General features: G+C 50.1%; 10 protein-coding genes across 12 annotated transcripts; 6 read left to right on the top strand and 4 right to left on the bottom strand.

Moving 5' to 3' along the window:
* The first annotated feature begins 20089 nt into the window (after positions 1 to 20089).
* Msmp (microseminoprotein, prostate associated) lies at positions 20090 to 21276 on the top strand. The gene is made up of 3 exons (XM_059254220.1): positions 20090 to 20366; positions 20580 to 20688; positions 21023 to 21276. The coding sequence occupies exons 1-3, from the start codon at positions 20237 to 20239 to the stop codon at positions 21201 to 21203; spliced, it is 420 nt and encodes a 139-aa protein (XP_059110203.1). The 5' UTR covers positions 20090 to 20236; the 3' UTR covers positions 21204 to 21276.
* A 141-nt stretch (positions 21277 to 21417) lies between these two features.
* On the bottom strand, positions 21418 to 25867 carry Rgp1 (RGP1 homolog, RAB6A GEF complex partner 1). Its single transcript, XM_059254216.1, has 9 exons — positions 25621 to 25867; positions 25100 to 25234; positions 24601 to 24737; positions 24264 to 24347; positions 24018 to 24167; positions 23667 to 23813; positions 23340 to 23467; positions 22976 to 23165; positions 21418 to 21657 (listed from the first exon to the last, which is right to left on the bottom strand). The coding sequence occupies exons 2-9, from the start codon at positions 25213 to 25215 to the stop codon at positions 21434 to 21436; spliced, it is 1176 nt and encodes a 391-aa protein (XP_059110199.1). The 5' UTR covers positions 25216 to 25234; positions 25621 to 25867; the 3' UTR covers positions 21418 to 21433.
* Positions 25735 to 38799, top strand: Gba2 (glucosylceramidase beta 2). 3 transcript variants are annotated; one of them, XM_059254213.1, is made up of 17 exons: positions 25735 to 26614; positions 30675 to 30766; positions 30952 to 31067; positions 33256 to 33474; positions 33803 to 34042; positions 34268 to 34370; positions 34518 to 34671; positions 34744 to 34869; positions 35057 to 35229; positions 35437 to 35541; positions 35742 to 35849; positions 35947 to 36098; positions 36215 to 36321; positions 36438 to 36580; positions 36634 to 36776; positions 36867 to 37058; positions 37317 to 38793. In XM_059254213.1, the coding sequence occupies exons 1-17, from the start codon at positions 26280 to 26282 to the stop codon at positions 37554 to 37556; spliced, it is 2748 nt and encodes a 915-aa protein (XP_059110196.1). In that variant the 5' UTR covers positions 25735 to 26279; the 3' UTR covers positions 37557 to 38793. The 3 variants fall into 3 exon arrangements, with proteins under 3 accessions (XP_059110196.1, XP_059110197.1, XP_059110198.1); XM_059254214.1 differs by having other exon boundaries at positions 36661 to 36776; positions 37317 to 38789; XM_059254215.1 differs by having other exon boundaries at positions 26593 to 26614; positions 33808 to 34042; positions 37317 to 38799.
* Positions 37790 to 44033, bottom strand: Creb3 (cAMP responsive element binding protein 3). Its single transcript, XM_059254218.1, has 10 exons — positions 43648 to 44033; positions 43405 to 43560; positions 43173 to 43329; positions 43028 to 43098; positions 42821 to 42910; positions 39901 to 40007; positions 39741 to 39809; positions 38584 to 38668; positions 38408 to 38492; positions 37790 to 38316 (listed from the first exon to the last, which is right to left on the bottom strand). Exons 2-10 carry the CDS (start codon positions 43549 to 43551, stop codon positions 37988 to 37990), a joined length of 1140 nt encoding a protein of 379 aa, XP_059110201.1. The 5' UTR covers positions 43552 to 43560; positions 43648 to 44033; the 3' UTR covers positions 37790 to 37987.
* Positions 43996 to 76504, top strand: Tln1 (talin 1). Its single transcript, XM_059254217.1, has 57 exons — positions 43996 to 44238; positions 49734 to 49895; positions 50124 to 50221; positions 50528 to 50657; positions 50758 to 50910; positions 51095 to 51237; positions 51337 to 51464; positions 52151 to 52211; positions 52946 to 53050; positions 53406 to 53561; positions 54900 to 55001; positions 55137 to 55213; positions 55970 to 56150; positions 56307 to 56420; positions 56528 to 56636; positions 57011 to 57219; positions 57381 to 57479; positions 58395 to 58562; positions 58704 to 58998; positions 59572 to 59738; positions 60504 to 60632; positions 60797 to 60913; positions 61012 to 61125; positions 61308 to 61442; positions 61694 to 61822; positions 61975 to 62077; positions 62377 to 62585; positions 62921 to 63040; positions 63221 to 63418; positions 63593 to 63732; positions 63914 to 64007; positions 64089 to 64178; positions 64290 to 64412; positions 67729 to 67872; positions 68323 to 68484; positions 68710 to 68850; positions 68940 to 69121; positions 69288 to 69420; positions 69705 to 69806; positions 69885 to 70055; positions 70141 to 70290; positions 70398 to 70499; positions 70575 to 70694; positions 71657 to 71803; positions 71901 to 72067; positions 72177 to 72360; positions 72449 to 72574; positions 72671 to 72787; positions 73265 to 73450; positions 73536 to 73643; positions 74094 to 74199; positions 74390 to 74514; positions 74623 to 74748; positions 74835 to 74897; positions 75008 to 75190; positions 75696 to 75824; positions 75934 to 76504. Exons 2-57 carry the CDS (start codon positions 49766 to 49768, stop codon positions 76057 to 76059), a joined length of 7626 nt encoding a protein of 2541 aa, XP_059110200.1. The 5' UTR covers positions 43996 to 44238; positions 49734 to 49765; the 3' UTR covers positions 76060 to 76504.
* An 8204-nt stretch (positions 76505 to 84708) lies between these two features.
* On the top strand, positions 84709 to 93428 carry Tpm2 (tropomyosin 2). The gene is made up of 9 exons (XM_059254212.1): positions 84709 to 84946; positions 85323 to 85448; positions 88583 to 88716; positions 88818 to 88935; positions 89031 to 89101; positions 89237 to 89312; positions 89809 to 89871; positions 89989 to 90058; positions 93278 to 93428. The coding sequence occupies exons 1-9, from the start codon at positions 84833 to 84835 to the stop codon at positions 93358 to 93360; spliced, it is 855 nt and encodes a 284-aa protein (XP_059110195.1). The 5' UTR covers positions 84709 to 84832; the 3' UTR covers positions 93361 to 93428.
* A 1419-nt stretch (positions 93429 to 94847) lies between these two features.
* On the bottom strand, positions 94848 to 100444 carry Ca9 (carbonic anhydrase 9). The gene is made up of 11 exons (XM_059255735.1): positions 100090 to 100444; positions 99202 to 99231; positions 98811 to 98981; positions 98555 to 98697; positions 98381 to 98473; positions 97392 to 97458; positions 96136 to 96293; positions 95846 to 95981; positions 95684 to 95713; positions 95190 to 95271; positions 94848 to 95078 (listed from the first exon to the last, which is right to left on the bottom strand). Exons 1-11 carry the CDS (start codon positions 100427 to 100429, stop codon positions 95012 to 95014), a joined length of 1317 nt encoding a protein of 438 aa, XP_059111718.1. The 5' UTR covers positions 100430 to 100444; the 3' UTR covers positions 94848 to 95011.
* An 8216-nt stretch (positions 100445 to 108660) lies between these two features.
* On the top strand, positions 108661 to 112952 carry Arhgef39 (Rho guanine nucleotide exchange factor 39). Its single transcript, XM_059254210.1, has 9 exons — positions 108661 to 108860; positions 108975 to 109069; positions 109296 to 109416; positions 109629 to 109747; positions 110708 to 110778; positions 111026 to 111154; positions 111494 to 111723; positions 111930 to 112018; positions 112132 to 112952. The coding sequence occupies exons 1-9, from the start codon at positions 108723 to 108725 to the stop codon at positions 112184 to 112186; spliced, it is 1047 nt and encodes a 348-aa protein (XP_059110193.1). The 5' UTR covers positions 108661 to 108722; the 3' UTR covers positions 112187 to 112952.
* Ccdc107 (coiled-coil domain containing 107) lies at positions 112927 to 115689 on the bottom strand. The gene is made up of 6 exons (XM_059254211.1): positions 115526 to 115689; positions 115292 to 115443; positions 113810 to 113870; positions 113635 to 113725; positions 113457 to 113563; positions 112927 to 113384 (listed from the first exon to the last, which is right to left on the bottom strand). Exons 1-6 carry the CDS (start codon positions 115629 to 115631, stop codon positions 113185 to 113187), a joined length of 717 nt encoding a protein of 238 aa, XP_059110194.1. The 5' UTR covers positions 115632 to 115689; the 3' UTR covers positions 112927 to 113184.
* Positions 115690 to 123918: 8229 nt separating this feature from the next.
* Positions 123919 to 124943, top strand: Sit1 (signaling threshold regulating transmembrane adaptor 1). Its single transcript, XM_059255734.1, is given in 6 exon segments — positions 123919 to 123963; positions 123966 to 124029; positions 124151 to 124289; positions 124378 to 124436; positions 124558 to 124619; positions 124710 to 124943. Coding segments are annotated over 6 exon segments (603 nt in total).
* The last annotated feature ends 11809 nt before the right edge of the window (positions 124944 to 136752 follow it).

Below are 136752 nucleotides of genomic sequence, written 5' to 3'. Positions count from 1 at the left end.
GCCAGCTAATAAAGACTTCCTACTGGTTTAAACCCATGCCCAAGCAGTTTTCTCTGGTGAACACCTCACAACAGTATTAGGTATGATAACATGGGCTAGTGTGTGTGTGTGTGTGTGTGTGTGTGTGTGTGTGTGTGCTTCTGTAATGAGAAATTTTTGGAAAAAAAAGAAAGAAAAATTTGAGAACCAGGTGTAGAAATGCACACATTAAATCCCAGCATTTGGAGGCAGAAACAGACAGAGCTCTGTGAGTTCGAATTCAGCCTGTCTACATAGCAAGTTCCAGTCTAGTCAGGGCTACATAAATACCACAGGGATAAAAGAGCACTTTTTTTTTTTATCTCAGGACTGGAGAAGTAGCTTAGGCATTAAGAGTACTGCTCTTTCTAAGAGAGTCCAGTCAAAGAGAGGGAAGAGGGATTCTATCAGCAAGGGGCATCAAGACCATGATGGGGAAACATGCAGAGACAACCAAACCAAACTAGTGGGAACTTAAGAATTTTAAACCAACACCTGTGGAGCCTCCATGGGACCAGACTAGGCCCTCTGCATATGGGAGACAGTTGTGTAGCTTGATCTGCTTAAGGGGTCCCTTGGCAGTAGGATCAGGATCCATCCCTGGTGCATGAGCTGGCTTTTTGGAGCCCACTACCTACGGTGGGACCCCTTGCACAGCCTTGATGCAGGGGGAGGGGCTTGGACCTGCCTCAGCTGAATGTACCCAGGCTCTGCTGACTCCCCATGGGAGGCCTTATCTATTCAGAGGAGGGAATGGGGAGTGAGTTGGGAGGGAAGGATGGGGGGGGGGGGGGCGGGGGAGAGAAGGGCATCTGTGGTTGGTATGCAAAATGAATAAAAAAAAAAATCTTAATTAAAAAAAAAAGTACTGCTCTTGGGCCTGGCAGTGGTGGCACACGCCTTTAGTCCCAGCACTCTGGAGGCAGAGCCAGGTGAATCTCTGTGAGTTCAAGGCCAGCCTGGTCTACTGTGTGAGTTCAAGGACAGGCACCAAAGCTACACAGAGAAACCTTGTCTCAAAAAACCAAAAGAAAAACAAAAATAAAAACAAGAGAGTACTGCTCTTGGCCCTGCACCTGGCCTGGGCAGAACAATAGAGCCAATCCTATGGGCGGAGGTGTGGGTGAGCCAGCCCCTAAGTTGTGAGCATTGGAGAGCTGTCCCCATTACTCATCTATTATGAGGCAGCATGGACAGGGGAGAGATGCCCCCCCATGCCCCACTGCAGCCCATCAATACCTGAGGCAGGTGGGAGAGCTGGCCCTGAGGTTAGAGGGGCAGCTTACATAGCTGCCCCTGCCTGCCACCAGCTGCAACACTTGGGAGAGCAGGCCCTGCACCTCCAGTGGGCAGCACACCAGAGCCAACCCCATTGGCAGAGGTATGGGTGAGCCAGCCCTGATACTGTGAGCATGGAAGAGCTGTCCCCACTACTGGTCTGTCATGTGGTGGCGTGGGCGGGAGACAACCCCACCACTGTTTGTATTCATCTCAATAGATACTTGCTGAAGGTGGGTGCAATGGTGCATGTCTATAATCCCAGCTACTCAGGTAGTTGAGGCAGGAGATCCTTAAGTTCAAAGTCAGTTTGGACTACAGGGAAAGTTTAGGGATAGCCTGGGCAACGTAAAGTGATTCTGTCTCAAGATTTAAAAAAAAAAATGTTTTGGCCGGGCGGTGGTGGCGCACGCCTTTAATCCCAGCACTCGGGAGGCAGAGGCAGGCGGATCTCTGTGAGTTCGAGGCCAGCCTGGGCTACCAAGTGAGTTCCAGGAAAGGCGCAAAGCTACACAGAGAAACCCTGTCTTGAAAAACCAAAAAAAAAAAAAATGTTTTGAAGGACCAGGCAAGGTGGCTCATACTTATAATTTCAGCACTTGGAAGCCTGAGGCAGGAGGATTACTCACAAGTTCAAGGCCAGCCTGAGCTACAGAGTAAGACCTTGTCTCAAAAAATAAAAAGTAGATAAACAATTAAATATGTAACTAGGATTTGTTTGTCTAATGTAAATTTTTTACAAATGATCTAGAGCAGCGGTTCTCAACCTTCCTAACGCTTCGACTCTTTAACACAGTTCCTCATGGTGTGGTGACCCCCCCCACCATAAAATCATTTTTGTTGCTACTTCATAACTGTAATGTTGCTACTGTTATAAATCATAATGTAAATATCTCTGCTTTCATAGCTTTCTGAACAGATGAAGATAGGTTTCTTCTGTATCCCAGAATCTAATCAATATTTGTATGTATAACTCAGCTATCATTTGGCTTAAAAGGGCTTATTGGGAAATGTTATCATTTATACTATTTTCTACAGAGAAAATATTTTACTGTTTAATATAACCCTGGACTTTTAAATTATAATTATGTTCAGGCTATCTGAGTATTATTTCTCCTGCAGTTGTACATAAAAGGTTTTTACATTCAAAAAAGGGACAAGTACTATAGAATTGTATTACATGAAATATATAGAATATACAAATTCATAGAGACAGAAAGATTAGATGTTATCTCAAGACAGAGAAGAAAGGAATATAGAGCAATGATTTCCTAAGTACAGAATCTCTGTTTTGTGTGATGGAAAAACCCCACAAATGGACAGTAGTATCAGGACATAATATCATGTATGTAATAAATCAATACAATTAATGTAATTAATGAATATCATAAATATAATTGTTGAATGAATACTGTGAATGTAATCAATGAATACCACAAATGTAATTAATATCATGAGTGTAATTAATGAATATCATCAGTGTAATTAAAAAATAGAAAATTTTTTTTAAAAAAGTCTGTTTTCTGATGGTCTTAGGCGACCCCTGTGAAAGGGTGAGTCATCCCCAAAGGGTTCGAGACCTACAGGATGAGAATCACTGACCTAGATGAAGTCTTCTATGCGTTGGGAGATGACCATATGTCTAAGACACTGATATCACATTTGATAGTGCTGGTAGTCACTTCTTTCCTGGGACTCTTATCATGACTTTTCCAATAGCTCATACCCCTAGTCACCTCTCCGCCCAAAGTCCATCTGACTTCTCACTGCAGAATTCCTCTTCCTCCCCCGAAGTGTGTGGGCTTTTCCCACAAGGCTTCTTTTGTCCTTGGAGTTCTACATGCTTTTGGCAGGGCTTGCTTCCCAGGTGAGTTCACCCATGGTCATGGCATCACCTGTCACCTCACACATACCTTCTGCAATGACTTGCTTGTTGGGTGTAAACAGGGTGCTACACAGATAAGGTATTTGGGGATTGCTAAATACCAATGGCGTGATGTAGCTAGTTCCTCCTGGACGGAAGAGGAAGCCTCCTAAGACTCAGAAAATCCAGGGGACTTCCAAGGCTTACAAAATGCCTACACTTCCAAGAGTCACCAGGTCCTTTCCTGAGCTCATCGAAACAATCACTGGGAGAGGGGACTCTCAGAATGGATGAGTTGCCAGCAAGTTGTGCCAGGAGCTAAAGAGATGCAGTTTTCATAAGTCATCAAGGTAGACTTTTTGGTGATGTGGCCGCCTTCAAGTCACCTGCATGCCTGCAACTAACCCCTCACCTAGATTCCTGTAAGTGACCCCAGGAAACTCAACTCACTGCCTGACGAAACTGCTCCTGTAGGGAATCCTTTGGTCTTCGGTGCCGTATCTGGAGTGCAGAAATGTTTGCTCACATAGCCCTGAAAAAGCCACACGACAATGTGATTCCCCAAAGAAAAGACCGCCTGGAGGATGTGTGGAGAAAGTGACATCAACAGCAATAAATTTATTTCCTCCCTCCCCACAAAGCAAACCAAGTAAAAATAATATGTAAATAAGAAAGGCAGCAGAGTGTGGTTTTAAAATTCTTGAGTTAAAAGGGCTGAGGATGTGTCATACTTTTGTTTGTGGAAGAAAAAAATAAATTCAATAATTAGCCGAAGGAAGCAATAAATTAGACTTCAGAATTTTAAAACTTTGGCTCTTCAAAAGATACCATTAAAAAAATAAATAAATAATTTTTTTGAAAGCTGAGCAAGGTGGCTTACACCTGTAATCCCAAAACGCAGAAGGCTGAAGCAGGAGGGTGGTGAGTTCTGAAGCCAGCCGCATGGGAGGGAGACTGCCTCAAAAACCAAATGGGCCGAAGAAAAGGAAGAAGGTGAGCACCAGCTGGGGGGAAGTTTTTTGTTTGTTTGTGTTTTGTTGTTGTTGTTGTTGTTGTTGTTGTTGTTGTTGTTGTTTCCAGACAGGATTTCTGTCTGTAACCTGGTTGCCCTGGAACTCACTCTGTAGACCAGGCTGGCCTTGAACTCAGAGATCCGCCTGCCTCTGCCCACTGAGTGCTGGGATCAAAGGCGTGCGCCACCATAACAAGTGACCTGACTTACATTTTTATAGAGTTGTTGACCTTCATGTAAATGGAGTCACAGAGATCTAACCAGGCAGAGGCAGGTGGATCTCTGAGATCGAGGCCAGCCTGGTCTACAAAGCCAGTTCCAGGACAGCCAGGGCTGTCACACAGAGAAACCCTATCTTGAAAAACAAACAAACAAACAAAAAGAGTTGGTGTGAGTAGACGTCTGGGGCGGGGTGGAAGAGGATGGCTTTGAAGGATAGTACAGAGCTGGGCACCGTGGTACCCACCTGTAGTCCCAGATACGAGAAAGGTTGAGGCAGGGGGTTGCTTGAGTTTGGGCAACATATCAAGATTCTATCACACACAAAAAAGGGGAGGCTGACGTCCTCATGCAGACACGCATGTGAGCAGAACACCAATGCATATAAAATAAAAGTAAATAAATCATTTTTTAAAAAAACCAAAAACAAAAAAAGAAAAGAAAAGAAAAAGGAGGGGGAGGCTGGTTAAGAACGTGTATTGTTCTTACAGGGTACCCAAGTTCAGTTCCAAACACCCACATTGGGCATCTTACACTGCCTGAACTGCAGCCCTAGAGGATCTAACACCTTCCTCAGGCCTCCACAACTATCTGCACCCGCATGCTCATACCCACACAGGTGCACACATAATAAAAAATGAATTTTTTTAAAAGAGAGAGAGGAGGAACAGAAATGTTCTGTGTCCTTACCGGGCACTAGATGAATACATAGGCACAGAGGCATGTTCCTCTGTCAGCTTACCACATCATACGTTAAAGTGGGTGCACTACTGGGCATGGTGGCGCGTGCCTGTAATCCCAGCACAGGAGAGGCTAAGACAGGAGGATCGCTGAGTTTTAGACTAGCCTGAGATATACAGTGAGTTCTAGTCCAGCCTGGGTGACAGGGTGAGGTTTTGTCTCAAGCCTCCTACAATCTGCTGAGTGTAAATTGTATATTGGTACAGTTTTTAAAAAACAATTATTCTGAAGCAGTTAAGGAGTTATCACTTGTAGTAGGCCCGAAGAAACCAAGGCAAATGTTTGTTAGGTATTTAGAACAGGGTTAGCCTTGTTCCTTTGGCTTTCTGAAAGAGAGGTTCTTTGTTCAGGGGAGACAATAGGTTAGGGGAATTGTATTCCCTCTCATGAGTTAACCTTACTTACTTATGTATTATGTATAGGGTTTCACTCTGTAGTTCAGGCTTTCCTGGAACTTACTACATAGCCCAGGCTTGCTCTGAACTCAGATCCTCATGGTTCAGCTTCCAGAGTCTGGGACCACATACTTAAGCTGTCACATCTGTTTTTTAAAGACCAGCCCCAAGCTCCGATAAGAGTTTCAGTAAGACCTCATTCAGAAGATTAATGCTCCCAAAGTAAACACTCTCCATTATGGCAAAGCAGGACACGTTGACTGCATAACGGACGGGGTCCTGAACCTTCCCAGGGAATCATCTGGTAGATGTTACGGCGGGAGATGGACAGACACGACTCTGTCATAATCGATACACAACACACGGAAGAGTGGTTTCCAGCTGGACACGCAGGTTGTTAGAACAACTAGATGGATGTGGGTTTTCTTAACCAATTAGACTGTCAGTCTTGGTGACACAGGAAAAGAAAGACCAAGGTTAAACCCACTGACTACCCTACCTCCTCCCTCTCACATGTCCCTTACCTCGCTGCTCTCAACCCTCAGCACGTGTTAAAACCACACCAGAGGGGCTTTGGCTAGACAAAAATGTAAAGTAGAAAAAGACTAGGATTGCCGGGTGGTGGTGGCGCACGCCTTTAATCCCAGCACTCAGGAGGCAGAGCCAGGCGGAGTTCCGTGAGTTTGAGGCCAGCCTGGGCTACAGAGCGAGTTCCAGGACAGGCACCAAAACTACACAGAGAAACCCTGTCTCAAAAAACAAAAAACAAAAAACAAAAAAACAAACAAACAAAAAAAAAAAAAAGACTAAGATCAAGTTGTATAGATAAGAAAGGCAGGCTGATGGGATTCTTTCTGAGTCCTCTGATGTCCTTTCTCCCCGCTCTATGTATTGACCTTGTTGGAAGAATAAAATTCTTCACTCTCTCCCTCAACTGGAACATGAGGGCTCCCTAGGGTTCTTCCTTTAGTCTTTGCTTTTTTCCTTCTTTTAAAAACATCCATTATTTTTTATGTGTGGGGGGGGGGGTGGGGGGGCGGGGGTTGTATATGTAGATGCCCTTGGGTGCCGGAAGAGGGTGTTGGATCCCTTAGAAGTGGAGGTCCAGACAAATGTGGGCTGCTGGTCAGAGCTGCCAGACGTGGGTGCTGGGAATTCGGTAACAGCACACATGCTCTTCGCTACCAGAGACAAGGATGGCACCTAACCAAATCACGCTGGCATCTCAGCTTGCTCGTTGCTAGAAGAATCAAGGCAAACATCCGCACTGGCAAGAGCCTGGAAGGCTGCTGAGTACTCCCTGCTGGCAAGCCCTCTTTTGTCGGTTCGAAGCCTGGCTCCTTAGGTCCCCCTCCCTCCGTGACAAGTTTTAGAGTAGTGACATGAATACTTTAGTGTTGGGGACATGGCTCGATGGTGGAGTGCTTGCTTGTCATGAGCAAGGCACTGGGTTCAACTTGTAGTGCTGGAACACAAGGGCCTGAGGGCCCTGAGAGATGCTCGGCAGGTAAAGACACTTGCCGCCCTGCAAGCCTGGCCAAGCTCCGTCCCTGGAACCCACAGAAGGGTAGAAAGAGGGAACCAACTCCACAGGCACACTGTGGCATAAATGGCACACACCACCTCACGCACAGTAACAACAATGAAAGAAATACTTCAAATTCTCCCTTCTCCTTTCCTGTCTGTGTGTGTCGTCATCCCCCCCACCCCACCCCGCCATCTTCCCTCTCGTCAGAACTAATGTCTGTGTCCAGTTTGATGATCTCGTCCAGAGAATTTTATGTCTCATTCTTGGTTTTTTAAAAAAAATGTACCGTGTTTGATACAAGTAGGGTTATATTCTCCATGCTGCTATCCAGCTTTTTATGAGCCATGGCATTTATTTGTTTGGGTGGAGGTTGGGACAGGGTCTTGCTGTGTAGCTCTAGCTGGCCTCTGTACTTAGATCATGCTGTCCCTGCCTGCTGAGTTCTGGGATTACAGGCATGTGCCGGCAAACCTGGCATATTTTCTCTCATCTTACCACCTTTGAAGAAAAACTGCACATTGCATATACGGGGCTGGGGGTGGAGGTCAGAGGTCAAGCATCGTCTGACATGCATGAGGCCCGAAATTCAACCCCTAGTTAATCTCACTACTATATAGCCCATTAATGAGTCACAGTAGGATGGATTGGGCTCACTCACACTCGGCAGGCGAGGAGCATGCTCACGAGTATTATTTCTCTGTTGGCAGCCTAACAGTACATGCTAATTGTACTAGAATTCTTTTCAGCTAATGAGAGGCTTGAATGAGACCCCAGAGGGTCTCATTTCCCTTTTCATGTTCTGATAATTTCCCTTTCCGTCCTCACTATAGATGGATGGCTCTTTTTGTTAACCTCTGTTATTATTCCTATTATTATTCATTGTATGTGTGCGTGACAGGGACCCAGTGCATGGTGCGCATGTGGAGGAGGTTGTTAAGCAGAGGAATCTCAGGTGTGGCGATGTTTCAAGAGCTGCAAAAACAGCGGGGAGTAAGGACCTGAAATCCAAGCACTGAGGGGCAGAGGCAGCAGGGTGGGGAGGCCAACCACCCTAAGAAGCTACATAGTAAAGCTGCTTCAAAACCCCCCAACTCCATATGCAAACAAAGACAGCAATCGTATAAGTAATATAGAGCAAGAGGGAGACTGGATGGCAAGGAGACAGGGTAATAGTTAATACATAGTGAGACCCTGTTTCAATAAATAAAGGATCAGAAGCAATGCTGTTCTAGATTACAGTGGTGGCCAGCAATCTGGGCAGAAGGTTTTGGTGAATCATAAAGTAAATTAGTAAAATGAAAGAGGAAATCTCTAATTAGAAGAGTTGTAGACTCAAGGGATACAGTTTCATGGCAGAGCACCTGACTAGCTACCATACACACAACCCCTACAATCCTCAGCACTACCAGGAAAAAAATAGTGGTGAGATTTGAAGGCCACTTGTAAAATTTATTGGCTGTATGGCCTTTGGGATAGAGTTTCCCTGTTCCAGATCTCAGTTTCTTTGTCAATAAAATTATATTACAATATCAGAGGCTTTGACTTATATTTTAACAGTTCCCCTTTTTTCTGGAAAAAAAAAAAGTCTTGAAGGAAATCTAATTTGCAAAACAAATAAGATCAGTGAGACACTAGCTTGGTTACCCAGGTTTAATCCCCAGAACGCACGAAGGTAGAAGAAGAGAACCGACTATATAAAGTTGTTCTCTGACCTCCACATGTACACTGTGGCTCCCACACCCACACAGGAGGCATATAAACACACAATAAAAAAAAAAAATAAAAGCAAGATTGTTCTGGTTGGAGCAAGGGTAAAGGCCCCAGGGTTTTGTCCCGCTCCTCTCTGCCACTTCCAGGGCACTCTTGAGCCTCCAGGAGTCCGGAGGGAAAGCTTCAGGAACCTCTGAAGACCTTACCAGTTCTGTTATTCAATGGCCCAAGGTGTAAAGTTGGCAGAGATACCTAGAAAGAAATTATCGAGTGCTGCTTGCACTTAAATGCTTGAAAATGCTGAACTGAAGCTGGGCATGGTGATGATGACTTTAATCCTGGCAGAGGCAGAGGCAGGCACATCTCTGAGTTTGAGGCCAGCCTGGTCTACAGAGTGGGTTCCAGATGAGCTGGGGCTACATGATAAGACCCTGTCTTAGCAAATAAAAATAAATTTGAATAGTTGTCATGAGGTTGTCATATAATAGAAAAAATGAATTGAGTTTTGTTAAATTTGCCTGACTCTCCTTATAACAATTTAACACCCCAAACATCTGAACCTGTGCAAATGGTAACTTCTATATAAGCCCTGATCTAACCTATATACACGACCCAGATAATCCACTCCCTAATCATTTTTACTTACTCTAACCTAGCATCCTTTTTATGTATTTATGTATTTATTTGTTTGTTTGTTTGTTTGTTTTTTGAGGCCGAGTTTTGCTGTGGGATGGTCTGTATGTCAAATGTGTTGCTGATTGGTCAATAAATAAAACACTGATTGGCCAGTGGCCAGACAGGAAGTATAGGCGGGACTAACAGAGAGGAGAATTGAGAGAACAGGAAGGCAGAGGGAGACACTGCCAGCCGCCGCCATGACAAGCACATGTGAAGACGCCGGTAAGCCACGAGCCACGTGGCAAGGTATAGATTTATAGAAATGCGTTAATTTAAGATATAAGAACAGTTAACAAGAAGCTGGAGCCATTAGGCCAAACAGTTTAAATAATGTAAGTGTCTGTGTGTTTATTTTATAAGTGGGCTGTTGGACTGCCGGGGCTTGGTGGGACCAGGAGAGAAAACTCTCCAGCTACAGGGTTTCTCTGTGTAGCCCCAGCTGTCCTGGATCTCACTCTGTAGACCAGGCTGGTCTTGAACTCACAGAGATCTTCCTGCCTCTGCCTCCTGAGTGCTGGGATTAAAGGAATGTGCCACCACCGACAGGCTAACCTAGCATCCTTATTCAGAAGGTCTTCCTTGTCAAGCCAAAATTCCTCTCCATCGCAGTCATTAAAAAAAAAATGCTCTTGTTCTACCTTCTGGAGCTAAAGCAAGGGAATCCAGTCCATCCTGTACACCTTCACAGGAAGAGAGCTCTCACGTCTGCCTCACTACCTCTTCTCCCTTGTTCCTTCTTGCCATGAATAGTCCATGAAGATGACCTTCTGTTTCCTCATTTCAGATCTTCCAACACCCACTCCCCAACACACACACACACACACACACACACACCACACACACCACACACACCACACACACACACACATACACACACACACCACACACACATACCACACACACACACACATACACACACACCCCACATACACATATACACACACACCACACACACATACCACACACACACCACACACATACACACACACATACACACACACACCCCACATACACATGTACATACACACATACACACACACACACACCCCACATACACATATACACACACACATACACACACACACACACTACACACACATACCACACACATACCATACACACCCCACACACAAATACCACACACACACACACACACACACACACACACACACACACACACACACGCATACACTAGGGTCTTATTCTAGTTCAGGCTGTACTGGAACTTGCTATCTAGCCCAGGCTGGTTTTGAATGCATAGTGATCCTTCTGCTCCAACCTCCTGAGTGCTGGGATCACATTCATGAGCTACCAAACCCGGCTTCAATTCAACATTTTCAAGTATTTAAGTGCAAGTAGATTTTCATTTACTCGTGGCTTTACAAGAGCGTATGCTAGATGAGTGCTCTTGCACAAACGGCTAGCTCGGATAGTGACACGTACACAGAACCCACATTTGGCAACTATTCTTTCCAGGCTAAACAGTAGCTGCTGCTCTCGGTGAATCAAAAGTAGATAGCTAAAACTTTTGGTCCCAAGGAAATTATGAAGACATCTAGTTGGGGGGAGGGATGAAAAAAACATTCAAGACTCGAGGCTCAATGAAATAGGAATCGGTAATGTAAATAGATAGAAGCATCCTGCCATCCAAGCTTGTGATCTAACCAGACTTCAGGGAAATACGATTCTCACTACTACGCAATCTGATTGCTATCGAGGCAATATGAAATAGCAGTGTTGGAACAAAAGCTTCATTCACTGTCCCTCACCAGACCCAATAAATCCCACGACCTCAGGAAGTCAGGGTGTGGTGTGGGCTGGGGTACCTTCTAGCTTCGGGACTATGGGACAAAGCGTGTAAGAAGCATGACTTAGTCCCTAAGAAAAAAAGCAAGCAGCACAGCTATTGGCCATGATGCCTGTGGGGGTGCTGGACCTTTATGGTTTCCTGTGCTTTGGTTGCCCTGGTAACCTGAGGCCTCCCTATTTGCGTTGGCATCAGAGGCCGAGAGCGGAAGCAGAGCTGGAGCACCAGGAAGAAGTGTGGGGGGGAAAATGTGGGCAAGGTAACAGTTATGGCACAGGAGGGTCAGGCCTAGGACAGAAGAGTTACTTGATTGCCGGTGGAAGGGAGTGTCATATAAAATTCAGATCTCTGGATTTCACATCTAGCATTTCCGACTTAGCAGATCATCGAAGAGCTCAGGAGCCTACAAGTTCATGAGGCTGTCTCCTACCAAGGGTGTCAAAGACACTAGGTCTTGTTTTGTGCTGTTTTAGGCAGTGTCTTACTGTGTAACCCTGACTGACCCCATACTTATGTAGCCCAGGCTGGCCTTAAACTTGAGGCAACCCTCCTGCCTCAGCCTTCCAAGCGCTGGGGTTACAGACATGCTACCAACACTGACCTGGAGATTATTTGAGCATTCCTCTGAAGAAATCTCTAACGTTTTTTCTTTTCATTCCAGATCCTAAAGCTGAGACACACCCCAAAGCTACTCTGGTAGACTCTAAAGATAGTTCCTTGGTCTGCTTTTTAAGTTTTGCATTTTTCTTTAAAAAAAAAAAAGATTTCTTTTTATTTCATGTGTGTGTTTGCCTGCGTGTATGTATGTGCATCATCTGTGTACAGTGCTCACAGATCTGGAGTCACAGACGGCTATGAGCCGTCACATGGGTGCTGAGAACCATGTCTGGGTCCTTTGCAAGAGCAGCCAGTGTTCTTGATTGCCAAGCCATTTCTCTGGCTCCTTGTTTTGCATCCAATTCTGCTATCCAGAGGCTTATCATCCCTTTGCCAGACTTCTAAGCATAAATACGCTCCGTCCATGAAGACGCAGCAGCCATGTCCCTACACGGTCACCTCATGCCCCTACACGGTCATCACCTGGTGTCCCATCCTCCTTTCGTTCTCTTTAGTTGCTGTCCTACTCACATCCCTTTATTGTCTCTTGTCCCCATCTCCGTTCCTATCTCTTTAATGAAATTCACAAGCAGTAGTTTCTGGGGAGTTGGAAAGATGGCTTAGTGGCTAAGAGCACTGGCTGCTCGGCTAGAGGACCCAAATTTGATTCCCAGCACTTACCTGGCAGCTCACTACCATCTCTAACCCCAGTCCCAGGGTATCCCATGCCCTCTTCTGGCCTCTGTGGGCACCAGGCACAAATGTGGTGCACAGTCATAGGCAAACCACCTATACACATACAATAAAATTTAAAACCTAATTTTAAAAAGTAGTTCTAGACTGAGAAGACAGCTGGGTGAGTAAGGTACTTGCCACACAAGCGTGGGGACCCACATTTAGCTCTCCGGCACCCTTGTAGAAGCCAGATGTGATGGTGTACCCCTATAGTCCCAGAACTAAGGAGACAGGGACAGGTGAATACAGCCAGTCTAGCAGAGCAAAAATGGTTTAGTGAGACACTCTGTCTCAAAAAGTAAGATAACTTCCTGGCATTGTGGGAAAGCAGATACAGGTAGATCTCTGTGAGTTCAAGGCCAGTCTGATCTACAGAGAAAGTTCTGGGTTAGCCAGAACTACATTGTGAGACTGTCTCAAAACAAAACAAAACACCACAAAAACAAAATACAAAGCAAAAACAATTACAGAAACCAAGTCATGTTGTAAAAATAATTGTCATGATCACTTTGGCAGCACATATACTGAAATTGGAATGATACAGAAATTAGCATTGCCCCAAGCAAGGATAAGATATAAATTCATGAACATTAAGCTGAGCAGTGGTGACACATGCCTTTAATCCCAGAATTTGGGAGCAGAGGCAGGCCAGCCTGGTCTACATAGTGAGTTCCAAAACAGCCAGAGTACACAGAGAAAACAAAATAAATAAATAAAAATAGTCTCAAAAACAAAACAAATAGATAAATAATAATAATAATTCTCCCAAATTATTTCCAACAGAAGAACTAAGAGAAAAATTCAGAGATGAGCAAAAAAAAAAAAAAAAACAGACAAGTATCACAATTCTGTAGTGACAAAAGCTATGTAACAGTCCAGCCGGCAGCCTCTGCCTTAGCCTCTGCCTCAGCCGGCAGCAACCTGCTCCATTCAGTAGACAACCCGGCAAACTGTTGGCAGCAGTGAGTAGAAGTATAAATCAAATAAAAGACTGGAAGCCTTCTTAGTAATCTAGTTTTAAGTCTATTTTCAGAAATAGGGAGCCAGGCAGTGGTGGTGCACACCTTTAATCCCAGCACTCAGGAGGCAGAGGCAGGCAGAGTTCGAGGCCAGCCTGGTCTACAGAGTGAGTTCCAGGACAGCCAGGGATATACAGAGAAATCCTGTCTCAAAAAAACAAAACAAAACACAACAACACACACACACACACACACACACACACACACACACACACAAATAGGAATAGGGTAGACCTGGGAGGAGTTAGGAGAGGCGGGGTGGGGGTGGGGTGATCAAAATACATTGTATGTATGTGTGAAATTCTCAAAGAACTAATAAAAGTATAAGTAATTTACAAATGTAAGAAAGGCAAGAGCTACAAATGGAATTTTAAGTGACCATTATTACAATCAGGTAATGCAGCAAGGTAGAAAGAGAAAGTCCATACATAGATGAATAGGGATGTCAACAAGGACTAACAGCGGTTAGTCGGAGATTATTGGTGGGAGGAACTACCACGAATGTAATAACTTACAAGCAAAAAATAATGTAAACTATGAAAAGAATGGTTCCAATGGTACAGCGACAGGATGGGAAATTTCAACGTGAACTTTCATTTTGAGACAGGAGCTCACTCTATAGCTCAGGCTGGCCTCAGACTTAGGGCAATCCTCCTGCCTTAGCCTACACCATACTCAGCCTCAGTGAGTCTGAACAGACAGATCGTAGTTGCAGTCAGGGCTACAGAAAGATCTTTCATAGTCTGTCAGAATATTGGGCTGTTTGGACACAGCAATCCGACACTCTTAGAAGTGTGCACCCTTATCCATGTTCCTGCCATTCACCACAGCCTTACATCCTAATTCCTGAAACTCAGCCTCCTCAGCGAAGTTTCTTCAAGTGCATATGACTGCCCTCTCACCCTTCTCCAGGCTGAATACAGAATGCCAAAAGAGGTTGTCTGTTAAACTCGTAACTATAAATTCAGCCAACGTCATCTTCCATCCCAAAAATGTATTTTGTTTGACTGTAAGGTGATATACTAAATATATATTTACATATATTTGCTTTGGGCTGTTATTTGTGTATATGCATATTATAGCATTCATTCACTTAGATACATGATGCATCTTTGTTTGGGAAGCACTTAGGATCCAGTACCAGAATTATGGAACTCTTCACACAATGCTGACCATCAAGGCCAATTTAAAGTACCTGTTTTACTATAATTCTGGACACATCATGTTGAGAGAAGAATTTACAGGAAATGTGAATCTGAAAATGCTTTTTTTTTCTTTCGAGACAAGCTCTTACTAGTCTAAACTGGCCTTGAGCTATGTAGCTGAGGCTGAACTTGAACATCTGACCACCCCGCTTACACCTCCTGAGTGCTGGATTACAGGCATGCACCAAGCCCAGATGGTGCTGGAGGAGATTGAACCAGGGCTTATGCACACTAATCAAGCTACATCTCTAGCCACTGAGAACTTTAATAAAATAGTAATAATAATAATAGAAACACAAACATCTTTTACTGTATCTGGAGGAAGAATTTTAATTGCAAGGAAAAGGTAACAGCTGTGGTAAAAGTAGTTTAGAAATGATCTAGAATAAAAAAGAAAAACAGGTGATAGCAGAGGAAGGAAGGCAGAAATGGAGCATGCAGAGTAAACAACCAGAGCAGAGCCTTTTAGAGGCCCAAGGACACATCAAAGAAAAACAGAGCATTTCAACAAGGGTGTTAAACATGGGAAAGAGCCAAAGAGGGCCATGGGCTTTTAAAAAAGGGGGCGCGAAGAAGTAGCGGTGTATGTTGGCAGAAAGAAATGAAGAGATGAGAGGAAGGAGAAAATTTATAGCAGAGGAAGTTGGTGTGGAGTTTTCCTCTCAAGATGTCCAGCAGAGCAAGAAGAAATAAAAGCCCGGACCACTGGGAAGGAGGCAGGGCAGGGGCTGGAACACCATGAGACAGAGGAGCAGGGCCCAAAGCAGGACATTTTCTTCTTTTCATTAACTGACCCAGATTTTCTTGTTTGGGACCAAACACAACTGCAGAGTTTAATGCTCTTTAAATTACAAAGATCCTAACCCTTGCGATTGCCTTTGGGGCAAGATAGCACACATTATAACGATCAAGATAGACTGTGTCTGTTTCCAAGACAGCACAAACAAATCCATTTTAGAAGTCACGGTAAGTGGCTGTGCTGTAGACACACGACTGTGAGTTAGACAGCTGTCTTCCTCTTGTGGGCCACACAGCAAACACAGCAACTTAGGGCTGCCTACCAGTCCACACTAGACAGTCGGTAACCCAGCACACATGGCGGGACTGTGACCCGCTTTTCTTTGCCTACTGGAATCCGATGCCCATCCCAAGGAATCTTTTACTTAGGTCAGAATGCACAGGACAGGCTAAAGGGCTGTGGAGGAAAGGTTAAGGTTAAAAATAAAGACAATTAACTAAAGGGAAGGGAAGCAGAAGTGTGTTGCTGATAAGAACCAAGACGGATATGCAGAGTTCAGTGCAGTCCAAAAGCCCCAGGACTCCAGATCAGAAAGAAAAACACTCAACATCATACACCCCACCCCACCCCACCCCTCTCTCTCTCTCTCTCTCTCTCTCTCTCTCTCTCTCTCTCTCTCTCTCTCTCTCTCTCTCCCTCTCCCTCTCCCTCTCCCTCTCCCTCTCCCTCTCCCTCTCCCTCTCCCTCTCCCTCTCTCTCTCCCTCTCCTCTCTCTCTTTCTGTTCTGGAATTCACCAGCTCAAGATGATCTTCCCACCCCAGCCTCCCCATCCCAAGAGCAGAGGCAGGAGCCACCAGGTTCGGCCATATAATCAACTAATTTTTTAAAATGTTTTAAGGCTTACTCATGTGTGTGAGTGTTTTCCATCCATGGGCATGCTGGGTGCCCAAAATCAGAAAAGGCTGTCAGATGCCCTGGTACTGGGATTATGAATGGTTGTGAACAACCACGTGAGTGCTGGGAACCAAACCCAGGTCTTCAAGTATAAATGCTCTTAAACCCCAAACCATCTCTCCAGCCTCCATAAAACTAATCTAGCCGGGCGGTGGTGGCGCACGCCTTTAATCCCAGCACTTGGGAGGCAGAGCCAGGCGGATCTCTGTGAGTTCAAGGCCAGCCCGGGCTACCAAGTGAGTTCCAGGAAGGCGCAAAGCTACACAGAGAAACCCTGTCTCGAAAAACCAAAAAAAAAAAAAAAAAAAAAAAAAAAAAAAAAAACTAATCTTAATGACTTAAGTTTTGGTATTAAGTCAAACACATAACATTGGTTTTCAACTTTTATCCAAGATTTTATTTTAAAATTCAGTAAGAGTAAATTGTTTTTTAAGGTAGGGTCTCACTCTGTAGCCCAAGCTGGCCTCGTGCTAGTGGCAACCCAGTTTTCTTGGCACAGGGCTGGTTATATGGAAACAACCCTAACAGTCTTGCTTTGGGGGCCTGGGATGGGGTACTGAACGGCAGGCTGGTTACTACAGTAGACAGATTACTTTGTTTTCACACCATCCACACCTTTGCTGTGCCGGCCTACATGGTGTTCCAGGGTACCTGAGAAATCCAAACATAATTTCTCCACCACAGAAAGCCTTTTCAGAGCCAGGAACTACTGCAAAGATCCAGATAACCGAACTCTCCATCTCCCTGAAGCCTCTCCTTCACACAGGCCTCTGGACACACACCTTACCTGCTGGGATGGTGGATGCTTTGCTCTCAGAAGACTAACCCAGCCTGAGCCTCACCATCTGCCTCCCGGTTTTTCTGGATCCTCCTCTCTCTAGGAAGACTGCAGGATCTTTCCTCTGCCCCTCCCCCCAAGTTTCCCAGGGGCTCTACCTTGCCTGACTGCCTCTATGCAGAAACAAACTGAATTTAGGGGCTTTGCATTTTGCACTGTGGTGCCAGCTGTGCAGAAAGCCCCTTCCGTGATTTCTTTGGGCTCCTTTAAGACCCTCCCCTCCCCGGGCTCCTGACCTCCAATCTCCCAGAGGCCTCATCTTCAAAGGCCATGCTCTGTCCCATCTGGGCAAGGCGGGCAGCAGCGTGGGGTGACTCAGCCCCGGAATGTGCTCACTTCCCCACTCTGCACACCTGCCTGCACGGCTGGAACACAGCCCGGCCCCCACCAGCCGATGTTTTCCTTTCCCTGCACAGATGGCCGGTGCCAACCCCTATCCCGACTCCCGCCCTGCCCCTTGCCCCAAAAGCTGTTCTCCCGAGACTCAGTGGGCTGCGCTTTAACCACCGATACCCCTACACATCCACATCAGTGCCCAGGCCACCCCCCTACACATCCACAGCAGTGCCCAGGCCATCAACCAGTTCTACACTGCCCTGCAACCTCAGAAAGTAATCCTGCTCAGCCCCAGCCTCCTTCCAGAAGTTCCCAAGGCTACATGCCTGCTTCATCTGCATTCCAGGAGGCAAATTCTCACTTCAAAGTTCGCTGTGGGTCATACACCAGTGCCCACCAGGTCCCACTTCTGGACCCCCACCGCCTCCAGGAGCTCTAGCTTCCCACTCACTTCCGCTTCTAGACAGTAGTTACTGAGAAAATAGTCTGCATCAGCCTTCAGGTGGGTGCCCCACAAAGCAGTGGTAGAGCTACCTGATGACCAGACTTCTAAGCCCTATGCTTCATGCCTTTTAATCCCTTCTCCAACCAAGACAGCAGGGAGTCATGCCCCCTACACAGGAGCTAACCTAGGTACATCCTGCTAAGTTTTCCTTTGCTTTTGTCTTGACACCCCTCTGAAAGGGAATCTTGTTCTTTCACTCAATTTGGGGGCGGGGGGGGGGGTGCTTGGGGTAGAACCCAGGACATTGAGCCGGTAGACAAGCACTCCATCAATGAACCACATCCCTGGCCAAAGCAAAGGGTATCTTGGAGGAAGACAGCTAAGGAATTAGAGGTGACAGTGACTGCTGAATAAGAGATGGCAGGCAGGGTGGCTTCTGAAAAAGCCCGCCAGAAGTAAGTCCTATGTGCTGTACTAGGTGATGGAGTAAAGCTTGGAGTGAATGGGACTACAGACTTGAATGAAAACCAGAGCAAATGTCTGTGAGCAGGAGCAGGAGAGTTGGAACAACACTGGGCCTTTGAAATGTGGGAAAGTGAAGTAAAAGAAGTCCAGTTGGAGCAGGGCCTTAGTAACAAACTATTATCACAAGTGCTCCCAAAGGAGATTTGCGATCCACATGACGGGAAAAAAGGGTCAGGATCAAATAAGAAAAAACGGAGTCCTAAAGCTAGTGGAAGGGAGGGAGGGTAAGACGAACCCTCTTCCCAAGGTACTGAGGTGGGAAAGGCGGCTTAATCAGCAGCATGACCTTTCAAACCAGATATGAGGGACGTCAGATGTCATGACTGAAACCATGTGGCTCCCAGGGCCACATTTGCTTTGGAAGGAGGCAGTAGGGTACCTGGGAGCTTAAATGTGGAAGGCAGCAGTTGGCCTGGAGAGTGCAGTCCACAGTAGAGCTGCTTACTGGCTCCCAGAGGGAAGAACACCAGCATTTTGCCTGAGCTTTGGCCTCAGTCAGTGGCTATTTTCTGAGGGCCACGGGCCAAAGACGGTGCTAAGGACATCCCACATGCCATCTCATGACGAGCCCACGAGCTGGAGTTTCCACTCTCAACGGACAGGTGAAGAAACAGGAGGACAGAGGTGAAGTGACTTGTGTGAAGCAGATGGCCAGTAAGAGCCACCACCTGAATCCCAGCAGTCCACCTACAGCCTTCCAGAGCCTGCAAAACTCAAAGAATGCCCAAGACTGAAGTCCACGAGGCCTTATTCTGCCACCAGGAAAGAGGAGACACCTCTGTGGAAATGGGACGATTCCTATTACGGTACTCAGAAGAGATGCTGCTCTTTGAGGTAGGACATTGCTAGGCACGGGGCAATCTGGCATCTGCTGCCCATTTGGGGTAAAAAACAATGGAAAGTTTATCTTTGGGGTGCCCACGGATGAACCCCTCTCCCACAATGCTGAGGGTGGCCATTTCTCAGATGCATCAGGGACACCCTGCCCCGGAACTGAAGGAAACATGCTCTCCACACAGATGCCCGCTGGCTCTCCTGGAGTCTCTGGCAGTTGCACCCTGCCGCAGCGCCTTGGTTTGGCTGGGGCACAGGATTAGCCATCCCCAGGAAATGCCTCCCTCCGGTCCAGGCAGGGATCCCAGCACACACACCCCTGGTGGTGGAGGGAGGGTTGATGGAATGCTTCCTCTCCGCAGGTCAAGATCTGGGGACCACCTGGGGCCTTCAACCCTCCCCCTCCTGGCTGGGGTAATGCCCAGTCCAGTGCCCCTTCCATGGCCACCTCCCTCCTCCTAGCTGTGTGGGGGCATGAATCAGCTCTCACAGCTTGTTAAAAGCTGCACCTCTTGTTTTCATGCCCTCACCTCAGGAAACGGAGTTACAGCCTGTCCAGTTCTACTCAGCAGGGGGCCAGGGTCCTCACTTTATAAACATCGCCAGCCTGTAAGAGCAGAGGGCACTGCCATGGTATGAGACAGGAGCCCAAGGAGAGAGAAACCCTAGAGTCAAGGAGCAAGGCAAGGAAAGCAAGGGGATCCGGCCAGAGGAATCTGAACACAAGCCAAGAAGGGTCTGAGAGCTGAGCTGCAGGAATGGCACTAAGGATGCTCTGGGCTGGACAGGGCAAGGGGATCCTGGGAGGCTGGAGGATCATCGGCTTGGTGGTGTCTCTGCTCCTGCAGCACCCGGGAGTTAACAGCAAGTGTTACTTCCAAGCTCAAGGTAAGGTGGACTGATGCTTAGGGAAAAGACGGGGGTGGTGACCACGGCTCAGAGGTGACCCTGTGTTCGAATATTCAGTCCTTCGATCTGTGAAACAGGAAGGACTATAGAGAGGGCTAGTATGCATGGCTTCTCTCCTACCCCAGACCAGAAGGGACTGTGGCCAACACTCCCAATTCTCACCTACTAACAGAACAATTCATTCTTCCCTAGCCCCCTGCCACTATGATGGGAAATATTTCACTCTGGGTGAATCCTGGCTCCGCAAGGACTGCTTCCATTGTACCTGTCTGCATCCTGTTGGTGTGGGCTGCTGTGACACGTAAGTGACCAAGAGTGGCCAGAGGGAATGAGGGAATGCCACTGATGTGACTGAGGGATGGCCAGGGAGTAACTAGATTTCTGTGAGGCAAGAATGAACAGAAGAGCGCATGCGACCGCAGATGTGAAGGCACCGACAGGAAAGGGAGTCGAGGTAGATCTGGAGGGACACACTCCTGCTTGGAAAACTACGAAGTCCTTCTATGGGACTAGAGAGCTAAGCGAGGGGGTCTGGGGGACACTAAAGGGGGCTCTCGGAGGGTGGCTGAGAGGGAAGGGCATGCCGTGAAGGTGGCTTCTCACTGTACTGACTCTCCTAATCTCTGGTTCCCTAGGTCTCAGCATCCCATTGACTTCCCCGCTGAGTGTGAAGTACGCCAGGAGGCAGGAACCTGTCAGTTCTCTCTGGTGCAAAAATCTGACCCTCGGCTGCCCTGCAAAGGGGGAGGACCCGACCTAGAATGGGGCTCAGCTAACACCCCTGTTCCTGGGGCTCCTGCTCCCCACTCCAGCTAAAGGATCACCCATCTGCTGACTGCTCACCGCTGCTGCCACTTCCAGGGAAACCACTAGCAGCTGCCAACTTACTCTGAATAAATAAATCAATGCCACAGCTGAAAGCCTGGTTCCCATCCATCACCTGTGCTGCGGGGCCCCGTGTGGGAAAAGTGGGCCCCACCCGAGTCCAGGTGTTGAGTTTCAGTATCTAGAAGAAACTAGTGCCACGGTGGGCATGTGGGCCAGTTTCAGATAGTTATACTGCTGGTGCTGGGGCCTGGGGCAGCATATGAGACCAGGGTGGGGCTTGTAGGGAGCACTTTGATGGGAAGGTCCCAGCTGAAGGTGTCTACAGGCACCTGCTCGGGCCCTGTCCAGGTCGCAGGTTCCGGCTGCTCCAGTGGGGGCAGAAGGACTAATCCTGGTTCTCGGGAAGTTACAAACTCGAAATGCAATCGCCACTTCAAAGACACTGTGAAAGGAAAAGACAGAGGGAGAGACTCTAAACCACTGTTCTCAACCTATGGGTCTCGAACCCCTTATGGGTCAAAGGACCCTTTCACAGGGGTCGCCTAAGGCCATCAGAAAAGAGAGATAGTTACACTATGATTCATAACAGTAGCAAAATTACAGTTATGAAGTAGCAATGAAAATAATTTTACGGTTGGGGTCACCCCAACATGAGGAACTGTATGAAAGGGGTCACAGTGTTAGGAAGGTTGAGAACCACTGGTCTAAAAGCAAGTAGGTCAGGTGTGGTGGCACACGCCTGTAATCCCTGTATTAGGTGAAGCCAGCGGAACCACAAGTTCAAGGTCAGTTTGATGCCAGCTGCGGGGACTACATGAGACCCTAAATCAAAAAAGGAAAAAAAAAGCAAGCAAGTGGCGGGTAGTAAAAGCCAGTGACAGGATGTGGTTAGTAAATAAACAACAAACTCAGAACCACCAGGATGGCTCAGCAGGTTGAGGGGACTGGCCACCAAGCCTGGTGACCTCAATTTGATTCTCAGGACTCATCTAGCAGAAAGAACCAGCTCCAGAAAGCTGTCCTCTGACCTGCATGCACATGCTGCGGGGCACCTGCCCAGATACACACACAAAATACAATAAATAAATGCATTTAAAATTCCCTGACTGGGTGTGATGGTGCAAGCCTTTAATCCCATCACTCAGGAAGAGGAAGCAAGTGGATTTCTGTGAGTTTGAGGCCAACCTGGTTTACACAGTGAACTCCAGGCCAGCCACAGCTACGGTGAAATCCCGTCTTTTAAAAAAAAAAAAAAAAAAGGCATGCAGTGGTGGCAAAGCCTTTAACCCCAGCAGAGGCAGGTGGATCTCTGTGAGTTCGAGGCCAGCCTGGTCTACAGAGTGAGTTCTAGGACAGCCAGGAACCCTGTCTCGAACAAAACAAGGAGACACAGGGCAGGAGCTTCGATCAAACATTTCTTTTTAAGAAGTCTGGTGTGTTAACATATTCACCAGAGATACCGTTAAGGATTGCAGCATCAACTCCTAGAAACACAAGGTCACCATAGTCAAAACTAGGTAGTTTGAAGTAAATGTGCTGAGGAGCCAGAGCTCAGCATCACGGGGCCAGGAACTGTACTTTAAAGCCAGTAAGAGTTCAGGGGTCAGCACATCTAACAGACAGGGAAAGAGGAAAGATGTGAGAAAATGCAAAGGCTTGGGTATGTATGTCTGGAGTTTTGGGACCAGGACCCATTACACTGGACCTAAGCCCGGCATTTACTTCCCCTACGCCCTTCTCCGAAATGGTGGGGTGCTCACCAATGGCAGTGCAGAAGCCAGGGGTAGAGCAGAGAGGGATGGGCAGAGAGAAGCTGGTTCTAGTTGTATGTAGGCAGGACTCCTGGTGCCGGGCATGAGTCACATGGGACACTGAAGGGGCAACTCCTGTCCCACGGCGTCGCTGGTATTCAGGCTGTACGCGCTCTTCAGTCTGTAGGCTTACTGAAAACTGGGAGCAAGAAGAGAGATGCATAGCAGCAGACATTCGGAAATATGGACTGTAGGTGAGTGGTAGCTCTGAGGAACCCCGACTTCCACTTCTACAAACCACCCCTCTTTATGCAGGCCCCTCTTCCACCCTAGCCCTCCAGGCCGAGCCTAATAAAAGCTGGTCCCTTCTCACCTGCAAACAAGCCACAGTTCCTTCCCCTAAGTTTAAGGTCCCCACCACGTCCTCGCCGAGTCTGTACACAGATTTGAAGACACCAAAGGTCCCGACTTTCCCTCGGCCATCACTGATATTGTATAGATCTGGGGAGGATAGATATCAAAAGGCTACAGTTTACACTGGGGAAAATCTAGACGGAGTCTCAGAGGCCAAAACATGAGACTTTATAACGGGGGCAAGGTATTAGCGGACCATGAAGGGATGTGGTAGACAGGAGACTTTTTCAGACAGGAATACACTAAGGGAAGGGCTGGATCAGGACAGTTATGAAAGGATTCTCACGGAGACTGCGGCAGGAGGTGGCAGCCATGAGGCGCTCCCCAGCCAGCTCAGCTAGCCATGAATCCTTCTTCCCACTCTCATCCTCCTCTAAGAACGGACTGGATGGAGCCACAGCCTCATCTTGGGGAAAGTGGACATCCTGAAGACCTAGAGAGAACGAGCAGAGGGAATGCTGGGAGGAATCAGAGATGTGACAGACAGTTGGTTTCAGAGTCCAGCCTGAGGAGGCTGAAGGGGAGCCATGCTTTAAGGTCTATGTCTCAGCTTGCTCCCCACCTCATCCCCAGCACTGTCCCTAACGCCAGGAGTCCCGACAGGTCCCCAACCCTTCCCTCTAGGAACCTGACTCACCAGTCAGCACAAGAACTCTCAAAGGGACTCTGAGTAAAGTGATGGGTGAGTTGACGCGCTGGCAGCCAATGGTCAGTTTGTAGACGTACTTGACCGACTGACCCCGAAAGGAAGGTGGACCCTCCGTGGGCAGCACTTCGCTGTAGGAGTCTGGTTGGGAAACAGTAGTCAGGGCAGCTGGAGGCAGCAGGGCCCTCCCTCCAGGACACTTAGAAGGCAATGCCAGGCTGGGGGACAATCACTCACATGATTTGGACTCTCCAGGGTCGAGCCTCAAGTCACAAAACAGGATTTTTGGTGGAGTAGAAAGGATGCACTGACCCCTCTCACCTATGAAAAATAAGAAAGACTGCAGCTAAATGACTCCACTGTCCATTACTGACCAGAGTCACACAGCAAGTGGAGGCAGGGAAAACCGCCAACTCTTTCTGTTGTAATATGGGAACAGTCTTAGGGCCCCAAATCAACAGTTACCTCCCCCTACACCTGTGGTGTGTTGGTGACTACATCACGTAAGAACTTAACTTTACCTCTGGGTGACAATGACTTCCCCTCCCTCCAAGACAAATACTCTATCTCTAACCTCGGTGTGGCAGAAAGACGGTTTGGCTGTCAGGCTGGACATCTGGCTGGCTGGAGTCAGGGGGTGGCAGTGCTACTCGACTCTCGCTGGCATGGAACTGGCAGTGGATCTGGGCACTGGCCCAGGCCAGAGCCTCACTGTGGAAGAGGAAAAAGAAGGAATGAGAAGATAGTTCCTGACTTCACAAATGCTTTCCCTCCGATACTGTCTGACCAGACCACCACGGTGAGATGACTGTCTAGTGACCAGGGAATCCAGAACCCCCAAAGTGAAACCACTACGCAATGCAAAGCGCATCAAGTTCAAAGAGGGAGGAGGAGGAGAGGCGGGTAGGGGGCCATGGCATCCGCATCTTTGTCGAAAAGCCCTTCCCTACAATGAGCAAGGAGGAGGTGACGGTAGTGCAGTTACAGGACAACCAAAGCTCTGATTTAGAAGGAGCGAGCGACACCGGGCTTCCTCCCGGAAGGGCCACCACCTTCAGTACCAGCATCCCCACCTGGATGCAGAAGTGGCGCTCAGGGGCAGGGGATTAGTGACAGTCACTAAACATTCCAGAGCCTCCCCCGCCAGAAACACAGGACCTCGACTCAGCTCAGCCACCACTTCAATCATGGCAGCTCCAGAACCAAATCTAGAAGGAAACACACACAGTGCCAGAAGTCAGTACCGGGGAAAGAAGGAAGAAGTGCCTGGGACCTAGGGTTATGTCTCGATCTGGGTCCCAAGTAGGGTTTTTCAAGTTTCGGTGCGGGTGGGAAGCGCTGGGATTTGGGGAGCTGGCAGGCGGACTGGATGGGCGACAGATACTGACTCTCTACTGCCTGCGTGAGGGCGTCGCTCTTGCCCCAGGACCTCTCTGAGTCCAGAGTCGGACTAGGCCCCCTGCGCCGCCACCCACAGGCCCCCAGGCCTGCCTCTGTCCCCGCTTCCCTCGAGGCTCCACATCCTAGCCCAAGACACCGCTGCGCGTCACGACTCTGGATTCAAACGCGGACCCTTACAGATGGAGGTCCTCACCTGCCCGCCCCTCCGAGACCGGCTCGGAGATCGGTGGCGTCCGCGGTGCCAGCGGCGCGGCAGAGGCGGGACTTCCTATGTCACACTGCAGCGTTGAGGCACCCCTTCCGGTCCGACCTGTAGGGTGCTTCCGGCCGGAAGGGGCTCGGGTGGTCCCTGGGCTGCGGGTCACCCTCCCAGCGGTGGCACCTGAGCGCGGGCGCTGGGGATCCCGGCCGGAGGGACCCGGTACCCAGCCCTGGAGACCCTGGAGCGGCGGCCCGGGGCGGGGCCGAGGGTCGCCGGGAGCTCCGGGGCGGGTCCCAGGGGCGGTGCTTTGCGGGCAGGTACCGCGGCTCCGCCCCCGTCCGCCGAGCCGGTCGGCCTTGGGCCGGGCGAGCTAATCGCCGCGGCCCAATGACAACAAGGCCCAACCCTTCCAGCCTAGGATCTAGAGACGCGACCCAAGAGAGCCCGCGGCTACTTTATTGCTGTGGCCACTGCCACCGCAGCCAGAGCTCTCAGACTTTACCCGGACACCAGCTTCCTACGGCTTTCCCCAGCGTCGGGCCCTCCGGGACCGTACCTAACCGCAACTGGTGCCCGCGTTTCAAGACGTCAGAAACCTGTCAGCGGGACCCGAGGCCACCGGGGTCGTGAGGACCCAGGATCCAGTGAACATGATAACCTGCGTACCGGCCTCAGAGCAAAGCAGCTGTGCCGATGGAGAGCCACAAGTTTATTGTCCTGAAGATACTGGGGACACCGAGGCTGTGCGGGCTACTGACTGCGGGAGCCCTGAGGACAGTGGACGCCAGAATGAGCCAGGCTCCTGCAATTCAGAGGACTCTGGGCAGTTGATGGCCTCCTACGAGGGTAAAGCTAGGGGCTACCAGGTGCCTCCTTTTGGCTGGCGGATCTGCTTGGCTCATGAGTTTGCAGAGAAGAGGAAACCCTTTCAGGCTAACAACGTCTCTCTAAGCAACTTGGTAAAGCATTTCGGTATGGGCTTGAGGTGAGTAGATCCTTAGAATGCCTTGATTCCTTTGTTCCCATTCAAGACTCCTTGCATAAGTGGGAAAGGGTAATCAAGCAGCTGGGCCCCTGGTGCCTGTCAAGTGTGCCATATCCCCTGCATTCTTTAACCCTGCAGTTTTTGAGGGTGAGACTGAAGAGGTTTTGCAACCTTTCTTTCCCAGCATCTTCCCCGGCTGCAAACAGAAGGAGCGTGTTGTCCGGCAGTCAGCCTTTCCTATTTAGGCGCTCGCTCCTGAGCACTTCCTCTTTCCCAGACTTAACTCCGAGATTAGTTATACTCTGTGGCAAAGTAGAAGACCAGCCTCTGTTGTATTGATACAGTGTTTTATTTGCGAGGAGGATGTTCTCCAGTCTATGTTAACTTGAGCAGCTGAAGCAGTCTGTGTACCTTATTTAAGCATGTGCCGCTTCAGTCCCAGCATTCATCTGTTCCTTTCCTCAAGCTCGGACTCCTGGAATAGTTGAGTCTGGCTGTCGTCAACCCTAAAGAGAGGGTGAGAAGTTCACTCTATTCTGTGACAGAGGGCTTCTGATACACAAAAAGCAAAGACGGAATTGGGCAAAGTAGTGCACACATATAGTGCCACCTACTTGAGAGGCTGAGGCAGGGGATTAGTTTGAACCTAAGAGCTCAGAGCAAACCTGAACACCACAGTGAAAGCATCCCCAAGTAACAAATGGGGGAGAGCTGGGGAGAAAGCTCAGTAGTAGAGAGCATGCGTGCCACCACTGGACTACTTCCCCGGACCCCTAAGGATGACTTCTAGCCAGATGTGCTTCAGCGTCCCCAGTGCTAGTAGCTAAGTCTTCCAGAGCCAGCCTTAGTTCTTCCTCCCATCCCAGAGGTTACAGACACTCCAGAGCAGGTACTATAGAACCCTTCTGAGTTCAAAGACTGGTGGTGAGCAGGCATACCTATTAACAGGAACAGAGGGATAGAAAGGCAGAGAGCATCGTTCTGAGGCCATTCTGAGTCAGTGCATATATAAGCACAGTGCTGGGGAGGGATGCATAAAAGTTGGGAAACTCAACCCCAGCAGCTTCTAAACTAGGGAGCCCTTCCTGCCCCGGTCAGTGCCGTGGGACTGGCAGGAAGTCCACTTACCTAACTAACTCCAGCTCCAGGCAATGAGAAGGGCCTTGTGCTGCCTGGACACTTGGCTCCCGTGGGTGGCCTATCAGAGAACCATTCCTCTAGGCCCTTTATGAAACTGACTGTATTAGTTACTTTTCTTAGTGCTATGATCAAAACCGGACAAAAGTAACTTAAGGGTTTGTTTTGGCTTACAGTTTGGGGGTACATTCTGTCAGGCAGAGAAGTAATGGTGGCAGGAATGAAGGCAGCTGGTCACATGGTGTCACAGCCAGAAGCAGGGAACAGTGAAGGCTAGACCCCCACTTCCTTTCTCCTTTTTATTCAGTCCGGGACTCCAGCCCATGGGATGGTCACCCACAGTTAAGGAGTATCCTCCCACTTTAGTCAACCTAATATTGACAATCCTTCCTCCTAGGCATGCCCACAGGCTTGTCTCTCCACCACCATACTGTTCCAGTCCGACTCTGGCCCAAAGCCTTTGTGTCCAAATGGGACCTCGGGTACTGAGACAGGCACAGAGGATTGCATGTGATCAGGATAAGGTCAAGAACATGTGTCCATTCATCCTGGCCTCTTAGCCACTCAGTGTGAGCTGAGTCACAGAGGCCTCAGGCTCTTGCTCAGCCCCTTGGACCTTGGCTTCCCATACTAGCATAGGGCGGGTATCATCGACACACAGCTTTTGGAATGGGACGGGTTGAGGATAAAGCAGAGCTGAGAATTCAGAATGATCATTTTTGAACTGGGATTGGTATTATAGGGAAAACTGAGTATGTCAGGAATGGCCAACTGCCAAACTAGAGCAGGGAACCCCCTGGAGTGAGCTGAACTGAGGGGCACCCTGAACAGGAGTGCTGGCAGGCTAGTTATGGGAGTCTCAACTTAGAGTTCAGTTTTGACTGCTGTTCCCTTAGCCAGTGTTTACTACCCGACAGTCCTTTGCTCTGCCTGTCTTAGTATCTTCTAATTCTCCAATCCTCCAGCCTCTCACCGCGGCCCTCTCCTCTAAACTGGCCACCACCTATCCTTTGTCTTCCACGCCTTTTACCCTGTCTCTGGAGTACACCCTTCCATTATTCTTAATACATTCTTCCCCTCCCAACTCTCGCTCCAATCTGCCTTCCATTGCTCTTTCTATGTCAACTGTCTGTACATCCATTCACTTATGAATTCATCAAATATTTACGGGCTGCAGGCCCTGTGCCTTGTCCCGTGCTTCGAGCTGTGGCAGACATTCATCTAGTCTTGGTCATTGTCCCTGAACCCAAGGAACTTAAAAATGTCATGCTCACATGACAGAACACAATGAAATAACAAGACAGTGTCTAATTAGGAACTGAGATAGTGTGTGGCAATAATCATACCTGTCACCAATATTCTGCTTTATGACTTTCTTATCTGTTAGGCTATTTGATCTTTCGGTGATTACATGAGGTAGCTAGGGCAGAGTTATTCCCATTTTGTAGATGCGGAAACAAAAACTTGAGGGTTCACATATCTAATTACTTGTTTAGATGTGACTGAATGTTGGGTGTAAAGTGATTGGTCAAGGAGGAGAGTGGACGTGGGAAAGACTGGCAAGGCAGGGCTTGCTTAGTGACCCTCCTGAACGAGAATGTATACGGAATAAGACTAGAAACAGGCTGAGGCAGATGTCCTAGCCTTCAAAATAGAGCCGTCTACTTGTATGTGACCGTGTTGATGGTTTCCTGTTGATACAAAGCGAGGAGCAAGAACAGGGAAACACTGTGATTGTTGTTGTTGTTGTTTTGTTTTTCAAGACAGGGTTTGTCTGTGTAGCCCTGGCTGTCCTAGAACTTACTCTATAGACCAGGTTGTCCTCAAACTCACAGAGATCCGCCTGCCTCCTGAGTGCTGGGATTAAAGGTATGGGCCTCCACCACCAGGCTAACGCTGTGATGTTTTAGAAAGCTTTACTATAGTGGGTATTTTGATTTTGTTTTATTTTGTTGAGACAGGTTCTCACTGATGCACAGGTTGTCCTGGAAATCATTATGTAGCCCAGGCTAACCTCAATTCCAAGTGCTGGTTTTACAGGCGTGAGCCATCATGCCCAGTTAATTTACTGGGTGTTTTTAAAGAGCCGAATCTGAAAACTTACAGTAAAACTGGAGGGGGATGGGGCTTCCGGGGAAATGGTCCAGGACATAGAAACACCAGCTGTCTCTAGCCGGGGTACTCAGTCTTCCTGGATAGTCCTTAAATGCCACCGTTCATAATCGTAAATAAAGTCATTTTTAAAAGAGGAAGTCCTTTTGGCAGCTTCTGCTTGTTTGGAAATTAGGGGGATGTGTAGAGGATGTAGCTAGGGAAGGGCAGCTAGTCCTTTGAACACAGACAAAAACTCCTGAGATTTAAGCGCACACAGTGGTGGTGGAGTCAGAACAATCAGAATAGAGAAACAAGGGTGTCCTGCGTGAGGACTGGGGCAACTGGGAAGATAAGGGACCCTGAACTGGAGGAAGACAGTTTGGAAGATATAGTGATGGGTCCTAGGTTATCGTTTGAGACAGAGTCTCACCATGTAGTCTATGCTGGCCTCAAACTTGTGACCCTTCTGCCTCAGCCTTCAGAATGCTATGATTACAGGACTGTTCGTGGAGCCTGACATTCTTGGGACATTTAGGGGGAGATCACAACGGAATACCAAGACAAAGGCAGATAAGAAACAGCCCACTTGGCCGGGCGGTGGTGGCGCACGCCTTTAATCCCAGCACTCGGGAGGCAGAGCCAGGCAGATCTCTGTGAGTTCGACGCCAGCCTGGACTACCAAGTGAGTTCCAGGAAAGGCGCAAAGCTACACAGAGAAACCCTGTCTCGAAAAACCAAAAAAAACAAAAAAAAACAAAAAAAACAAACAAACAAAAAAAAAAAAACCAGCCCACTCACCCTCCTACTCACATTGACATTTGCTCCTCAGGTACTTGAAGTGGTGGTACCGGAAGACCCAGGTGGAAAAGAAGACTCCTTTCATCGACATGTTCAATTCTGTACCCCTGAGACAGATCTATGGTGAGTCTCAGCTCAGCTGCCCTTTTTAGAGGTCTGATTTCTATGCTTCTGCAGAGGCAGGCAAGAGGTTTCTAGTTCATGCATACTTCATAGCTTCATTCCTAGGCTTTTAGAGCCCAGACAGGAGATGTGGGCTTGCTTTCCTCTTCCAGTCCTCCACTGACCATCCTGATTTTTCTTTCCAGGTTGTCCCTTGGGTGGCATTGGAGGAGGCACTATCACCCGGGGCTGGAGAGGCCAGTTCTGTCGTTGGCAGCTTAATCCTGGGATGTACCAGCACCAGACAGTCATTGCAGACCAAGTAAGAGTCAGGAAATGGGGGGCAGGCAAAGTCGTGGCTCTTGACTAGCATGGAATGTGGCCGTTAGACATCCACATGGTGCAGTCCAGTAAATGCTTTCCGGATGCTGTGGGCTCAGCCCAGTGCTGGGATGGACAGTATGTTAAGATGAACACAGAACCCATGTTCCTTGAAAGAATAAACATGCCTGATAATTCTCATGTCCATGTCTCCTGCCTAGCTCACAGTCTTCTGGGCACTAGCTCAGCCAGTACCCTCCAAAGAGCAGAAAATTCCTGGGTCATTTAAACTGGCTAAAAGAACAAGTATGGGATGGCATATCCCTATCCTAGTACTTGGGAGGTGGATACAAAAAGATCAGGAATTCAAGACTAGCCTCAGTTGCATAGTGAGGCTGACACTAGCCTGGGCTACCTAAGACTCTCTCTCAAAATAAAGGAGGAGGGGGCGTGCAGGGAGGTGACTCAATACGTAAAGCCACCCGAGTCTGACAGCCTGCATTCCATCCCAAACTCCCGTTGTTAGGCTGGGTGACAAGTGCCTTCATTGCTTGAGCCATCTGGGCTGGCCCCCCATTTTTTTTTTTTTAAAGGGCATTTGAAAAGATCGGAAGGGGTAAAATAAAACCTAAAAAGTCTTGGTGAAAACAGATGCACAGCGCGACCTCTCCTCACCTAGATTGTCAACCTTTAGCCAAAGGTCAGCTCCGCTGCTGCAGATCATCTCAGGGGGTCTGCCCAGGGCTCCCCAAACCCCCCCTCTTTAGCTGTCTTCATTTTTCTAAAGCTTCAGACTTCACTTCTGTTTCTAGATCCGCTCTGGGCCTTATCTTACAGTATATGACCTTCTTTTCATCATAGCTCTCAAATGGCCTCCCCTTCTGAGTTAGTAAGGTCCCTTTTCGTGGGGGAGCCTCCAGCTCTCAGCCTATCTTCAAAGGAGAGGTGACGGCAGATCTTAAACCTGCTGGTGACAGTGTCCTTCTCGATTCAAGTTTAGTGGCTGTGCTCAATAGCCATGCTCCACCCCCTGCCCATGCCTCATCTCTTCCATATTCCAAGGGGAATGCCTTTGGAAGCATGAGTCTGCAGTAATTATGGCCTGTATGCTGTGTCAATACACTGTGGTAGGCGTTGGGGATGTTTGTATTAACAATCCTACAAAGTACCATTATCATGATTATTTTACAGATGAGGAAACAGGATCCAGAGGGCATTAGTAACATGCTCAAGGCAGCATGGTAGGGAATCAGAACCAGTCTTCTCTCTAACAAAGAGCTGGTGGTCTCAACCATTTGTACTTTACTAGCAACATGAAAAAGTGTTTTATGGCTAGACCCATCTCTGTAATCCCAGCACCGAGGCAGGAGGATCACCAGTTCAAGGCCAGCCTAGGCTACATAGCAAAACCCTATCTCAAAAGAGGGAAGGGAAAGAAAAACTTTATATACAATAAAAATACCAAGCATAGTTTGGACCAAGAAAGAGATATTAAACCTCCAGTGTTCCTTCTCTCTGGAGCCTAAAGTTTTACTGGAGAAATAAGACTTGGAGCAAACAGACAGTCACCATGAGGGGCTGTGCAGTAGACACCTCTGCAGAGACTTTGCTTGTTCTCTACACACACACCAGCTCTGAGAGGTTCGCTTCAGTAAGCTAGAAATGGCCCCTGCCTTCAGAGTAAGCCATGGGACAACTGGGGACACAGGATAAAAACCTTGTGACGTAATTCACCAAATACCAGAATAAAGAGGACTAGGACATAACAGAGTAGCCCCTGCTGGAAGGAGGAAGAGATGTGACTTAGTCCTTGAAGGATGAGGGGCTATAACTAGATGGAGATGAACATGGGCAGAGGCATGAAGAGGAATGGAAGAGTGCTCAAAGACTGGGGAGTATTTGTGTGACCAGATAGCCAGGTTAGAGTTTAGCAATCAGCCCGAGTGCCCTAGGAGTCACTGAATCATCCTAAGTAGGGATGGGCACCTCTTGATTTCTGCTACCACTAGAGGCAGAGATCGTATAGGCCTGCTTAAGGTTCTGAGATCAGGAAGGTGGTGGCTCACTGAGCTGGGAGATGGCCTAAGGTGGTGGTGAGAGTCTGAAAAGGGAGGAAATGCTTTGGGGGAGCGGACCAGTGTGTATGGCTGTGGGTTACTTATTCCAGCCTGTCTGCTCTCTTGATCCAGTTTACAGTATGCTTGCGTCGGGCTGGGCGGACTGTGTATCAGCAAGTTCTGTCCCTGGAGCGTCCAAGTGTCCTGCGCAGCTGGAACTGGGGCCTGTGTGGTCACTTTGCTTTCTACCATGCCCTTTACCCCCGAGCCTGGACAGTCTACCAGCTTCCTGGCCAGGGCGTCACTCTCACCTGCCGCCAGGTCACACCTATCTTGCCACATGACTACCAGGTGAGGCTTCCTCCTGCTTCCTCCACCACCTCACACACACACACACACACACACACACACACACACACACACACACACACACACCCCGCAGACCCAGCTCTGGAGAAGTCTGATGACCGACGAAAGGGAGAGGTTGGAGCTGTGAACATTACACTGGCTTCCCAGGCCCATTAATTCTAGCCTTCGAGAGCTTCTGGTAGGCCATTTTCCCGGGAAGATGGGAAGATAGCGAGGAATACTTGAAAAGGTTCTCGATGCCCATGACTGATCCTGAGGAGCGAAGCCAAGGATGGATACACCGAGACTGAGCCCCGCCTTTTATCCCCAGGACAGCTGCCTCCCTGTAGGAGTCTTTGTGTGGGATATAGAAAACGAAGGAGATGAAGCTCTGGACGTGTCCATCATGTTCTCTATGCGGAATGGACTAGGGGGTGAAGAAGATGCGCCAGGAGGGTTGTGGAATGAGCCCTTCTGTCTGGACCAGGATGGGAAGACTGTGCGGGGACTACTCCTGCATCACCCCAGCCCCCCGAACCCCTACACCATGGCTGTGGCTGCACGCTGCACGGTAATGGGAGAGGCTGCCCTGTACCTCTATGCCTGTGCCCCTGCCCTCACAGCCCGACCCTGAACCTACTTCACCTCTCACTCTTTCATGTCGTCAACTCCCAAGTCCCATCCTCATCACAGCCCTCAGCCTCCGAACTCAGAGGTGGCAGTGTGTAAGAGGAGAAGAGCTAGGCAGAATCCTGTCCTGGTACTTGCCTTCACAGAGTCTTTGACCCCTTAACAGGCAGACACCACGGTAACCCACATCACAGCCTTCGACCCTGACAGCACTGGGCAGCAGGTGTGGCAGGACCTACTTCAGGATGGACAGCTGGACTCCCCTGCTGGTGATGGGGGTTTGACTGGGAGGTGTTGGGAAGAAAGGCTGATGTCCTGTCTTAGGACCAGAGTGGAAGACCTAATGATGAACAGGTCTTGTCCCTAGCTGTGGGGCTCAAGGGAGTGCCTGTGCTGAGTTCTTCTGTGCTTCTTAGGCCAAAGCACCCCCTCGCAGAAAGGAGAGGGTATTGCTGGGGCTGTCTGTATCTCCAGCAAGCTGCCACCACGGGGCCGGTGCTGCCTGGAGTTTTCACTGGCTTGGGACATGCCTAGGATCATGTTTGGAGCTAAGAGCCAAGTTCACTACAGGTAAACGCAGGGACCCTAAGGCACCGGGGCTCTGACCCAGCATCCGTTCTTATGCCTTTCTTTCCACCTCAGGCGCTACACACGGTTCTTTGGTTCAGATGGTGATGCGGCACCTGCCCTTAGCCACTACGCACTGTGCCAATATGCAGACTGGGAGAAGAGAATCTCAGCATGGCAGGGCCCAGTATTGGATGACAGGTGCCGGTACAGCCCTCCTCCTGTACTTTTTCCCGGGCACTTACTCCAAATAGGACTTGATCTGTTTCTACCCTCCACTCAGTAGGGCTGTGTTGGGATTCACTTAGTGCCCCACTCCTCTGAACTCTAGAATCCTCTCTATCCTGAGAGGCTCATAAAGATCCATTCCCTCCTCTTGGCTTCCCAGATCCTTGCCTGCCTGGTACAAATCTGCACTGTTCAATGAATTATACTTCCTGGCTGATGGAGGCACAGTATGGCTGGAAGTTCCTGAAGACTCTCTCCCAGAGGAGCTGGGAGGCAGCATGCATCAGCTCCGCCCCATCCTGCAGGACTATGGGCGATTTGGCTATCTTGAGGGTATGGGCGGCTGGTGGGTTGGGGTGTGTCAGGCTAGTGTCCTGCATAAAGCAAAATGATAGATTTTTGCCTGTCCCAAGATATTGATGGGGTAAGGGTATAAATGGTGACTATGGACAGATGCTTGTGCCCTACTTCCAACTTTGAAGGGCTATCGAGTGGAAGCTGGGATTCTTGCAACAGTGTCTTTCTCTGTCATCCCTCCAGGCCAGGAGTATCGCATGTACAACACATATGATGTCCACTTTTATGCTTCTTTTGCCCTTGTCATGCTGTGGCCCAAACTTGAGCTCAGTCTACAGTACGATATGGGTGAGGGTAACTTCTCTTAGCTTACTTTACCCTTGAACCTCTGTAGTCTCAAATGATGTGTCCTTCCCCTTGCCACGAGCATACATACCTACCTCTTGCCTATTGGTTTTCCTCCGGGGTCACACACACAGCTCTATGACCCACCCCAAGCCTGCCCAGTCCTTGCTTTCCCTCACCTACTTGCGGGTCTGCTCCCCCAGCTCTGGCCACTTTCAAGGAGGACCTGACGCGGCGACGGTACCTGATGAGTGGGGTAGTGGGGCCTGTGAAAAGGAGGAACGTTATCCCTCATGATATCGGGGACCCAGGTAAGGGTCCACTGTCCCAAGGTCACCTTTCCTCTGTGTTTATACCCTCTATCCTGTCCACTGATACAGATAAAGCACGTCCCCTCCCCTCCAACAGATGATGAGCCATGGCTCCGAGTCAATGCATATTTGATTCATGACACCGCTGACTGGAAGGACCTGAACCTCAAGTTTGTGTTGCAAGTTTACCGGGACTACTACCTGACTGGTGACCAAGGCTTCCTGAAGGACATGTGGCCTGTGTGTCTGGTAAGGCATGTGTATATAGTATCCAGTACACCAGGGACATGAATGATGTCTCAGGAGAACCCAGATGGCTAGTACCTTTCTTTGAACCTCTGGCCTGTGTCTTGATCCCTCTCTAGGCTGTGATGGAGTCTGAAATGCAGTTTGATAAGGACCAGGATGGACTCATTGAGAATGGAGGCTACGCAGACCAGACCTATGATGGATGGGTTACCACAGGCCCCAGGTTGGGGGGTGGGGATTTCCAGGTCTGAGGTGGGGAACTGGGCACGTAAGGATGGTAGCGCTCATGCATGGGAGGGGCTGGACTGCCAGTCTGACCCAGCCCCTGTCCCTGATCAGTGCTTACTGTGGAGGGCTGTGGCTGGCCGCCGTGGCTGTGATGGTTCAGATGGCTGTTCTGTGTGGGGCCCAGGATGTCCAGGATAAGTTTTCTTCCATTCTCTGTCGAGGCCGAGAAGCTTATGAGAGACTGCTCTGGAATGGTGAGTTAAAGCAACCTGGGGCCTCTTAAAGCCACCTCCATGGACACAAGCAGCTTTCCTTTGCCCTCCCTCTACTCCAGGCCGCTATTACAACTATGACAGCAGCTCCCAGCCTCAGTCCCGTAGTGTCATGTCTGACCAGTGTGCTGGGCAGTGGTTCCTGAGGGCCTGTGGCCTGGGAGAAGGAGACACTGAGGTGAGAGACGAGAAAAGCCAGCAAGATGGGTTTCCCTGGGTGGGAAGCAAGTCTAAGAGACTCTCTCTGCCTCTACTCTCCCTGCTCTAGGTATTTCCTACCCTGCATGTGGTCCGTGCTCTCCAAACCATCTTTGAGCTCAATGTCCAGGCCTTTGCAGGGGGAGCCATGGGAGCTGTGAATGGGATGCAGCCTCATGGTGTTCCCGATAGATCCAGTGTGCAGTCGGATGAAGTTTGGGTGGGTGTGGTCTACGGGCTGGCAGCCACCATGATTCAAGAGGTAATGTATTTATTCCCTTTCCCATCCCTTCACCATTTGTACTGTGGTCCACAAAACTTCCTCAACAACTAAATTTATTCCAGGAACATCCTAATGTCACCTTATCCGTCCACAGAGCCCCCTTTTCCCTAGCATGTGTTCCACCTCTTGCCTTTAGGTTCTAACCTGAGGGCAAAAGGCATACTATCTTCTCTGCTCAGCTAAGGTAACTGTGCCATGAGGCCAGTTATTATGTATGACTTCTCCCTCTCCCGGCAGGGTCTGACTTGGGAAGGTTTCCGGACAGCTGAAGGCTGTTACCGCACTGTATGGGAACGACTGGGCCTGGCTTTCCAGACCCCAGAGGCATACTGTCAGCAGCGAGTGTTCCGCTCACTGGCCTACATGCGGCCGCTGAGCATCTGGGCCATGCAGCTGGCCCTGCAGCAGCAGCAGCAGCAGCAGCAGCAGCATAAAAAGGGCAGCGGCCAGTCGTCGTCACACAGGGCACAGGACTAAGCACAGAACCTGAATGTGGACCAAAGCTCAGTCCGGAGCGATCCCTCCGCACTGTGGAAGCCCAGCCTCCACACTGGTCTTCCCTCCTTCCCATACTCCTGCAGCCCTGAGCCACTAGGACAATCACCCCCTCCCCTTCTCCCTCCCCAGCTGTGCCAGGAAAAGGGGCTGAAGAACCACTTATTTATTTCTTCCCTACCCGTTCCTTCCGCGGATGAAATAGTCAAGGCCAGTAAATTTCTCCAAGTCTGTTCATGGAACAACAGATACACATGGATATAAATAAAAGACCCCTAAAACTAGTGAGTGTGCTGTGTTTGAGCTCCCAGGCATCCTAACAGGGCACAAGAGCAAAGGCCAGCTTTCCTTTCCCCCTATTCCTTTTTATTTGAATACAGACACGAATCCTCAGGCTGAGGATATTCTCCCCTCTAACCTGAATACCTGCCCTGCAAGATGACAGAAGGAGGGCTGTGGGGAGGCAGCCACCCCTGTTTCTTTGAAAGATTTGCCTGCAGGGGAGGGTTGGGGCCTGAGAAGGGGGTCTCTGAGGAACGATCAAGGAGTGGCCAGTGCTGGGGTGGCTCTTCCTGAGGCATGTGGTAGAGCAGGCAGGAAAAGTTGCCGGAGGCCTGGAGCCTATGTTCGGAGCTACCCAGCAACTGGGTTGTGCTGTCCTTCGGAAACTTTGACTGCTGGGCAGGCAGCTTCGGCTGAGGGAGGTCGTCACTGGGGAGGGCACGAAGCTGACGGTGTAACACTGAAGAGACAAAGACCTGTCTGTCAGGAGACAGCACCAAAGAAGCCCTTTACCAGAGCCCATGCCTTCAAGGTGTCCTGAAGCCTCTTACCGACATACTCAGCGGGCACACTCCCCCTTGTGTCCGAGGAGTACATGGCAGGAACAAGAAGAAGACAGAAAGAAAAGAGAAGGACCTGGAAAACAAGGAGAGAGGAGATGAAGGAAGGGCTCTGGCCACACACCCTGTCTCCGCCAGGAAAAGGATCTCCTGCCCCACCCTCTCACCAGAACACAGGTGCTGCCGCTGCTGGTTTTGTTGGCTATCTCAATGACCAAGGCCTGAAGTCTCCTCAGTTGCTCTAGAAGGGACCTAAAGGAAGAGAGGAAACGGTGAGCATGCCCTGGCCTAGCACGGAGTCACAACGAAACCCTCCGGTTTAGCCGTCCTCACTACTGGTGCAGTGAATCCAATCTCTTAACTGCCTTGCCTTTTTTTCCCAAATGACTCCCAAATGTCCTCTTTGTGGACAAATGCCTGTAGTTCCTTACTGAAACAAAAAAATAAAAACTTCTCTGCCTTGACCTAAACTCCTTTGCAAATACCTTCCAGAATTCTCTAACACCTGGTCAGCTATGCATGTAATCCTCACCAGGTACTGTGTTCTCTACTTTCTAGGTCAACACCCCCCGTACTAGAGTTCCAGCCAAACACAAATATATTGTCTTCTCTCCGCCTAGAATGTTTTCCCCACCCAGTCCCATCCCCATAATTGCAACTGCTCTGATGTTGACTACCTCCAGTATTTTCTTTTCTCCCCTTTCTTTTTTTTTTTTTTTTTTAATTTATTCAGTTATAACTTTTTTTTTTCTTTTTTTTTTTGGTTTTTCAAGACAGGGTTTCTCTGTGTAGCTTTGCGCCTTTCCTGGAACTTGCTTTGGAGACCAGGCTGGCGTCGAACTCACAGAGATCCGCCTGGCTCTGCCTCCCGAGTGCTGGGATTAAAGGCGTGCGCCACCACCGCCCGGCTTTTTCTCCCCTTTCTTTGTCTTGGTACTTAATTTCTCCTTAACTACTTGTGAATTTATTTACCATTACTCTGAGCTTGAGACCTGATAATAAAGGCCAACCAGCAGATGTTTGCATTTAGGAGCTATCCAGTTAGAAGTCAAATGTGGAATAGTGGAAAGAGTGAGAAAGCATTAAGAAATTAATGACGGGGCTGGAAAGATGGATCAGTGGTTAAGGCATTGACTGCTCTTCCAGAGGACCCAAGTTCAATTCCCAGCACCCACATGGCAGCTCACAACTGTAGCTCCGGTTCTAGAGGACCTGACACCCTCATACAGACATATATGCAGGCAAAACACCAATGCACATAAAGTAAAAATAAGTCATTAGAAAAAGGAGTTTAAAAGATTAATGACTATGAGTGGTTGCTTACAGATTCTGTTCCTCTAGAAGCTGTACTTTGTTCTGCAGCTCCTGATTCTGGGCTGTGTATTTCAAGACCCTGGAAGATAACATGGACATCAAAATATTGCCTGTGTCTTCCCTTCAAAAACGTACGGCTTCCAGCGTTTTCCCCATGTTTTCTTCCCTACCTGCTCTCCAACCCTCCCACATACACCTTCTTCTTCTTGCGGCTTTCCTGAGCAGCTCTCTTGTTGCGAATCTTTCTCCGCACTCGTTTGAGAACCTGTTCCTCCACCTACGAGAAGACGGGAAAAGGTCATCCTAGGTGACCATTATATACCTATATCGTATTATACAGTGTGGGACGGCAGCTAAGGTCAACCCTCTTCCCAGTGAAAGACTCCCACAGCTTCCATGATCAGTAGGCATTCACCTTCTGTGTGAATGGCTCCAAGGACCAGGTGTTTAACGCACAAAAGCCAGACTATTTTTTGATATTTTTATGTGTATGGGTGTTTTGCCTGTGTGTATGTCTGTGTATAATGTGTCTGCCTGGTGCCCATATAGGCCAAAAGAGAGTTTCAGATCTCCTGGGACTAGAGTTACAGTTGTGAGTTGTCGTGTGGGTGCCGGGGCTCAAACCTGGAGCCCATGGAAGAGCAGAAAGTACTCTAAACCACTGAGCCATCCTTCCAGCCTTTAATTTAATTAATAAAAAAAAAATTCCTCAGCTAGATGTGGTAGCACAGGCTTTTAATCTCAGCACTTGGGAGGGAGAAGGAGCAGATCAGGACTTCAAGACCATCCTTGATGCCAGACTGAGCTACATAAGACCATGCCTCAAAACTAACAACAATAACAAAAAAAAAAAAAAAAAATCCATCCTTAACCTAAACCAATATCAATCTTCTTATAATTCCTATCCATTGTATTTACCTAGAATCTCCAGGACTATGTAGAATATATCCTTTTTTTTAAGGCATTTAAACTTTTTTCAGAAATTAAAACTGAATAAAGTTGTTAACTCTTATAGTCTCTGATATAGCCTGTCAAACCTGGACACTAGCCAAGAGTGATGTCATTCACCTGTAATCTAGTCCCCGGGAGTTAGAAGCAGGAAGATCAGTTCAAAGGCATTTCTTATGCACTACATAGTCTGAGGTCTGCCCTGCCAGGGCTTACAAGACCCTGTCTCAACAAACAGGGCTGGAGGATGTAGCTCAGTGGTAGAGCACTTGACAAGCATGCATGAGGTACCATATTCAAACCTCAGTGGGTGGGGGATTAAGGTACGGTCTGGCCAGTGTAAAGGAGGACAAGACAGTTACTGTCCTAGGGACAGAACCACTATTGATAATTCCAAATTCTATTTTCTTTCCTATGAACTAATACAGTGCTCATTCATCTTGTAATGGTGGTGGAGGGATAGGAGACAGTCTCATGGAGCCTAGGTTCGCCTGAACTCAACATGAAGCTAAGTCTGGCCTTTAACGCCTGATTCTCCTGCCCTAAATAATTTAACGTCTATATAACAAAAGATACCATGAAAACATTAAAAAGGAAAATGGGAAAATGACATAAAAGGGTTTGCCACAAAAGCTAGATGTAGTAGTGTGCTGTGGGATGGTCTGTATGTCAAATGTGTTGCTGATTGGTCAATAAATAAATCACTGATTGGCCAGTGGCCAGGCAGGAAGTATAGGTGGGACTAACAGAGGAGAATTGAGAGAACAGGAAGCTGGGTGAGAGAGACACTGCCAGCCGCCACCATGACAAGCCGCATGTGAAGATCCCGGTAAGCCACGAGCCATGTGGCAAGGTATAGATTTATGGAAATGGATTAATTTAAGCTGTAAGAACAGTTAGCAAGAAGCCTGCCACGGCCATACAGTTTGTAACCAATATAAGTCTCTGTTTACTTGGTTGGGTCTAAGCGGCTGTGGGACTGGCAGGTGAGAGAGATTTGTCCTGAGGTGGGCCAGGCAGGAAAACTCTAGCTACAAATGTAGTGTATGCCTGTAATCCCAGCACTTGGGAAGTGGCTTTGATCTTATGAGGGCCTTCTTGCCTCTGCCTCTAGAGTGCTGGAACTATAGAGATATGAGCCATCATGCCCAGCTTTGATAATTGTTTTTGTTAGACTGGTTCAGCCTCCCAAACATTTCTACCATTGAGCAAGAGGTGGAGTACCATGATCACAATGAAATCTGTATTGGCCTGTTGTAGAATAGTATTTTAAGGTGTGCTTTTTTTTTTTTTATGTTGCATTTGTTTAACTCCTGTGAAGCTGTGTTACTGTGCCTGTCTAAAACACCTGATAGTCTAATAAAGAGCTGAACAGCCAATAGCAAGGCAGGAGAAAGGATAGGTGGGGCTGGCAGGCAGAAAGAATATATAGAAGGAGAAATCTGGGAAGAAAGGGTTGAAGAAGGAGCCAAAGAAGGAGGAAGGCATCAGGATCCAGCTACCCAGCTCAAGCCACAGAGTAAGAATAAGATTTACAGAAGTAAGAATGGGAAAAGCCCAGAGGCAATAGGTAGATGGGATAAATTAAGGAAAGCTGGCAAGTAACAAGCCAAGCTAAGGCCAGGCATTTATAAGTAAGAACAAGCTTCCGTGTGTGATTTATTTGGTAGCTGGGTGGTGAGCCCCCCAAAAGAGTAAAAATAACCAGCAACAAAGGCCCTTCAATTACAGTCCTTTTCAAGGCTCTATACTGTTAGTTGGCATTTAAAAAATTATTTTTTGTATGTGGGTGTGGGCTTATTTGGAGATCAGAAAACTGGTAGGAGTCAGTTCTCTCCTTCCATCATGTGGGTCCTGGGGATAGATATCGGGTCAGGCCTGGCAGCAAGGGCCTTTTCCTGCTAAGCCATACACTGGTAATTTTGAAAGGAACGCCACAATTTATATAAACCCTACCAGACCAGGAACTGCCCTTGCATCCAGCCCATCATCTACCCACCTGCCCAGCTTCCCACTAGCAGCAAGTTTGCTAAGATTCTGACCTCAGTCCTTTTTCAAGTTACTGATATGAAATAAACTGAAGTTGCCTTCTTGAGTCATACAATCCCCCTCCAGCTTTTGCTCCCCGAACAGAAACCTTACCTTAGTGAGGGGAAGAGTTGAGGGCAGGGTAAGCCCCTCCTTCTCCAAGAGCCTCTTCTCTTCCTCAGTCAGCATCAGCCTAGAAATCTCCTTAGGGTTGGAGGAAATAGTGGAGAGCAGAGTTGCATGGGGATGTCAGAGCAGAATAGGGGAATCTTGGCCCCAGTCCTGCAAGATGAGATAATCCTGAAAAATCAAGTCCAGTACCTGCTCTGCTGCAGTTTCCTCCACACGCAGTGGAGTCACGCGGAACCCCTCCTTTTCGAAGTTCCCAATATCTGCGAAAGCGAAAGTAGGGCTAGCTAGGCCAGTGAGCTCTTCCCTCCCCCATAACTTAACATTTCACACTCACCTAGATCTATGGAGACATGTTCCTGTGGGAGGGAATAGTTGTGATCATGGCGAATAGAAGAGCTGGAGGAGCTGAGAACATCCAGCGGTGCCGAGGGACTGAGCAGAGAGCTCAGTAAGTCCTCTACCTCCCAGTCGCTCAGTTCTTGCACGGAGTTCTAACAAATTCACAGGCCTTGATTTAATCTCTGTACCCTGGGGTCTCATGGACCCTACTCAGAACCCCCACCCACCTCGGAAGGTGACAGCTCCAAGTCCAGCGGGGCCTCCACGTCCTGCTCGTTCGCAGCCCACAAATCTCCGCTTTCCTCTAGCAGGAAGCCCAGCAGGTCCTGATCACCAGGATCCAAAGCTAGCAGGTCCTGACCACCAGGATCCATTTGGGATACCTATGGATAGAAATCCCTGCACGCAGATCCAGTCTCCGAACCTTAGGTACGACCCCTCGGTCTAACTGTCAAATCGGCTTGACTTACCTTAGTCACTCTACTCCAGGATGCAGGGCCGAGGACCCAGCGGTCACTCTAAACAGCCACCTCCCAGTTTCTAGTCTCCTCAGCTTCCAACACAACGGAAGTGATGCACCGAGAGCCTCATGGCATCCTGGGACTTGGAGTTCCCTCCAACTCGGAAGTGGCTCGTGTGCGCCACGTCCCGGGGGCTATGCAAATTTAGGGACGTCCCTACAGCTTCCCACACCCCAGGGCGGGGATTCTGGAGATCCGGGTCCGCCTTCGCCGCGAGCTAGAAAAAAGAAGACTGAGTCTAAAAGGGAACTCCAGCCTAGTTTGGGCGTTCTCTCCAGCGCGCCGCACCCTCGCTTCCTGGCGGGGAGGGGTGGCCAGGCTTCGCGGGTGCCCGAGCATCGAGAGCTGCGGCTAGAGCAGCTTCCTGAAGTCTCCGCGACCATAGAGCGCGGGCCCAGGGCGCCGCCGGCGGGTGGGGGACGTTTCCAGGACGGAAGTGGACCCGAGTGTCGAAGGGAGGGCGAGGCCGGAGCCCCAGAGCAACCCAGAGAACGAGCGGGTAGCGGGCCGGCGGGCGGGGCGCAGAGCCGGGCAGCGCAGGTAGGCCAGGCGGGCCGCGCCGGAGCGTCTAGGTGGGGCTGCGGGGACAGGCCAGCCCGGGAAGCGGCGGGCGGGGCCCCGATCGTCCTGCATATCCTGTGTCCGGTCCTGTTGGGGAGGTCAGCGTCCAATGCGTTTCGTTTCGGGTTCGGAATTAAGCTAGCCGTGTTGCGAGAGGCAGGCCCCTTTTGTGGGAGCGGGCAGTTCTCTTGTCTCTGCTAGGTTTGGGGGAGGGTGAGGAATGGGGTGGCAGAGAGGCGCTGGGCGGGGATGGCCTTTGGTGTTAGCAGATAGTGAGTATGTGGTTAGGAAAGCTTGGGGTGAGTTTGGGATTAGGTCGGGTTTAGGAAGCAAGGTAGAAGTTATGAAGCTGGACTAAATTTTAAACATTAGCTGCATAAGTCAAGTCTGTTTGGTGTAGGTGACATTAGATTGAGGTCATTATTTTGTTCTCTGGAAGGACCAGCATAAATCAGAGTACAGAATCAGGTTAAGGATCAACAACAGGAATTGGCTTAGAAGCCCGTTTTAGGGATTAAAGGCCATTGTCATGGTTAATATTAAGTGAAAAGGTGAATTAGGAAGCAATTTAGAAATGAGCTTTAGGATTAGGGGTTAAAGTGGAGGGATGTAGGCTTAAAAATAAAAGCTAGATTAGTACAAGTGTCTGCTATGAAAGGGATGAGTGTCAAAGTATGGGGAATTAGGAAACCAATTAAAGTCAGGGTTAATGTTAGGAATTGGTGACAGCGTTAGGGGTCAAGGTTGCAGCTACAGTTGAACAGGTAAAAGCGTGAGAGGTTGGTGGCAAGTAGCTGCCTTTGTTTTGTGGTGAGGTCCCTTATTCCTGTGTAATCATAGAGGCTTCTTTTACCCAGAGCCGAAAGGCTAACTTCAGGCCACAATCCTGGGCTTCAGCTAGAACTACTGACGCCTGGGACTCCGCTTTCTTTATTCTGCTACCTAACCCCCAAGACTTCCTGAAGCCACCACCGCTGGAGGCAGGGATTTCTGGACTGTGCTGTTTACTAGGTGGGAGGTGGGAAGTGGAGAGAGACCCAGGAGTCCACAAGGTCTAGTCCAAAGTGGGGAAGACTAGGAAAGAGGAGGCGGGTGACTGAGGGGGAAGCTGACCAAGGAAACACTGTTTCAATTGAGTTGTGACAGTTTAACCATACAGCTTCATTCCCCTCTGTCAGTCTCTGGTCCCTGGCCCTACACTGCACACCCTTTATACTTCCTTATAGATCCTTTCCTGGCCTTGAGCTTTTCCTTGTCCATCTTAGCTGTTCATTCCCATCCTCTTTCCCCATCTCTTCATCCACACATCCTGCTTTAGTTCCCATCACTCAAATCTGAGCTTTCCCATCATCATAAAGCACTTTCTCCTACCTGCACACCCCCTGGTCAGCCGCTGACACCCTCCCCCCAGCTTTTGCTGTGTGTCCCCCTAGTTCCTGAGTCTCCTTTAACTTCTAGGTCCAGCTGTAGGTCCCCTTCCCCCACTCCCCAACAGGAAAGAGGAAGTGATACCCAAAGAGGAAACTGGGTCTTACTGATCCCACGCCCAGCCAGGCCACTGACCACACTCCCATGTCACTGCCAGCTTGACCCTGCCACTGACCACAGTGCTATCCCCTACCCAACCTGGTTCAGCCACTGGCTCTACCCCATGCTGCCCTCCTCCCAACTCCAGCATTACTTAGACACTGTCAGTGTCCCTTCTCTATCCCAGCCCCAGCCTAATTTAGCCACTTACCACATCCCTAGCTCTTCTGAAACGCCTGACCTGGCCTCTGACCTCACTCTGTCATTCCCCAGCTTAGTCACCATCCATGGAATCCTCCTCATCCTTCCCCATCTGGTTCAGTCGCTCAGCACATGTCTCTTTCCTACCATCACCTCCCCCTGTCATCCCCAGTGGCCTTCTGATGTAGTCAGTAGCTCCACCCATCTGCTCTACCTACACATCCTATCACATCCCGTCCCTCTTCCCCCAGCTCATCCCACCTTCCCATCCTAATCGAATCCCATCCCTTCCCTAGGTGCATTACTTAATGAAGCTGTCTCGTTAACAAATGGCTACTGGTCACAGGAGGCTGACTTTGGGCTCAGGTTTCTGGGAGTTGAGGCTCATTGGTTCTACTGTCTGTTCTACTTTTCCTCTGAATGGCAGCTTCCTCTCCACACAGCTTTAACTCTGGCTTCATTAGCTCTTTTACTAATACAGTCTCCTAACCTGGCCCCAAAGTTGCCCTAAAATCCAGTTCTGGGGATGCCCCCGCTCAGAGTTCCTTGACCTCCTGTTCCCCTCCGGGCAGTTCAGTTCCTTCTGCTCTTGGCTCAGCGTTTGCCGTCCCATCCTAACCCTGACTTCCCCACCCCTTGCAGGTACCCTGCGCTTCAGCCAGCTTGCCTACTCACTTTCCTGAATGTTCCTCCACGATTTCCTGCCTCTCCACCTTTGCTAATGCTATTCTCTCTGCCTGGATGCTACCTTTGCCTCATCTTCGACTGACCTAAAGGAGAGAGCTTGGGCTTTGGAGTCAGAGAGACCTGGGTTCGAATCTTGGCTTCACAACTTACTATTTGGACAAGTACTTTGGGAAAGTATTTAACATTCTTGAGCCTCGGTTTCCTCATCTGTAAAAATGGAAGTGATGACACCTACCTTGCAGGGTTGTTGTAAGGACTGACTGAAATTATGTATACAGTGCAACTAACATATAGTCAATAAATGGCACATTGCTATTGCTTTTCATTATCTTCATGTTTTTAAAATCCTGACTGCAAATGATACCTTTCATGAATACTTTTTGGTCCCACTTCCCTAACCTAAAGGGATCCCTTTTCTGAGCATACACATTCTGGCTCTATTTACATCCTGCCCTCTGTTGTAACTCTGTATTTAGCTTATCCACCCACCTGGAAGGCTGGCAACCTACAGAAAGCAAAGTCTAGGTCTTACTCATCTTGGTTTCCAGCCACTGAAAGTTTGGCCCAGGGCCTTCCCGCAACAGGCCCTCCACAGAATGCATAGAGGGGAAATGTGTGCATATGGAAGGAGAGCTGCTGGGAACCTGGGCATGGGGGCCTGGTGCATGGGTGAAGAAGCTGTGTGGGCGGGTGGGTGGTACCTACAAGAAGATAGATCTTTTGTAGGGCTGTGAGGCCGAGATAAGGTCTATGTACAGACAGCGTAAGTAGTTTTGTGGGAAAGAGGTGTGTGTGTAGGCTAAGGTGCCTTGCTGGAGAATGAGTATGCATGTATGGATAGGAAGACCCTATGTTGGAGGAAGTCAGGTCCAGCCCATCAGCTGCCCAGTCCAGCCTTAAATGAGCCTCCAGCAGCCCGAGGCCGGATATGTCAGTCTCACCCACAAACCCCTCCCCCTCCCAGCGGTTGAGGACTCAGAGGCCAAATTTGGTAACAGACTGAGTGTTATTCCCCCAACCCTCTTACATTCTGACTCTGTCTTCAGCTCTCTCTCCTTTTGTCCCCTTTTGTACCTCCCTATCTTTCTCTAGTTCCCTCGTGTAGGTACCTACACTGATGATATTCTCCATGTACCCCCAAATTCCTTAGCCCTAGTATACTTGCATTCCATTCCTTGCTGGGTTTTGACCTCCTGTCCTCCACTCCCCCCTCCAATTGCCCAACGCCTCTGGAATGCATCTCAGGAATGTATTGAGGGAGGAGGAGTTCTCTGGGAGGGGGACATGGAGGGGGTGTTGTCGCTGTTCATAAAACATGATAAAAGGGGGCCAGGGTTCTCAGATCAGGACAGGAAGCAGATAGCTTCTACTCATACTTCCAGGGATCTTGTCTGCCACTAGTCCAAACTCAGTGTCCAATTCCTTGACTTCCCTTCACTCTCAATTAATTGTGTGGATAACTACTTAGAACCGTCTGGAAGTTAGGGCAGGCATGACTCAACTCTCTTATCAGGGTCTTACCAGAGGAAGAAGTGGGTATCCATATGTCCGGAGGAAATGAGGCAGAGGGGCATGCATGCAGCCTCAGCTTAGGCTGAAGGGTCCTTTCAGTCCTGCTCCGGTTCCTCGGACTCCTGCTTCTCTGACAGCCAGGTCTGTCCCACTACTGGGAAAGGTTCCCTGGGAATGAGGAGAGGGCAGAGCTGGGACCGAGGGCCTGGGCGGGTCCTCTCGTTTGGGTAAAGATGGAGAGCACGCTATACCACTTTTCTGCAGTCCTGGACTGTGTGTGTAGTCAGAAACTTTCTCCTAGTCATTGTCCCAGGTATTTCCTACAGCTGTATCTGGTTTCTATCATGTCTCCACTCTCCTGCTCCGTCTTTCCCAAACTCTTTATCCTCTACCCTTTCCTAACTTACCTGGTTCTCCAATGCCTTCTGTATCGTGATACCCACCTGTTTCCCGGTCTTTCCCTACTCCTGCCTACCCCCTTGGGCTAGCAGTTTGCCAGGTGGGGAATGGGAGGCTGCCTTCTGTCCCTTCCCTCTTAGTTCAGAGGCACTCAGTCACATACCACATTGGTTCACATCATCAGCTGCTGGGCAGGCCTGTCCTCCTTGGAGATTGCCTGTATGCAATCTGCTGCTCATAGTGGCCTCTTTAGCCCACTGACAAGTGGTGGCTGGAAGGTAGAGGAAAGGGGGGGTTGGCTTTGCAAATGCTAGGCTGCACTGGAAGCGTTGTTTGGGTACCTGGGAAAGGTGGGGACAGTCTGAGAAGGATTGATGAAGGAGAGTGTAAGAGAGCTGCGGTAAGGCTGGAGTGTCAGCGTGGTCACTTAGAAGGGTCAACAACTGATTAATGGTCTGGGCACTTTGTCTGGCTTGCCTTGAAACTTTCTCCTCTTCAGGAAGTGTTGGCTGGGTCACTTCTGAGGTCGGTAGACAGAATCATAGTTCTACCTTGACTGCGCAGCTCATTGGGAGGCCCTGCATAGACCATTCGGGTTGGAAGAGAGCAGGGACAGAAGTAGGTCTCCCCAACAACGCTAGCTACAGACTGTTTGCAGGATTCGGGAGCCCCTGGGATTTTGCATTTTGCCAAGAAGAGGGCAAAAGCTGGGAGGGAAGGTCACATGATGGGTCAGGGCAGCACTCTGAACATCCCAGGACAGAATGGGAGACAAAGAAAAGGAAAAAAACTGACCCAGGAAGAGTGGAAAACAAGCAGAGGCAGCGTTGGGAAAAGAGGAGAGCCCGAGGCCCTGGGAGCCAGAGAGGCGCAAATTCCAGCGCTGCAGGCAGGACGGTGTCCTCAGGTGACACACTGCAGTTCAGGGAGCCGTTGTACTCAGAGAGCAGCCTCTCGGGGATGTCTCAAATGGTCAAGGCTGAGCCGTCTGATGGCAGCGTCTTTGCGTTTTTCACCTTTGAAATTATTCAATAGGACAAACGATGTTATTATTTTCTCTTGTGGAGAGTCCCCTGAAAGTCCTCTCCCTGGACTGTCTGGGGGACTCCAGTGAGAGTATACTCTAACGCTGTGACGCCACGGGCCAGGTACGCCAGGCTGAAGAGCAGAAGCCGTCGCCATGGTTGCCCTTTCGCTGAAGATCAGCATTGGGAACGTGGTGAAGACGATGCAGTTTGAGCCGTCTACCATGGTGTATGATGCCTGCCGCATGATTCGTGAGCGGATCCCAGAGGCCGTGGCTGGCCCTCGTGAGTCTGACTACCCCAGTGGTGGGGGCAGGAATCGTCCATCCCTTATTCTCGGCTCTTGGCCCCACTGTGTTCTAAGACTCCTCACCTCTCAGGCCTATGCTCCTGTGTTTCTTTTCCTGTTTAAGTCTAAGGTCATGGGAGAAAATAATATACAGAGACAATGGTGTAACTGTTTGGCCACAGTGGCGTTTTTATAAGTCTAAGGTGATCTACCATCTCTTTTAGCCAGCGACTTTGGGCTATTTCTGTCAGATGATGACCCCAAAAAAGGTATATGGCTAGAGGCTGGGAAAGCTTTGGACTACTACATGCTCCGAAATGGGGTGAGTGTCTTCATCAGTGACCACTTGCGTCCTCTACCCCATGTCTCACTAGTTTCCACACTATAATGGTCTCTGCCCCTCCTCTCTCTTCCTCCCTCATTACCAGTTCCTTCCCCCAACCCCAGGCTTTGCACGCACCAGGCCAGCATACCCCCAGCGTGCCCTTGTGACTTTCAAATACAGGCAGTCGGACTCCTTTTGGATGAGCCCCATAGTCTTCCTTTCAGTAATCCACTTCCCTTCTCCTTGGCTGTGTGAAGGGAACTAGTTTAAACAGGCCCTGACTACATTTCCCGGCTCCTACAGGACACCATGGAGTACAGGAAGAAACAGAGACCCCTGAAGATCCGGATGTTAGATGGAACTGTGAAGACGATCATGGTGGATGACTCCAAGACTGTCACTGACATGCTCATGACCATCTGTGCCCGAATTGGTAAGGGTCATTGGGAGGGCAAAGGCCTGGGCCAGGAGGTTCCAACTCGGTCAAAAGGCTTTTCTGCTTGAGGAGTTAGCAAGCCATCCCCTTTCCCTAGGCATCACCAACCATGATGAATATTCACTGGTTCGAGAGCTGATGGAAGAGAAAAAGGACGAGGGGACCGGGACCCTAAGAAAAGACAAGACCCTGTTGCGAGATGAGAAGAAGATGGAGAAACTGAAGCAGAAATTGCACACAGATGATGAGTGTAAGCAGAACTAGAAGGGTCTTTGAGAAGGGAGGGGAAGGGAGGGTAGCCATTTATCCTGTGCTTACCCTGAGTCATGGAACTTACATGTTGATGAGGGAAGCAGGCGTGAAGAAGTGAAAACCCAGGCACTAGGCGGCACGAGGACTACGGGGTTGGTGCTGAGGCGCTGTCTGTGTTTCAGTGAACTGGCTGGACCATGGGCGGACCCTGAGGGAGCAGGGAGTAGAGGAGCACGAGACACTGTTGCTGCGGAGAAAGTTCTTCTACTCAGACCAGAATGTGGATTCCCGGGACCCTGTACAGCTGAACCTTCTCTACGTGCAGGTATGGAGTAGACCTGCATGGGGTGAGATGGGGGCAGGGCAGACATTAACAGGGCTGTCCCTGCACCCATACAACATTGGTTGCTTCTGTGTTCTCCAGGCACGAGATGACATCCTGAATGGCTCCCACCCCGTCTCCTTTGACAAGGCCTGTGAATTTGCAGGCTTCCAATGCCAGATCCAGTTTGGACCTCACAATGAGCAGAAGCACAAAGCTGGCTTCCTTGAGTAAGTGACCCACGTCCCATACCCTGTCATGGTTTGGAACCCCCTGCCATTGTGACCCAGTGGACCGGTCTGCATCCCAAGCCTTCCTCCCCTCTTTCCTCTTCCAAGGTATGAGGATTTGACACCCACAGGTCATCATGCTTCAGCCACAATCATCCACTGTCTCCTCACTGGCCCCATCAGAGTGTGAATGCTGTTCAGTGTCTCTGCCCTGTCCCCTGTAACTTGTTTTTGTTTGTTTTAGATTCTCTGAAGAATTTGCTATATTAGCCAAAGTAAAATAGGACAACATTTCCTTGTGGGGAACATTAGATTAAAAGGTTCCCCAAATTTCATTCACTGTTATTTCTCAAGATGCAAAGACCTTAGTAAGGCCTTCTGAGTTTCCTAAGTGCATGGCCATCCTTCTAAGGAGTCTCCTCTCTTCTTGGCTCCCTCTTTCTTAGAAAACAAGGCCGCCAATTTAAGTTTCTTCAACCTGCCCCCCCTCCCCCCAAGAAGGCACAGGTCACTCAGGAGCTCATGCTGAGTTCCCACTAGTTCAGAAGGCAGTGCAGACCAGTTTCCTCAGTCTCTCAGAGATGATACTGTCCTAGACATTTCCTCAAACCTCTAGGCCCACAGTTCATGGCCCCCATGTCCCTGATGCTATCCACCACATGCTGACGCTCCCTTTTCTGGTGTAGCCTGAAGGACTTCCTGCCCAAGGAGTATGTGAAGCAGAAGGGAGAGCGGAAGATATTTCAGGTGAATGGGGTAGGGGAAAGTGTCTGGGTGGCCTGGGAGCTTGGCTGCGTGATTCTCCTGGCTAAGTGGCCCCCACCTCCTCTCCGTCTCTGCTCACCTTGCTTCTGCTCTCCAAGCTGTTCTCCCCGCTGCCTTATGCCAAGAAAGCAGATTTGGATTTTAGTCCCAGTTCGTCCCCAGTTTTGCTATGGAATTTCCATTTTGGTTTTGCTTTTTGTTTGAGACAGGGTCTCACTTTGTAGCCCAGGCTGGCCTCAAACACACAGCAATCTTCTTATCTCAGCCTCCTGAGTATTGGGATTATGGGTTACCATGCCTGGCACAACTCAGTATTGTCCTTGTGTTGTCTGTCTGGGATAATGGTGCCTGCACGGTGGAAGCCAGATAGGAACATCCCTGGGCTATTGCACCTGAATGACTGTGTGATCTTTTTTCCCACTCTGAATACTCAGCCCCAAAGACCTTCTCTTTGTGAACTCTGACGGTCCTGGGTCCTCCTGCTTCTTAACTCCCCAGACCATCTCTAGAATGTCTGCAAGTTCCTTGGCTTTATTCCGCACGCACGCTGCTCCTGCTCCTTAGCCAGTGCACATTGCATCCCCTCGTCTCTTGCATTCCTAAATCTTTCTGTGTGCCCATAATACTCTGTCGTTACAGCTAACGTCCTAGCTTGACTCCTCCGTTGCAATCCTACTGTCCCAGACTGCTAACTTTTCCCCGTTTCCTACTTGAAGGCGCACAAGAACTGTGGGCAGATGAGTGAGATTGAAGCTAAGGTACGCTATGTGAAGCTGGCCCGTTCCCTCAAGACTTACGGCGTCTCCTTCTTCCTAGTCAAGGTGGGTTCTGGCCCCTTCTTAGGGTCTTCCTTCTTTCTAACTCTTACCCTTTCCTGTCTCTCCAGACTCCTCTGACTCTGTCCTCAGTCTTTCCTACCAGTTCCCAGGAATCTGATTCTTAATTGTGCTTTGACCATGTAAAAACCTGCCTCTTCTCAGTCCTCCATCACCTCCTCCTCCTCCTCCTCTCCCCAGCACATTCCTCTGTAGTAGAGCTTTGTCCTGGGCCTGCTCATGAGCACAGTAGTTTAGCCCTCCTGGCTCCTCAGCATCCCTGTGGTCCAGAGCTGATCTGAGCATTTGCCTCCCATTTGATCTCTAACCTATGACACCAACTGCAACCTCTATCTCACAGGAAAAGATGAAGGGGAAGAATAAACTGGTGCCCAGGCTGCTGGGCATCACTAAGGAGTGTGTGATGCGTGTGGATGAGAAGACGAAGGAGGTGATCCAGGAATGGAGCCTCACCAACATCAAACGCTGGGCTGCCTCTCCCAAGAGCTTTACTCTGGTGGGTGTTGGGATTCCAGTGAGGAAGGGCTTTGGGATCGTCCAAGAAGAGCTAGTACAAAGGTCTTTCCTCCCTCCTTTAGGACTCCAGAAAAAAAGAACTGTTGTGGGAAGTGGAGGTTAGAACAGATAGAGAAAGTCAGGGAGTGGATGATGCATAAATGGAACAGGTGATGGATACACTCCTTAAATTCAGCAGAGGCTTGGAGAGTGTTCTTTATCTTCCTATTGCTGTGCTGAAATGCATTACAAAGGCAGCTTACAGAAGGAAGGCTTTATTTGGGCTTATGGCTCCAGCGGGGTAGGAGGAGCCCACCATCATCGCTAGGAAATGCATAGAAACAGTCACGGTGCCTGCTGCAGCAGTGAGCTGAGAGACCATATCTTAAACCACAGGCAGGAAGTGGGCCGCAAACCAGCAATGGCTGGAGTCTTGAATTCTCCAAGCCTGCCCCCAGTGACATACTTTCTTTAGAAAGCCACACCTCCTAAGCCTCTCTAAACAGCGCAGCCAAGTGTTCAAATGCCTGAAACTGTGGGAGAGGGGCATCTCATTCAAACTACCACAGTGGGGCTGTAAGCTCAGTGATAAATGCTTGCCTAGCATTTGTCAAGACAGGAGTTCATGCCCGGTACCCCCCCCACACACACACACACTGTTGGGCATGGTTGTGTGTATAATCCCAGCACTTAGCACTCTGAGGCAAGGGGATTGCTATGAGTTTGAGACTAGCCTGGACTAATTAGTGACTAGCGGGCCATCCAGGGCTATATAGTATCAAGAAGAGAAGAGTAAAGTGGACAGAACATACTGCAGCCAGCTGAGGACATGTGAGTGTGAGGACATGCTAATGGAAAGACACGCCTCCCTTCCTTGAGCACCGGCTATTTATGGTAATTCTTTCCCTCTGGCTTTATAATTTTGAGGTTATGAATTGAATACTGATACTAACTTGATAGAGTGCCAGATAATGGGAATAGAAATGATAGATGCTGTTTTTCCACTTTGGATCTTTTTGCCAACCTTCAAGTATGGTCATTTAATGAACATGCTGATGTCCTCCCAATTGTGTCCTCTGGGGAAGGGTAAAAGGGAATTTTTAAATGACTTGTATTTGAAACTGTGTAGCAGAAAGGCCACTACTCAGAAGAAAGTCCCCTCGAGGGAGGGAGGTAAAGAAATCAGTGGTTGGAGAAAGGTGGGCCGGCTTCCTGGAGGGCTGTTGGCATGGGCATTCGCTTCATCAGGTGGACATGGAGCCTTTCCTCCTCCATTTCCCGCTGGGTAGAGTCTTGTCTCTTGCTCAGCCCTCCCGCACCCCCCACCTTGTCACCGTAGGACTTTGGAGACTATCAGGATGGGTACTACTCAGTACAGACGACTGAAGGCGAGCAGATCGCACAGCTCATTGCCGGCTACATCGATATCATCCTTAAGAAGGTGAGTGCTGCCACCCAGCCTGTGCACTCCTCGGCTCTGCTCCCCCCCCCCCCCCAGCCAGCCCTCTAGAAACAGGCCCAAGGTCTAGGCCTCATACTTAACTGCCTCAACTCTTCTTCCCTCTTCTTCTTACAGAAAAAAAGCAAGGACCACTTTGGGCTGGAAGGAGATGAAGAGTCTACTATGTTGGAGGACTCGGTGTCTCCCAAAAAGTAGGAAGGGAGTTAGGCTGATACCATTCCATGAGTAGGGAGAGGAAGGCTTGAGTACGAGGAATCCCTGGGTGCTGGACATCCTTAGAATGGTCCTTTTCTCTTTCTTCTTTTTAAAAAAGGTTTTTAACTGTGTGGGTGGGTTCAGGTACTCTCGGGCCAGAGCAGGGTGCTGGGTCCCCTGGAAGAGTGATTGTGAGCTATCTGACTTGGGTGCTGGGAACTGAACTCTGGTCCTTGCAAGAGCAGCAAGTGCTCTTAACTGCTGACCCTTTTGTCCATCCCATAGTTCTTTCACTAGGCTCAGGCTGTAACGAGACCCTGTGAAACCCTGGACCAGGGGTTCTCAACCTGTGGGTCACAGCTCCTTTGGGGTCTCAGATCAGATATCCTGCATATTGGATATTTACATTACAATTCATAACAGTAGCAAAATTACAGTTATGACCAGGCAATAGTGGCACACGCCTTTAATCCCAGCTCTCAGGAGGCAGAGGCAGGTGGATCTCTATGAATTTGAGGCTAGCCTGGGCTACAGATCAAGCTCCAGGAGAGCCAGGGCTACACAGAGAAACCTTGTCTCAAAAAACAAAACAAAAAATTGCAATTACAAAGTAGCAATGAAATAACTTTATGGTTGGGGGTCACCACAGCATGAAAAACTGTGTTACAGGGTCTCAGCCTTAGGAAGGTTGAGAACCACTGATTTAGAACCTAGGGTTGCAGAGGTATTGTAATTGTTCATTCTCTCTCCAGGTCGACAGTCCTTCAGCAGCAGTATAACCGGGTAGGGAAAGTGGAGCATGGCTCTGTGGCTCTGCCAGCCATCATGCGTTCTGGAGCCTCTGGTCCTGAGAATTTCCAAGTGGGTAGCATGCCACCTGCCCAGCAGCAGATTACCAGTGGCCAGATGCACCGAGGACACATGCCGCCTTTGGTAAGAGTGCTCCTACCTCTGCCGTGGTGCCTGGGTGCCTCTCCCAAGTGTCATGAGTGAGCAGTGTTTTGTACTCCTCTCCCTAGCCTCTGACGTTCTCTTTCCGTCTTCCAAGCGTCCTGTTCCAGTCTCGGTCACTCTCTTCTTTGTCTTTAGACATCCGCCCAGCAGGCGCTCACTGGCACCATTAACTCCAGCATGCAGGCCGTGCAGGCTGCCCAGGCTACTCTGGATGACGTCGACACACTGCCTCCTCTTGGCCAGGACGCTGTGAGTATGGGCGGAGAAGAGGCTAAGTGATTTGAAGCTGAGCTCTAAGGAATAAGAGGCGATGATTAAACCAGAGTAGACCCTAAGGTTTTTCCTTCTTCTCTCAGGCCTCCAAAGCTTGGCGTAAGAACAAGATGGACGAATCAAAGCATGAGATCCATTCCCAGGTAGATGCCATCACGGCTGGTACTGCCTCCGTGGTGAACCTGACAGCAGGTAGGTGGATGTCAACTTGTGTGTGTGTGTGTGTGTGTGTGTGTGTGTGTGTGTGTGTGTGTGTGACGGGGATGGGGAGCCAGTGTGCACAAGCATTGTATGTGATCTCCGTGTGTGACTGTGCCTTGACTCACAGTGGTGAACATGACGGCGGGTAGGTGGATGTCAACCTGTGTGTGTGTGTGTGTGTGTGTGTGTGTGTGTGTGTGTGTGTGTGTGTGTGGTGGGGATGGGGAGCCAGTGTGCACTTGCTTGTGATTCTGCCTTGACTCAGTGGAAGGTTGTGTGCGTACATCTCTCTTAGGACACGTGCTACTAACTGGCGATGCTCCTTCCCTGGCCCACCTCAGCTTCTTCCTCCCTTCTGTCTTCAGGAGACCCCGCAGAAACAGACTATACCGCGGTGGGCTGTGCAGTCACCACCATCTCCTCCAACCTGACGGAGATGTCCCGCGGGGTGAAGTTGTTGGCCGCCCTCTTGGAGGACGAAGGCGGCAATGGCCGGCCCCTTCTCCAAGCAGCCAAGGGCCTTGCAGGGGCAGTGTCAGAACTGCTCCGCAGTGCTCAGCCAGCCAGCGCTGAGGTTAGGGGCCACGGGGCTGGGGTGAGGGTGGACACAGGGTTCCACCCCAAGGAGGAAGGGCAGTCCAAGTTGGGGGTTGAAAATGTGACCCAGGAGCCTGTGAGCCCTGTGGGCACACGGCCAGGGACCAAGCGGCTTCTGACGGTGTTCATTCTCCACAGCCCCGTCAGAACCTGCTGCAAGCAGCTGGGAACGTGGGCCAGGCCAGTGGGGAGCTGTTGCAGCAAATTGGGGAAAGTGACACTGACCCCCACTTCCAGGTTGGTGATGTACCCAGCTCCTAGAACCCCAACTACCAGGAGGTAATCTCCGATCCAAAATTCAGATCTCAGTCCCTAGTTCTGTAAATTGGCCCATCCAGACCATCCTGGTCCTCTGTTTCCAGGGATGAGACTGAGAACTTCTCGTCTCTTGGGGTGAGAATTGAGACCCCCTAAATACAAATATAATCTAGTTCTCTTTGGGCCTCGTTGGTGATGTTCTTAGCCCTGACTTCCTGTGCATAGCCATGGCCCCAGCTCTCAGCTATCTCAGACACCCTGCCACACTGAGGATGAGGCTGCCCCTCCCCCACCCTAGGCAAGTTGCCTCAGCTGACTTTTCATCCTGGATTTCCCATGCAGATGTGTGTACCCAGAGGGGCTGGGGCTCGATCTCCCCCCGATTCCCCTACGGTAACGGCCTCTGGCCTGGGCCTCCCCAGCTTGGTCCTCTCTGAGCCGCATACACTCGCTTCCACACCTCTTCCTCAGTCTCCTAGGGGAGCAGACTTGATGGGAGATGGGGAGGCCTAGATTGGCAGGGTTGGAGAAGAGAGATCATATAGGGCAGGACAGGCTCTTGCTCCTTGCACACTGAGATTGAGAGGCATGGAGACATGAAGCGCCCACCCCATTGTACTACCCAGCCCTCCCCCATCACTGTCCGAGTGTATCCGCCTCAAGCATCTCTCCCTTTGGTGTAGACTCTCTTTCTGTTGGTGAGGGTTTGTTCTCGGTGAGGGTCTGTCCTTCTGGATGCTCAAGGTAGAGGAGCTTGGGATAGGTTCTGAAGGCTTCTGCATATGCTGTCCTCTGATTGGAGTCGGTGGGGATAATGAAGCTGCTTAAGCCTGTGAGAGGTATCCGTGGCTCCTAAGCTCAGGCTCAGATCTTCTGGCTGCTTTTCCCTCACAGGACGTCCTAATGCAACTAGCAAAGGCAGTGGCAAGTGCTGCAGCTGCCCTGGTCCTCAAGGCCAAGAGCGTGGCCCAGCGCACAGAGGACTCGGGGCTTCAGACCCAAGTCATTGCTGCGGCTACACAGTGTGCCCTGTCTACCTCCCAACTGGTGGCCTGCACGAAGGTGAGCCCAGGGTTGCTGTGTCCTGTGCCTGACTCTTGAGGCCTCGTCAGTCATCCCAGTGACTGCTGTGAAAAACCACAAACACCCCATCTCGTAGCCTCTTTCCCTGGCCTGCATGTCTGAAGCTCCGTTTTCCCGTAGGTGGTAGCCCCAACGATCAGCTCACCTGTCTGCCAAGAGCAGCTGGTTGAGGCTGGACGACTGGTAGCCAAAGCTGTGGAGGGCTGCGTGTCTGCCTCCCAGGCAGCCACAGAAGATGGACAGCTGTTGCGAGGGGTAGGAGCCGCAGCCACAGCTGTCACCCAGGCCCTCAATGAGCTGCTGCAGCACGTGAAGGCCCATGCCACAGGAGCTGGGCCTGCTGGCCGATACGACCAGGCCACTGACACCATCCTCACCGTCACTGAAAACATCTTCAGCTCCATGGGTGATGCTGGTAAGAGTACTCACCCCCAGGAAGACAAAAGCCCCAGTGTGGACATTTCCCTTACAGACCCAGCTCTGCCACCTCTGAGGATCGGCACAGTGGCCTTCCTGACTGTGTAACTATAGGCTCATTCTTGAGTCTGGAGCCTCCACTTCCCCATCGGGAAAGCAGAAAGATAGGCCTTGTTCTGTTTTGTGGAGCATTTACAGAAGATAGCAAATTATCTTAACAGGTGGCCAACTGCATGGTCAAGAGCTAGCCCTAAAAATGAGAAGAGGGGGGATGTAGCCTCCTCCACTTTACCTTTTTACCCCAGATCATTCAAAGAGACTGTCTCTCTTCTCAAAAGACATTTTCTAGAAATACTAGCTGGAAACTGTCCTCCCAGGGGAGCTCACTAGGAGATCTGTTCTCCAAGGTCTTAACCCAGAAAACTGGAACTCAGAGGAAATCACTCGAGAACTTTGCCATCTCGTCTCTGTCCCGGCAAGCCCTGTCTACGCTGTCTGGCCCTCTCACCCTCCTCCCTCACCCTCTTTCAGTGTCTCTAGCCTTCTTACTTGGTGATACCCTGTGTTCTAGGGGAGATGGTACGACAGGCCCGCATCCTGGCCCAAGCCACCTCAGACCTGGTCAATGCCATCAAGGCCGATGCTGAGGGGGAGAGTGATCTGGAGAACTCTCGGAAGCTCCTGAGTGCTGCCAAGATCCTTGCTGATGCTACTGCCAAGATGGTGGAGGCCGCCAAGGTACAAAGTAGTTCTCTGCAGACCCGGAACGGGGCCCTTCCGAAGGGAAGGGGAGAGGGCCCGGTGGGGACCTTGTCTGATGGGAAGACCCAAGAGAAGCAGGAAGTAGAACAGATCAGGAAACCCCCAGCTCCCAGCCCGCAGTGGGCCACCAGCCAGGCTGCCAGTGACTGTGACCCCAGTGACTCCGACCCCAGTGACTCCGGCCGGGAGTGTCCACATCCTTTTCTTCTCCCGTTGAAGGTCTGCAGCACCCACTTTCCTGCAGCGATGCCACCGCGTCCCCTGAGCTTGGCAGCTGCTACCATTGCTGTGACCCTTTCTCCAGAGAGTCTTCCTCTTCCCAGGCCACCTACATTAATGTGGAATTCTGAGTATTCTGTAGAGAACAGCGAGAAAAAGACTCCTCTCCCCAAGGAGAGGAAGCAGGCACAATTCCACGAAGGGATTCACATCCCATAGGGAAATTAAGTACCTGGGACTCCCCTTCCCCCCCATACACACACCACACACACACACACACACACACACACACACACACACACACACACACTTCCCTTCTGAAACAGTTCTCAACTCCCCCCCATACACACACACACACACACTTCCCTTCTGAAACAGTTCTCAACTCTGAGCAGTTATTACCCAAGTGCAGGTAGTTAGCAATTACTTTAGGAAAACGATGAGCTTTCACCTGGGTGTAGAGGAGTCAGAAGAGTGTGTTTCTGCTCATAGTGATGATGGATGATGACTATCTCCTCTCAGGGAGCAGCTGCCCACCCTGACAGTGAGGAACAGCAGCAGCGGCTGCGGGAAGCGGCTGAGGGGCTCCGCATGGCCACCAATGCAGCTGCACAGAATGCCATCAAGAAAAAGTTGGTGCAGCGCCTGGAGGTAAGGCTGGGCAGTCGGTGAGCAGCTGGGGGAATAAATGCATGGATGCAGCGAGAGGAATGGGCAGGGACGGATGGGTAGTCAGTATTTCCTTAAGGTACCATGTGGGCCGGGCAGGCCAGGGCCTGGGAATGCCTGGTCTTCTGATTACTCTGTCTTCCCAGCATGCAGCCAAGCAAGCTGCAGCCTCTGCTACGCAGACCATCGCTGCAGCCCAGCATGCAGCCTCTGCCCCCAAGGCCTCTGCAGGCCCCCAGCCCCTGCTGGTACAGAGCTGCAAGGTAAGTCTCCGAGAGGCATGTGGGAGTAGGGAAGGGGGAGAAGGAAGGCAGTACTTTCCCTAAGTTCAGCATGATACTCATGGCCCTTTGACCCACAGGCCGTGGCAGAGCAGATTCCATTGCTGGTACAGGGCGTCCGAGGAAGCCAAGCTCAACCTGACAGCCCCAGTGCTCAGCTTGCCCTCATTGCTGCCAGCCAGAGCTTCCTGCAGGCAAGACACTCCCCACTTCTAAGACCAGACTCTCCCTCCTTTCCAAGAACTTAGATCTCCCGCAGTCTGAATATCTGCTAGTAGCTAAGACCAAACCCGAGTGCTTAGTACATCGGTACTACCAGTGTCCGTTGGAAGGCTAGAGAGGGGGTGTCGCACCTCATTTGCATATTCTCCAACAGCCAGGTGGGAAGATGGTGGCGGCTGCCAAAGCCTCAGTGCCAACGATTCAGGACCAGGCTTCGGCAATGCAGCTGAGTCAGTGTGCAAAGAACCTGGGCACTGCTCTGGCAGAACTCCGCACTGCTGCCCAGAAGGTAGGTGCTCATGGGGGTGAGGCTCTGCGTGCCCAGAAGGTAGGCGCTCACGGGGAGGGGGTGGGGGGGTGAGGGGGGTGGGGGGGGGGTGGGGGGGGGGTGAGGCTCTGCATGCCCAGAAGGTAGGCGCTCACTGGGAGTGAGGCTCTGGGTGCGGACGCCTGGGGTGGGGAGCATTTGTCCAGTGTCACCTCTAAGAGGGATAACTAACCCAGGAATGCAGCCATACCCCCTGCTGCTCACTGTCACAGGCTCAGGAGGCATGTGGACCTTTGGAGATGGATTCTGCACTGAGTGTCGTACAGAATCTAGAGAAAGACCTGCAGGAAGTAAAGGCAGCAGCTCGAGATGGCAAGCTTAAACCCTTACCCGGGGAAACAGTGAGTAGTCTTAATAACACGCCCTCACTCAAACCCTGAAAGTCTGCTCAGCTGTGCTCTAGAACCTTCCTTTAATCTGCCAGCTGTCCCCAAGAACCTTCTCAGATGCCCTCTCACTTCCTCCTTCTAAGCCCTCACGCCCTTGTCTGCAGATGGAGAAGTGTGCCCAAGATCTTGGCAACAGCACCAAAGCAGTGAGCTCTGCCATCGCTAAGCTGCTGGGGGAGGTTGCCCAGGGCAATGAGAACTATGCAGGTATGTAGGCCCAAGGCTAGGAATGGAGCATATGATAGGGAAGTGGAGAAGGGGGAGCTTGTGGAGTAAAGAAACTGATGGATGGGCTGGAGAGGTGGCTCAGAGGTTAACAGCTGCTCTTCCAGAGTTCCTGAATTCAATTCCTAGCACGTATATGGCGGCTCACAACCATCTATAGTAGGATCTGATGCCCTCTTCTGGCATGAAGTCATACATGTAGATAGAGATACATTAAGTAAATACTCTTTAAAAAAAAAAAAAGCTAATGGAGCCAACCCCTCTTCTCTGTGTGTCCCCAGGGATTGCAGCTCGGGATGTGGCAGGTGGACTGCGGTCACTGGCCCAGGCTGCTCGGGGTGTAGCTGCCCTGACCTCAGATCCTTCGGTGCAGGCCATTGTGCTGGACACAGCCAGTGACGTCCTGGACAAGGCCAGCAGCCTCATTGAGGAGGCAAAAAAAGCAGCTGGCCATCCGGGGGACCCAGAGAGCCAGCAGAGACTTGCTCAGGTCAGGTGTTGGGAGGGGCTCCTGCCCACCCCTCCCTTAGATGTCTCCATAAGGCCCACCCTAACAGGACACACTCTTCATGCGTTCTCAGGTCTGCTCATGGCGTGCCTCTCTGAATCCCACCCTCTCTCTTGTCGTACAAGTATGTTAGACTTAGGCACAAAACTTGCAGAGCAGCTGGTTTGGGGATGCTTGGTGATTATTGTCTGTGACCTTGACCTCAGCTTCTTCCAGTTGTAGTGGCAGGGCAGCTGGTTATCCTCCACGTCCCAGTGTGGAAGGAGGGTCTCCCGGATTATTCCATCTGTGGCAACCCTGTTTCTTTCTCACTCCAGGTGGCGAAAGCTGTGACCCAGGCCCTGAACCGCTGTGTCAGCTGCCTGCCTGGCCAAAGAGATGTGGATAATGCCCTCAGAGCAGTTGGAGATGCCAGCAAGCGACTCCTGAGTGACTCGGTAGGAACAGGCTTGGCTAGCAGAGGAGAGCGTTCTGACGTGGGCTTCTCCTTTGACCCTGCCTTCCCAGAGCTGTCCCTTTTTGTTACTCCTAGGTCCCGGGCCCATCTCACTGGCCTGCTTTTCGAAAGCTCTGTCTCACCTCTCATTCATCTTTCTGACTTTCCTCTGACCCTGCAGCTTCCTCCCAGCACCGGGACCTTTCAAGAAGCTCAGAGCCGACTGAACGAAGCTGCCGCTGGATTAAATCAGGCAGCCACAGAATTGGTGCAGGCCTCCCGAGGAACCCCTCAGGACCTGGCTCGGGCCTCGGGTCGATTTGGACAGGACTTCAGCACCTTCCTGGAAGCCGGGGTGGAGATGGCAGGGCAGGCACCGGTACGAAGGGGCAGAGGGTCCAGTTAAGGGTACAGTAGGAAACACGTGGGTATTCAGAGTCTAGGTCTGCTCCTGATTCCCTCCTCTCCAGTGTCTAACAAAACGTGTGTTTGGGAAAGAAGATCCTTTTAGAAACAGATATGACAGGATAATGTATGGCATCAACTTTAACAGAGCCAAGAGGACCGAGCCCAGGTGGTGTCCAACTTGAAGGGCATATCCATGTCTTCAAGCAAACTACTTCTGGCTGCTAAGGCCCTGTCCACAGATCCTGCTGCTCCCAACCTCAAGAGTCAACTGGCTGCAGCTGCTAGGTAAGCAGGAGCTGGAAAGCTCAGCTCTGGGGACCTGTGAGAAGGCCAGAGAGGGGACATTCCATGAGACATCCCCAGGTTTGCCAATAGTAAAGCAAAAGAAAATATACACAGTCCCATGCACACAGGACTCAGGAAAGATCACCTACTCACTCAGTTCCACACCCTTCCCCCAAATCAGGGCAGTGACAGACAGCATCAACCAGCTCATTACCATGTGCACCCAGCAAGCACCTGGACAGAAGGAGTGTGACAATGCCCTTCGGGAACTAGAGGTGAGCCTTTAGCATGGTAGTTGGAACTAAGGAGCTAGGGTTGAGGGAATGTCTTAAATTTCATGTCACTCCCCTACACAGACAGTCCGAGAACTCCTGGAGAATCCAGTCCAACCCATCAACGACATGTCTTACTTTGGTTGCTTGGACAGTGTCATGGAGAACTCAAAGGTTAGTGGAACGGGGAGCTCCAGAGAGGCAGGGACAAGAAGGTGGGCTTAATACCGATACCTTGGTGCTCAGGACGGGATCTGACTCTTCTCATCCCCTCCTCTTCCTTAGGTCCTAGGTGAGGCCATGACTGGCATCTCCCAAAACGCCAAGAACGGAAATCTGCCGGAGTTTGGAGATGCCATTGCCACAGCCTCCAAGGCCCTCTGTGGCTTCACCGAGGCAGCTGCACAGGTTATTTCTCTCCGTGGACCCCTAGAGCAGCTCTTGCTTTCCATGCCCATGCTCCCTGTGCAAGGCTATCAATCAAGAAGCTGGTGCAAATTCTGGGTGCCCTCCTGTGGGGGTGGGAGATGTCATCAGAAGTTGTTGAACACCAACACTTCAAGTTGCTGTAACTCTTGGGTCTGCTTACATTGACCAGTTGTGAGGCTTTTTTTTTTTTAATGGTGCTCGAATTGAACTAAGCCTCATGGCATGTTACTTACTACTGAGCTACACTCCCACCTAGGTGAAGCACTTTTATTAGAGTAGTTACAGGGAAAGGAGGTCAGGTGTAGTAGTGTTTGCCTTTACTTCTAGCATTAGGCAGAGGCAGGTGGATCTCTGAGTTTGAGGTCAGCCTGGTGTACATAGTGAGTCCCAGGTGACTCAAAAAATAAAAACCACCCTGAGAATTTCTTTCCAGCTATTTTTATTTATTTATTTTTCTATTATTAGCTTGATACAGTATAAATTCTTATCCTAATAGTGAAATGTTTCACTGAGGCTTGCCCAGTGATTGAGTAAAAACAAAACTTATATTATAAGTCACAGTCATCCTAGGGTCCCCCCTGCTATGTAGCCTCCCTGGTTCTGAGGGTTGCAGTCTGATTGTTCTTTGCTTTATATCTAGTATCCACTTATGAGTGAGTACATACCATGTTTGTCCTTCTGGGTTTGGGTTACCTCACTCAGGATGATATTTTCTAGTTCCATCTATTTGCCTGCAAATTTCATGCTGTCATTGTTTTTCTCTGCTGAGTAGTACTCCATTGTGTATATATACCACATTTTCTTAATCCATTCTTCAATTGTCGGGCATCTAGGTTGTTTCCAGGTTCTGGCTATTACAAATAGTGCTGCTATGAACATAGTTGAGCATGTATCTTTGTGGTATGATTGAGCATTCCTTGGGTATATGCCCAAGAGTGGTATCACTGGGTCTTAAGGTAGATCGATTCCCAATTTTCTGAGAAACCACCATACTGATTTCCACAGTGGTTGTACAAGTTTGCATTCCCACCAACAGTGGAGGAGTATTCCCCTTGCTCCACATCCTCTCCAACATAGACTGTCATTAGTGGGTTTTTTTTTTTTTTTGGTTTTTCGAGACAGGGTTTCTCTGTGTAGCTTTGCGCCTTTCCTGGAACTCGCTTTGGAGACCAGGCTGGCCTCGAACTCACAGAGATCCGCCTGCCTCTGCCTCCCGAGTGCTGGGATTAAAGGCGTGCGCCACCACCGCCCGGCGTCATTAGTATTTTTGATCATAGCCATTCTGACAGGTGTAAGGTGGTATCTTAGAGTCATTTTGATTTGCATTTCTCTGATGACTAAGGATGTTGAGCATTTCTTTAAATGTCTTTCAGCCTTTTGAGAATTCTCTGTTTAGCTCTTTAGCCCATTTTTAATTGGATTGTTCAGTATTTTGATGTCTAGCTTCTTGAGTTCTTTATATACTTTGGAGATCAGTCCTCTGTCAGATGTGGGGTTGGTGAAGGTCTTTTCCCATTCTGTTGGCTGTCTTTTTGTCTTATTGACTGTGTCTTTTGCCCTCAAAAGCTTCTCAGTTTCAAGAGGTCCCATTTATTAATTGTTGTGCTCAGTGTCTGTGCTACTGGTGTTATATTTAGGAAGTGATCTCCTGTGCCAAAAGTACTTGAACTCCTGTATTCAAGAGTACTTCCTACTTTCTCTTCTATTAAGTTTGGTGTAACTGGATTTATGTTGAGGTCTTTGATCCGCTTGGACTTGAGTTTTGTGCATGGTGACAGATATGGATCTATTTGTAATCTTTTACATATTGACATCCAGTTATGCCAGCACCATTTGTTGAAGATGCTTTCTTTTTTCCATTGTATAGTTTTGGCTTCTTTGTCAAAAATCAGGTGTTCATATGTGCGTGGATTAATGTCAGGGTCTTCAGTTCGATTCCATTGGTCTATATGTCAGTTTTTATGCCAGTACCAAGCTGTTTTTATTACTATAGCTCTATGAGTGTTTTGCCTGCATGTGTGACTGTGTACCATGTAAGAGCCTGGTGCCTTCAGAGATGAGAAGAGGGTGTCAGATATTCTAGAACAAGTTATGGTTGTAAGTCATCATGCTGGGAATTGAACCCAGGTCTTTTTGTTTTCTTTTGTTTTGTTTTCTGAGATAGGGTTTCTCTGTAGTTTTGGTGCCTGTCCTGGAACTTGCTCTGTAGACTAGGCTGGCCTTGGACTCACAGAGATCTGCTTGGCTCTGCCTTCTGAGTGCTGGGCTTAAAGACATGTGCCACCACCGCCTGGCTAACCCAGGTCTTTTGCAAGAGCAAGTACTCTTAATTACTAAGCTGTCTCTCCAGCCCCAGGCTTGACTTTTAAAAATCTTCCTAGTTTTGTTTCTTGTTTTATTTTTGAGAAAACATACAGAAGAAAAAGCAAAACTATCCTATGTTGATTGAAGTATGAATTAAACATTATGATGATCTTCCCATTATAAGAATGGTAAACGCTGGGCGGTGGTGGCGCCCGCCTTTAAGCCCAGCACTCGGCAGGCAGAGGCAGGTGGATTTCTGTGAGGTAGAAGCCAGCCTGGTCTACAGAGTGAGTTCCCGGATAGCCAGGACTGTTACACAGAGAAATTCTGTCTTGAAAAACAAAACAAAACAAAAAAAGTGAGTGTTGTACCCATCTTTTGCCACTTCCCAGACTCCAAGCTTGACAGTGCTGCTGGTACTAACTGGCTTACAAGCCTTATAGTTCTAGAATTGTATCTTCTGTTTCTCTTTTCCTTTTGACCAGTCCTTGGCTGGTCTCAAACTCACTATGTAGACTAGACTAGCCTCAGACATTCATACTCTCCTGCCTCTTTGTATGCATGTGCCTTTCAGATATTTATACTCCTTCTTAACAGTGTGCTGTACTTTGTACTTTTCTTTCTGTGATCCAGCACAGACACACATACTTCTAAACTGGAATGAAGTTCAATACAATCCTGTGTGTGTGTGTGTGTGTGTGTGTGTGTGTGTGTGTGTGTGTGTGTGTTTTGTTCTGTTCTGAGATGGTACCTCACTCCTCCAGGCTGTCTTCACCCTCAGCACCTTTGTCTCCTGGAGTTGGGGTTACAGACAAGCACTGCCATACTAGCCTATCTACTTCTTTAATCTTCCGAAATGCTGGGATCACTTTAACAACACGAGCAGGGTAGCCATGGTTTGTTAGTACTGCTTCTGTGCACATAGAACTCAGAAAGACACAGCCTGTTCTCTGAATCGCCTTCTCCCCCCACCATGTTCATTTCTCCTCAGGCAGCGTATCTGGTTGGTGTCTCTGACCCCAATAGCCAAGCTGGACAGCAAGGACTGGTGGAACCCACACAGTTTGCCCGGGCAAACCAGGCAATTCAGATGGCCTGCCAGAGTTTGGGGGAGCCCGGCTGTACCCAGGCCCAGGTAATGCAGGAGTACAGGTACCCTGGGCAAGGCTGAGAAAGGATGGGCACATCCCAAGAGGAAAAGGGGAGAGGAAGGACATGTGGGAGAAGGCGGGGGTACACCACCACCTTCCACAGAACGCCTCTCTGACTGTCTTCTGCCACGTCTCTCCTTGTTCTTCCACTTAGTGCTAAGGTCACAACCTCTCTAGACACCTCTGAGCTCATATCCCCACTTGCCCCATTTTGATTTTTCTCCATTAATGTGTCTGTTGTCCGTCTTTCCCACCCCATGTCCAGTTCATCTTTAAGCACCTTTTTCTCCCAGGTCTCCACTTTTCCAGAAACTCTCCTTCCTGTCAGACTTCCCAGGGTGTCGTCCTCCATCCTCCACTCTAAAATGGCTCCCCTTAGGTCTGCGTTCTTCCTTCCTGCTCTTGTCACAGCTGTTCCATCTCTGTGTCCTCAGGTGTTATCCGCAGCCACTATTGTGGCCAAACACACTTCTGCGCTGTGTAACAGCTGCCGCCTGGCTTCTGCTCGGACCGCCAATCCTACTGCCAAGCGCCAGTTTGTCCAGTCAGCCAAGGAGGTGGCCAACAGTACAGCCAATCTTGTCAAGACCATCAAGGTTTGCAGTGTTTGAGTTTTCAAGTCCCCTGACCCATCCGTCTTCTCTTCCTGAGTCTAGAAATGACTAGGAAGTCACTCTCTGAGGTCTTTTGCTAGATTCCCCTGGTCTTGCCTATCCAGACTTACCAATTCCAGCTCGTCAATCCTCTGCGCCCTTGAGGGTGGCCTGGGTTTCACTTGTGTGCCTACTTACTGAGGCCTGAGGCTCCCTGTTCAATTCCAGGCACTAGATGGGGCCTTCACAGAAGAGAATCGTGCCCAGTGCCGAGCGGCTACAGCCCCTCTACTGGAAGCTGTGGATAATCTGAGTGCCTTTGCATCCAACCCTGAGTTCTCCAGCATTCCTGCCCAGATCAGCCCTGAGGTGAGGCTCTGTGACAGAGAACTGATGAGCCACTTCATCTTTGTGGACACAAGTCATGAGGCTTGCCTCCCTGCCTCCTCTCTCCTCAGGGCCGAGCTGCCATGGAGCCTATTGTAATCTCTGCTAAGACCATGTTAGAGAGTGCTGGAGGGCTCATCCAGACAGCTCGGGCACTAGCCGTCAATCCCCGGGACCCCCCACGCTGGTCAGTGCTGGCTGGCCACTCTCGGACTGTCTCAGATTCCATCAAGAAACTTATTACCAGCATGAGGTACTGAGGGTTAGGAAGCGTGTGTGGCTAGGGACAAACAGCATGGCAGATGGCGGAGCTGGAATGAGATGGCCCACTGTCGGTGGACACTAGTCGGATTTGGGGGAGTTGAGGAAGATGGCCTTTAAGAGATGGTCTTTATGTGAAACCTGTGGTGTGTCTGCAGAGACAAAGCCCCAGGGCAGTTGGAGTGCGAGACAGCCATTGCGGCTCTGAACAGTTGCTTGCGGGACCTGGACCAGGCTTCTCTTGCTGCTGTCAGCCAGCAGCTAGCTCCCCGGGAAGGGATCTCCCAAGAGGTGAGGAGAGCGTATCCAAGAACGGAGACGTCAGGGTCAAAGATGGGGCTGGGGAGAAGGATTTCAGGGATCTCTTCACAGACACATCCAAGGTGTTAGATATGGAAGGACGCCTGGGAGCTGGGGCGTAGCTCAGTGGTAGAGTGTATGCTAAGCACACAAAGCCCTGGGTTCCATCTCCAGTACCATGCCCGTCCACAAACAGTTAGAAGGAAGAATGAGATTCTGTGCACCAGCGGACCCTGTTGCAGTCACGTCAGGGCTGATGTCTGCTTTCTCCCCAGGCTCTGCACACGCAGATGCTCACCGCAGTGCAGGAAATTTCCCATCTCATCGAGCCGCTGGCCACCGCTGCCCGGGCCGAAGCCTCCCAGCTGGGACACAAGGTACCTAGGGGATCATGTGAGGAGTCCCAGGGGACAAGTTAAGAGAGTACCTGACCCTCACCCCAACTTTTGCTTCAGGTGTCCCAGATGGCCCAGTACTTTGAACCACTCACCCTGGCTGCGGTGGGCGCTGCTTCTAAGACACTGAGCCACCCGCAGCAGATGGCGCTTCTGGACCAGACTAAAACGCTGGCAGAGTCTGCCTTGCAGTTGCTGTACACTGCCAAGGAGGCCGGTGGTAACCCCAAGGTAGTGAGGGGCCCAGGACGGGTAATGGCTAGTAAGAGCCAGACAAGCAGGAGCTACAGGCTGTCTTCGCCCGTTGTCCCCGTAGCAAGCGGCACACACCCAGGAAGCCCTGGAGGAAGCCGTGCAGATGATGACAGAGGCTGTGGAGGACCTAACAACAACCCTCAATGAAGCAGCCAGTGCTGCAGGGGTCGTCGGTGGCATGGTGGACTCCATCACCCAGGCCATCAACCAGGTTAGAGCCTTGGCTGCCTGTGGACACAGGCTTCCCTGGTCTAGGGGCTTGGGGTTCAGTAGCAGTGATCTGACAGTCTTTTCCTCTGCCCCGTCCTCTTCCCTCAGCTAGATGAAGGACCTATGGGTGAACCAGAAGGTTCGTTCGTAGATTACCAAACCACCATGGTGAGGACAGCCAAGGCCATTGCTGTCACTGTTCAGGAGATGGTAAGTTTGGGACAGAAGAGGACTGCCCTAGAGAGCCGAGCTTGGGCAGAACTTCACTTCTTCCCTTACCACTAGGTGACCAAGTCCAATACCAGCCCTGAAGAACTGGGCCCTCTCGCCAACCAGCTGACCAGTGACTATGGCCGACTGGCCTCACAAGCCAAGCCTGCAGCTGTGGCCGCTGAAAATGAAGAGGTAAACATGGAGACAGTTCTGCCTTTTCTCAGGAGAGACCGGGTTATGCCCCTTGTTCCTATGGCAGCTTCCAGAGCTGTCCTGAGCTCCCTCTCTCTAGATAATGGGCAGCATACCTTCAAGGCCACTCCAGAAAGAGTGAGCAGGGCTGTGTGTAGACGTAAAGGGTCAAAGCCTTCAGTCACAGGGACAAAGGGCAGCTCAGGACCCTGATGAGCCACTTCATCAGGTTCTGCTTTTCTTGCCTCTGCCAACCCCTGTGAGGCCTATGGCATCTTCCCTGCTGGGCCGTGAGTCTCTTCCCCTCCTCGGTACTTACTTGTTGCATACTCAGGAAGCTCACCCTTGCCTGAGCTGAGCTCTTGGCTTTTCTTTCCAAGAAAGTGAGTAACTGGATCTTAGCAGGACACACCTAATCCCCAAACCCTCCATAAACCCAAACAGGCTGGCTCCTAATCCACGGCTCTGATTCAAATAACCGGGCATGAAGTCCTTCTCTCCCTTCTCTCCCTCCTGCCATGGTGCTAACACAATCCTCACACAGTGGCGCCTTCTCACTGTGATTTTCCATGTGTAGGAGGGGACTCCTGCTTGAATAAGAAATCCAGAAAGGCTGTGCTGGGAACCTTTTCTTACAACTCCCAGTCAGTGTACACGTTTCTTTGTAAAGTTTATTTACTTACTATTAGTGTATGTGTGCGATGTGTGTGAGTGCAGGTGTGCACGTGTCACAGTGTACATGCGGAGCTGCACATGTGACAGCTTTCAAGAATCAGGGCTCTGCTTCCACCTCAAGTTCCAGGAGGCTCACTCAGGTGATCAGGCTCACACACCAGGCGTTCCTACCCATCCAGCCATCCCGCTGTTCCAGTTTTTATGCATCCTCAGTGATTCCTCTAGGTGTGGTGGAGGTCCCCTGAGCACCCTTACAAAATCATCAATATTCCTTATCTCACCCACAGATAGGCGCCCATATCAAGCACCGAGTACAGGAGCTGGGCCATGGCTGTTCTGCTCTGGTCACGAAGGCAGGCGCCCTGCAGTGTAGCCCCAGTGATGTCTACACCAAGAAGGAGCTCATAGAGTGTGCCCGGAGAGTATCCGAGAAGGTGAGTACTGATCTCCTGGGGCTGCGTGTGTTCCCCCTCCCCAGCCAAGCGTGGGTGACCTTTCCCTCTGACTATGCACCGTATAACTCTGCCGCAGGTCTCCCACGTGCTGGCTGCGCTCCAGGCTGGGAACCGTGGAACCCAGGCCTGCATCACAGCAGCCAGTGCTGTGTCTGGGATTATTGCCGACCTGGACACCACCATCATGTTCGCTACTGCTGGCACGCTCAACCGCGAGGGTGCTGAGACATTCGCGGACCACCGGTGAGCAGGGAACTGGCTAGAGGGAGGCAGGTTGGGGCCTGAGCCAGGGGAACACGGGGCTGGAGGCTTGGGGCTCCGAGGCAAGCTGACCAGGCTGGGACTTCCCCAGGGAGGGTATCCTAAAGACGGCCAAGGTTCTTGTGGAGGACACCAAAGTCCTAGTGCAGAATGCAGCTGGGAGCCAGGAGAAGTTAGCACAAGCTGCCCAGTCCTCGGTGGCCACCATTACCCGTCTCGCTGACGTAGTCAAGCTTGGTGCAGCCAGCCTGGGAGCTGAAGACCCAGAAACTCAGGTATTTGCCTGACATCCCTAATCCTGTCCAGAGCCTCACTTCCTGTTGCCCTTGTCCCTCTCACAAGCCAGTGACCTCTCCCACCCAGGTGGTGCTGATCAATGCGGTCAAGGATGTAGCCAAGGCCCTGGGAGACCTCATCAGTGCAACGAAGGCCGCAGCGGGCAAAGTTGGGGACGACCCTGCAGTGTGGCAGCTCAAGAACTCCGCCAAGGTCGGAGGCCGTGAGGAGCAGCGGCAGGAGGGTGGTTAACGCTCTTCCTCCTGCTTCTCAAGATGATCTCCACCCCCATTCCACTGCTGCCCTCAGGTGATGGTGACCAATGTGACATCATTGCTCAAGACAGTGAAGGCTGTGGAAGATGAGGCCACCAAAGGCACGCGGGCCCTCGAGGCAACCACAGAGCACATACGTCAGGAACTGGCGGTGAGCACAGCCCGGGGCGTTGGGTGATAAGCTGAATGTGGACCTCATCTGCATTCCTCAACATTCTGCTTGCTTATTACCAAACTTCCCACCTGACCTCCTGTCATGTCTCGGCTGAGCTGCATCCCGGCCAAAAGGCACTGCTTAAATTCCAGACAGCCTCCCGGTCAGAGCCGTGGCCAACGTGGCTCTCTATTAGCTGTGAGGCAGAAATATCTGCAAGGACTTGACCTACAGTAGCTATTCAAGAAAAGCTTCTGAGCTGGGCGGTGGTGCCGCATGCCTTAGAGGCAGGGGCAGGAGGATGATAAGTTCAAGGATAGCCAAGACTACACAGAAAAACCCTGTCTCCAAAAAAACAAACAAAAAGAAAAGAAAAGCTTTCTGAAGGAACACATGGATGTGTGGACTAAATCATGTGACTGTTCTTCTTCCAGTCTTAGACAGTATAAAATCTTCCATCTTTTTTCCCAACAGGTCTTCTGTTCCCCAGAACCACCTGCCAAGACCTCTACCCCTGAAGATTTCATCCGAATGACCAAGGGTATTACTATGGCAACAGCCAAAGCTGTTGCTGCTGGCAATTCCTGCCGACAGGAAGATGTCATCGCCACAGCCAATCTGAGCCGACGTGCTATTGCGGATATGCTTCGGGCTTGCAAGGTAGCAATGCTGCTGGTGAGGTGGGCACACTGCAGGGATTTGGGAGGCCTGAAGCTCTAACGCTGACCTGCTACTCTGGGGACAGGAAGCAGCTTTCCACCCAGAAGTGGCACCTGATGTGCGGCTTCGAGCCCTGCACTATGGTCGGGAATGTGCCAATGGCTACCTGGAGCTGCTGGACCACGTGCTGCTGGTAAGGAGGCATTGCCCCTCATGCCAGCCTTTTGCAAACACAGTCAGTTTCCTGAGCACGTCAGACCCAGACCCACCCTACCACCTGTTCCCAAATTCATTCTCATTTCCAAGTCTCCTTTCTCTGGGACCCCATTGTTCTTACGGTCGTTGTTCCTCCCATTCACCTCTTCTTCCTCTTCTTTTGTCTCCTTTTCCCCTCCTGACCTCCCCTTCTCTACTTTACCATCTCCTCTCATTTCATCCTTCTTGCTTGTAGCCGGTGAGTGACAGCCCCCCTTCACTGCGTGTGTGTAGCATGATGCACTGTGTGTACTTGAGTAGACAGTGTTGGAGGCTGGGCTGTGGAGTGCTCTGGGGATTGGGGTCGGGAGCATGCTCTGCCTTGGTTCACAGGCCGAGGTGGAGCCTAGGGTCTGATGCTCCTTGTTGTGCGCTCTCCCTCCCCCAGACCCTTCAGAAGCCAAACCCAGAACTGAAGCAGCAGTTGACAGGACACTCCAAGCGGGTGGCTGGCTCAGTGACTGAGCTCATCCAGGCTGCTGAGGCCATGAAAGGTAAGGGGAATGAGAGATGGAGGCAGGAGAAGTCTTGTCGTGGTGTGGTCTCTGCTTGCTGGTTGGATGGCTCTGAGCTGGCCCTGCTTCTAGTCCTCATGGGTGCCAGGGACTGTGATGCTAAACAAACTCCCCAGTGCTTCTGCCTCCCTACCCTGCCTCAGCCTCCTCCTCGTGTCTCTTCCCACAGGAACAGAATGGGTGGACCCAGAGGACCCCACTGTTATTGCTGAGAACGAGCTCCTGGGAGCTGCAGCTGCCATTGAGGCTGCAGCCAAAAAGCTAGAGCAGCTCAAGCCCCGAGCCAAACCCAAGGTCAGGGCTGTCCCTTCCCTCCACCCTCACGGGGCAGGAGGGCTCCGCCTTCGTCCCCTTTCTTAGAGCCTCCCCACGCCCGGCCCCTCTGTGACCTTGTCTTTGTAGGAGGCAGATGAGTCCTTGAACTTTGAGGAGCAGATCCTGGAAGCTGCCAAGTCCATTGCCGCAGCCACCAGCGCACTAGTAAAGGCCGCATCGGCAGCCCAGAGGGAACTGGTGGCCCAGGGAAAGGTCGGTACTTGAACCACATCCTTAGCCAGAGTGCCCTGAAGGAAGGACAGCACAGGTCTAAGTGAGCTTGCTTCTTTCTTCTGCAGGTGGGCGCCATCCCAGCCAATGCACTGGATGATGGGCAGTGGTCCCAGGGCCTCATTTCCGCTGTGAGTGTACAACACCCACTGTGTCTTTCTGAGCTGGGTAGACTTGAGGCTGGAATGGAATGGGCCAGAGCGAGAGGCCTACTTTAATCTTAACTCTTTCTCTCCATTAGGCCCGTATGGTGGCTGCGGCCACCAATAATCTGTGTGAGGCAGCCAATGCAGCTGTCCAGGGCCATGCTAGTCAGGAGAAACTCATTTCCTCAGCCAAGCAGGTTGCTGCCTCCACAGCCCAGCTCCTGGTAGCTTGCAAGGTCAAAGCTGACCAAGACTCTGAGGCAATGAAACGACTTCAGGTGAGAAACCCTGACCCATCCATCCCACTGTCCCTCTGCTGCACTGCTTTAAAGTGCCAGCTGATGATAAAGTACCCCAGCAAAGCAGTTCAGGGGGAAAGTTCATCTGGCTCTCAGTTCTGGGTTACCGTCCATCACTGCTGGTAACTCACGGGAGCAGGAACCTGAAGCAGCTAGTTACATTATATCCACAGTCAAGAGCACAGAGCAGTAAGCTACTGTGTGCATGCTGGCTTCAGCTTTTCCCACTCACACATCCAGAGTGCCCAAGGAATAGTGCCTCCCATCCTAATGAACATGGTCAAGACAGTTCCCCACAGATACACCCACAAGCCCACCCAGTCCAGACGAGCCTTCCTGTTCACTCCCTCCTCAGATGACCCCAGACTGTGTAAAGTTAACACTTAACACCGTCACACCCGAGATAGCTTTCTTTGTGGGAGTCCAGGAACTCTCCGCACCAGAACCTCGAGTTCTCAGGAGTTGCTGTTTGCTTCCTGTGCAGGCTGCAGGCAATGCGGTGAAGAGGGCCTCAGATAACTTGGTGAAGGCGGCCCAGAAGGCTGCAGCCTTTGAGGACCAGGAGAACGAGACAGTGGTGGTGAAGGAGAAAATGGTTGGGGGCATTGCCCAGGTGAGCCACTCTGGGGCACTCAGGTGGGACGTGGTCTTGTGGTCTTCACTGTCACCCGGCCCACCCCTAGTGCACACCTGTTGAGCTCTCTTGGCCCTCCCTCCCTCAGATTATCGCAGCCCAGGAAGAGATGCTTCGGAAGGAGCGAGAGCTGGAAGAGGCACGGAAGAAACTCGCCCAGATCCGGCAGCAGCAGTACAAGTTTTTGCCTTCAGAGCTTCGAGATGAGCACTAGGGAAGCCGCTTCTATTTAATGCAGACCCAGCCCAGAGACTGTGCCTGCCACTACCAAAGCCTTCTGGGCTGCCGGGGCCCAGCCTGCCCAATCCCAGCACTTCCCCAAAGTGCCTGCCAAACCCGGGCCTGGCCCTGCCCAGCCCCGCCGCAAGCCCTGTCCTCTTCCTGACTCCAAGTGCCTTCCTACCCTAGGGCCCCTAAGTGCCTGTTTCTCCCCAGAGTATTAACGCTCCAAGAGTATTATTAACGCTGCTGTACCTCAGTTTGAACCTGCCAGGGCCCCAGCTGCTCCACCCTACCAGCAGCTTCCAGCCAGTCCCCACGGCCGCATCCGCTCAACTCAGCCCTTTTTGATACTATATCCCCTACCCCAGCTACCTATGGAGCTTGAGGGTTGTGAACCCTAAAAAGGTCATGCTCCAATAAAGGTGATTCTACCTACAGCTGCAGCCTGGCTTCGTGAGGAGATGGAAGATCTTCGCCAGGGGCACTGGAGGAGAGTAGGAGTGAGTTCTGTCCCCTGGCTCGATTGGTTCAAGAGGGGAGCAGAAGAGATTGGAGCTCATCAGGCCCCTTTCTCCTACCTGCACCCAGCAGTCACCCTCCTCAGGAAGCTGTGCCTGCAGAACCATTCTCTATTCCCATCTCACTGGCCAAGCACTGAGCTTCTAGTGAGCCCCTGCTCAGTTAAGAGTATATAAAGAGACTTGGGGTTTAGTCCCTGGCCAAATTCCAGCTTTCAGAAGCAGCCTTACTAAAAAATAAGAGTATAAGGCTGGAGGGATAGTGGCTGAACACTTGCTGTTCTTGCAGAAGATACGGGTTCAGGTCCCAGCACCCACATGGCAGCTCACAGCCGCCTGTAACTCCAGTTCCGGGGGATTCGATGCCAGCTTCTGACCCTGTTCTCCTTCACATGAACTCACATAGGCACATACACATAAGTAAATGAAGACTGGAATATAAATGCCCTCTTCTGGCCTCCAGGGGACAGGCACACAAATCCTTTTTTAAATATGTGTGTGTGGTTCTCAGGTGGCATTGTTGATTGATTTGGGGTATTCCTGTCAAAAACAGGAAGAGGAACTTGATCCACCTTTGAGACCATAGTCTTTTAGAGGGGCAGAGCGCCCCCTAGTGGTCAGGCAAGAGTTGGTTACTGTCCAGGTTCCGTGAAGGGAGCCAGTCAAGGAGGTACATACATAGGGTCTTCCACTTCCCTCTTCACCCCCTGCCCACAGCATGGCAGCCCTCTTGTGTCAGTGAGTGTTTTTATGTGTGACTTTTGTGGGTCTTTAGCCAATCCTGCTGCCCAGTGTAGTATTTCAGTACTTCACCCTCCAAGTAGAAAACAGCGCTCATTTGCTGCTACTCTGGGTACCTCTCTCCATCGGCTTCCTCCCCATTACAGTAAGTTTAAAGTGGATGGAAATGGTTTGCCCTCTCCAGGCCAGCCCACTGGGGTCGGTGCCAACTTCCTACCGTCACCCCTGTCACCTGTGATTCAGCCATTCAATATTTACTAAGCCATGCCTGTGCTAAGCACTGGAAAATCAAGCTGTATTATCACTTCTCTGACGCACAGACTGGGAACTTCACCACATACTGCGGTAGGCCCTGAACCCCAGATTCAATGTCACAGTACTGTGACTTGAGGGCCTGGGAGATCAAGTCTCTTCCCACAGCCTCCCACACGAATAGTAATCTAGACTGAGCGAGCTGTGAGCCCAGGACAGCTGCTTCCTCCTGCTGCACTTCCTTATGGTGTCCTCAGGAACTGCAGCCAATCACGGCCATCTCTGTGGTGATAGCCTGGAAACCTGGGAAGCTGCTGCAGCAGCCTTTGGCTGTTCTTCAGATGGGGTCCCCCCATCTGGAGATTCTCCAAGACCCTTTCTGCTATCCAGAGGTCAAAATTAGCTTCACAGTGAGGCACTGAAGAAAACCTTTTTCACAGCATCAACATTTCACAGTGTGGAAAAAAATACTGTGGAGTAAAACTGTCTCAGCACAGATCAAGGTGGAAGCCCCAAATTATGCTAATCATTATATAGTCACTATACATTAGCATATAAGACATAAATGCAACTTCATAAGATTGGGGGGGGTCAGGCTTTCACTATGTAGCTTGTAGCTTTGACTGGCCTCAGACTCACAGAGATCCACCTGCCTCTGTCTCCTGAGCGCTGGGATTAAAGGTGTGCACTACCACATCCTGCTTATTTAAGAATGTTCTTGAGTATCCTAGACATGTTGACACTTCCCTGTAATTCCAGTATGAGAGAGGCAGAGGCAGAAGATTCAAGAGTTCAAAAAAAAAGTCTCAAATTTGTAAAAAATGATTAATTGTATGGTCTTTGAGGCTTTTGGTGTGTGCACCTAATGTATATAAATGTGTGTGCGCATACATGTGCACGTGCGCTCATGTGTACACAACTGTGCATGTGAGGAGGCCAGAGAAAAACATTGATGTCCTTTGTCGCTCTCCATCTCATCCTCTAGAGATTGGCTCTGTCACTGAGCCTAGGAGAGTATAGCTGAAGTTTTCCTGGTCCTGACTGGCCTACGGTCAGGACAAATCTCTCTCACCGGCCAGTCCCGCAGCCCCTTGGACCCAAGCAAACATATAGAGACTTATTACTTATAAACTGTATGGCTGTGGCAGGCTTTTTGTTATCTAGTTCTTTTTTTTTTTTTTTTTTTTTTTGATTTTTTGAGACAGGGTTTCTATGTGTAGCTTTGCGCCTTTCCTGGATCTCGCTCTGTAGACCAGGCTGGCCTCGAACTCACAAAGGCTGGCCTCGAACTCACAAAGATCCACCTGCCTCTGCCTCCCAAGTGCTGGGATTAAAGGCATGCACCACCACCGCCCGGCTCTAGTTCTTATATCTTAAATTAACCCATTTCTATAAATCTATACCTTGCCACATGGCTCATGGCTTATCGGTATCTTACATCATGTTTCTCATCGTGGTGGCTGGCAGCATCTCTCTGCCTCAGCCTTCCACTTCCCAGAATTCTCCTCTTGTCCCGCCTATACTTCCTGCCTGGCTACTGGCCAATCAGCACTTTACTTATCAATCAATCATCCACAGCAGGCGAGGCTGGTGGCTAACAAGCCCTAGCAATCCTGTCTTCGCCTCCCACAATGCTGAGGTTAAAGGTACATAAGGGCCACACCCAGATCTTTAAGTGAGTGCTGGGATATGAATGCTCATGCTGGATCAGTAAGTTCTTACCCACCTAGCCATCATGCCATTCCCCTCTTTAAAAGAAATGGTCTCAGGACTGGGAAGATACCTCAAGCATGAAGACCTGAATTTGGGATGCCCAGCACCCACATAAAAGCTGGGTGTAGCTGGGCAGTGGTGGCTCATGCCTTTAATTCCAGCACTGAGAGGCAGAGGCAAGTGGATCTCTTTGAGTTTGAAGCCAGCCTGGTCTACAGAGTAAGTTCTAGGACAGCCAGGGCTACACAGAGAAAGCTTGTCTCAAATAAAACAAAACAAAATCAACAACAACAAAAACGGGGTGTGCCCATGCATGTCTATAACCTAGTGCTAAGAGTCAGAGAAAGGCAGGTACCAGGGCCTCAGTGGCCAGCCAGTGTAGCCTAAATGGAAGCTCCATGTTCATTAAGAGATCCTGTTTCAGGGCTGTAGAGATGGCTCAGCAGTTAAGAGCGCTGACTGCTCTTCCAGAGGACCCAGGTTCAATTCCCAGCACCCACATGGCAGCTCACAACTGTCTGTAACTCTAATTCCAGGTGATCCAACACCCTCTCACAGAATATATGCAGGCAAAACACCAGTGCACTAAATAAATGAATAAATCTTTAAAAAAAAAAAAAAAAGAAAGAAAGAAAGAGATCCTGGATGTCTCTAAAACAAAATAAGTAATAAAAATAGGTAGAGAGCAATAGAAGAAAATGTCTGACATCAACATCTGGCCTCCTCACCTCCATGCACAGACAAGCACACACACACACACACACACACACACACACACACATCCAAAAGGATCAGGGTATCATGTGGCCTTGAACTCCTGATCCTCTTATCTCCACCTCTCAAGTGCTAGGATTATAAGTGTGTAGCACCATGCCCAGTTTATTTGGTTTTGGAGATTGAACTCAAGGCCTTGTGCATGCTGGTGAAGCACTACCAAGTGAGCTACATCCTCAGCCCTGAATTGTGTGTGTGTGTGTGTGTGTGTGTGTGTGTGTGTGTGTGTGTTTGTTTGTTTGTTTTTTAAAGATGGGTCTCACTATGTAGCTCGGCTAGCCAGCAACTTGCTATGTAGACCAGGCTGGCCTTGAACTCATAGGTGCTGAAGATTTATTTTTATTTTATGTGCGTGTGTGTTCACCCATTCGTGGTGCACCTGAATGTATGTATGTGCACCACATGTGTAAAGTACCTGCTTTAGCCTGAAGAGGGTGCTATATCCTCTGGAACTGAAGTTATGGGCCATTATGGGAACCAAACCTGGGTCCTCTGCAAGAACAGCAAGTGCTTTTAACTGCTGAGCCATCTCTCCAGCCCCTGGATCTTAATTCTTAAGCAAAAACTTTTCTCTTTTCCTCTCTCTTCTCCTCTCTGTGTATGTTATTGTTGTTATCTTTGTTTGGGACAGTGTCTCATGTAGACCAGGACGGCCTCAAATTCACTATGTGGCCCAAACTGGCCTTGAACTCCTCATCTTTCTGTCTCTACTTCCAAGGGCTAGCATTATGACCATGCTGCCTATGCCTGACAAAAGCCTTTTCAGTGACTCCTCCGATGAACTTTGAAATACACAGGAAGCACTTCAGTGTGCACAAGTGTGATGGCTTCCCTGAGGAAAGCAGGCTGTTTGTAAGTGTGAACCATTTGGCATGATTGCGTGTGAGTGTGTGTGTAATACCATGTTTACTTGAGAAGTGACCGGAAAAAAACTCTGGCAGATCTGTTCTCACAAAGGAACAATGAATCAGTCACATCAGAGAAAAATCTGACAGTATTTGTTACCAATTATACAATTAAAAATTTCGGCCGGGCGGTGATCGCACACGCCTTTAATCCCAGCACTCGGGAGGCAGAGCCAGGTGGATCTCTGTGAGTTCGAGGCCAGCCTGGTCTGCAGAGTGAGTTCCAGGACAGGCACCAAAGCTACACAGAGAAACCCTGTCTCACAAAAAAAAAAAAAAAAAAAAAAAAAAAAAAAAAAAAAAAAAAAATTCAAGTGAAAATTCTAATTTTAAATAACTTTTTCTCTGACACCATGACTTCATAGCTTCCCCAGATTAAAACATAGTTGTAGACTCTCTGATGAAATGAATCAAGATATTAAAGAATGTGATATTTTGATATAGTAAATTTATTGAAATGTGTCAACATTTGGAACATCTGTGTGGGTCAGTGAATCAATATTTTCTAAATGACCAATGAATGATAAAACAAAACTACATGTGAGTAAATGATTACCCCAAAGAAGGATAAGAAGTTCAAGGTGGACACGGCGGCACACACCTTTGATCCTGGGCAGAGTAAGGTGACAGTTCCAGGCAGTCCAGTCTACATAGCAAGTTCCAGACTAGTCAGGACAGGACTACATAGAGAGACTCTGTCTAAAAAAAAAAAAAAAAGGTCAAGATCATCCTCAGCAATTCAAGACCAGCCAGCCCTGGGGTACATGAAACCCTGTCAATCCCCTCCCAGAAAAAAATTTAACAAATGTAATAATTGCTATGCTTCACTAATTTGAGGGAGGGGGATATACTTTATTATTCAAAATGTTATTTATATTAACATGATGGCGTATAATAGGTGTGTGCGCATGTGTGTATATGTGTATATGTGTGTATGTATGTGTATGTTTGTGTGTGTATGTGTGTGTATGTGCGTGTATGTGTGTATATGTGTGTATATGTGTGTATATGTGCATATGTGTGTATGTATGTGTGTATATGTGTGTGTATGTATGTGTGTATATGTGTGTGTGTATGTATGTGTGTATATGTGTGTGTGTATATGTGTGTGTGCGCGCTCACATGTGTGTTGTTTGAGACAAGGTCTAATGTAGTCAGGCTGGCCTTGAACTGGATATGTAGCAGAGGATGGCCTAGAACTGCTCCTCCCCCACCACCTGAGTGCTGGGATTACTGGTGTGAGCCACACTGACCAGTTCATGCTGTGTTAGGGGTGAACCCAGGGTTGGAGCATGCTAGGCAAACCACACCAGCTAAGCTCCATCTCCAGCCTTTACTTTTGTGGTTTTTAATGAACTCACAACTATTTTTTACATTATCTGGGCTTGCATCCTAATGCAGCGAGTGTTGATTCTGATAACACCTTCAACAAAAGCTATTGGGGATCTTCAATGATTTCTAAGCTTATAGTTCTAACAGCAAAAACATTTGCGGCATTCTGCACTAGGCCGTTCATTTCTCTAAATCCACACCATATTAGCTGGCGTATTTGAGCGCCTGGAAGCTACGTAAAATCCGCACTGCGAATATTTACTACTCACTCCAAGCCTGGTACTGTTCAAGGGGCTTCGGACTCACTAAGAACAAGAGTCCTTGCTCTGGAGGTCTCACGAGACAAAGAGGCACAAGAATGTGTAGCAGACTAGGCTGAGAATCAAGCTTTACACTGGAAAACAAGGGCCTCCTAGATGGAAGGGGCCAGGAGGGGCAGCGGCCAGGGAAGGGCTTCCCAGAAGAGCTGACACCTGATCTGAGCCTTAAAGGCCACTGGCAATCAATTTAGGGAAGGGTGTTTTAGAGAAAGGGAACAGCATGCGTAAAATGTGAACGCTGTTAAGAAAGGTCTGGCTATTTCCAGCCCCTGTCCACGGCTCAACATGAATGTGAGGTGAAGCGCCAATCTGAGGGCTGGAATGAGGCTGGAAACTTGAAGATGAGGCTAGCGAGGCAGGCAGAGGCCCAAAGAGCACTTCTACCATATTAAGAAATGTGAGTGGGTTTTTTTTTTCTTTTTAATACTGAAGGCGCAAAAGGAATAGGGAGGGGGCACTAGAGGATTTTTCTATTCCACTAACTTAAAAAAATATATATATTTGGCAGCAAAAGCCAGGGGTAGTTAAATAAATGAAGGAACTAGAGAACCAGGAACAAGAAAGGCCACAACCGACCCAGAAAACACCAGGCACTGTTCAAGAAAGCAAGCTCAGAGCGAGAAGAAGACTCTCCAGGATTCTGGGCGTATGAAGAGTGAAAGACAAGGACGGGAAGAAAGCTAAACCCTAGGGGTCTAGCATAGGCTTATTGGATGGACGGGAGATAACTTTGTCTTTCACAGAATTTAGGGAACACACCGCAGTGGGCTGGAGTCAACGCCAAGGTCAGTCCTGTGTGCTCTAGCCGGTGTGAGTCTAGTTAGACAGCGAAGCAGATGAGGAAGGAGTCACTTTCCCGCCCCTTGCACACCCCCCCGCCAGCCCTCTGCCCAGGATTCCCACGGTGGTCCTCAGCCCGCCAGCAAATCCCAGGCCTCCGACCCCTCTGCACCCGCTGGTCCCGGCGAGGCGCTGCCCACTCCCTCCGGGGCGCCGGGGCGGTCGCTCCCCTCGCCCACCCCGGAGGGGGAGAACCCCGCCACGGTCGCCCAGCTCCGCCGAGGTTTGTAGGAGCCTCGGAGGAGGGGACGTCTCACCGCCCGCTCCCAACGCCGGGCGTTCCCTTCGGCTCTCGGTGGCCCGGCCCCGCCCCATCCACGGGGAAACATCCCAAAAAAGGTCAGAAAAGAAAATTCGGACTCAAGTTGGCCCATTGGGGAAGACCGCCGAGTCCGCTGGGAGAAGTGGGGAGGAGGGCGGGCGCCGGGGAAAGAGAGAGCGGCGAAAGGGGGGGGGGGGGAGCAGACAGAGCCCGAGGGGGCGGGAGCACCGGTCCCGGGTGGGAGTGGGGGTGGGGAGAGCGCCCTGGCCAGCCCGGCTGCAGCCTCGTGGAAAATATGCGGGGCACGTGGGGGGCGGGGCGGGCGGGAGCTGAGAACCTGGCTCTGGGCACTGAGCCTGGGAGAGGACACTAGGTTAACAGATGCCAGGCCCGCCCTGGGGGGCAGCAGGCCTCCTGCCTCAGTTTCCCCAAGCACTCGAAGAGACTTCGCCACCTCCTTCATGTCGGCAGCGCAGACCCGGAGTCTGGGACCCGGGGTAAACTGAGGCACTCGAGGCGTGCAGGGGATCCGCCTCCTAAGAGACATTTAATCTGGGGGGATTTACAGGAAACTTCTAAATTAAGGGCAGCGGCTGCTGCTAGCTGAAGGGGGGCACGCGGTCCCTGCGCCCGGGCAGCTGCCGTGAGCTCACGCCCTGAAATAGCCCCGCGGGCCCCAGCCCCAGCTGCCACTGGGCCCGGCTGTCACTCAGAGGAAGCGCTGAGCCCCTGGCCCAAGGGTCCTAGCCCCTCTGCTGACCAAGGTTTTTACAGCCCTTAATTTTCCTTCCGACGGCTGGCGGGGGAAGAGGGGAGGCGGGGCCAGGACCCGAGGGGGCGGACCGGAGGGGTGGGCGCAAAGAGCAGCCGCGCCCCGCGACCGGGCAGTGCTTCTGCCCCTACAAGGTTTGGGACTTGGTGGGGGAGGGTCCCGGCCCCCGGCTCCGCCCGGCCCCTCCCCGCCTTTTAGGCGCCCGCGCTCCTGGGACATCCCAGTCCCTCTCGGTCCTCCTGATCTGTCCCCCCCACTGTGCATCCAGTGCTCGCAGACAGCCGAGTCTCCCCAAGTCTTCACAGCCCGCCCGTCGGCCCACCCCCCACTGCAGCCATGGACGCCATCAAGAAGAAGATGCAGATGCTGAAACTGGACAAGGAGAATGCCATCGACCGCGCGGAGCAGGCCGAAGCCGACAAGAAGCAAGCCGAGGACCGCTGCAAGCAGGTGGGGTCCAGTGTACCCTCCCCTTCTCGCCCCCAGCCTTGGGTCTGCTCTCCAAGGCCTTCCTATCAATGTGGGGGCTGGGCCTTCCCAGGATGGAGCTTTCAGCTCACCCACCATAGCCTGAGGAGTCCCCAGTCACCGCTCCTGTCGTTCCAAAGCTGCAATGGGTCCTTGCCTCTTGAGGTTTATGTTCTCTCTTCCCAGGGCCTCCTGCGGACTGGACTGTCTCTCCTTCACCCTTCTTCTCCCCCAACAATCTCCAAGTATCTCCTACACACACACACACACACACACACACACACCCTTCCCAGGCCTGGCCTTCCTTGCCTCCAGGGCCTGACCCAGACCTGGCTGATCAAGTCTCCCTCTTCCACAGCTGGAGGAAGAGCAGCAGGCCCTCCAGAAGAAGCTGAAGGGGACAGAGGATGAGGTGGAAAAGTATTCCGAGTCTGTGAAGGATGCCCAGGAGAAACTGGAGCAGGCCGAGAAGAAGGCCACCGACGTGAGTGTGGGCTTGGGGGGGCTTAGCGGCCCTAGGACACTGGCGAGGAGCCCTAGGCACGAGCGAAGGCAGAAAGGGACCTAGGTCTCTAGCACCAGAACAGACATGGTTTCCTCTGGGTAACACCAGCCAGGGGCAGGTTTACACAAGTAACTCTGGGTAAATCAAAACCACCTACTACTTCCCCCCAGGACTCAGCCCTGTAATTCCCTGTGGGTCCAGCCCTTAGAATGCACAGTGATTGAATGGTGAGTCATTGTGAGGGGGGAGGTGAGAATTTACCATCCCCCCCTGATTAATCCTCCTTCTGAGAACCAAGAGGAGGAGACTGCAGCCACATTTGGTGTGTGAGGGTTGGGGTTGAATGTGGGGAGCTAGCGGGCAGGAGAGGGAGAGAGTTCCAAAGACGGGGCTCTGATTTGAATTACAGCACTAAGGGGCCCTTAGGAAGTCCCTGCCCCTGACCTTCTGGCACCAGCTGCTGCCCTGGAGCCTCAGCTCAGGTTCTGATGGCTCCTCATTTACCCTCATTAAAGCTGTCAACCTCAGGCCCAGGCCAGGCCACAGGGCAGAGGCACAGGGCCACAACTGCCAAAGCAGCCACCTTGGCAGGCTCCGCTTACCCTGAGGTTTCCCTGCCTGTCCCCAACCAGACTTCTCTACTTCCTCCATCCCCCACGCACACACACACACACACACACACACACACACACACACGCACGCACACACGCACGCACGCACGCATGCACGTCTTCAGTCAGGATGATCACAGGACTACAGAGGGCACTTTCACCCTTTCTTGTTTTAAGTTGAGGATGAGTCTGTAAGCAGGGCCTGGGGGTGAGTAGCCCAGCCCTGGTCTGAGCACCTGTGATGGGATTGGTGTTGCTCATTCTCCACTTCTCCAGCCCCCCAGAGCTGGGCTTCTTTGCCCTCTACTCTCCAGTTTTGGTTGTCGACCAGCTCTGGCACTTGGGAGGGAACTGACCTGCAGCTGCTGGCCAAGTTGACCCTGGGCATCTGATACTCTATAAATAACCAAGGCTCAGTGCAGCTGGAGGCAAGACTGGAAACCCAAGGAGCATGGTGGGGGGTGTGGGGGGTGGGCAGGGACAGTTGGGGAAGCAGGCAGCCCTGCCAGTAATAAGTAGGAAATGTGGCCCGATTTTATAGCGTCCCCTTGAACACGGCAGTTAACTTAGGTGGTGCCTCGATTTCTCTTCTGTTTCCCATTTAGCCGATGGGGTCTATTGTAGTGACTATCCTGTAGTGGGACAGCCCCGAGCATCCACAGCTTAGAAGAACAGACATGACAGATATCAGCCCTGGGTTGACCCCAGGACTTCTCAAACTTGGCAGCCACGTGTTGCCCTACCCCCTCTCTGGAGTAAGCCCTCAGGGCCCCCCAGAACCATTCTCCCCTGCGCTGTCTCCAGAGTGTTTCCACATTGAGTCACTGGGCCCTGGGCCCATGATGGACTCTTGTTCTAGGTGGCCAAACTCCAGGTATGGAAGGCACCTGGAGGACAAGCTAGAGACCACGTTATTCTATATATGGCGATGTTTCTCTTGCCCTGCAGCGTTGTCCAGGGCCTGCCTTCTGTGCCAGCCTCGCCCATGGCTGCCCCCCAGATCTTCCCCTCCACTAGTCCGGGCCTTTCTTCTTTTCGGTCTTAAATCTCAACAGGGGTCTCTGTTTTTGTCTTGGAGAATGAGAAGGGGCCCTCTAACCTTTGTGAAGGGAGGACTCTGAGCAGGCCATGTATTCAGAATGGTATCTACAGAGTGTCACTATTTCCCATAGTGATAATTAGAACCAACTGGGAACTTAGAAAAAAAAAAAAAAGTGGGGAGGAGCTGGAGAGATGGTTCAGTGGTTAAGAGCACTCGCTGCTCTTTCAGAGGACCTGGGTCCCGTTCCCGATGCCTCACAACCACATGGGCACTAGGCACACATGCAGTGCACATACATGCAGGCAAAACACTGATACATTTAAAATAAAATAAAATAAAATACTCGGGAGGCAGAGCCAGGCGGATCTCTGTGAGTTCGAGGCCAGCCTGGGCTACCAAGTGAGTTCCAGGAAAGGCGCAAAGCTACACAGAGAAACCCTGTCTCGAAAAACCAAAAAAAAAAATAAATAAATAAAATAAAATAAAATAAAATAAAATAAAATAAAAACTTTTTTTTAAGGCACAAGACTCCCAAGCCCCTTGGAGGGCTCACTTCAGTGACCCTAGCGTGGAGTTGAAAACCTGTTTAGTTTTATGAACCCCGCAGCTGGTCTAGTTGATTCATAGTGCATTATCTCAGAAGCGTCCAAAGAAGGAGCTGTGATTGTTAGCTCCGATTTATGAAGGAGGAAACTGAGGCCTAGAGAGGCCAAATGTGCTGCCCAAGGTCATGGAACGAGCGTGGAGTAGCTGAGCCATGGCTCCAAGACGACCGTCTGACTCAGCGCCAGCGCACTAAACACCACTCGGGTGTTATCATCTTCCTTTACAGGCCGGCTCGCCCCGCCCTGCCCCTCTTTTCTCAGGGTAGCCTGGGTGTCCGTGGATCTGCTCCAAAGCCTCTGAGGTTCTGCTTCCATATTCAGAGTCTGAGCATCATCATCACTTGCACTCCCTCCTCCCACCCCACTGTCACCTTGGCAGGGAGCCCCTCCTGCTCCTTACGGGCCTGGCTTGTCTCTCTGGAGTCCTGGCTGAGAGTCTGCCTGGTGGCTGGTGACGTCACAGACCCTGATTCTGTGATTGGCTGCTTTTTAGCAGTGGCAAAGTCTGGTTGTACTGAGTCTTCTCGGCGCCCCCTTACCTGAGCCAGGCTATGCTTTGTAGGAACCACAGCTGCCTCAGACTTAGGTGTCAGCATTTGGTCTCCAGGGGATTTCAGGAACCGACCCCCTAATCGCTAACCGTGCATAGGAAGAGGCAGCACCTCGGGAGAACGGAGCTTGTGGGGGAGTGCGGGTTTTCACCTAAGCAGAGGATTGTTTAGATGGGGGCAAATACATTGAACACACAGAATCCAGAAAGCTAAGATTCGGGAGAGGAAGTGTGCTGTCCTTGGAGCTTAGCTGATCCTCACTAAGGTGTACAAAGCCTTTTGACCTCTGCCCTCTGACCCACAGGCTGAAGCAGATGTGGCCTCCCTGAACCGCCGCATTCAGCTAGTAGAGGAGGAGTTGGATCGGGCCCAGGAGCGCCTGGCTACAGCCTTGCAAAAGCTGGAGGAGGCTGAGAAAGCGGCTGATGAGAGCGAGAGGTGGGGACCGGGGCCTGGAGGGAGGCAGGTCGGGGGGCTGCAGGGGGAGGGCCTGTCTCTGCCGGCACTGACCCCACATGCGCTTCTCTCCCGCTTCTCAGAGGAATGAAGGTCATTGAGAACCGGGCCATGAAGGATGAGGAGAAGATGGAGCTGCAGGAGATGCAGCTGAAGGAGGCCAAGCACATCGCCGAGGACTCAGACCGCAAATACGAGGAGGTGACGATGGCCTTGCCCTGCTTCACTCTCACCCACGGTCCCCAGAGCCCCAGTCGGTCACCGCTGACCCACTTCTCTCTCCCACTTCCCCTCAGGTGGCCCGGAAGCTGGTGATCCTGGAAGGAGAGCTGGAGCGCTCAGAAGAGAGAGCGGAGGTGGCTGAGAGGTAAGGCTACCCTGGGGGGCGAAGGGAGCAGTAGAAGAGCCGAGGGCTCTGCGGTGGGGCATGTGCACACTGGTCAGGTGGCTCCCAGGCCACAGGGACAAGCCTTGTCCTCTGATCTGTGCCTGCTGCCCCCAGCCGAGCCAGGCAGCTGGAGGAGGAGCTTCGAACCATGGACCAGGCCCTCAAGTCGCTGATAGCCTCAGAGGAGGAGGTAGTAACCTCTCTGGGCCTTTCTAGGCAATGGCACCTTTTCCCACCTCGTCTCTCCTCAGCTCAGCATCTCAGGCTGCTGTTGTCTCTCTCCCGCAGCAGGAATTCGGGGCTGGGGGTGGGGTTGCGGCTTCCAGGCTCACTGCTCTCACTCTTACCACTCCGCTCTTCTCTTTTCTCCTCCACCCCCTCCCCCCCCCACTGGGCCACCCCCACTGTCCCGCCTCACTGTGCCTTCACACTCCACCCTGGCACACACACCCCTGCAGTAAATGTGGGGACCTAGAGGAGGAGCTGAAAATTGTTACCAACAACTTGAAATCCCTGGAGGCCCAAGCGGACAAGGTAGAGGGGGCGGTGGTGGCGGCGGGGCAGTGAGGACGGGGTTGTGCAGGGCGTAGGGAGGGAGGGCTAGCTGCTTCGTGAAGATCAGCAGGAGCTAAAGGATTCAGGACGAAGGAAGCAGTTTGCTGACAGCATGTGTGTGTCTCTTAAAGTATTCCACCAAAGAGGACAAGTACGAAGAGGAGATCAAACTTCTGGAGGAGAAGCTGAAGGAGGTGAGATTGCCTGTGGCAGGAAACAGGGTTTGAGACCAGAAGAGAAGGGTGAGTGCGGGGAGGCTCTCTGGGAAGGCCTCTTTCTTGGCCATGCTTCCTATCCTTTCTATTTTCCAGGCTGAGACCCGAGCAGAGTTTGCTGAAAGATCCGTGGCAAAGTTGGAGAAAACCATTGATGACCTGGAAGGTAAAAAGGATACTCCTCCACACCCGTCCCCATCAGCCTGTCCCTGATCTCACTGTTAAACGAGCTGGATTACCCGGGGCTCCGCAGACCATGGTGGGCTGTGTCCATAGTGCAAGGCATCAGGACAGTCCACTCCACTGCCTCTCTGAGTTTAGAATGAATGAAGAGTTATAAACAGATTGCTGGGGCTGGAGAGCTGGCTCACTGGTTAAGAAAACTGGTTGCTCTTCCAGAGGACCCGGGCTTGAGTCCCAGCATCCACATGGTGGCTCACGAGCTTCTGTAACTCCAGTTCTGGCCTCTCCTGGCCTCTGTTGGCACTATGCATGCACATCGTACACAGACATGCAGGCAAGACACCCATACATGTGAAAGAAAAATTTTTTTGAGACAGGGTTTCTGTATGGAGCCCTGGCTGTCCTGAAACTCTGTAGACCAGGCTGGCCTCAAACTCAGAGATCTACCTGCCTCTGCCTCCTGAGTGCTGGGATTAAAGGCTTACACCACCACTGCCCAGCACATTTTTTAAATCTAAAAATAGAAAACATATTCCTGGGCTTGGAAGGTGGCTCAGTGAGTAAAGCACCGTCCCACAACATGAGGATGTGAATTCTGATACCCAGAACGCATGGAAAAGCTAGACACAGGGTCTGTAGCTCCAGCGCTCCTAACACTATACGATAGGAAAGGGGGCGTGGAGACAGGAGGATGGCTAGAAGCTCAACTGGCCTGGCATTTGAAGTGATGATAAGACTTGTCTCAAACAAGGTAGAAGATAAGGACCAACATCAAAGTTGACCTCTGACCTCCACACAGACACCATAGTATACACACACCCACAAACACACACACACACACACACACACACACACACACACACACACACACAATCATTACATATCCACACCATTTTAAAAATTGGATTCCTGAGGGCTGGAGTGGCAGAGCACATGGGAGGCCTTGGTTTAATGGAAATAAATGAATGAATGAATAAATAAATAAATGAGAAGAAAAAAGAAAAATAGATTCTAGATCCTACTCCAATGATCCCTTTCCCTGGACAGGATCTTTTTTTTTTTTTTTTTTTTTTTTTTGAGACAGGGTTTCTCTGTATAGTTTTGGTGCCTGTCCTGGAACTCACTCTGTAGCCCAGGCTGGCCTCGAACTCACAGAGATCCGCCTGCCTCTGCCTCCTGAGTGCTGGGATTAAAGGCGTGCGCCACCACCACCCGGCCCTGGACAGGATCTTACTCTGTAGACCAGGCTGGTGTTACAGGCTTGGGCCACCAGCTCCTTAATGCTGATGCCATTATTGTCCAAGGACAAAAAAAAATCATCTTATTGCATTGTAAGGATGCCCCACCCCCTTGTGCTGGGGATGGAACCTCCAGCCTTGTATGTTTTAGACCAGTGCTCTACCACAGACCTGCCTGCAGCCCCCAGATTTCTTTACTGAATCCAGAGCTATTTGATGGTTTTATTCAGTGCTAGGAATTGAACCTAGGACCTCATAAACGTTAGGCAAGTTCTTTGCCACTGAGCTATATCCCCAGCCACTATTTGATCAAATGTCAGGATTTACACAACACTGTTAATGGAAGATACTGCTTTGAGCTGCACATGGCAAAACCGGAAATCCAGGTATTGGCTGGTCTGTGGCTACTGCGCTTACCAGCGAAGGTCGCCTTTCCCTTTTATCCTGACAACCCTTTACTTTCATTAGCCCCCATGCCTCCTTTTCCAGTCTTCTCAGGCAAGCAGGACCTTTTATCTCCACCTTTAGGACTTTAGACTTTCCTGGTCAGCACCCTTCCTTTCTCTTAAGCATGCATGCTTGCCTGCTCAGAGCACCGCCCACAGGCTCCTGGGAGATGCTGCCGCGCGGGGAGTGAGAAGTTGGGGTGCAGAGGACAAAGAGAAGCCAGGGGAGAGAAAGGGGAAGAGGAAGTCCTGACTGCCATCTGGCCTGCCCTCCGGCCGCTCTCTTCTGTCCATCTCTCTGATTCTGTTTTCCATTTCATCATCTTCTCTCCCTTCTCTCCTTCTGCCCTCCTGCCCTCCTCCATCTCCTCCCCCCCCCCCCCCGCCATCTCCTCCTCCCCGCCATCTCCTCCCCCCCCCATGCTCTCCCCTCCCTCCCTCCCCCTCTTCGGACTCCCCAGATGAAGTCTACGCACAGAAGATGAAGTACAAGGCCATCAGCGAGGAGCTGGACAACGCGCTCAATGACATCACCTCCCTCTGAGTCCACACCGCTGTGGCCTTCGCAGGCCCCCTTCTCTTCTCTCTTTTCATTCTCTCCCGGGGGCGGGGCAGCCAGGAGGAGCACAAATGGGCAACAATGCATAGCCAGGCCCAGGGCAGCGGAGGGAGCGCCTGTCACTCCTGCCCCCCACTCTGGCACTGGCTCTATCCTGCTCTCTATCCACCATCCACTGACCTCCCACCTCCTCCTACTTAATAAACTCTGAACTTGGTCTCCACGCTGTTTTCCTGCCCCCTCCCCCGCTCAGAGCTCTTCATCACTGTCCAAGCACTGGTTTACTCCTGAGACCCTGGCTTGTACCCACGTCCTCAGTCTTGTGACACTCAGCCCTCCCACAGAACACTGTGGCCCACACAGATCCTTCTGCATGACACTCCCAGCCTGTCACTTTCTGATAATCAATGCATGTGACCCATGGGGGTCTATCAAGCACTACCTCCCTTCTGGTCTGCTGCCCATCACTGACCTTGGAGCACTTAACTGGGATTCCAGAATCTGATGGAATGGCTGGAAGGGAACCGGGGCAGTGAGGCACAGGGGAGGGGCTGGGAGCTCAGAAAAGGTCTGGCGTGAAGTCGGAAAAGTATTGGATCTCAGCAAGAGGGGCTTTCACGCAGCTGCAGGTCTGTTTTCTGTCCCAGTTCTGTCTGTCTGACCCTCCCTTTCCTGGCTGAACCTTTGTCTTCCCTTCTGTTCTCAACTTTCCTAAGCCTAAAGGAAGACAACCCCGTTTATGATACAAGCCTCCCCACACCACGGATACTACCCCAGCCAAGGCCTGGCGTGGGATTTGTGTCTGTCAGTCTACCCATTTGCCCCAGCCACAGGCCCCAGGTCCACAAGTGTCTCCTAACATGTTTGTGTGTGTCGCCTCTCCCTGTCCCTGGCTCCCTCCCTCATGTTCCTTCCTCCCGCTTCCCCTCCCCCACCTCACCTGTTGCTTCCCCTCACAGAGACTCTGGCTAGTGCCAAGGAAGAGAACGTGGAGATTCACCAGACCTTGGACCAGACCCTTCTGGAACTCAACAACCTGTAAGGGCTGGCCCTGCCGCCTACCAGACTATATGGTTGCCTCCTCAGGCCAATAAACTGATGTTCCTGGCATGCCAGGGCCCTTCGAGCCTTCTTTTGGTTGTAGTGCTGGGAAGACCCCTGAATGAGCAGGGCCTGGCTCCCGTCCCTGCAGCGGGATCCCCTTTTTAATGGGAGCTCTGAGGTGTGGGTGCTGGACTCGGCAAACGACTGTGAAGCAGTTTCCTAGTGGTTAGGAAACTGTCCTGGCCTCCAGGCCTCACAGGGCAAAGCCGCCATCCATGGCACAACTCTGTTTCAGCAGTCACTGGGCAGACATTCTAGAGGCAAAACTGCAAGAAAGGACAGTTTTCTGACAGGGTGAAGCGGAAAGGCTCAGTGCGAACTCAAGTTTAGAGGGTGTGGCCAAGCCTGACTCCAACTGCTCTGTGCTCTTGCCCCAACAAGATCCATATTGTAATCCCGAGAAATGCCAAGCTAGTCAGAAAGAGGCGCTGTGTGGCTGAGCAAAGAATTTGAAACGGAGGAGCTCATCTTGGGTTCACGGGTCAGGCCCAGTATCATCACAAGGGGCTCAGAGGGTTAGGAAAAGCCGAGCATGATGTTGCGGGCCTGGAGTCCCAGCTCTCGAGAAACTGAGGCTAGGACTGAGTCCTGAGCCAGCCTGGGCGACAGAGTAAGACTGTCTAGAAAGGAAAAGAGGAAAGACAATTGTGGGGGTGGGAATAAGGTGAAAGGCAGCAGGTGAAGGTGTGACAGTGGGAATGAGTCGGGGTACTGTGGGGAAGGGGCCGTGAGCAAGGAGTGCAGGGGGCAGCTAAAATCTGGAAATGGGCGTGTCCTCCTTGAGAAACTCAGGAAGAACACAGCCCACTCACACCTGGACTAGCACATAAAGTTCATCTTGGACATCCTTGCCTCGGGACCTGTAAGAGTGTCACCTCTGAGCTTGTGGGAGTTGGTTTTTTTTTCCCCCCCCGGCAGCCATGGGAAATTAATAGAACATCCTTTTGATTCAAGGACAAAAGCAATTTATACATGTTTTACTAGAAATATTTATTTTAAAAATAACCGAGATGAGCCAGCCAGGCATGACGGGGCGTGCCTGCAATGCCAGCACTCAAGGGGCCGAGACAGGAGGATGAAGAGTTCAGGGGACTAGATGCGTATTCAGTGGTACAGCACTTGCCTAGTTGGAACAAGATCCTGGGTTCAAACTCCATTACCACACACACTTAGTTCCAGGCCAGCCTGGGCTATATAGTAAGATCAAGAGGTGTATAGCTCAGTGGTAGAGCATTTGACTGCAGAGTGAGAGCAAGAATATCATGTCAGGCAGTGGTGGCGCACGCCTTTGATCCCAGCACTCAGAGGCAGAGGCCTTTAGGTCTCTGTTCGAGGCCAGCCTGGCCTACAGAGCGAGTTCCAGGACAGCCAGACTACACAGAGAAACGCTGTCTCAAGAAGAAGAAAAAAAAGCAAGACGTGAGTCCATTCTTGCCTTTTCACTATAGGATCCCGTTGCAATACTTAAGTAAGGAAGGAAGAAAAGTTAGGAAGATGAGAAAGATTCCTCGGTGGTTAAAAAGAAGCTGTATAATGGGCAGATGGGCGGGACAGGACAAGGTTCCCAGCATCCTCTAGCTGGCTTCTTCTTAGGCTCCAGTTTCTGTCATTTCTGCTGGGCTGTAGCTGGCTCCGTCTTTGGTCCCACTTCTGTGCCTGTAGAACAGGGAACTAGAATCAGAAACCCAGCCCTGAATGAGCTCATTTGCAGTCCTAGAATTCCGGCTTATACCAAAAAGGCTGTGCCAAGGGAGGGGCCATGGATACCTGTGCTGCCTCCACAGCTGTATGAGGAGGGCCAGGCAGGTGGCAGCAAAGAGGATGCCAAACACCAAGGCCAGGATGTCACCTAGGGGGAAAGGAGGGGCAGCCTCAGGGAGTGCCATGGGTTTCCCTCCAAGCTGGCTTCCTGTACTCCTGACCCTTTCCCCCGAGTGAGTGCTCAGGCAGCCCCCCAGGGCTTCAGTCTCCAGAACAGGCCAGCTGGAGGATGGAGGGGGACAGCAAGAACCATGCAGACAAGCACCATTTTCCCTCTAGCAGCGAGGGGAGAGGGATGCTGGGGGAGGGGCATCACAGAAGACTTCTGGAGCTTCATTCTGAGAAACTAAACCAGAGATACAAGGAGGCTTGGGGTGGGGGCTGGGGAGGGGGTCCCCTACCTCACCTATCATATTGGTTTGGGGACATTTATTATCCTAGCTGAATGATTTACTAAAGGGTGTCCCCCAGCATCAGGAACAAGAGGGACACTGACTCACCAGCAGCGAGGCAGGAGGAATTCATGTGGACTGAAGAGAAAAAGAGACAAGGGAGCCATGAGTACCTGTGACGGGCTATGGCAGAAATGAAGGCGCAGGAAGAGGAGGGGCCCATGGCTAGGGGAGGTGGCAGCGTGGGCTATCTATCGGACCACTGCTCACCTGGCTCCGGGCTGCCGTCCACTCCGGCAGGGAAAGAGGCCTCAATCACTCGCCCATTCAAAGGTTGTGCGGCTCGGAAATTCAGTTGTAGCCGAGAATCATGAGGTCCCCACAGGGAAACAAAGAGAGTATGGAGCTGGGGGAGGGAGGGTCAATAGGTAGTACAAGACAAAAGGAAGCAAGGGGTCCCCAACCCTCTATTCCCTTCCCTACATGGCCCCTTGGCCCATCCTCTTCTCCTGCATTCCCATTTTCCAACGTTCCGTGTCAGTACCACACCCCACTCTCACCTGCTTAGCGCTCAGCTTCACTGTCTGGTTGAACACAGTCCAGATGACCCCCTGGCTACAGGGAGGTGTGGTTAGAGAGCCTTCGTATCTGTAGTAACGGCTGAGGTCCGAGGGCAGCAGTGCAGATACATCCAGACCTGGGATCTCAGTCTTGGCGCCTGTGGATAGGGGTTGAGGTCTCTCACCGAGATCCGGTCCCCGGAAGCTCCCAGCACAAGCATACTTTCACTGCTTCTCGCTATGTGTGGTTAATCCAAAAGGCAGTAAAGGGCTTTGGGCAATTAGAGGAGGCCTTTGCACTGCTTAGCCATCTCTCCAGTCCCAAGAAAAGAGTTCACGAGCCCTCCTTTGAAGCCTTCGATCTCCTGAGTACACTACCGTATCAGGCAGGACTGCTGACTTAAGCCCAGACTGGAATAAAAGGAGGAAATGGAGCTGGGATGCAGTTCAGTGGTAGAGGCCCTGTATTCTGTCAAGTGAGCACACGCCCATATGCACACACACATAGAATAACTTGTAAATACATTTAATATTTGTAACTATAAAAAACAGACACAAAAGCTCTGTGTTTCAGTTTACCAAAAACTTAAAAAGTCTAGTAAAGTGAGATTTAAAATAATTCAGTCACTGAGAAGGGAACTAGATTCCAGCTAACGTGGATTTTCAGTGCTGGACCTATGGCCACACACATGCCCTCGATCTGCTGCCAAGCTATATCCCCAGCAATTTTTTTTTTTTTTTTTTTGAGACGTGGTCTCATGTAGCACAGGCTGGCTTCCAACTTGGAATGCAGCCAAGCACTGGTACCATCAGCGTGCGCTACCATGCCCTGCTCCAAAACATTTATAAATAGAAAATATTGATGTTTATAAATGGTAGACAGTTCTCAAAAACAGTTTAGCTTTCTATACTCAATCATACGTTTTAAACATTTTTTTCTCTCTACTTTGATTTTATTTTGTTTGTTTTTGAGACAGGGTTTTACTATGTAGTTCTGATTGGCCTGGAACTCACTGTGTAGACCAGATTGGCCTTGAACTAAAGGCCCATGCCACCATGGCCAGCCTCAACTTTGCTTTTTTGTTTAATTTTATTTCCTGTTTTGTTTTAATTTCTAATGGTGAAGCCTGCGGACGGTAGCTTCCTTATTCCCACTGTCTCTCAACAGTTATTAACAAGCTCAGAGCCAGCTCACCCCAACTCCTCCTGTACCCCCATTCTCAGATGTGCAGTTCCTAAGGAAGCCCCAAACTGACCTTCCTCTGAAATTTCCTCCAAGTGGGACAGCAACTGTTCATAGGCACTGTTCTCTTCTGGGCTCTCCTGCAGGGGTGGGCGTGGGACACAATGCAAGGCAGACTGAGACCTGTTTCTAGGACTACAGGTGGAGGCCTGAACACGGGATAGGGTCCCGCAGTCTTTCCCCCATTCCTCACCTCTAAGAGTGCTGGGGGAATATAAAAATCTTATTATTCAAATTCTACTGCTCTTGCTTTACAAATGAATTAGCTTAGTGTGCTGGATTTCAATGGCAAACTGAAGGAGGAGGGGAAAATTTACTAGATGCTTGGCCCCTCGGTGATCTGGGCTATTTCCGAATACACTCCACACAGTCTCCTGAAGAAAACCGTAATACACATTGTACTGTGTTACCTCTGCATTCACTCTGATAATTCATGAGTCTGACTGGGAGCATATTCCTGCATGCTACACCTGAGGCACTTGTCTGAACTTCGTGCTGGGAACCTCACACTAGTGAGTGACTTCCTGGCTTCCTCCTACCATGGCTAGTGCATTCTTGATCGCTACAGGTACAAAGAGGTCACTGAACACTGCATTTCATGACGGGGGAGATGATGGATCACAGAAGTGGCGGAGAAGTGACTCCTCCCCAGGCACAGTGTGGCATTCCCTGAATGGTCCACACTCTGTCTCCGCTCATCATGTTCTCTCTGTGTGTGCGACATTCCTCCTTTTTCCCACCAGTGAAGGATGTAAGTTTCACCTCCTCTGTGACCACCATTTTTAGTGTTCTTCACTTATGACTGTCAAGTCAGCCTTTGCTCTCTGTCTGTGGGCTCCTTAAAGGAAGCCTTCTTGTAACCCGCTCCCTGCTGCTGCTGCTGCTGCATGAATGAAGGAGTGCATGGAGCTGACAGCTAATGGACCAGCTTGAGAGTGCTGGAATCAAGTCTCTGCTAACGAGATGCACTGAACCCATGGGATACAGTATCAAGTGCTGTACCTGCAGAAAGGCAGCCAAAACAGCCAGGCCTCCCGGGCGACCCACGGCTTCATGAAACTCTGAGAAAGCAGTACTGAGGTGAACCACGTGGATCTAGAAGAGTGTACGGATCAGACTGAGGCCAGAGCTCCGAGCACACCCTCCTTGTCCCTCTTGGGACAGCCCGATGCCCACCTCAGCAGGGAAACGGTGGCCATTGACAGTGTGCTCTGAGCCGGGGCGATCTGAAGTCCCCCAATGTAAATGCAACTGCAGGGCCCGGTATTCCTGCCCAGGTCCCAGAGCCATCTTCAGCCCCGGTGGCAGAGTCAGCTGTACTGCGTGGGGGGTGGCAAGGGAGCAATGTCTACCCACCCGCGGGCACCAGCAGAACCCCCAGGCACAGCTTAATTGCCACACCCCTCCGTAGGTCCCGCCCCAGACACCTCACCCGTGTGGCCGTTGTTGAACAGGCTGAGTTCCGGGAGAGGCTGCAGCTCATAGCCCAGTAGTTCCAGGGGTTGCAGGGCGCGGCAGAATGAGGTGAGCTCCAGGCGGATATCTACAGGGGACTGAAATCGGCCGGCACAGGCTGGGGACACCTGGGGCCAGAGTAGGGTGCCTGGGATGAGAGGGAAAAAGTGCAAGAAGTCTGATGATTAGGACAAGAACCGTTAGGATAAGTAGGGGGTGGAGTCAGGAAGCTCGGAGGCGGGAGTGAGGTGGGGGGGAGATCAGAGACCAGACTAGAGCTAGTATTGGAGATGGGAGGGGGAGGGGGGACCCGGAGATCTATAGGGCTGGACTCCCAGATTAGGTCTGTGTAGGAGGCAGCGGCTTACCTCTATAGCTCCAAAGACCGTGGCCACCCCCTGCATAAATAAGAAGAATCAATAAGCCCACTCTTCCAGCCCAGTCACTTCCCAGAGTCCAAAATGAAAAAGATTCCTCCCGGCTCTGGTGGGGCCTCACAGCCCCGGATGTCTGACAAGAACGTGCAGGTAACAGAAGCAGGCTGGGTGCAAAGCATGGTGGCCTGCCACCAGCTGTGACTCGGACACTGGGCAAAGTTTGCAAATGCCGGGGTCTGGAGAGTGGCTTTGGTCTGCAGGTCCAAATCAGTAGATCGTCCGTCCTTTTCTCGGCTCATCTCACCTTCCCACTCTCTTCCCTGTCTCCAGCTTCTTCCCCAAAGTTCCTACCTTAGAGCCCAGTGTGGCCGTGCACACCTGAAATCCCAGAACTCAGAGGTAGAGACAGGGGGATGGCAGAAAATAGTTCAAGGCCAACCCGATCTATACAAGAAGACCCCGCCTCACCCCTTGCCCCCCTCCCCAAGCAAACCCAAGTTCCTCCACCTGTTGATTGCTTCTTCTTACACTGCAATTGAAAATGAGTGACAGCTGTATGCTCTCTGCAGGCCCTCTCGGACCCCCATTCTCTCCTCATCATTCATTCTCTCTCTCTCTCTCTCTCTCTCTCTCTCTCTCTCTCTCTCTCTCTCTCTCCCTCCCCCCCCTTTTCCCCCTTTCTGTCCATTCTTCAGTTTTATTTCCACTCCCACTTCCCCCTTTCTTTTTTTCTCATCTCTCCCAACTATTCTCTCCTTTAGGGGAAGGACTACCTATTAGAGTAAGGTTTTCTTCCTGCATGCTCTGCTAGGGTTGGGGTGTAGGGAGGGGAGGCCTGAAACTACCTGAGCCTCGATTTGGAAGCTGATGACCACTTACCTTTTCCGTCCTTGTGGGGACCTTGACTGTCCTCAGGAGGCTCAACAGTGGGTAGATCCTCTAACTTCAGGGAATCCTCCTTTTGGGCTTCAGAATTACCTCCAGGTGGATCCTCCCCACCAGGTGGATCCGCCTCTCCAGGTGCATCCTCTTCACTGGGCAGATCCTCCACGCCCAGAACATCCTCCCCAGATGAACTTTCTCCCAAGGAGGGCTCCCCCTGCATTCCAGACAGGCCCTGGGGATGAGCAGGCGCTAGGAGCAGCAGCAACAGCAGCAGCGGTACAGTAGGGGCCGGGATTAGTAAAGGGGGCCAGGGACTGGGGCCCAGGGCAGCCATGCCACTGACTGGGGTGTCCCAGGACATGGTGTGTACGGGCTGTACGTGCATCGGAAATAGGAGCTGGGTGGGGGAGGAGCAAGCCTTGAGGGGAGCAGGCTGACTCACAGAATGCCCTTCTGTAGAGATGGAGCCAAAGTCCCACAGGTCTGTCTGGCCCTGTGCCCCCTCCCCGAGATACCGAAGCCTGGACACAGGTCGGGTAAGAGGTAGGGTTGGGGTGATAGGCAAGTGTGTTCACAGGCAGAAGGTTATCAGGGTCACCAGCTCAGCTTGGAGCCCATGGCACCACCTGGCGCTGTATAGGTTCTCTGTGGCACCACCCAGCTTCTGCCCGCAGTCTCTGCTAGGCCTGGCCTGCTTCCCAGCCCTGGCAGGGAAGGGGAAAGAAGGGAGCTGGGCCCCCGTGTAGTTGGGTTGAGGAGACAGGAAACCCGTGTATAAATCCTGCCCCAGTCAGGTCTCAGGTAAAGGGCCAGGTAAAGACACTGGGGGAGCCTAGGGTTGAGTAGGTGGAGGGGCACGTGGGTAAGCAGGAGGCAAATTTGAGCATGAATGTTTGAGTATATATATTTGAGAGACTCTGGCTCCCCCATTGCCTGCCAAAGTATGACCATTTTCTTTTTCCAACTTCCAGGTCTGTAAAACCTCACCCAGGAAACATTCAGTCTTGTCTCTTGCTTTTCCCCTTAATGTTCCTGTCAGATTGTGTGTGTGTGTGTGTGTGTGTGTGTGTGTGCGCGCGCGCACTTTTTTGCCTCCCCCCACTTTGTTCTTGTTTTTCAGTGCTGGAAACTAAATCCAGGGACACGTGTACCAGGCAAGTGCTCTTCCACTGAGCCACACTCCCAGCCCTAAACTATTCATTTTTTTTCCTCCAAACCGTTTATCGCCTTTTTGAATCTAAGTCTCAGTGCCCAGAAGGCCACTCCTGTTTGCCTTCTGTATTCATTTAATACCTGCAGCATGCTAGGCGGTGGCCTAGGGATAGGAAATGAAAATGAAGAGTCCCTATCTGAGGAGTTCTCTCACTCCAGAGAGTGAGGACACATATTATCATAATTCTGCCTCAAGAAAGTATGGAAGTGGGCAAAATCTGATCCCACCTTTGAAGAGGAAGGAACTCCCTGGGGAGGTGGGTGCTAATCACAGCAAGGAGAATCGTATTCTGGGCAAAGAAGAGGCATGGGATATTTTGAACAGAGGCTGGCCAGATGGCTCAGTGGGTAAAGGCACCAAGTCTGATGATCTGAGCTGGACCCCCAGAATTGACATGGTGGAAAAAGAGAACCATCTCCTACAAGTTGTCCTCTGTCCCTCATGGGTGCCATGGTACGTGTGTATGTGCAAATACACAATAATAAGAGATGTAAAAAGAGCCGGGTAGTGGTGGCGCATACCTTTAATCCCAGCACTTGGGAGGCAGAGCCAGGTGGATCTCTATGAGTTCGAGGCCAGCCTGGACTACCAAGTGAGTTCCAGGAAAGGCGCAAAGCTACACAGAGAAACCCTGTCTCAAAAAACCAAAAAAAAAAAAAAAGAAAGAAAAAGAAAAAGAAAAAAGAAATGTAAAAAGAAATCTCTTGAAGGGAGCGACAGAATCCAGTTTTCATATTAGGCCGGGTTGAAGCCTACCATGAACATGGATTGGACCGGGAGACTGGGTATAAAGAATTGGGACAGAATGAGAATGGATGTGAGGCTCCCAGTCTATCCATTTAATGAACATTTACTGAGCCTCTTCCAATCTTCCAGATGCTGCTATTGTCCTTAAGCATGCTGCATAGAACAGAGGACAACTTTTAGTTCTGCAGCTCACATTCTCAGGAGATCCCCATGGCCTCAACAAATCACAAAAGAATAAGGCCATTTCACTCCCCTATCTAAGATTATACATGAACATTGAACAGAGTGGGTGTATAGGTTAATTGAATACCTTGAGGTAGTTTTAATCTTGTAGCATATTGCCGTATCCCATGGCTCCAGGCAATTCTGCTATCCCAGATTCTCTTTGAGTACCTTCTAGATGATTCCTGATCTAAAGGGTAATGCCTAGGACAGAAGGGTCCAAGGAACCTCATCTGAGAGACTCAGGTTTAACTTTAGTTATTAATGTTTGTAAACCACCATGGTGCTAAATGTTTTCATTATCTTACTTTTCTTAATCCCTTCTGTTCTGACTCAGATCCCAACATCTTCTCCAGGAAGCTTTTCTTTTCTTTTTGGTTTTTTGAGACAGGATTTCTCTGTGTAGCCCTGACTGTCCTGGAACTCGCTCTGTAGACCAGGCTATCCTGGAACTCACAGAGATCTGCCTGCCTCTGCCTCCAGAGTGCTGGGATTAAAGGCATGCACCACCATGCTTTTAATTTTTATTTTTAAGTGTGTGTGTGTGTGTGTGTGTGTGTGTGTGTGTGTGAGAGAGAGAGAGAGAGAGAGAGAGAGAGAGAGAGAGAGAGAGAGAGAGAGAGAGAAGATACCCACCGAAGCCAGAGATGTTGGATTCCTGTGTGCATGTGGGTGTGGGCTTGTGTGTATTCGGATCTGGAGGCCAGAGGGCAACTTTGTGGAGTCAGTTCTCTTCGACCTTTATGTGGATTCCAGGGGTCAAACTCAGATTGTCTGTGGCCACAGGTACATAGAGGACCATACTGCAAGCTCGAGATGCGGGGCTACATGGATACTTTCTTCCAACACCAGTCTCAGCTTTTATTCATTTTCCTTCTTTCTAAACATTCTGAACATTTCCGCCTTGTCAGGATTTCCGTGTACTTCCTGGCAGCTCCATGATCCACATCTCTAGGTATATCTCTGCCTCCATTTGTAGGCTTCCTCTCATGTTCAGACTTGCAAGGCAAGTGCCTTTATCTGCTGAACCATCTTGCTAACCCAAGGAAGGAAACTTTTTTTAAATTATTTTTTTTTCATTTTACATACAAAACCACTGTTCCCATCCCCCTTCTCCCATCCCCACCACCTCCCCTCCATCCCACGCCCCCCATTCACTCCTCATGGGGGTAAGGCCAAGGAAACCTTTCTTAACCAACCCTCTGCCTCCAACCTGGAAGAGTTCAATGGTGCCTCTGAACCACCATTGTACTGCGCTTGACCTCATTAATAATCTTGCTCACACTTTAATTCATATTGCAACGATTTATGACATTTTATCTGCTCTACTAACCTGTGTTCCAGGAGGGCAGGGTTCAAAATTTGAGTCAATTTTTTTATTCAACAACTATTATCAAGCATTTTCTCCTTGTAGAACACCTTGCCAGGTACTCTTATCTTAGGGGCTCAACTGTCTCCCCCCCCAAAAAAAACCCTCCTTTTGCTGTTGTTTGGGACATGGTCTCATTATATAGTCCAGGCTGGCTTGGAACTCTCTGTATCCTCAAACCCTATATATTCTTCTTGCCTCAGCCTCTTATGTACTGAGATTACAGATATATATGACTGTGCCGGACATTAAATCAGTTTTATGATACTTCAAATTGTCTGCCTTGTCTGTCAGTCATATTGTACATCAACATGTCTATGACTGAATAAAGCTGTCCTCCCCATGTCCGTAGAAAGTAGCCAAGGGTCCTAGGTTGCCTTTTGGATGGAGTTCAATGGCAGAGTACTTGCCTACCATGCACAAGGCCCTGTTGGCCTTTCTGAAGCTAAATTCAGCACTATCCATGACATTTTGATCCATCATGTACTCTGGCTAGTTGGTTGTTTTCAGAACCTTGCTTGGACTCTGGCATATGGCAGGACCGTGGTAATATCTGAATTGGATGGGCTTGTTGAAGGCAGACTGTGGTGATAACTAGTCTAGTCTGGGAGGGAGAGGCCACGGGAGCATGGATGACCATACCGCACATTGGAGCTGGGGGCTGCATGGCTCCTTCCTCTAATACCGAGCTCAGCTTTTGTTCGTTTTCCTTCTTTCTAAATATTCTGAACATTTCAGTCTTACTTCCTGGAAGCACCATGATCTCACATCTCTTCCTCCCCTTTGTAGGGCTTTGTGTCTGTGCTCCAGAGCACAGATGTGCTTGTAGGTGCAGCATTCTGTTCTAGTCCACTAACTTTCCCAGTGTTCTTCTCTACAGCTCCATGTCCCTTAGTCTTCCAGCTCTCCGTGTGGCCATTTCCTTGGTTCGGGTGGAGATATGGACTCTGATCCTGGATCACACCTTTATAATCAGGAATCTGCCAAACCCTAAAACAAGCTAGAGCTCTCAGAGTTCTTGGATCCTGAATCTAACCACCTGGGACACTCCCTGCCTGGCACAGGACACCTCCACGGTTGTTAAAGCCAAGTCTTTGGTCACTGGGATCTGTGTCTCTAAACCCTGACAAACACATTCCTAAAACAGGTTTCTGATTAGCCCTGGGTTACAGAAGAGGGAACTAGTCACTGGTAGAGCAGGAGAAAAGTCCCCTTCTCCCTACTCATGGATTGGAAGCCAAGAACAGAGCTGTTTTGAGGTCTTGAGGCTGTCCTGTAGTTCTGGCCCATCACACTGTTATTGCTAGGCCTATCATAAAAATTACCATAAACTCATAAACCAGGTGTCTTATGGCAATATGATTTTTTAAAATCTCAACATTCTATAGGCCTTAAGTCTGAAGTTGTATTGGTAGGCCCAGGCTACCTTAGAGGCTCAGGGGAAGACTCTTTGGTTGCCACTCCTGGATTCTGGTGGTATGTACCTTGGAGCCCATTACGTGGGAGGCAGAGGGAGGTAGATCTTTGTGAGTTTGAAGTCAGCCTGATCTACATAGTAAGTTACAGGCCAGCCAGAATTACATGGTGAGACCCTGTCAATAATAATAATAATAATAATAATAAAAATAATAAACAAAAAACATGTGACAACAACAAAAATCTGAGTTATATTTGCAAAATCTCCTTTTCCAGATAAGGTTACACTTGCAGGTCTGGGGGTTGGCCATGGACATGTCTTTATGTAGCCACCATTTAGTCCATCAGTGTAGTGGAACTGAGTGGATACATGTCAAGAAGTCCTTAGTGTGTCTTCTCAGCCTTGCCCTCTTCTAGCAATTAGACAATACTCCCAACCTGAGTTCATAGTGAGCTCCATTCCCAAACCCCTCTCCCACCCACCTAAAAAACACAAGCTAGTGACATACTCAAACATACCCAAGACCAGTTGTGCCCCAGGCACTGTATCACCACCGCCTCTTCCTCCTCCGCCTCCAATTCTTCCATTCTTCCTGTGTACGTGTGTACCTGTGTGAGCACTACATGCGTGCAGAAGCCCTAGGAGGACAGAAGAGGGTATCTGATGCTGGGAACTGAACCCAGGTCTTGCAAGAGCAGCTGGTGCTTTTAACCTCAGAGCCACATCTCTAGCCCCTGCACTCTCCTCTTACTGCTTAGGTTTATGTGATCCACATGGGATTGTCTGTGCTATTCTACATTTGAGCTCTATTTGCGTGGACTGGCCTTCATTTGCTTTTCTTTTGTTTTGATTTTTTGAGACAGGGTCTCATTGCGTGGCCCAGGCTAGCCTCAAACTTTCAGCAATCCTCCTGCCTCAGCTTTCTACGTGCTGGGATTATGGATGTAAGCCACCAGGCCAGGCTCTCTGCACTCACTTGAAACGGTGTCACTGGCCCTTAACCTGGTGTCACCAGTTTTCTTGGAACCCAAACCAAAGAAACAGTCTGGTCCAAACTCTCCATTTCTCCAAGACTTTCAGTTGTTCTCTGGTCTAAGCCTAGCATTTAACATTTTCAGGATTCTTAGAATATCTGAGCTGGAGGAGCTTAGAACCCTGGCAATCCCCTGCTTTTTGGCTTGGTGCCCAGATTCCTAAGAGTCCAAATAGAAGAAATGGGGTCTAATGTTTCTTACATTTAGTTTCCCAATACAAAATATATTTTATAATTACAAAATAGTGCATGCTCAATGCAGGAAACTTGGGAAAAATGAAGAGGAGTCTTAGGGAATTTAAAATATCTCCCTACTTGTCCCGTTCTCACATAGACCTTTAGCCTCAGAATTTCACTGCCTGGCGCAGGTAGACACTCATTTGTTCAATTATATTCTGTTTCATCACCCAGAGATTAGAAACCATAATTAGGTCTTGATTGCTGAATCTTCCAGCCTTTCATGTCTCTTTTTATGCAGATCTTCCAGCCTTTCATGTCCTTTTTTATGCAGAGGGAATCACATTACATAAACAGCTCTCTCTCTCTCTCTCTCTCTCTCTCTCTCTCTCTCTCTCTCTCCCCCTCTCTCCCCCCTCTCTCCCTCCCTCCCCCTCCTCCCCCTCCTTCCCTCTCCCATCCCTTCTTTTATGGTGCTGCTTTTTTTTTTTTTTTTAATCTCAATGTTCTGTAGGCCTTGTGTCTGAAGATATGTATATATAGTTTGTTTTTGTTTTTTGAGACAGGGTTTCTCTGTGTAGCCCTAGCTGTCTAGGAACTAGCTCTGTAGACCAGGCTGGCCTTAAACTCACAGAGATCTGCCTGCCTCTGTCTCCCGGGTGCTGGGATCAAAGATGTGCACCACCACACCTGGCTGAACTTTTTAATATTTAAAAATGATTATTTTATATGTATGGCTGTTTTGCCTATGACTGTGTACCACATGAATGCCTGATGCCTGAGAGGGTCACAAGAGTGGTCGGATCCCCTGTAACTGGACTTGTAGGTAGTTATGGGCCATCATGTGGGTAGTGGGAATTGAACCTGGGTACTCTGGAAGAGTAGCCAGCCCTCTTAACTAATAAATTTTCTCTCCAGCCCCCTACCCCTATTTAAAAAAATATTTATTTTTATTATTTTAAAATTATTTGTGTATGTGTATGACAGATGGCTGGGGAGTTAAGAGTGCTCCCTGATTCCAGGAAGACCGGGATTTGATTCCCAGCACCCACACCAGGTGGCCACAACTGCTCATGAGTCCAGCTCCTAGGAGATTCCCAGCACCTACACCTGATGGCCACATCTGCCCATGACTCCAGCCCCTGGGAGAATCCCAGCACCCACACCAGGTGGCCACAACTGCTCATGACTCCAACTCCTGGAAGATTCCCAGCACGTACACCAGGTGGCCACATCTGGCCATAATTCCAGCTCCATGGACATCGTTTTCTGGACTCTGGGCACTGGCATTCACATATACACATACCCCATTCCCATGTGCACATACCCTCCCACGTGAACAAATGTTTTTTAAAAAATGAAAATCTTTAAAAAGAGATTCCTGATACATATTGACAACATGTCCCTGCAAATTTACCTCACAGGGGTATACCCAATTCCTCAAAGTCCTAAGGAAAATTTAGAGCACTCTCCTTTTGATAAGGTAATGCAGTTAACACCTTAAAGCTTTTGCCTTTGATCAGAATGGGGGAGAGGAGAGGTGTGGGGAACTGAGTGGAGTGCAGGGAGGGGAACTGCGGTTGGAATGTATGGTATGAGAGAAAAATTAAAAAAAAAAAACAACCCAGAAACCCAGTAGTTTACCACATTACTGACCCCTTACTGGAAGCTAGTTTGTGATCAAGCTGAGATCAGCATGAAATGGAAAACAAAACAGGACTGGGGATGTAGCTATAGAGTGCTTGTCTAATACGCATTTGTGGGTTCCATCCCAGCACCTCATAAGCCGGGTATGATGGTACAAGACTAATTTCAGCATTTGGAAGCTCAAGGCAGAAGGATAAAATCAAGGTCATCCTCAAATTCAGTTCAAAGCCAACTTACATTATAGGACCCTATCTCAAAAACAACCAACCAACCAACCAACCAACCACGAAAACCAAAACAAAACAAACAAAAAAGAAAAGAAAAGAAAAGAAAAAAATAGTAACTTAAAATTTGCGCACTTCTGTCCAGATCTCAAGGTCCCTAATTAGTGAAAGCACTGGGAATGACTGGCCAACCGCTTCACTGTCTGGCATGGAATCAGGATATAGTATGTGCCGTACTTATCCCCACATTCCCAACTCTGCAGTTAGTCACTGAGGCCCTGTCAACGTCTGCATTTTGGAGTCTCTTGTCTCCCTGTTCCGACTGCTGTGCCTCCTTGGCGCCGGGTGCACACCGGCCACACCAGGCATTCGCGCGACCTCTCAGCGCTCCTATAGCGCCGCCCTGGCGGGCGGGGCGGACACAGCAGAGGGGACCCGCCCGGGCGAGCCGCTGGCCGCGCATGCTCTCTGCTGAGCGCTCCGCTCCGGGGCCACACCTCCGCGGGCCCGCCCCCCGAGCGGTTGGAATTTGAATCTGCGGCGCGACGCTGCGGGAAGCCCGGAACCTTGGGCCAGCCATGGAGAGCCCAGGCGCCACCGCGCGCTGTCCGCTGCGAGAGCAGCGTGCTCGATGGGAACGGAAACGTGTCTGCACCGCTCGGGAGCTGCTGGAGACCGAGCGGCGCTACCAGGAACAACTGGGGCTGGTGGCCACGGTGGGGCTCGGCCGGGCGGTGGGAGGGTCTCAGACTTTGTTTCCCCATCTGTAGTTCCTGACTGCACCTTGACGTTGGCTTCCTCTTGGAAAACTCTATTCTTAACCTTTACAGTACTTCCTGGGGATCCTGAAAGCCAAGGGAACGCTACGACCACCAGAGCGCCAGACCCTGTTTGGGACCTGGGAGAGCATCTATGCCGCTAGCCTGTGAGTGGAAGCGTTGCCTGGAGAGGGACCACCGAGCCGAGTCAGAAAGGCCGAGTTCATTTGCCAACTTTCTCACCTGTGGCCTTGGCCCAGTGCCTTAACCTACCTGTGCTCCAGCTATAAAATGGGATAATGGCACTACCTCCGAGGCAGGGTTATGGGAAGTATATGAGGGGGTGCTTGAGTAGTTGTTGGCCTGCCCCTTTAATGTCCTTTGCCCACACAGAGAGCTGCTTCCCTACTTGGAAGAAGGACACTGGGGGCCGGGACTAGAGGGCTTCTGCTCCCACCTGGAGCTCTACACTCAATTTGCTGCCAATGCAGAGAGTTCTCAGACTACCCTTCAGGTAACTGTCTCTTCCTGGCTTCCTCCTTTAGCTGTAATCAGAGACCTAAACTAAATAGTGTTTTGCATTTAGAGCCCGGCTCTTTGCTAACATCCCTGGGAGACATTTCCCTCAGGAGTGCACAGCTTGCTGAAGGCTGCGAGTGTGTGCACAGATGAATGCAATATAAGGAGTGGCTTCTCTCCCCGATGCAAATGCTCCCTCTCCTCCAGGAGCAGCTGAAGAAGAATAAACGTTTTCGGAGGTTTGTGCGGCTTCAGGAAGGCCGCCCTGAATTTGGGGGTCTTCAGCTCCAGGACCTGCTCCCTTTGCCTCTGCAGCGGCTCCAGCAGTGAGTAAACCCCTCTAGACTGGAATTATCTCCCAGGATGCATAACGGCTGCTTGCAGCTTTGTGGGGATGCCATCCCAGCTCTGCCTCTCTGGGCCCAAGGACTTCTTCGGAGCTTTTACCAGAGGAAATGTGAACCCTCGGGGGTACCCAGAGTCTGCAGCCTCAGATTGGGGCTGTGGGACTGGATACTGAAGTCCAGGGGTACCCAGGGTCTGCAGCTGTGGGACTGGATACTGAAGTCCAGGGGTACCCAGGGCCTGCAGCTGTGGGACTGGATACTGAAGTACAGGGGTACCCAGGTCTGCAGCTGTGGGACTGGATACTGAAGTACAGGGGTACCCAGGGTCTGCAGCTGTGGGCTGTTACTGAATTACAGGGGTACCCAGGTCTGCAGCTGTGGGACTGTTACTGAAGTACAGGGGTACCCAGGTCTGCAGCTGTGGGCTGTTACTGAAGTACAGGGGTACCCAGGTCTGCAGCTGTGGGCTGTTACTGAATTACAGGGGTACCCAGGTCTGCAGCTGTGGGACTGTTACTGAAGTACAGGGGTACCCAGGGTCTGCAGTGTGGGACGGGATATTGAAGTGGGGGGATCTGCACTAAGGCCTGAGACAGGCTATCTGGAAAAGCTCATTGGGATGAGGGGTTAGCCTAGTCTCGAAGTTCTATTCCAGGGCTCCTAGGTTGTCTGTGATTGCCTCCTTGGTTTGATTAACTTCCATCTTCTGGCCCAGCCTCTTGAACTCTAGTCTGCCAGTGATTCTTCAGTGTGGGATGGAAGTGGCCTATGTAGTGTAAACCCAGATTCTAAGTTAAAGAGGGGCATCGGAGGAGCCAGGCCTTTCCTGACCCTACAATTAAGGAATGAAGGTCCGGGAGCTGATCTTCAGGTCATTGAAACCAGGGCATTTTGCCTGCCTCTACTTCTCTTCCTTCACTACCAATTGTCTACTCCCAGGTATGAGAATCTGGTCGTGGCTTTGGCTGAAAACACAGTTCCCAACAGCCCTGACTACCAACAGCTCACACGTAGGTTCTTGTTCTTCTCCAAGCCAGGCAGAGGCTGCCTGTCCTACAGCCTTTCTGGGTCTGACCTCCAACAGTGTCTGGTGTGTCCCCGTCTTCTATTACATGTACAGTGTCCCTACGTGCCCTCCCTGCCTTTCTTCAAGAAGCGAGACCCTGACCCCGGCCCCTCCAGGCTAGCCTACCTTTACCACCAGTAGACACTCAAGCCAAAGTTCTGCTGGAAGTGAGGTAGAGGGTGTTGTTCCAGGGGCTGCCCGCCTGGTGAGTGAGACGGCTCAGGGAGTCCACGCCATTGGCCAGAGCCAGAAGAACGCCCAGCACCTCCTGCGTGTCCAGGCTCTACTCAGCGGACGCAAGGCCAAAGGACTTACTTCAGGTAGACCATGGACTCTGCCCTCAGTCCTCAGTGGACCCTGCTTACCCACTCCTCTGCCTCTACAAAGCCAGCATCTTGGGCTGGCAAGATGGTTGCTCAGCAGGTGAGAGCATCTGCTGGATGAACTGAGTTAATCTCGGAACCCACATAAAGGTAGAAGGAAGAACTGACTCCACGGAGTTGTCCTGACCTTCATATATACACACAATAATTTAAAAAAAAAAAAAAACCCAAAATACAAAGCCAGCAGATTACCTCCCCGCCCCTGAACTTCCTCTGTCTTTTTGTGTTCTCATGGATTCTTGAACTGTACAAGATAATGGCCCTCTCATTTTCTAGGGCGATGGTTCCTACGACAGGGCTGGCTTTTAGTGGTGCCTCCCACCGGGGAGCCTCGGCCCCGCATGTTCTTCCTCTTCTCGGATGTGCTCCTCATGGCCAAGCCTCGACCCCCGTTGCACCTGCTGAAGAGTGGCACCTTTGTCTGCAGAGCCCTGTACCCTATGTCCCAGTGTCAGCTCAACAGGGTCTTCGGCCACTCAGGAGGGACTTGTGGTGGTTTGCTCAGTGTAAGTTGTAGATGGGAAATCTGAGCCCCAAACAGACTTCAAGCACTCACAGACCCGCGTATCACTTGGCCTGGGTCTCTTTGCATGAGTAAGGGGATTGTTGGGGCTAAGCTTTCGTATTTCGTCATCATATCCCTGAATTCACGCTGTGGAACCAATGACAGCTGCAGCCTGACTTGTTCTGAACTAAAGTGGTTTCTCCCTAGCTGTCCTTCCCCGACGAGAAGCTACTGCTTATGTCCACTGACCACGAGGAGCTGTCACGGTGGTACCACAGCCTGACTGTGGCTATCAGGTAAGCTGTGAGCTGGACAGGAGTGCTTCTCTCACAGCAGGGCTCCCCAGCCCCATAGGCAACTGTTTGTATAGAGCACTCATCCCAGTGCCTGAACTGTTTTCTTCCCACAGAAGCCAGAACAGGCAGACTCACGGACGTGTCCAACCTTTTGACACTGCGACATGACATTGTCATCCACAAATGTGCTGGGCCACATTCATAACTATCCTGGGATATATGTGGCAGTTGGGCATGCCTAAGAAGAATCTTAAAATTCCCGAACTCTGCATACTCAGGGAAGGGCAGAGCCAAGAACAAAAGGGAATCAAACTTCAGCTCTGGAAACACAGAGCCCTCCACAGGTTGACACGGGGCATTTAACTAGCTTATCAGAAAGCAAGCTGGCGGTGGTGGCGCACGCCTTTAATCCTAGCGCTTGGGAGGCAGAGGCAGGCAGATTTCTGAGTTCTAGGCCAGCCTGGTTGGTCTACAGAGCGAATTCTAGGACAGCCAGGGCTCCACAGAGAAACCCTGTCTCGTTTTAAAAAACAAAAGCAGCAGCAGAAAGCAGGCCAAGCCAGCCCAGCCCCAGTTGATCCAGCTCCTTTAACACCATGCCACTGGGGGCTCAATGCTGACCAGGTTTGCAGCTTAGCAAAGGAGGCCACTTCTGTTAACTGTGGTTTCTTGTTTTACTTTTGAGACAGGGTCTTACTATGTGACCCAGGCTGACTGTGAACTTGAAATCCTCCTGCCTCAGCCTTTCAAGTGTTGGGTTTACAGGTGTGTGCTGCCACACCTGGCTACTGTATACAATTTCTTTTCTTGAGACAAGGTTTCATATAGCCCAGGCTGGCCTTGAACTCTAGATCTTCCTGAACTACCTCCTACTTTGTAAAAGTTCTATAATTTATTTTCCTACTGGATTTTAATAAAGTGCTGTTTTATTGTGTTTTTGGAAAGACCTTTCTGTTTAAACCACAAGAAAAAGGCGTTTGAGCTTTGATGGCTGCCGTATCGGGAGCCTCAGGAATTCTGGAAGGCATTCTCTCTTTTCCTAATAAGGGAACCTTTTCTGGGAGGCCCAGTTGGCTTCAGCACCTCATATTCCTGTGTCTGACCAGCTGGGAGCAGGAAAAGCACAGAGGAGCACCCAGGACGAGGTGACTTGGTTTACTAACCCTTCAGTGGCTGTCCCCCTTCATTGCTGGGTCCTCTGTCACAGTCTTGGGCCATCTTCGCCTCAGCCCCTGCTGCACCTCCCAGGAAGGAGCTAGGTTCCATGAATCTGGGCTCCAGTTTATGGGCCCCTCCCAGGCCTGACTGTCTTCAGCTTCTTGTTGGTCCTCTTGCCCCACGTCCTCAGGAAACGGTACGCTGGCCTCTGTGAGGGAAAGACCAGCTGGCTCCAGTGTCACGGCCTCTGTCTCCCAGCCACCACTTCCCAATCGTTTACCTGGACCTGGCACACCTGTGCCAGGCTTGCAGTCTTGTAGGAGCTGGTGGACGGTCTTGAGCTTCATGTTTAGGAGTTCCCGCTGGGTTCCAACCAGAGTAGTCACCCTGCAGAAACACCCACTCAGGGGCTGCTCAATCTGTCTCCGTGGCTCCCCACTCACCCCACAAATTCTCACCGCTCAAAAAGGGGGTCCAGCTGGGTCATGAGATTGTTCAGGTGCTGTTCCGTCTGGGCCAGCTGCTGCGTCAACTGTACCAGCTGTTGTTCTGGGAGGAAGGTAGACAGGATGGTTACTCCTGCAGTCCCCTGACCACCCCCCTCACAAAATCCACTACTACGGCTCAACTCACCTGACTGCAAGGATTTCTTCTTGTTTTTTTCCTCTTGGAGAATGGCAGCCTCATCCGGGCCCTGTTGTGGAAGCAGGAAAGGGTAAAGTTGCTGCAGCAAGGCCCCAGCACCTCAGTCCTCAAGGCCAGTGAAGGCAGGAACCAGAGAAAGCTCCGGGCATTCACCTCAGAATCACAATAGTTTCTAGTCCAGCTGCTTACCCAGGACATGAAACAACATGTCGGTATGCCCACATATGGTCAGACTGCTAAAGCACTCTCTGGAATGTGAAACTCTACAGTACGATTCTGAAGACTGCCCGGTCATATCCCTGCTTCCTTGTTTAGCATCCCTACCCTCCATGCTATTTGCTGTCTTTGAGATAGGGTCTTGCTAATGTCAGGACAGGCTTTGGACTTCCAATCCAATCCTCCTGCCTCCAAATCCAACTCCCTCAGTTTCTGCTGGTATAAAATCCCCAATCTGGAGCCGGGCGGTGGTGGCGCACGCCTTTAATCCCAGCACTCTGGAGGCAGAGCCAGGCGGATCTCTGTGAGTTCGAGGCCAGCCTGGACTACCAAGTGAGTCCCAGGAAAGGTGCAAAGCTACAGAGAAACCCTGTCTTGAAAAACCAAAAAAAAAAAAAAAAAACCCAATCTGTCAAGTCAGTTTTCAATTCTCATTACCCCCAGGGGGTTTTACTGAATATATAGTGTTCTTATTCTCCCACTGTTCAGATGGGTGGACCCTTTAATTACAAAGTAGGTTATTATAACACACTGGGAAACTATCAGCTTGCTTTGTAGACCAGGCTGGCCTCGAACTCACAGAGATCCTCCTGCCTCTGCCTCCCCAGTGCTGTGGCTAAAGGCGTGTGCCACCACGCCTGGCTAGAATTTACTAATCTATCACTAAATTCCAATCCCCATTCTAGCCTGTCAAGCCTGCCTGCGCTCGTTACTAGCCATCTCATCTAGTTCAGTTTATGTCACTAGTTCAGTCTCCATTTCCTAATACAAGTAATTGATCAGGGCTGAAGATACAGCCCTGGGTGGTCAGAATGTACTGCTGTCAGTTCACATTTCAGGGCTCCCTTCCCAAGGAGAACATGAAAGCGGCTTGGTGTCTGGCACACTAACACTGTTGCTGCAGCGGTTAACCCCTGGAGCCATGGCTGGAGGCTCAGCAGTAACTGCATTTTTTTCACATGCAGACGCCATTTAGTTGGTTTAAAATCCCACTCTCATCAGACACTAGGTGGATGATCTCGAGTAAGAAAATCGCTCTTCACGGGACTGTGGGAGGAGTAAACGTAACGGTCACTTCCCGGGCGCCTTACATCCATTACGTCTCTGGATCCTCGAACCCACCTAACGTGGGAAAACCAAGGAACTGGTCTTTATTTTACAGGCAGTCGCGCAGCGGTGTCCTGTTCTTGGCACCGTAGCGCCCCCAGGAGACTGAGACCCAGGGCTCCCCCCCAACCCACGGCCACACCGCACCTGCAAACACTTGTACAGCACAAAAGCCACGACGGCCGCAGTGTACAGCGCCCCCAAAGGCAGCGCTCCGGCCCGGGCCCGCTCGCGCTGGTCCTTGGGTGGCGGCCGCCGCCTGGGTTCGGTGGCGCCGGGACCGACCTGGGAGCGGCGTTCTGCGGATTGAAGACACCCGTCAGCGGAGAGGACGCTTCTCCCAGGCAGTCCAAGCCTCCCTCCAGCAGCCCTCGCTGGTACCTGGGTGTGCCCCCAGATCGGGGCTGCGGCGCTCTCCCAGGGCCCCAAACAGAGCCGACACGAGCAGCAGCCCCAGCACACTCGACACCGGGCCCGCGCCCGCCATGCCTGGCTCACCGGGGAGGTGCGCCCCGTGCCCGCGCGTTCCAGCGTTGGCTTCCCGCCGTAGTGCGCACGCGCAGGCGACTAGCGCCGCTCCCGCTCTGGGTCGCCTCGGGTGGCCACGCCCATCCCACGGGGCGGGCCAAACAATATTTGCATAATACCACGCCCATATGGCTTTCCTATATTAATTAATTCCCTATCTATTTATATATTCCTTAAGTAAGAATGGCTCCAGAACCTTTGAGTCTAAAGTATCATGCCTAAGACAGTGGCTCGTAGTTTTTAGAGTAGAAACGACCAATTTCGTCACCATAAGTAAAAAGTAAGTGCTGTGGTAGAGCTATAAAATGGCCGCTACGTAGCCCTTCTGAGCAGCTCGCTCTGAAGGCCTGTTTCCTAGGCTACACACGAGGGACTCGTTCCTTATCCTTCCGCCTAGGGGAAAGTCCCCGGACCATGGGCAGAGAGTGCCGCGTGCGCACGCGCGTAGACCTACCCCGCCCGTCACGGTTAGTCCGCCAAGAAGCGACCCCTCCGGGGCGAGCCGAGCGGCGTGCGGCGGGACGTCATCCGTCAGCTCTCCTAGTGACGCAGGCAGTGCGACTGGCGCGCACCAACCACACGGGGCTCATTCTCAGCGCGGCTGCTCTTTTCCCGCTGCCCCCGCTGCGTGGTTCAACCCTTCCCTAAAGACTCTGAATGGGACTGTTAGTGGAAGCTCCAGTCACCCCCGCCCTCGAGACATGAGACGCCAGCTAAAAGAAGAAAGAACACGATTTAAAACAAAACAAAAAAGCACTTAACTTCTAATTTATTCTTTCTTTAATACCACTAGGCTGCTAGTGCCAGGAGAGCATGGCCATGACTCTTTTCCTATTTTACTGTCCGATCCTAGCAAAGCACTTGTCACTAGCGGGCGCTTGAGGAATCGAATGACATGAACGAATGAATGTTCACAACGACCCAAAAGGTAAATATAACTAGGTTCTTCTGGGCCTCGTGTAGCCTAGGCTGGCCTAGATTATAGCCATGCGGCACCACACAAGGTTAATAATGAGAACTGCCAGATGTGGTGGCGCACGCCTTTAATCCCAGCACTGGGTGGCAAAGGCAGGCGGGTCTACGAGTTCAAGGCGCAGCCTGGTCTGCGTAGAGAGACCCTGTCTCAGAAACTAAGAAGGAACTAGGACATGGTGTTACACCCTCCGCCCCGTGCTGTGTTATTTGTTTGAGACAGTCTCAGTAGCCCATACTGGCCTGAAGTCCAAGATCCTCCTGCTGCGGTCTTTGGAACACTGGGGTTACCAGGTTTGCGGCCAACACGCCCAACTTTCCCTGTTACCTTTTAGCTGGGCAACACAGGGCCATCTTCTCAACGAGGTGAATAGCTCTCTAAGGGAAGAAACATGTTCCATTTACATCCGTCTTCAGGACTTGGCAATCACCGGGCAAGAGGTGCACGTGTGTTAAATAAAGGAATAAAATATGGGAGTCTAGTCTTGTTTTTCCAGAAAGGGAGGCAGAAGGGCAGGGCAGGGCAATGGGAGTTGTCAAAGTCTGATTGCTCCAAGACGGCTGGGATGGGAGAGTAGGGTAATACAAACCTCGAGTCCATGCCAGTTGGCACAGTGCATGTAAATAAGTTCAGGCCCATTCTATGGGATACATCTCTCTCACCTGAAGGTGGCCTGTTGGTTTGTTTTTGGATTTTTGAGTCATGTAGTCCAGTCAGAACTCACTATGTATACAGCCAAGGATGGCCTTGAACTTCTGAACCTCCTGCTTTTCCGTCCAGTGCACTGGGACTGTATGTGTGTGCCACCAAACCTAGTCTTCAGAATAAGGTCTCGTTGTTTGATTTTGGTGGTACTGGGGTGTAGCCAGTGTCCTCATGCATGGTAGGCAGGTACTCTACCACTGAGCTGTGACCCCAGCTACTGTCTTTGTTTTAGTTTTAGTTTGATACATGGTCTCGTTCTATAGTCCAGGCTAGATTCAAACTCATAATCCCTCGGACATGTGTCACAACACCCAGGCTCAGATTGCTACCTCAGAGAACTCTGGTCCACTATTGCCAGATGTTCCAACTTCTTTCTTCCAGAGAATCAGTCAATCAAGATTTTAAAGAATTGTCAGGCCATAGTGGCACACGCCTTTAATCTCAGCACTCAGGAGGCAGAAGCAGGAGGATCTCTGTGAGTTCAAGGCCAGGCTGGTCTACAGAGTGAGTTTCAGGACAGCCAGAGGTACCCAGTAAGACCCTCAAAAAAAAAAAAAAAGATTTAAAAACTATTATTTATTTCCAGGCAGTGATGGTGCATGCCTTTAATCCCAGCACTAGGGAGACAGAGGCAGGTGGATCTCTGTGAGTTGGAGGACAGCCTAGTCTACAGCTCAAGTTCCAGGACAGCCAAAGCTACAGAGAAACCCTGTCTTGAAAAACAAACAAACAAGGCAAAAAAACAAGAAATTTCCTATTTATTTATTTTTTTAAATTTATTCATCTCTCATACAGTACATCCCGACTACAGTTTCCCCTCTCTCCATTCCTCCCACACACACACCCCCACTGTCCCCCAAATACACTTTTCTTCCATTTCCCCTCAGAAAAGAGCAGGATTCCCAGGGATATCAAAGGAACACAGGATAAGATACAAAGACCATGCTGGGCGGTGGTGGCGCACGCCTTTAATCCCAGCACTCGGGAGGCAGAGCCAGGCGGATCTCTGTGAGTTCGAGGCCAGTCTGGGCTACCAAGTGAGTTCCAGGAAAGGCGCAAAGCTACACAGAGAAACCCTGTCTCGAAAAACCAAAAAAAAAAAAAAAAAAAAAGATACAAAGACCAGGCACAAACCCTCATATCAAGGCTGGTCGAGGAAGCCCAGTAGGAGGAAGGGGGTCCCAAGGGCAGGTGAAAGAGTCAGAGACACCCCCACTTCTGCTGTTCTGAGTCCCACAAAAACCCCAAGCTAAACAACCGTAGCATAGGGCCTAGCGCAGACCCGTGCAGGCTCCTTGGTCCTCGCTTCAGTCTCTGTGAGCCCCTGTGAGGCCTGCTTAGTTGATTCTGTCCACCGTGTTCTCATTGGTGTCCTCCACCTCTCTGCCTCCTACAGTTCGTCCTCTTTCCGAACTCCACAGGGAGGGACCTAAAGGGAATCCCCAATTTGGGCTCTCTCTCTGCCTCATGTTTTGCCCCGAGTCTCTGCATCTGCTCCCATCAGCTGCCAGAGGAAGCCTCTCTGATGATGATTGGGCTAGGCACCGATCTACGATTATTTAGGCACCGATCTACGATTATTTATTTTATCAATGTTTTGCTTGCATGTATGTCTGTGCTGAAGAGTCAGATCCCCTGGAACTGGAGTTACAGACAGTTGTGAGCTGCCATGTGGTGGCTGGGAATTGAACCCAGGTCCTCTGGAAGAGCAGTCAGTGCTCTTAACCACTGAGCCATCTCTCCAGCCCAGGCACCCATCTATGAATACAGCAGAGTATCATTGGAAGTTATTTCATTGATTTTTTTTTTTAATCCTAGGTCTCTGGAGTATCCAGCCTCTGATTTCTGCTCATCCAGGCAGTGTCGGGCATGGGCTTCCTCTCGTGGAGTGGGCCTCAATTTAGACCAGTCATTGGTTGGCCACTCCCACAAGTTCTGCACCTCCATTACCCCAACACATCTTGTAGGCAGGATGGATTGTAGGTCAAAGGTTTTGTGGTGGGTTGGTGTCCCAGTCCCACCACTGGAAGCCTTGCTTGGTTACAGAAGATGGCCCGTTCAGGCTCCATATCCTCCATTGCTAGGAATCCTCTATAGGATCACCCTGTAGATTCCAGGGAGTTTCCACTACACTAGGTTTCCATATCATCTCCCAAATGCCCTCCAATTCCAATCTCTCTCCATACTCTCTCCCTTCCCCCTACCCTCCACCTGATCTCTCCTGTTCCCATCCCCACTCACCCTAGTCCACCTGCAAAATCTATTCTATTTCCCCTTCCTGGGGAGATCCATGCATCTTCCTGAGAGTCCTGCTTGTTACTTAGCCTTTCTGGGTCTGTGGGTTGTAGCATGATTGTCCTTTACAGCCAATGTCCACTTATGAATGAGTACATAACATGCTTGTCTTTCTGGGTCTGGGTTACCTTGCTCAGAATGATTTTTTTTTCTAGTTCCATTCATTTGCCTGCAAATTTCATGATTTTTTTTTTAAAAAACAAGCTCATGCTATGTAGTCTAGGCTGAATTTGAACTCTTTACATAGCCCAGATTGGCCTCCAACTCACGTTCCTCCGATATCACCACCCAAGTGATATCTTTCTGTTTTTAAATAGTGATAAGAAATCAATGCTACACTTAGTGTGTTTGACACCCAAGTAGATTTTTTTTAATGTTTGAGTCAAGGGCCTGTGCAATCCAGGCTGGTCTTGAGCACGCTATATAGGCAAGGATGGCCTTGAGCATCTGATCCTCTGGATCCTACTACCTCTGGAGTGCTGGGATTATAGGTGTGCACTTTATTTAGTACTGGCTATCAAACCCAGGGCTGTGTGAATATTAGGTAACCATGCTATCAATGGAGCTACATCTCTAGCCCCAAGTAGATATTTTATTTATTTATTATGTATACAGTGTTCTAGCTGCATGTATGCCTGTACGCCAGAAGAGGGCACCAGATCTCATTACAGATGGTTGTGAGCCATCATGTGGTGGCTGGGAATTGAACTCAGAACCTCTGGAAGAGCAGCCAGTGCTCTTAACCTCTGAGCCATCTCTCCAGTCCCTCCAAGTAGATATTTTAAAAAATTCTCTAAATGTCAAAATTATTTTGAATAAAATAAAATAAAAAATCAGGAAAGACACAGACAAGGAACATAATTTAAAAATTATTGAACTCTGTAGATATATAAGCGTGCTAGTATAGAAATGTATATAGTTAACAAATTTAAATGAATTATAGAACAAGAAACAGTAATGATCTTAATTACTTTAATTTAATAATTACATTATTACATTTTAAAGAAGAAAATACAGTGATTCTTCATGTTGATTTGAGTGATGAACAGTATTTTAATTTTCCTTTTGTAGAGTTTATTTCTTTTTGTGGGTAGTGTAAATGGGTATGTGTACCCACGCACACATATGTGGAGAAGGGCGTTGTCTTGCTTACCATTTTGTCTTGTCTAGACTGGCTGGCCAGAGAACTCCAAGGATCTTCCTGCTCTCAACACTGGGGTGGGAGTTGGGGATTCAAACCCAGGTCCGCATGCCTCCACAGCAAACAGTCTTACTGAGCCATCCACCCCACAGCCCTTAAATTTCATTTCAAAACATTTCTTTTAGGGTCTGGAGGGATGGCTCAGTGGTTAAGAGCCCTTGTTGCTCTTCCAGAGGACCAGGGTTCAAGTCACATCATGCAGATCTAGTGGCTCGCAATTACCTATAACGCCCGTTTCAGGGGATCTGATACCCTCTCTGGCCTCCAAAGACACCTGCACCTGTGCATCTCCCATACACATAATTTATAAAAAAGTTTCTTTCATATGAAGCAACAGATATATAACTAGAAAATGTACTAGTTATAAGGAAAAAATTAGCAAAGATTCACAACAAATTTCAGAAAACCTTAAATATAAATTAAAACTCCAAATGGTCTCCTTGAATGAAGGAATTGGGAATTAAAGTAACAGAGTTACTTTTCTCAACTTTATAATCATTCCATAATTTTTAGTTTTACTTATTTACTCCCTCTGGGGATTGAATCCAGGTCCTGGTCCCTCTCCCTGTATGTTGCAACCAGTATTTTTTCCTGTTATTTTTGGAATAAATTGTTTTTGGGTTTTTTAGATTTATTTATTTTATTTAATGTGTAAGAATGTTTTTTTGGGCAGGGCAGTGGTGGTGCACATCTTTAATCCCAGCACTCGGGAGGCAGAGCCAGGTGGATCTCTGTGAGTTCCAGGCCAGCCTGGTCTACAGAGTGAGATCCAGGACAGGCACCAAAACTACACGGAGAAACCCTGTCTTGAAAAACCAAAAAAAAAAAAAAAAAAAAAAAAAAAAAAAGAATTTTTTTTGGTTTTTTTTTTTGAGATTTTAAAATTTTTATTTCACATACGGTATGGGTACATATCTGTCTGTGTACTACTTGCATGCCTGGTGCCAGAGTGGCCAGAAGGGAATGTCAGATTCCCCAGAATTGGATGGTTGTGAGCTATCCTATGGGTACTGGGAATCAAACTCTGACCCTCTAGAAGAGCAGCCAGCATTATTAATGGCTGAGCCACTGGAACACTTTGTCTCATGTATGCTTGTGTGGGACGTTTGTGCTTGGTGCCCTGGGTGGTCAGAAGAGAGCGTTGGACCTCCTGGAACTGGAGTTACACATGGTTGTGGGCCTCCATATGGATGCTGGAAATCAAACCTGGGTCCTCTGCAAGAGCAGCAAGTGCTCTTAACCTCTGAGCCAGACCCTCCAGTACCTATTTTGTTTGTTTTAAATTTTGGGCCAGGGGCTGGTGGTGTTGATTGAACCCAGGGCCTTGCGTATACTTAGGACAAGTTCTACCAATGAGCTAGTACACCCTTAGTTCATTGTTATTTGTTTTATGTATGTATGTATGTATGTATGTATGTATGTATGTATGTATGCAGGGTCTCATTTTATAGCCTGGTCTGGCCTTGAACCCTCTAATGTAGAACAGGCTGGCCTTGAACTCACAGAGATCTGCCTGTCTCTGCCATTTGAATGCTGGGTTTAAGATCTGCTTGTGTCAAGGGTCCCTTGCATGACTAAATGTTCTCTGATTCTTCTTCTATGGAAAGTCAATGTCTTTAGTTTATTTACTTGTTTATAGCTCCATATACAGTCCAGCTGGCCTCTTATGCAGTGTTCCAAGATTATGGGCATGAGACACCACACCTGTTTATGGTGTTTTTAAAAAGATAAGCAACAGCTGTGCTGGCTGAGTAAGCCTGTGATCCCAGCACTCAGCAGGTGGAGCAGCTGTTCAAGGCCAGTCAGTCTCCACTGTACAATGAGCTTGGGTTACATAAGACCCTGCCCCCACCCCAGTGCTAATTTGAAGCATACACATCATAGGAACTCATCATTGTTCACAACAATTTAGAACTAAGATCTATAAAACTTTTAAAAAAATGTGTGTGTGTGTGTGTGTGTGTGTGTGCGCGCGCGCACGTGTATGTATGTGAGTCCTTGGAGTCCGGAAATGAACTTCTTGTGTCCTTCTCTAGTACACTCCACTTTATTCTTTGAGACAGGGTCTCTCACTGAACAGGGAGCTCACTGACTCAGCTGGACTGGCTGGCCCGAGAGCTCTAGTGATCCACCTGCTTCCCTGCCACCATGTAAAGCTGAGGTTCCAGATGTGTGCCACTGAGCCTGGCTTTTATGTGGGTGTTGGAGACCCAAACTCAGGCCCTCACAATCACTGGACAAGTACTTCCCCATTGAGCTATCTCCAAGACGGGGTTTCACCATGTAGCCCTGGAACTCCCTCTAGCAAGTGAATAACTGCAAAGACGGGCCCAATTTGCCTGAATTAGCCTGGGACAGAGATTCCCTTATTGCAATTAATGGAGTGTCAGGTTCTTATAGACAGTTTGGATGAGTTAAGTTGTGAGGAAGGAATCTAGCCTCCTCTGTCTTCCTATCCTCGAGTATAATACTAGTAACAACAATAATATACAGATATTATCTCAGCCGGACATGGTGGTACATGCCCGTAATTCCAGAACTAGGTAGGTGGAGGAAGGAAGGGCAGAAGTTTGAGTTCATATTGAGTTTGAGGCAAGCCTGGGATACATAAATAAATATATCTATTTCCTGTAGTGGAACCATGAATTCTGAAACCATTCCACTGCAGAGCCTGCTCACTGAGGCATACATCTCCTTCATGGCAATGTGAGCCAGAGAGAAAAGGTGGACATCTCACGACAAAGGACTCCTGTCTTTGTTAGTCCTGTCTCAGGTCACCTCCGCTCTTCAGAGTCTTTGTAGACTCACCCGCAATGGCACAGAACACTCAGGCCTGTGACTACTCTCTGGTGAAGGGGACTCAGGGCCGTGGGGATTTCAGAGAGTTGAGAGCTCCGGGTGTTGCAGGTGCAGGCACAGGGCGGGGTTTTTGTTCTTTTGCTCATCCCTCCTCTCTGCCTTCCTCCCCGGAAACCAACAACTTTGCCACCGTCAGTATTGGCGATGCTGAGCTGTGGAAGCCAGGTTTAAGAAGACATTGGGGTTGTGGGGGGCTGTGACAGCTGTCAGGTCATGACTAGGGCAGACCCTTGGCTCAGGACGGTGTGATTATGGACCCGACTCTCACACCAGCAGCAGTCATGAGCGGAGATGTCAACTGCACAGGTCATCTGCTGGCATTGGGTGAGTTGGGCGGGGCAGGGGCTCCTGGGGGAGGGGTTATGTGGTTCCATGTCCTATCTGATGCTGGTTGGGGAAGGGGTTTGTACAGGTCAGTAACAGCCCCCTCCACTCACATCCGCAGGGATTCCCTCCATAACCTTCGCGTGGGGACTGTGGGCCCTCTTAGGGGCTGTGACGGTGCTGTTTCTTATTTCACTGGCTGCACTCTTGTCCCAGTGGGCCACTCGGAGCAGGAGCCAGGAGGGACAGGGACAGGGACGGTGAGTAAAAGAAAACTGGGGTGGGTTAACTGAGTACTCTCTCTCAACTAAAAAAGTCCCCGTTCATCTTCCGAACTCTGTGCTGCAGCTCTGGAGAGTCGGTGGAAGAAATTCCCCTGTATGGGAACCTGCACTATTTACAGACAGGTAGGTACTGCAGGCGGAGGAACGGGGCACATGGGCCGGCCAGATCTTGGTAGGTGGGATGGAGATGGAGAGATGCTAGGCGCAAGCAGGAGCTGACCGGATTCCTGTTCCCCTGCCACAGGACGACTGTCTCAAGAGCCAAGGCCAGAACAGCAGGACCCATCCTCTGGAGGCCCTGCCAGGGTGAGTCAGCTGGCCGAAGAAAAGGGGAGGGAAGGAAATGGGGACCGTTCCCGAGGGTCCAGAGAACATCTAACAGCCTCGCCTCTCCAGGCTACAGAGGAAGGGATGTGCTACACTAGCCTGCAGCTGCGACCTGCTCAGGGTCGGATCCCCAGCTCTGGGACCCCCATAAAGTACTGTGAGGTGGTGCTGGACTCTGAGCCAAAGCCCCAGGCCCCGGGCCCTGAGCCGGAACTCTATGCCTCAGTGTGTGCCCAGACACGCCGAGCTCGAGCTTCCTTCCCAGATCAGGCCTATGCCAACAGTCAGCCTGCACCCAGCTGAGGGGGACCTGGAATGGTGGGCAACCAGGGCTCAGCTACTGGGTCAGGGACTCCTGCTGCCCTGGCTAGTGCTGCTGGTCAGGGACTCCTGCTGCCCTGGCTAGTTAGTGCATGCCTAGTTCCCGACTACCCCCAGGACATTGAGCCATTGCTTAGTGACAGGTGATGACCTATCCTGAACTTTACGTTTCAAGGCACACATCTCAGAGTATGAAGGTTCCTGGCTTCCCGAGGATGGAGTGCAAAGGCAGATTCCCCCCCCCCGCCCCTCCCCCCACATTTATCTTTTCTCTGTCCTCCTGTGAGCCCCCAAACTCCCTGCTTCACACTTTTTCCTCCTTCCGGAGTTTAACCGGGTGCCTCATCTCCCCTTCTCAGCTTATCAGATACCTCATTGTCTGCTCAGACACAGGAAGTGGGCAGGGAGGAGGAGGTAAGAGCCAGAGAGGATGTGGGTGGGTACCATGCATGGGAGCCCTCCGCTAAAGGCTCCTGGAGTCTCGAGCTTGGTTCCTGACCTGAAAACCCTGGACAGAGACTCTGCCGTCTGTGGCGTCCCCTGGCTTTCAAATAAAACATCTCAAACCCTTTTTATTTTAACCAGAGGCTGCAGGCCTGTGACAGACTCCCAAAGGGTGGGCGTGTGAGCTTTGACATTGTGTAGAGCATTTCTGGGGTTGCCTAGCTGGGGAAGGATTGAAGAGGTAGATGCTGAGGGTGAAGGATTGGAGCCCAGCTACTCAGGTGCTATTCCTGGTTCTAGAACATTCACAAGACTTATATTCAGAGCCATCCCATTGCCTCTGGGGTCTGAAAGCTCACCAGTCCTGGACTACGCTCTCCATGACTTCTGTGACTGTGACCCCCTACCTGCTGGCCTAGCTCCTTCATCAGCTTCCACATCCATTCTCCCACGTCCCCTATGAGTGCTACCTATACCTCCCTTCCCTCCCCTGGAGCTGAGGACCGAACCCAGGGCCTTGCGCTTGCTAGGCAAGCGCTCTACCACTGAGCTAAATCCCCAACCCCTAGCCACCTATACCCTTATTATGGCATCAGCTGCCCTGTCTTCGTTCTGTCTGCCAAGTACCTCTCTTGGCTTCCTTGTCACCCTGTCACCATAGCAATGGTCTATGTGACCATCTCAGTTGTCACCTACAGTCCTGGCAACGAGCTCTGCTTGTCACTACGTGTGTTTAAACCCCTATCCATTATCCATCCCCTGCTTTATTCGTAACCTGCACCTCCTGCACTATATAGCATGCAGTGGTAATAGGCAGGTGAGCAACAAGGTTAGAACTGTGGGCTTGGGAGCCAGACTGCCTGAGTTCAAGTTCTACACCTTCCACTTATTGCCTGTGTGTTCTTAAGCAAATGGGCCTCCATTTCTGAACCTGTAGGATGGGGAAGATAATTTTGTCATTTACTATTGTTAATTTTGTGTGTATGCATGTGTTCACGAGGGAGGGTGCATATGTGACGTGTGTGTGTGTGTATGTGTGTGTGTGTGTGTGTGTGTGTGTGTGTGTGTGTGTGCATGTGCATACATGTGGAAGCCAGAGGCTAATCCTGGATGTTCCTAGTCAGGCACGGCCTATCTTGTTTAATTTAAATTTTTAAAAACTCACATTTATGATGATTATTATTAGTGGTGGTGTTCGTGGGAGAGGGTGATGAGGGGACAGTGTGTGCAGAAGTTGGTTCTCTCCTCTTCCTGTATTGTCGTACCCAGGGATTGAACTCAGATCGTCAGCAAATGCCTTACTCCTCCTCCCCAAGCCTCGCTGCCCCAGACATTTTGTCAGCCCCTTGCTGTGGAACAATCTTTGTACACTGTAAATATGTGTTGCTCTCGTCGTTAATAAAAAGCTGACTGGCCGATAGCTAGGCGGGATTTTCAGGACAGAGAGAATACTGGGAAGAAGGGCGGAGTCTCGTGAATCTCTCAAGAGACACAGAGAGAAGCAAGATGAATGGGTGGTGTTAAAAGAAGATACAGTCATGTGGCAGAGGGTAGATAAGAAATATAGGTTAATTTAAAATGTAAGAGTTAGCTAGTAACAAGCCTGAGCTATCGGCCAAGCATTCATAATTAATAAGTCTCTGAATGGTTATTTGGGAGTGGCTGCTGGGATACAGAGAAACTCCACCTACAGCTCCTCTCTGTGTTTTTGAGGCAGGGTCTCTTACTGGGCCCCAGGGCTAGTGGAATAGGCCAGCTGGCTGGCTATTGAGCTCCAGGGATCCACCTGTTCCTGAATCCATTCCAGGGTTACAAACACATGCTACTGTGCCCTGCTCTTTTATGTGAGCTGGGATTCAACTCAGATCTCATGTGTGCAGAGCAAGCACTTTACCCTCTGATCCATCTTCCCAGCCTTTTAAGATTCTTAGTATTTCTACTAATTTTTATGTGTATGGGTGTCTTGCTTGCATGTATGTCTGTGCACCACTTCTGTGCCTGGAGTCTAGGGAGGTCAGAAGATGATGCTGGAACCCCTAAAACTGAAGTTACAGATGGTTGTGAACCACCGTGTGGGTGCTGGGAACAAACCAGGGCCCTCTGCAAGTGCTCTTAACTGCTGAGCCGTCTCTACAGCTCCATAAAATTATTTTAAAATTTTAACCTTTATTTTTATGTTTATGGGTGTTCTGCCTCCATGTATGTTTGTGCAGTGCTCATAGAGGCCAGGAGAGGGCGTTGGGTCTCCTGGAGCAGGAGTTACAGTCGGCGGCGAGGGACCACGTGGGTGGTGCTGGGAACCAAACCCGGATCCTTGGCAAGAGCAACAAGTGCTCTTAACTGCTGAGCCATCTCTCCAGACCCCCTGTTCATTTAAAAAAAAAAAAAAAAAGTTGTGTGGTTTAAATGAATTACCATGTGTAAAGCACTAAGAGTGTGAGTACTCAATGACTCTAAGAATTATTAAAATCAGGAAAACATGGGGTCCTGCGGAGTAATTCACAGGTGAATTGACTAAGCAGACATCACCGGTAACAAGGAAAATGGAAGAGAAGAAAACAGTCCAGCAGGGGGCACCACAAGGCCAAGGAGAAGAGGCTTCTAGAGCGTTACTGATCGGTCGCGAGGTGATGGGGCCGAGAAAAGGGAAAGGGCCAGGAGAGTCTGGTGGAGCGATGGAGGCCAGTCATGCTAAGGAGTTTGGGTTTTCTGCTTCTGGTGAGGTAGAACTGAGTGAAGCAAGGGATGAGCTCCAGTGGCCGCTGCGGGGACTGGGGGTCTGTAGATAGAGCTAGGCAGGCCCTTATGAAGACGTCAAAATGTCAAAAAAAAAAAAAAAAAAAAGTCGCAGTAGGGACGGAGAGGAGATAATGGGTTAGAAATGTTTAGGTTTTAAAACAAAGTGTCGCCGGGCGGTGGTGGCGCACACCTTTAATCCCAGCACTCGGGAGGCAGAGCCAGGCGGATCTCTGTGAGTTCGAGGCGAGCCTGGGCTACCAAGTGAGTTCCAGGAAAGGCGCAAAGCTACACAGAGAAACCCTGTCTCGAAAAACCAAAAACCAAAAACCAAAAAAAAAAAAAAAAAAAAAAACCCACAAAGTGTCATCCATCATATCATCCATCTTTGTAGTCTGAGCCCCGTCACAGAAATATAGCCCAGTTCCAAACTGCTTAAGCTTTCTCCGCAATTTCCTCGGTAGCACCACACTGCTGTGTCTAACCCTCGCACGCCATTGGCTGTTCTCCTCCAACTTCGTTGTAGCCCATCTACGATTCACCCCACTCAGGCAAAAAGCTGAACCTGGTGAGCTCCTTCTTAGCTCCAGCTTCCCACGGCAGAACGGGGGAAGTCGCCTTCAGCCGGAGCTCCAGCCCCTCCTCTGCCAAGGGCCTCTGTCCAGCTCCACCGACCTTTTTGAGGTTCAAAGGACAGAAGAAATAGGAAGCAGAGGTTTCCATCCCACGCTTTTCTCCTTTCCATTTACAAAGTTCCAAAGATCAACCAGACAGCAGAGAACCTAGCCCTTGGTAGACACGGCGCGAACGTGAGAAGGGTGGTAGCGGAGGGCCCTCTGGTCTCTGCATCTCTGAGGATGCCAATCTCCCTAGGAGACACCTAGGTCGCAATCAAGGACAGGCAGTTGTGTGGGAGGAAGGGTGGTTTGGGGGGCGGGCACCGGATGAGGGGAACCACTGCACTGGGAAGTGGGCTTCTGAGGGCTGCTGTGCTTCTGAAGCTGGTTCAGAGTCTGCACCAGAAGGACGTGAGAGCTTAGTCTTGGAAGAGCAAGATCGGAATAGCTCACACGCACAAGTGGGAATCAGGGCTGAGGGCTCCGAGGCTCCAACACAGGAAGCTGATTTCGGACTCCAGACTGGGTTTAACGTGGACTCTAAGCACCTGAAACTAAGTAAGCTCCAGCGCCATCATCAGGCTTGAGGCGGCATCGCACTACTTCTGCGCAGGCGTGACGCGGCCTGGCCCACAGCATCCTTGGAATTGTAGTCCTCTGGTTTGGCATTGCCCCGGAAGCCAACCCAGGACTATATGTCTGGTTCAATGGGTTTGGAGCTAGGTAAACACCGCTTTTAAACTGAGTTTCTGTAAAGCGATAGTTTTATTGTTGTTTTATTTTATGCGTAGCTGAAGTGGAGTATGACTTGAACTTTGTTTTTCTTACAGTTCCTGAAGCCTGTGTTCTACGCATTCTCTTCCCATCCCTCTCTAGCCTCTCCGTGCTAGGAATCAAACCCAGGGGCCTCATTCATGCGAGGCAGGTGATCTACCACTGAACCACGCTCCTAATCTCTCTCTCTCTCTCTCTCCCTCTCTCTCTCTCTCTCTCTCTCTCTCTCTCTCTCTCTCTCTCTCTCCCTCTCCCTCTCCCTCTCCCTCTCCCTCTCCCCCCTTCCTCCCTCCCTCCCTTCTCTTTTCTCTCCTCTCCTCTCCTCTCCCCTCCTCTCCTCTTCTCTTCCCCTCCTCTTCTCTTCCTCTCCTCTTCCTCTTCCTCCATTCTCCTCACCTCTTCTCTCCTCTCCTCTTTTCTTCAAGACAGGGTTTCTCTGTGTAGCTCTGGCTGTCCTGGAAATCGCTTTGTGGATCAGGCTGGCCTTGAACTCAGCGATGCGCCTGCCTCTGCCCCCCAAATGTTAGCATTAAAGATGTGTGCCACTGTGTCTGGCTTCTTCCCCTTTTCTTGTGTTCTCTTGCTGTCTATAATTTTTTAAAGGAGATTATTTATTTATTTAGGCTTTTGAGAAAAGGTTTCTCTGTGTAACAATGCTGTCTGTCCTGGAACTCACAGAGATCTGCTGTCTGTGCCTCCCGAATGCTGGGACTAAAGGTGCGTGCCACCATGCCTTTAATGAAAGGCTATCATTAAGATTTGTGCTTTGGTCCCAGTCCTGAGCACTTGACAGGCAAACTGCCTAGCTGGTTCCTAAATCAAGGAACATACGCACGCCTCTGGTTTGTCGCCCCACAATGCTTATCTCCAGCTCCAAGTTCCTTTCTTCGTGGAGTCCTTTGCCTTTTGGTGTATCATTTCAGCCAGGTAAATCCCAGGGGGCATATTTTTAAGGGAAGTCACTATAGCCCTCTGGGGCCCCAGCCTTCCCTCTTGCTGAGATCCCATCTTTAATGATAGTTGTAAACTTAGGACCAGAAAGAGAAGAGTCTTTGGGACCAAGGGTCAAGCACAGGAAGTTACCAGTGCTGAGGACTGCACATCATATCCGATGCTATCCACACTCGGCCTCCCTCTTCAGCCTCTCAGTCCATCAAGATGGGATTAAATTCCAGGATGGTTTTGCCAACCAGGAAGGAAGCCGAGCAGGGTGACTATGTGAGACCAGCTCTTGGTGACTTCACTTAAAATCTTGGATCCAACCGTGGGCAGAACTAGATCTGCCTTCTGGGGTTTTTGGCCATGTAAACTAATAAATTCCCTGTTTTGTTTCAGTCAAGGTTAGGTTTTCCGTCCTGCAATCACATGAGCTCTGAATAATTCTCTTCAAAAGGTCAGCAGATAAAAGCTACCGATGTGGAACCACTGATATCTTCACTCATTACTCAGTTCCTCCATGAGCCACTCTGCTCTGGACGACATGCACTATCGTGTCATTTGGCCCTAAGGTATTTAAAACAAAACAAAAATCCCACAACTACATAAGGCGGTGGTGGCACATGCCTTTAATCCCAGCACATGGGAGACAGAGGCAGGTGGATCTCTGTGAGTTCCAGGACAGCCTGGCCTGTGTGTGTGTGTGTGCGCAAGCCATGGTGAACAAGTAGAGGTTAGAGGACAGCTTTTGGGAGTTGGTTATCTCTTCCACCATGTGTGTCCTGGGGGATGAATTAGGTCATCAGGCTTGGTGGCAAGTGCCTCCACTGGCTGATAAGATGTTGTGGGGATATAAGATATTGAAGGAGGTACCAGATAAATCATTTTGTTCCTTTCTGATTCTAATTTTGCCTTTCAACAGTTTTCCTCCTGAGTCTGTCCCTTCCTCTTCATGAGTCTCACAGCTGACCTTAAACTTGGGTTCTTCTTGCCTTGGCCTCCTAAATTTCTGGGATTATGGGCCTGAACCATTAGACATGATATCCTAGGCCATGGTCTCTTGCAGACACCAGGAAGAAGAGGACTAATTGATAAACATCTTTATTACAAGGGGCTGACCCCCCCACCAAGTAACAGGACAGATGACCCCCTTCATGAGGTCGGTCATCCACACTGTGAGGCTGCATCCTGGACAGACTGTGGCCCTCAAGTGAAGACATTAACAGCTTCTTCAGAAGCCCATGGAGAACCATAACTGAGATAGTAATCAATCAGACCACCCCCACCCCAGTCAGAGATGCAAACTCTGGGTAACTTGCTTCCTTTAAAACTTCAAAGTTCCCATTAGTCCCTTGAAAATGAATTTGGGGTCACTGATCTTGTGGCAGGGTCCTGTGCTGTTGTTCCCTTTTGGGGGAGGGGGCCAAGTAGGCACAGAGTCAACGACACAGACTTTGAGAGAATGTTGAAACAACAAGCTCAGTTTATTCAGGGAGAAGCAAGCCTTATATACCCTCCACCCCACCCCGGAGTGGGGGGAAGGTCTTATGAATATGTATCTGCTGGTGTGACATGGCTGCCTCTCATTGGTCCAGGTCATCTCCAGATCATGTCTCAGCTGCTGTTGCTAAGGCCCTTAGGCAGACCAAGGTTGGCTCTCAGAAAGTATCTTTTTTATTGGTTTGGGCCTGTTGACCCTCAAGCCTGTTAGGGATGAGTCATCCCACATGATCTCTTTATTTAGTCTCAGCATGGTCATGTTGATTAGAGCTTGTTTCTCTACCCTTTGTCCTTAGACTCTGGTAACATCGTTTTAAAAGTTTTTATTTTATTTTTTTGTGTATGAGTGTTTCACTGGCATGTATGTATGTGCACCACTTGTACTGGAGGAGGCCAGAAGAGGATGTCAGATGCCCTGAGACTGGAGTTACAGATGACTGTGAGCTGCCATGTGGGTGCTGAGAATTGAACCTGGGTCCTCTGGAAGAGCAGTCAGTGCTCTTAACTTCTGAGCCATCTCTCCAGCCCCTGGTAATAATATTTTTTGTTTAATGTGTTGGTTAATTTGTTCTCTAGCCTAGTTTATCAATTTCTAGAATTATGTAGTTAGAAAGAGGTTGGTTAGATCTAGTCTAAACTTACAGTGTTTATAGGAGTCACCTTCCAGGTCTCTCTGTGAGCATTTCCGGAGTTGGGGGACTTTGTTGCTTGACCAAGCACGCATTTCTATTATCTAATATTCCTCCCCCCATTCCCACCCCACCCCCCGGCCTGTTCCCAAATACCTGGCAGCCGCTTCCCAAATTACCACACAGAGGCTTATATTCCTTATACATGCTCTGCTGATAGCTCAGGCTTGTTACTAACTAGCTCTAACATTTTAAATTAACTCATATTCCTTATTTACTCTATGTCATGTGGTGGTACCTTTATTAGCATGGCACGTTCATCTCCTGCTCCCTCTGTGTCTACTGGCAACTCCTGACTCTACCCTTCTCTTTCCTATCATCTTTAATTTGGTCACCCCTCCTATACTTCCTGCCTGGCTACTGACCAATCAGCATTTTATTAAACCAATTCAAGTGGCAAATCTTTACAGTGTACAAGAGGAATATTCCACAGCACATTTCCAATCCTTGTAATCATAGAACTTTTAAGATTTTGAACCAAATCTGCCTCCTAGTTACTTTTCTTCTGCTCCTGCTGGCTGAGCTGCAACCATGCAGTCTTCTCCTCCTGTACTCAGCAACCTGGAGCAACCAAGGAGCCGCTCCTAGGAAGAGAATCACCTAAGTGGTGTTCTGTTTTTTAATTTTTTAAAAACTACATTCTAAGCTGGGCAGTGGTGGTGCATGCCTTTAATCCCAGCACTCAGGAGGCAAAAGCAGGAAAGGCCAGCCTGGTCTACAGAGAGAGTTCCAAGACAGCTAGGGCTACACAGAGAAACTGTGTATTGAAAAACCAAAAAACCTACATTCTATTTATTTGTGCTAGAGCACATGTGGAGGTCAGAGGACAACTTGGGAGAGTCAATTCTCTTCTTCCACCCTGGGTGGATCCCAGGATCACTGTCGTGTGTGGTGGCAAGTGCTTCCACTGGATGGGAAGATGACCAGAAGCAACTTGAGAAGGAAAGGATTTGTTTGGCTTCCCTGTCCTGACCACTGCCAATGACTGAGTAAAGCCAAGGCAGGAACCCCGGCACAGCAGGAACTTGGAGGCAGGAAAGCAGATACCAGGAAGTCTGCTTACTGGCTTGCTCAGCCTGCTTTCTTATACAACCCAGGACCACCTGCCCAGGGGTGGCACTGCCCCCAGTGGGCAGGGCCCTCCCACATCAATCATTAATCAAGAAAATACCCTACAGACTTGCCTACAGGCCAATCTAATGCTACAGTTCCTCAGTTGAGAACCTTCTTCCCAGACTTGTCAAGCTGACAAAGTGGAACCAGCATAGCCATCTCGTGAGCCATTGATTGGAATCCCTCCTAAAGAGTGCTTCTCAATGAAAACTGATGTCCAACCGAGCTACAAAAATGCCTTAAATAGCCGGGCAGTGGTGGTGCACGCCTTTAATACCAGCACTCAGGAGGCAGAGCCAGGTGGATCTCTGTGAGTTCGAGGCCAGCCTGGTCTACAGAGTTCCAGGATAGTCAAGGCTACACAGAGAAACACTGACTAAAAACAAACAAACAAACAAATAAACAAAAACAGTGCTTCTCAGAAGTGAATGGGGTTCCAGCACCACACTTGGATTAGGAATGAAGTCAAGAAACAAGAAGCCTCTGTAAGAACAGCCTCCATGAAGGGGGTTCACACTGAAAAAACAATTGGGCAAACGGGAGGCCTCATAGTGTGGGAGCGTCCAAATTGTGGCTGTGGTACAGGGACCCACAGTGCAGCCTCGGGGACTGGAGATTGCAGGCCTCATGCTGCTACTCCTCCTGAGAGGCCTTCTCCAGCTCTGATTCTTCCCACTTTGCAAACTTGCTTCCCCTGCCTTCACAGGGTGTCGTCTGCCCTCACAACAGCTTCATATTTCTTCCTTTGCCTGTGGCCTCAGCTGATCATGTATTGCTAGAAACCGTGTGTACACACGCTTTTTAAAAGTTAAGATAGGGCCTGGCACAGTGGCATACACCTTCAATCCCAGCACTGGAGGCAGATGTAGGTGGATCTCTGTGACGACGATGTCCCTTCCACACCCCCATTGACAGCTTGCAACTGTAGACCAGGAGTTAACCCAGCTCAGCTGGTCTCCAGCAGAGAAAATCCCCTGCAGACAATTCTGGAGGAGAGCCTCAGAGCCAAGGCCAAGGACTGTCCAGAAGGAAGCAGGTCCCAGAAGCAGCCTGCTTCCAATAAGAACCAGTACCTCCGCTGGGTCGCCATGACTTCCCCCAAAACTAATGCTAGGTTGAATTTCTCAGACTTTGTAATGAGGAGAATGCAAACACACCAGAGGGCAGAGGGACCTGCTGGCGGAGATGGGGAAATTCCTGGCAGAAAATATGTGAGTTTGGAAGCCCAAACACAAAATATTCCCTTGAACTACAGAACGTGACCTCAAAGCTTACAATTCCCATAGATAAAACAAAGGAGGGTCTTTGCTGAAATCCCTAAACAAATCTAAGAAATTAAAAAAAGAAATATCTCAAAGCATTCAACAAAATATAGACATGCAAATTCTGTGGTGAACCATGGGATCACAGCAGAACCAGGAAATTCACCATGCAAAGGCTGTGGCTTCCCAGAGAAAATGGTCATAACTAAATGATAGCTGACATTTCCTTGGGCCAAAGGAAGACTTACCCTCCAGACCAGGTTGATAGAAAAAAACCCACACACTTCAGCCACACACAAGTGAAAAGAAAGTCTCAAAACTCAAAGTGATGTAGCAAATCTTCCACCCTTGCAGCCAGCCAGCAGGTTCCATTATGTGCGGTTCTAGTTCACCAAAATTGAATGTGGGCTAATGAGGGAAACGGCCTGCAACATGGACCCAGCCGAGGACGGACGGAAGATCTGTAAAGGCCGCAGAAGTCACGAAGTATCCCGTCTGAGAAGTAGTTTTGAGAAAACACCCTAAGCCAACAACAGAGAAATCAGAACAGAGATGTTCAGGCGGGAGAAAATGGAGCGGAAAGAAAGCAGTGGGAGGCAACGAAACATGACCTATATATTTATATCTAAATCTATTTATAACGTGTAGTATACACGCTAAGTAAGAACCCAAGACAGGTGGGACACACTGTAAGGGAAATCCTAACAAGGACTAAATGATCTCAGTTAAACTCTGAAATCAAGGGGCAGGAATTACTGGAAGGCAAACATGCTCCAGATGTCTTAGAGAGGAGAGGGTAAAGAGACAGGGATGTTGGCATGTCAACGTAATCTAGAGATCACATTATACTGGGGTGGGAAGAGAATGATAACATGTTGGAAATAGTTGTTACTGTATTTTTATATGTTAGAAGAGTCATGTGTGTCTAAGAACACGGACTGGGATTGTAATTATCTGAATGTGTTTTGTTGTTGCTGTTTTTTGAGATAGAGTCTTGGTATGCAGCCCATGCTGGCCTCGAACTCCCAGTCTCTATGCCTCAGCCTTGTGAGTCCTGGAAATAGAATGAAACAAACGATATGGAGAATCGGCTACATCATACTGGAGAGTAAATACAAGTGAACTGAATTCTGCATTTAAAAGACTAGTTGTTTCATAAATCAAATTCAGATGAATATTTACTTAAGAGAAACACACTTACAGCAAAGTGATAAAGTTTTGAAATAAAGATGTCGAAGAGAGATACCAGAAGAAAATAAACAAAAGTAGATGTATGATTTCAAACATTCAGAATTCAAATTATAGCCCAGGCTTGGGAGGTCAGGGGACAACTGCCTTCAAAGAAACTAGATAGATTAGGAGGCAATAAGAATTCTCTTTTCAAGCTGGGCGGTGGTGGCACATGCCTTTAATCCTGTGGCCTCAGCCACACTCGGGAGGTAGAGGCAGGCAGGTCTCTGTGAGTTTGAGGCCAGCCTGGTCTACAGAGTGAGTTCCAGGAAAGGCACAAAGCTACATAAAGAAACCTTGTCTCGAAAAACCAAAATAAAAAAAAAAAATTCTCTTTTCTTTCTTTAATTTTTTTCATTTCTTTTTCTTTTTAGATTTACTTTATTTTTGTGTTGAATGTTTTCGTGTGCACCTCATGTGTGCCTGATGCCTGCAGAGGTCAGAATAGTGTCGGATCCTCTGGAACTGGAGTTATGAATGATTGTGAGCC

The sequence above is a fragment of the Peromyscus eremicus genome, chromosome 2 (genome assembly GCF_949786415.1).
Source record: "Peromyscus eremicus chromosome 2, PerEre_H2_v1, whole genome shotgun sequence".
In the NCBI taxonomy this organism is placed as follows: domain Eukaryota; kingdom Metazoa; phylum Chordata; class Mammalia; order Rodentia; family Cricetidae; genus Peromyscus; species Peromyscus eremicus.
This window is presented reverse-complemented; position numbering and strand designations above follow the sequence as displayed.

What these genes read in the sequence shown, in the direction of transcription:
- Gba2 (XM_059254213.1), top strand. Translation starts at nt 26,280, where the DNA reads ATGATAACCTGCGTACCGGCCTCAGAGCAAAGCAGCTGTGCCGATGGA. An exon ending in CTGTGGCTGCACGCTGCACG is followed by an intron (nt 34,043 to 34,267) that starts GTAATGGGAGAG and finishes ACCCCTTAACAG; the next exon opens with GCAGACACCACGGTAACCCA. An exon ending in CAGTCTACAGTACGATATGG is followed by an intron (nt 35,542 to 35,741) that starts GTGAGGGTAACT and finishes CTGCTCCCCCAG; the next exon opens with CTCTGGCCACTTTCAAGGAG.
- Msmp (XM_059254220.1), top strand. Translation starts at nt 20,237, where the DNA reads ATGGCACTAAGGATGCTCTGGGCTGGACAGGGCAAGGGGATCCTGGGA. An exon ending in GTGTTACTTCCAAGCTCAAG is followed by an intron (nt 20,367 to 20,579) that starts GTAAGGTGGACT and finishes ATTCTTCCCTAG; the next exon opens with CCCCCTGCCACTATGATGGG. An exon ending in GGTGTGGGCTGCTGTGACAC is followed by an intron (nt 20,689 to 21,022) that starts GTAAGTGACCAA and finishes CTGGTTCCCTAG; the next exon opens with GTCTCAGCATCCCATTGACT.
- Tln1 (XM_059254217.1), top strand. Translation starts at nt 49,766, where the DNA reads ATGGTTGCCCTTTCGCTGAAGATCAGCATTGGGAACGTGGTGAAGACG. An exon ending in TCACCCAGGCCATCAACCAG is followed by an intron (nt 70,291 to 70,397) that starts GTTAGAGCCTTG and finishes CTCTTCCCTCAG; the next exon opens with CTAGATGAAGGACCTATGGG. An exon ending in TGGTTGGGGGCATTGCCCAG is followed by an intron (nt 75,825 to 75,933) that starts GTGAGCCACTCT and finishes TCCCTCCCTCAG; the next exon opens with ATTATCGCAGCCCAGGAAGA.
- Arhgef39 (XM_059254210.1), top strand. Translation starts at nt 108,723, where the DNA reads ATGGAGAGCCCAGGCGCCACCGCGCGCTGTCCGCTGCGAGAGCAGCGT. An exon ending in TGACTACCAACAGCTCACAC is followed by an intron (nt 110,779 to 111,025) that starts GTAGGTTCTTGT and finishes GTGTTGTTCCAG; the next exon opens with GGGCTGCCCGCCTGGTGAGT. An exon ending in GGCCAAAGGACTTACTTCAG is followed by an intron (nt 111,155 to 111,493) that starts GTAGACCATGGA and finishes CTCATTTTCTAG; the next exon opens with GGCGATGGTTCCTACGACAG.
- Rgp1 (XM_059254216.1), bottom strand. Translation starts at nt 25,215, where the DNA reads ATGATTGAAGTGGTGGCTGAGCTGAGTCGAGGTCCTGTGTTTCTGGCG. An exon ending in CGTCTTTCTGCCACACCGAG is followed by an intron (nt 24,348 to 24,600) that starts GTTAGAGATAGA and finishes TATTTTTCATAG; the next exon opens with GTGAGAGGGGTCAGTGCATC. An exon ending in CCCTGGAGAGTCCAAATCAT is followed by an intron (nt 24,168 to 24,263) that starts GTGAGTGATTGT and finishes TTTCCCAACCAG; the next exon opens with ACTCCTACAGCGAAGTGCTG.
- Creb3 (XM_059254218.1), bottom strand. Translation starts at nt 43,551, where the DNA reads ATGGATCCTGGTGGTCAGGACCTGCTAGCTTTGGATCCTGGTGATCAG. An exon ending in AGGAAACTGCAGCAGAGCAG is followed by an intron (nt 42,911 to 43,027) that starts GTACTGGACTTG and finishes TCCAACCCTAAG; the next exon opens with GAGATTTCTAGGCTGATGCT. An exon ending in CTTCTAGAGGAACAGAATCT is followed by an intron (nt 38,669 to 39,740) that starts GTAAGCAACCAC and finishes CTCTTCCTTTAG; the next exon opens with GTCCCTTCTAGAGCAACTGA.
- Ca9 (XM_059255735.1), bottom strand. Translation starts at nt 100,429, where the DNA reads ATGGCTGCCCTGGGCCCCAGTCCCTGGCCCCCTTTACTAATCCCGGCC. An exon ending in GGAGGAAATTTCAGAGGAAG is followed by an intron (nt 96,294 to 97,391) that starts GTCAGTTTGGGG and finishes CCCTATCCACAG; the next exon opens with GCGCCAAGACTGAGATCCCA. An exon ending in GGACGGCAGCCCGGAGCCAG is followed by an intron (nt 95,714 to 95,845) that starts GTGAGCAGTGGT and finishes TTTTCTCTTCAG; the next exon opens with TCCACATGAATTCCTCCTGC.
- Tpm2 (XM_059254212.1), top strand. Translation starts at nt 84,833, where the DNA reads ATGGACGCCATCAAGAAGAAGATGCAGATGCTGAAACTGGACAAGGAG. An exon ending in TGATAGCCTCAGAGGAGGAG is followed by an intron (nt 89,313 to 89,808) that starts GTAGTAACCTCT and finishes TGTCTCTTAAAG; the next exon opens with TATTCCACCAAAGAGGACAA. An exon ending in TGGAGGAGAAGCTGAAGGAG is followed by an intron (nt 89,872 to 89,988) that starts GTGAGATTGCCT and finishes TCTATTTTCCAG; the next exon opens with GCTGAGACCCGAGCAGAGTT.
- Ccdc107 (XM_059254211.1), bottom strand. Translation starts at nt 115,631, where the DNA reads ATGGCGGGCGCGGGCCCGGTGTCGAGTGTGCTGGGGCTGCTGCTCGTG. An exon ending in GAAGAAATCCTTGCAGTCAG is followed by an intron (nt 113,726 to 113,809) that starts GTGAGTTGAGCC and finishes CCTTCCTCCCAG; the next exon opens with AACAACAGCTGGTACAGTTG. An exon ending in CACAGGTGTGCCAGGTCCAG is followed by an intron (nt 113,385 to 113,456) that starts GTAAACGATTGG and finishes TTTCCCTCACAG; the next exon opens with AGGCCAGCGTACCGTTTCCT.